We start from the raw sequence: 108,278 nt of genomic DNA, 5'->3' as shown, positions 1-108,278 counted from the left end.
TTTGGTTTAATTACTCTTTATAATCATGTTTTTGTTTAAAAAATGTTAGATTGGTCCTCAAGTTTTGTTAGTCTCAAGTTGATTCTGAATTTTTGAAAAACTCATGCAATTTGATCTTTTATAAATTTCATTAAATTTCTTGAAACGTATCGATGTTCTGTCATTCAAAACTCTTAATATGAGTTTGTTTTGTTGGTGTAATTAATATAATCTTAGTGTCAATTTTTTTACAAAAATAGAGACTAAAAGAGAAATTAAACATTAATATTTTTATTCTTTATTGTCTATTAATATTAAATGTAGTGCTTAATAAAAGAAATAATATACTACCTACAATTTAAAAAATTTAATAAATTTCCAATATATATATATATATATATATATAATTAAAAAATTAAAAAAAAATTGGGGGCATGACCCCTCCCTGTCCCCAAGAAGATTTGCTTCTGCTTAAAATAATGAGTTTATGAGTTTTCATCCTTATATGATGCTCAACTTTCTCATCTCTTTCCATTATGAGACTCATACTCAAACTTGAATTACCAACACATAATTTAGAAAATAAGAACACATAATAACATTAATTTTTGGGAAAACAAGTGAATTGATTATTTTTTTTTTTGCTAGATAGTTTTCCAAGACTGTATACTAATTAAAATATTAAGGAAACAACAATTGGAGAGTCGGAAAGATGGAATCATGAAGGAGAGGAAGGAGTTATTTGAATAAGAAATGTCATTTGTAGAATAATGAGTTTGTAAGCCACTTGTTATTTAGTTGTAAGGTAGCATTGTGGTTTGTGGAATATGTTGAAAAATGGTTAGAGATATGCAAATGCACTTAATAATATAGAAAGACAACATTTCCAACAATTTATTAGACTTTTTAAATTGAATGACAAAAAGAAAAAAGAGTATGGAATTGCATGTGGATGGTAGTTATATGGTACACGTGGAATCAAAGAAATATAATTACTTTTTAAGATTGAGAGGGTAAACATTGAAATTAGATAAGATGATGCTATTATTTTAGTAAATAATATATACTTTTATATTATTTATTTTATGTTTATGTATTTAAAAAAAGAAATCACTACTTATAAACATTATAATATCATCATAGTTTAACCAAATTTTTGTAAATTAGAAATAGATAAACATGATTTATATTTAGGTTTTTTATTAAGAACTTTTATTTAGAATGATATTAAGCTACTTAAATTTTTTAAAACTTTTGTAAAATGTAATTTTATTGTTTATTGATATTTTTTATGACTGTTTCAAAATTTAAATTATATTTTACTCCAGGTTGGAAGTTTTTACTTTATAAGCTAAACGTACTCTAAAAACAAAAACAAAAACAATTTTTTTTTTCATTAATTATCATTATAATCAATGTAATGTAAATAATAGTTACTTTTCGTTTAAATAACTTAATATTAATGATATATATTTCTTTCGTAGAATGCAGACATATTTTATATCAAATATAAGCATAAAACCACTCATTCGACATCGATTTATAGTTAAAGATAAAAAAAGTTCACAATCAACTACGACTATTTATATATCAAGAATGGAACAAATATATATATATATATATATATATATATATATATATATTCAAAATCGATATAGAATTATATTAATGCAGCAATGAGTATATTGATTTTACAAGATATAACATCCATTTCATTACTATTTTAAAACTAAAATAACTCTAATAAAAAGGGAGAAACTGTATAAACAAATAATAAAGAAAAAAGATTATTAATAACATTAGTGGTTTACAACATTTAAATTTAAAATATATTTATCATTATAATTTAAATTTTTAGTATAAATAAGTAAGAAAATACCTTTTTAGTAATATATATATATATATATATATATATATATATTAATTCTAAATATCCTCTGATTATTAATATTTCATTAGAAACTAAACTAATATTAAAAAAATAGAGATAAAAGAAATATTAAAGGTCATGTTAAAAAGCTGAACAAAAAAAGAAAAGCGTAAATAGCCTTTCCGTCTTATTTAAGTGCGTCCACTCCCTCCAATGCACCCAAAAGCAGAAAAAGGAATAAAAAATTGTGGAGTTAGTTGGTTCAGCCTTAAATGCATTTTCAGAGGCAAAATAACTAACCACTTCACGTTCTCAATAAGCCATTTTTGCTACATTCATTTAATATCAACTCAACACCCATTTTCCCTACAATTTCTATTCTCAACCATTTGTCAACTTAGGAAGGAATAACAAATATCATTATATTACTTTCATATAGGAATAAATTACATGCTTCATCCTACCCATTACTTTTGCTTAACTCAATATTTATTCCTTTGTTAATTAACTGTTTAGATTTAAATAATCATTTTAAGAATAACTACTTATTGAAAGTCTCATGGATGCAATTCTCATCTTACAAATCAATTTTATGAGGTTGAATTAGACTTAAAACTCACTTCTAACATGATATTAGAGTCATGTTAGAATCTATACTAACAAACTTTCTTGAACATTCTATTTCATATGATATTGGACCGCTAAACTAATTTAATTCTAAACCCGTTTTCTAAACTATTTTAGCTTTGTTTGGATAGGTTTAATTCAGGTGTTTAAATAACTAAATTTTGTACACCTATACTTTTAATAAGTGAGACAAATTATGACTTTTAGTATTTCACAGTAAGTGGGTCTCAGTCTCTCCTCATCTTTTACACTTACCATGAGGTGGACAAAAATGTCTTATAATACTGTGTGTTTTTTTTTCTTTTAACTTATACATCAATTGATTTTAACCTTAAGAAAATTTATTTCATAATTCATTTTGTCGTATTAACTAAGCCAAGAATGATTAAATAAATCTTTGATGATTTCAATCCACACTTAACATTATTATAAAAATCAAAGGATGCTTTATACCAATAAATAATATTAAAATATCATACCATTAATGCAATATCTATGTTTTGATCATTGATAGAGACGATTCTTACTTGTTTTATACTTATCTCCTCGTTTCATATCTATAGGGGAAAATAAAATGATGTTATTGGAAAATAAAATAAAGAAATCAATAAATATTTATAAGAGAATCTACCAATAAAAAGAATTATATTACTTTTTGTACCATATGAATTTCAACTTACAGCCCTATTATATATAGATAAAAGATTTATTATTATTGAAATAAAATAAATAAAAACTATTTACACTGATAACTATTTTTTTTTTCTTGACTTAACACAGTTATCTTGTATTTTTATCTTACAAGGTCATGAAAACCAATATCATAGGATCTAAAGGGCTTTCATTTGTCTTCTCTCCTGAGATAAGTCCAAGGTAGGGTACCTTTTTGTCTTCCTTCTCTATACTTTTTTCCTTTTTATTTGGAATATCTGCACACATTATATTCCTCTTTGGCTACTGCCGTAACTTCTTACCACATCTTCTTACATAAAATGAATCTATTTAATTTAACATATTTAAAGAAGTGTATTATTTTCATCCATTATTCGATAGAAATATATAAATTTCCTAATAACATGTGATTTTATTACTTTACTCTATTAATGTATTTAAATTAAATTCATTTTCGGTGTATAAGAATTTGATCAGCGAAAATTCTCAGAGTAATTCCTTTCAATTTCAATCGATCAAGCCATTTTAGACTATTTCACTATAGCTAATATGGAATAAAAAAATATTACAAGCACGTCTAATTAGATACCTAAAAGTGAATGATGATTTTTAGTTTGTTTGATAATATAAAATTATTGGGTCTCTTGGCGAACAACTTTTTGGTTGGCTATAAATTGGAGTTGTTTATTTAGTAGATTAGAGTGTCTAGTTCTGTTCCTTAGTAGTTTCCTTGTTCACTGTCTCTAATGGCTGATTATTCAGGAGGATCAGAAACACAGGAGGTAGTTGTAAATGTGACCAAGGACACCCCAAAAACAATTGAACGCTCCGACTCCTTTGTCTCTGTTCCTTTCTTGCAGAAGGTGCTTTTGTGCCCAACAAAGAATTATAATGCCGTTATTACAATTTGTTAGATTTATAATCTATATTTTGTTGTTGTGAAAAATATTGAACAAGAAGACATGAGAATATCATGGTTTGGTAACTTTTGTTTGTTGATGGACACATGCAGTTGATAGCAGAGGTGGTGGGTACATATTTCTTGATATTCGCAGGATGTGGTTCGGTTGTGGTGAACAAGAACAACAACAACGTGGTAACACTTCCTGGGATAGCAATTGTTTGGGGGCTGGTTGTGACAGTGCTGGTTTACTCTGTTGGCCACATCTCTGGTGCCCATTTCAATCCTGCTGTTACCATTGCTTTTGCCTCCACCAAAAGGTTTCCCTTGACGCAGGTTACAAAACCACAACCTTTTTTCTAGACTATGAACTTGGTGGTTGTCGTAAGACAACAAATTGCAGTACCGTACCATTTACAGTAACAGAAACTGTGAAAGTAACTCCTAAGTTGTTATTACACAGGTACCAGCTTACGTTGCAGCTCAACTTCTAGGAGGCACACTTGCAAGTGGAACTCTGAAGCTGTTGTTTATGGGAAAGCATGACCAGTTTTCAGGAACACTTCCAAACGGGACTGACCTGCAAGCTTTTGTGTTTGAATTCATAATCACGTTTCTCCTTATGTTTGTCATATCAGGGGTTGCCACTGATAACAGAGCGGTAACGTCTCTCTCACCTAATCAAGATCTTTAACTTTTCCCTAAGATTCAAGATATTTTCATAAGTTTGAATGTTTTGAACCTGCGATACTTGTCCTCACAGGAAACAACAGTATTAAAGAATGTTAAGAAATTGTAGCACAAAACATTAATTGGTTCTAGAGACATTAATTCACAGTCTTTTTACAATATTAATCCGATATGAGTGGTTTTTTAAGTAAAAAAAGTTGGGTTAATGTTTTGGGTGGTGGAAATTGAATACTTCATTGGCTCGTTCATTTTTTAGTCAAAAAGTGACCAACCCAATTCATTTTTCGCTATAGTGTCAGGAAGAAATGGAGAGAGGCATGGCAACACTGAGGCTAATGGTTGACCTTTCATGACGATTTTTCTGCATAAAAAAATTACACTATTTTTTTAATAGTAAAAAAAAGATCAGATCATTATTAGTTTCTAAGTAGTGGAATCAAGAGAGAAAATATACCATCTACGTCGTCTCATAAACGAAATATTGTTCTGATTTTGAAATTGTGCAGATTGGTGAGTTGGCTGGGATTGCAATTGGGTCTACAATACTGCTGAACGTGATGATCGGAGGGTAGTTAACCAATCGAAACCCTAATAAAATGGAAAAATTTTGTTGTTGCAATAGCATGTGATGAAAGTGTTTGATATTTGACAGGCCAGTGACAGGAGCATCAATGAACCCTGTGAGAAGCCTTGGACCTGCTTTTGTGCACTCAGAATACAGAGGAATATGGATATACATTTTGGCACCAGTTCTTGGAGCTGTGGGTGGAGCATGGGTGTACAATATCATTAGGTACACAGAGAAGCCGCTGCGTGAGATCACCAAGAGTGCCTCTTTTCTCAAAGGACGTGTTGGTGGCACCAAATAGTTTAACCAAATGCAGATCTTCTAATCTTTTCATCACCTCTTCTGCCACCACTCAATAACTTCTCGCATGTAATTCTCTTTCTTCCAGTAATATTCCAAATAATAACAAAATGGTTTGCATAAACCACTCAAAAAAACTACACTGTTTTGTTTCATTTCCTTGTCTCACAAAAGCTCTTGCATTTGATCTCAGAATTCGTAGTTATTAGTGGTAAAACAGAGTTTTGTCAAAAAGACATAGAATAAAGGAGTAATTATAGTAGGTCTCTTCAATGCTATTAACTGTGGACGGTGAAGAAGGCCAGAAAGTTAAAGTTTCACTTTGTGAATATAATAGGCGGTTCCGCTTATCAGGTTCTAAAATTACCGGTTAAAAATAATTAACATATATTAAATTTTATAATTAATTATAATATTAAATAAAATCTGATTTAATAATTATTAATATAGTTTTATTTTATTTGAAGAAAAAAAGTTACTTATAAATGTATTGTGTTTAAAATTTTATTTAATACTTATCAATAAAATTTAAAAACTATATTTTATTATTGTCACTAAAAATTAAAATATTATTAAATATGAAAAATTTAAATTAAGAGAAAATTAAAAAAAAAATGTTAAACATTTAAAAAGTTGAAAAACAAATTTAAAATTAATTTAAAATTTTATTGAGATCTTTTTATCTACTTTTCAATAATATTTTATAACATTTCTCTTAATTTAACAAAATAATGAACGAAATAAACAATATTTTAATATCTAAAATTATTAATTATAAATACATAAATTAGTAGTATGTTATAAAAGTATTCTTTTTCTTGTTTTTTAGAAGAAATTTTAAAATTTTCTAAATATTTATTTTGTATTTTAGAGTTATTATTTAGAAATTAAAAAAAAATATTTTATCTTTATAAAATCTGTTGTATATATTTATATTATTTTAATCAAAGAAAGTAATTATTTTAGTTTTTAATGTAAAAATGTCAGAAAAAAAAGCATTAATTATTTCCCAAATGAGGATATGGGATTAACATTCTCCTATACAAATAATTTCATGAAATCATTAGTTAGTTTTTTTTTATTGGTATGAGATCATTAATTAGCGGAAATGGTAAGAAAATTATAATAAATCTAGTTTGGATAATTTTCTTAAATTTTTCTATTTGAACGTTAGTTGTTAGTTCATTTTCAAGTAAAACACAGAGAATGTATCACAGTAACTCTAATTTGTATTTGTAGTAAGCAATTAAATTGACTATAGTCAAAACTGAATCATGTAACTTAAACTGTTATGTTCCCAAAATAGAAAAAAAAATTATCTATTAACTATTAATCATAATTATAGTTTTTAATTTAGTAGTAAATGTCTGTTATTTAGCAATACGACCTTACTTGTATGGATTGCGCTGGTATAAAAGAATGACATAATTTAGCACAATGATAATATGTGAGATAAACGTGTAATAATTATAATTATTATTTTTCATGTGAATAGTACTCTTTCCATAAAAAAAATTGTTATTTGATAAAAGTAATAGTAAATATTTAATTATCATTATGAGAAAATAATAAAATTCTAATGGTCTAAACTTCACTATTAATGATATACACTATAAGAAAACCGATAATTATTAATAAATAAAATTCGTTGATAATCATATAATTTGGTTGTAAATTAATTTTATGGATGAATTATCTGTAAAATGTTTCTAAGTAAATTTTATTAAAGGACAAAATTGTCGATAGTTACCGATAATCACAACTCCATTTAGCAAATCTTTTATCATTAAGTGACAATATCAACAAAAGAAATTTTAAGCAAACATTTACGTTGGTAAGTTTGTTTGTTGTGAAGTGTTTCATTCAATTACATGTTAAATTACAAATTAAACAAAAAGACTAACAAGTACCTATATCAAAAAAATGTCATTAACAATCATAAATTAAGCAACAAAATTAATGTGTGGCCTAACTAATCAAGTATTGTCAACAGTAATTATAAACTGGACCTAAATTGTTCATATTTATAAATACAAAAATAATATAAAACATGCTAAACGACTATTATTCAAGGAATCATGGGACTTGAGATAAAGGTACACATATATAAATTCCTTTTTGAACCTTCTCCTAAGAGTTTAAATTTAGGGACAATTCACCTTATCAGAGTCTCTACTGTGCGTAAATAATTTGGTAGACATCAATCTTCGAAATCTTCGCGTCAACGCATTAAAAAGGATTAAAAAATATAACCGGCATATATCAGGCTTAAAAATATTTGTGTATATTTAATTCTTTTATTTCCTTATTTGTTTAATGTAAAATTCTAATAATATGGTTTATTAGGTGAGAAAATGGTAGACCTAATTTAACATTAATTAAGAAGATGCATTTTAGTTAAATTCATTTATAATTCTTAATTTCGCATTAATTTTTATTTTATTTTGACTAAGAAAGAAAGAAAAAGAAGAAAAGAAAACTCCTTATTATTACTATTTATTGGGTAAACTCTTTCCCATCACGCATCATGCTCATCACCATAACCTCGTGACAAGATAAATAAATAGAGATCACATTCCGCTTTCTCCTAACTTCATATTCACTGTACGAAGCACACTTCTCCCTGCTGTTTCTTCGTTTTTCTTTCTGCAATGGACGAGAATTCAACAACAAACCACGAGGTGGTCTTAGATGTAAACAAGGATGTCTCTACAACAACTGAAGACTCAAACTCCTGTCTCAATGTTTTTTTCTTGCAAAAGGTGCGTCCTAATTTCTTTTCGTTGCCTAAATCCGAAGAAAGAGGAGTAAAGTAAGTTTTTTTTTTTTTTTTTGTTGCAAATCTTTTAATGAACATAATCTTAATCTATTGACCATGTTGAAGTAAAAAAGCATTGAGATTGGAAATGCCGACATGGTGTTTGTTTGTTTGATGGATACAGTTGGTGGCTGAGGTGGTGGGCACGTATTTCTTGATATTCGCAGGGTGTGCTTCGGTGGTTGTGAACAAGAACAACGACGACGTGGTAACACTTCCTGGGATATCAATTGTTTGGGGACTAGTTGTGATGGTGCTGGCTTACTCTGTTGGTCACATCTCTGGTGCTCATTTCAATCCTGCTGTCACCATTGCCTTTGCCTCCACCAAAAGGTTTCCATGGAAGCAGGTGAACCAAACACGTTATTTTTCTCTTCTTCATTCATTGTTAGTTCAAGTAGGTGGGAAAATATAGGTCAAACCACAGTATCGTTGCAAATTGTATTGTAAGAAAAATTTGGTTATTTTATGCAATATTTCAATGCAACTTAATTTTTTAAAAGAGAGATAAGAGGACAAGTAAAAGAAAATTTGTTGATGTAACGTGCGGAATTATTGAGTTATTGAGAAAACTATGTTGTGTTGTATTAATATTACATCTCAGCTTAAAATACTCATTTGCCTTGACCATTTTATACAGTATAGATATAATTGATAAACAAAACGCGTTACTTAGTCTTAAAATGATTGACATGGTTATGGTTATGTTTGATTGAATTGAACATTGTAGGTGCCAATTTATGTAGTAGCACAGGTTGTTGGATCTACACTTGCAAGTGGGAGTCTCAGACTAATATTCAGTGGTCATGAGAACCAGTTTCCAGGAACACTTCCAGCGGGCACTTACGCCCAGGCATTTGCGGTTGAATTCATTATCACGTTTTTGCTTATGTTTGTCATATCTGGGGTTGCCACTGATAACAGAGCGGTGAAGTTTTATTCCCTCCTTAATTGTTGTTTTGCTTCTTGTTTGGTTATACATTATTATTAGCTTTTGATAACAACAACAAAAACATTTTGATTAACAAGGTTGCAGTCAATTAAGGTTGGCTAATCACCTCCATAAAAAATGGACTAGTTGTCTGAATATATTTGTTGCGTTTTGAATCATTTGGAAGAAGCTACAAGTTTGCATCACAAGACACGTCTTATATACTAAAAAAAAATCCATATTTGAATATTTGTCTCTCTTGGACCCCGTGACATGGTGGCCTTTATTTATTCATTTTATTTGTTTTCCAATCTTGCAGATCGGTGAGTTGGCTGGGATTGCCGTTGGGGCCACTGTACTGTTGAATGTGTTGTTTGCAGGGTATTATTGCATATCTTATCCAAAGCTAATTGAATATTATTACTATGCATACACATTAAGAAAAAAAATGCTTTATTCAGCCAAAGATGTTACACCTTTTGGAAGAAAAATAAAGGTCAAAGTATGATCTCATGCATTAGCGTGATATAATAATGGTTGAGCTAAATTTATGTTATGTTTGTGATTATGATGTTATTATGTGAATACTGATAACATGATTTGATGATTTTGTTATGTGACAGACCAATCACAGGAGCATCAATGAACCCAGCAAGAAGCTTAGGCCCTGCATTAGTGCACAATGAATTCAGAGGAATATGGATATATTTAGTGTCTCCAACAATTGGGGCTGTGTTTGGTGCATGGGTGTATAACAGTATTCGTTACACAGATAAGCCACTGCGTGAGATCACCCAAAGTGCTTCTTTCGTTAAAGGAAAAGGTGATAGATGATATTCAAGTGTGGTTTAGAGAGGAGTAACTTTTGCAGATTAGTTCTCACCAATTTTTGTTATCTTCAAGATACCAAAGTAAAGGGAGGAGACTTGTAAACCTTTTTCTTTGTTTTTGGTTTTACAATGTCAATGTAACAGTTCATCAAGTTTACGTTATTATTATGCATATTACTCAACTTTCTTACTAGATCCATCTTAATGGGTTTAAGTCTATGTTGTTGTAAAACTCATCCAAAGAAAATAAAAGTTTGCCTTCTTTTGTTTTTCATTTTATCAGCTCTCTGTTGCTACATTTTATGACTTGCTTGGGATTCCTATATGATATGTGTTTATATATACTATTAACACTATTTAATAATATTATTGCCTTTTGATAAATATAATACGATATGTATATATAACTATTTTCTAAACTAATTTCAAAACAATATATATTATAAAATAATAAAACTACATTATTTGAATTTTATTTTTCAAATTTGAATATTGTAAATGGTAAATTAATTACATATTACTGTTAATTTTTGTTAGTTATATGAAATAAATAAAAAATCCCTTTTTCTCATTTTTAAGGGTCAAGTCATCGATGCACCCTAAAAAGGGTGAACCATGATTTTTAACCCATGAGTTAACTATTCAATCCACATTAACCTGTATTAACCTGTTTTAACGAATTGGAGACAAGAAGGGCAAAACGAACCAATATGAACAGGACTTGCTTATTTGCCATATATAGTTAAAGACTAACCCTGTACCAATTTCACACAAAAAAAGCATATTCTTTGATTGGAGAAACGGTTAACTTAGTTTAATATCTGACAACCAACATTTATTCTATGATCAAATATTATTTTCAGTTTTGCTAAACCTTTTGTCAGATTTTCTTTTCAAATAAAGTTAAGTATTGTTGATAAGCTAAAAAAAGATAATGACAATAAGTAAAATTCATATGGACAAAGGTATGGCCAAGTAACATTACAAGTAAAAATGTACATGCTAGGACAAAAGAATTGAAGTTAGGATGCCTCACTAAACAAGATATACATGTCAGGAAAAGCTAGGTAATAATATTATTGGAAGAAAAACAAAAATCTTCTGTTGTGGTCACGATGCCTTTGGAAGAAACTAGTTTCCTCAACTTGATACCTGAAGATTACTTTAATTACCACCAGTAACACGAGCAGAATCACTACCTTGCCTGGTTCTTGGAATAATTATAGGCAAGCAACACACCAGAACAAATAGTAACTCCATCATGAAAGCCATCATTGCGATCCATAGAAATATGCCCAGCTTCCAACGCCATAAGATTCTCTTGATTAAGGGAAGTTCTGATTCAATGATAACTGATGAATCATATATTTGAGGAATGCCAGCACCGGGTGGATATTCTGCTCGGTGCTCTAGTGTTACTTTTAAGCATGAAGTAGGTACATTTCCTTCAACGAAACCTCTCAGATTGACATTCAGTGTCTGGGTTTCTGATACAAAACCAGTGACAAGTGGTACAATCTTGAGGAATGTCATCATTAGCCGGATAGGCTCGCTTATGAATTTTAACATGCAAGGTTGGTTCGCAGTCCAAATAGTTTTGCCATCAAAAGATAAGAAGTCTACCTTGATCTATATAATAGACAATTCAAGGAAGAATTCGTAAGCAACAGGAACCCATGAAGTATGAATGACTGTAATAATTATCATCAATCATCACAGTTCAGATTTTTTAGCAGAACAATTAAAGAAAAAGGAAATGGCAATTTTAACAAAATGAACTTATTAAAGAATCATGATCAAACAATCAAAGAAAACTGATCCCTTCTTTGCCTAATTAATGCAAGTAACTGCTATTTTACAGCACACACACCACAATGATAAGAAACATAGTACGTAGAAAGAAAAAAAGAATCACTGGAGTATTAAGTTTTAGCTTTTATGTAAAGGCCAGTGAAGTGTCCTCGTCTCTAACACAAGTATATGACATTCACGTGAATACCACACTTGGCATATATCACAGAAGAGGTTTGTGATGATAATTCTCTACCCTGTTGTCACCCATTAAAATTTAACAATAATGGCACCAGGGATTGGATTCTCTAAGCCAGTTCAACTCCTACCAGGTAAGTTCAATGGCTGAAAAATCTTTTGATGAGCAAGAGCAGCACCAATCTACACAGCCACAGTACAACTGTTGAACTTTTCAAAGAAACTAATTCATAAAACACTAGAATCATGTTTACATCATTTCTTCTGTCCAAACTCCAATCCAGATACTCGTATAAAGCAAAAAAAAAAAAAAAAAATCGAGTTAAAGCTAGCACCCGGTTGCCACTCAAATGCTACAGAACTATCTTCAAAAGTATAGACAATATAACTACAACCATCAAAGATCCCCATACTAACACTACACGTTTATACTAGAACAAGTAAAACATCATGCAAGAAGTTCATGTAATTCTCTGGATTAATCAAAATGAATCAGATAATTGATAAGTACCTGAAAGATGCCAAGGTTTGTGTTGTATTCTGACTCTGGCACAACCAATGAAACAGTGACCTCCACCTTTTGATTAGCAGGTATAACCCTTCTACCCATCCGCTTTCCAACGGCAACGTTTGTCCCAGAATCATGGCCCATCCCAACATTATCACAAGACATCACAGGCACCAATGCAAAAGGACTCTGTTTGGTGTAATCAAAGTTAAAACCCTGACTCATCTGAAAAGGCTTCTCCACCAAACTCTTCACCAAAATCCCACTCACCACAAGAGAACAAACCAAAAGAGCACACAAAATGCAACAAACATAGACTGACCACAACAATCCCCACCCACACCTAAATGCAACATTCCACAAAGACTTATGCTCTTTTAACCACCCCTGAGCCGAAGAACCAATGCACCCACAAACACCACACAACACTCTACCCAAAATATCCACCAACAAACCTTTCCCCATTCTAATTGCTCCAAAAGGGTCAATAAAAAACATGAAAGCGTGTACCGTAAGCCACACTGGGCATTTCACTAACACAAAAAAAGCATTGATTTGAAACACAATAGCTCTAATCACCAACCCTGTTACATAATCGAGCAAGTTAATTGGGGAATTACCGATCTCCACGGCTGAGTCCGCGGAATCGGTGGCTCTGTCGTCATTCTCGGCGGAGGTTAACGTCGATTCCTCGTTCCCCTCTTCGCTGGCAACGCTTGGAGATGGAGAGGAACGAAGTTTCTTTTGATTCGAATCGCATTTCTCGGGGGAATCCTCGTTTTCTTTCGGAGTTTCGAGGTTTCGATCGCTCCAAAGGCTCGCTCCGGGAACGGTGGGCGAACTGTCGTCGGAACCGTTCTTCTTGGATTCCCTAGCCGGAGAATGACGGCGTGTCGGACGACGGCGGACTGTGGTTGCCGGAGTTGGGGAGGGTGGGTTGAGGTCGGAAAGAATGGAAGCCTCTGCGGAAGATTCCGGTGAAGTATCAGCGGTAGCGGGGCAATGGTTGAAGGGGCAGTGCGGTAGAGCGTCGAGGAAAACGTCGTCGTTTTGGTGGTTTGGACCTTGAAACGATGAGTCCATTGAAGATGAAATGATGGAATATTGAACCTGAGAGGCTGGTTCATTTTGAAGCCACTAAATTCAGAATTTGCTTTCTGAAAACGGAAAGCATATTTCGAAGAAAACAACAAAAATATTATATTGCAAAACAATCACAAAAAGCACGTGGTTTAAAAAAAAAATTACATGTTTATTGCCACCAATTTCCCTGGGATGAACTTATAAACATTTCCTCCAAAAATAAAAAGAAGTGTACTTACACTTTAAATCTGTTTTGATTTCTCATGTTTAATAGTTAATTTATAACCCAACTTAGAAAATAAAAATGAATAAAATATAGTATTTTCATGATCATTAACATTTTTTTTTGTAATTTACTTTTTGATATTCTTTTTTGCCTTTTCTTTGAATGACAACAATTTATGTTTTACTAATTTAGGTGTACGAACTACTAACTTTAATATTTTTCTATCTTTTATGATGATTGTTTGTTTTCGATCTTTGTAATGTTATAGGATGCATAATATTAAGATTTTTTCACTCCAAAAAATATTAAAATGTTTAAGACTTTAATAAGCCTTTAGGATATATATATATATATATATATATATATATATATATATATAAAGATGGAAAATGATTTTTTGACTACTAAATTTTGACAACTTTTTCTTATAATATAAGGTGACATGTTTTAAGTGGTTTTTCATTCTTCCATTTTCTCATTCCCAATATTAAAATCACTTACAAGATGTCACCTCTAGTTGCGGACCTTTTGCGAGGAAATGTGCGACTCTCCAATTTTTTTTTATTTATTTTTTCATATATGTATTTAAATTATTTATTTATATATTAATATATTATTTATATTAACTTTGTAAGGTTTTTTTTAAATATCATACATTTTTTCTCTCTCTTTTTTCATTTTTCTATTTTGTATTTTCATTTTTTTTATCTCAATTTTTACTTTCAATATCATTTCTTTTTCAAAATAAAAGTGTTACTTTCAATATCATTTCTTTTTCAAAATGAAAGTGTACAATGTAAAATTGATGATTTAAAAAAACATTTTAGATTGATTAATTTATTCTTTTGAATTGGTTTATTTTGTACTCTTTTTAAGCATATATTTTCCTTTTGTATGTGATAAATTTGTCTATTATTTACTGTTAGGTGGTGACAAATTCATTTTTTTCTAAATAGGTGAGAAGGAAAAAATATTATATTAGAAAAATGATGATAATGAGCAAATAATTATTTTTTTTTTCAAGAAGAAGACTTGTGATTCATGTACATCAATTAAACTTCAAAATTTTTATGAGAATCTAAAAATTAAAAACTACGAAAAACAACTATCTAAGAATCTCAGAGTTGCATATAATGCTAAATTTGTTTTCCAAGTTCTGCCATTGATCATCTCATATTATAAGAGAAAGTTGTCAAAATTTAATAGTCAAAATATTATTTTTCTATATAAATACAATTATTATCCCATATCGCATAAATATTAATATTTTTCATATCGTAAGTTAGGTTCTTTCATAATTTTTTGTTATGAGCAAAATTTGTGTAACATTCATTTTTTCCATATATTGATATGAAAATAAATAAAAAAAATCCTATGCTTTTAATCTTTCTATAAAATAGAATCCTTTATATTTTTTAGCATGGAAATGTATATTTTTAAATCTTTTCATTTCCATGACATGAGAATGATCAATAACACAAATAGATCGTTGGGATATTGTTATAGATGAAAACGACGAGTTTCTTGTGAAAATATTTCAAAGACTAAGGCAGATAGATTCCATAAAGAAATATTACGTTTTGAACAAAAAAAATCAAAGAAATGTATAGAAAATCGTAATTATGTTTCAAAGTGAAGAGAGTTATAAATTTTTCATTATTCAGCCAATTTCAATCGCAGAAAGGAAAAAAAAAAGCAGAATAGAGTGGAAAATCACTAAAAGATAGCAGGCTATCAACACAAATTTGAAATAATGTTATTTTTTTAAATAATATTTAGATATTTAATTAATTTGAAAGTTTTTGTTAAGCGAGTGTTAATTATATTTATTTGTGCACATTATCTTTCAAATTATTATTATTTTTCATTGTAATATTCACATTTAATAAATATTTAATAAAAACAAGACAAGGTGAATATACTAGAACCTTATTGAACACGGTAATGGAATACATTTGCCAACAAAAAACCATTACATAGCATAATTTCTTGAGGGCACCTTCATTTTCTGATCTGCAATCTTTTTTCCAATTTAGCCAAGCCAATTTACTCCTCCCCCTACAATTCTCCACAAGAACTGCTTTGAAATTCTTAATAAAGAACTAAGTTAAGAGTAAATAGAAGAACATGAACCTTAAATCTGGATGCATCATCAAATGGCATAAATTTGTGCCCCTTCTACTTCAGTTTCTGAGCCGGAGTTTGATCGACTCATGAATGTGTTCTTCTTCCTCGCTATTTGATAACGTTTACTCTTGAGAACATAGTACGTCATAGCACCAAGAACACCAGCCATTGTAACTCCCCCAACAATAGTGACCAATATTGCAGCCCACTTGTGATGCCGACCAAGTACTATATAAGACGCTGATATGAATGCAACAGTGGTGCATATAGATGCTAGCCACATCATCTTGTTGATCACCTTCACAACCCTCATCTCAGACTTTGTTCTCCCTCTCACAAGGGTGATCTGAACTACCACAACAGCCAGTGACGTGAATAGCGCAACGGAATTGCACAAAAAGAACACTTCAAAAGGTATCGTGCCTTCCATCACTGCCACCCCACTATCAAAATCTCCACCGGGAACACTGAAAATGGCAGCAAATGCAAGCGCCGCAAACAGAACTGCAACCACCGTTACTGTGTTGGTGGCATTGTTGATACCTGCTCTTTGCAACTTCCGTAGCTCCATGGCGATTCCGTTCACGTTCATGTTGGTCTTGCGAGTTTGTTTCAGCTGTGACCGAACGTCATTTCTAATTTGCGTCACGGTGTTCCTGATGGGCTCATCCCTTGGCTGGTTCAGATTGTTCGCATTAAGTGCCCCGTTAAGAATTAGGGAACCTCTTATGTCTAAGATTTCTTCTGATGGGGGAAGGGATTGAGCAATATCAAGAGCTGTTTTGTGGTCCCTTGTTAATGCATTCACGTTCATGTCTGGAAGAAGCAATAGCTCATTCACTATCTGCGTCAAACTATGACATATCATAGGAGTTTAATTTCTCTGTATATATTATCATTCTAACAATTTTTATATCACCATGAACATAACCAAAGATCATAAGTAATAAACTTATCATCATGAACATAACTGAAATATAAAGTTATCTTCAAACATGTTCTGAGAATAATAACATTATCTTGTTGAGTTATTCAGGCAGTGTACAATACCTCGACCCTCTTTTTCCTTGTGGCTATGTGCAATGCAGTATTCCCAAACTTATCTGGCAGCATCACAATTGCTGCATCAGCTCGAAGAATGCTCTTCACAGCTTCACAACTCACACCCTTCACAGCCATGTGCAGTGCAGTTTGGCCTTTCTTATCAGTTCTTCTGGCAAGTTGTTTATCCTTGGCGAGCAACAAATTTACAACATCGACATGTCCTTGGCGTGCAGACAAATGAAGTGCATTCTTTCCGTTTGATCTAGATAATTCTATTTGACTAGGGTCACGTGACAGCAAAAGTTCAACAACACTCGTATGCCCCCCTGTGGCTGCAGATATCAGAGGAGTTGCATTTGATCTGCAAACTGTCTTGATAAGCCCCGGTTCACGTTCTAGTAGCAGTTTAACAATTGCTGCAAAAAATGGAATTAGTTCTCATTAGCTATTGAAGCTTTAGTATATATAGTTATAAAGATCCATCACTCTCTCTTTCATCTTCTTCCACCCTAGATTTTCTCAGTGTTTTACTCCTAATCTTCGACACAAATTAGCACTAAATACAAACATTTGTTACACAAATTTCAAAGTGAACACTCAAATTCTAACCTAAAAATTACAGTCAAGTTTTGTACTCAAGACATACTCTTGTAGCTGTTAGTTATTTCTGGAGACATGGTGAAAAGACTAGTTTTTAGAGGCAGGGAAGAAGATAGAAAATTAACAAGAGAAGTGAGAATATTTGATTAGGTTGAGTTGTTAATTACATACATAGGTGACCACGGCTAGCAGCAATGTGAAAGGCGTCAAACCCTAGATCATTCTTCAACGAAATCCCTTCGGGAGAAGAATAGAACAGAATATCTCGGACCGCATCAAGGTGCCCTTTATCAGCGGCAATGAACAACGCCGTCTCTCCCAACTCATTCACATCATTCACAATGGCAGACCTTATGGCCGCAACCTCCGCATCGAAATCGCAGCTGCTCTGAGTCCTCACCATCTGGGCATCGATCACGTCCATAATCTCCCTGACGGCCGCCGAGTCGCCTCGCCGCGCCGCCAGGTGGAGCTCCGTGTCGTTGTGGCGCCCCGTCACCTGTCTGACGTACCTCTTCTGGCCAGCGACGGGCTTGGAGGACGAAAGGGCCTTGCCGGAGTTGGAAACCAGAAGAGCGTTCCCGGAGGACGAGAGCACCAAAGTGGCTTTCCTCGGAGTGTTGGGTTCGTGCCGATTAACATTATCTTCAAACTTCGTTCTATCCATGAATAATGAACAGTGATGAAATGAATGGAAGGAGCTATGTCATTCACGATCATGTGTTCTTATCATCACGAGTCAGTGGCGACACAAGAAACTCAACGTCTGGATCCGCACTATAAGCCGAAGCGTGTTTCTACAATACGCAATGCATGTAATCGTGTATTACACCTGTCAACGCATGGAAAGCATGCTCTCTTTTCTTCTCTAAGAATTGTACTCGTGCTAGACGTGGAATAAAACTAAACTAGACTCTAACAAAAATACTATTTTTGGCTAAAAATCATGTTAAACAACACATATTACTCTAATAATTGATAGTTTCTTTAGCAGATCTTTTGTGAACTTAATATATCACACCATATTCACTACAATTTTTTTTAATTATTACTAACAATAATAAATCTATAAGTATCTTTGAATCATTGACAGATTTCTAAAATTTTAATTATTGATGAATTTTAAAATCATAAAATTTGTCAACAAGGCAATTAAAAATTTTGGAACCCATTGGTTGAAATGATTATTAAGTATGGATTTGTCTATCGGTAAATTTATCGATAACAACAACGATAAATTATTCACCCAATAGTTTAGATACAATTTTTTCTTCTTCAAAAATATTAAAAAAAAAAAATCTAATTCGGTTTTCTTCTTCCACGAGATGTCTCCTCCTTTGCTCCTCTTCCTATCGCGAGACCTCAAAACCGTATCCACAGCTCGACGTTGTGCGTCTTCACCTACCAAGGTCATCATTGGAGACGTCTTTGTGTTACTGGTGATACCAACGACATTAACACCACTTCCTCCTCCCTATACAGCAATTGTGTAGGGTGCTGGCAATGTTGGAGCTTTTCTGTTCTGAAAGTGGAATTCTGGTTATGGAGGTTGCCACTACGTAATGTGTTGGTTTTTCTAATTTTTGTTGATTTGGGGTTGAAAAATGGTTGTTGGATTTGGAAGATGAAGTTTAAACCGGATGGAATGGTCGTTGGAAAGGGGCTACCAATGTTATGTTGGTTGCAGAATTGGGCATGTAAAAATTGATTTTGCTCAAAACAAAAAAAAGAAAGGAAGAAGAAGATGAACCAAATCGTAATGTTTACTAGAAATTTTATTAACAAAATTGTTCGTTAGTATTTTTCTATTGATAATTATCGATAAATTTTATTGACAAATTTTTTATTGGTAATTACCGATAGAATAATAATTTTATTAATAAAAATTATTGATTGGAAATTTTATCTATGTATTTTTTATTGTCAATAATTTTGATTTATCGACAAATTTTGGTCATTGATAATATCAAATTCTTTTGTAGTCATTATATGAAATAGGCCACTATTTACAACATGTCAAATCTTACAAAACTCTTTTATGTAATCGTAATGTATGAAAAGTGTAATGCAAACTTCATTTATATCAATTTGAGATATATTCAAATTATATATTAATATTTTATCTTACAAATCAATTTTATAAAATTTATTTAAGTCTATAATATTTAATTTTAATAATATATATAACTTTACATTATCAATTAATAAAAGCATAATTACTTATTTAGTTTCTTAATTTTTTAGTTTGGTTCAATTTGGTCCCTTTATTATTGGATAGTTCAATTTAGTCCTCCAATTCTTGAAAAGGGTTCAATTTGGTACTCTCCGTTAAGTTTGAGTTAACACCATGTCCGTACAAGACACGTGTCAAGTCGTGAACTTTTTAATTAATTTATTTATTTTTTAATTTTTTTAATTTTTTTAAAAAAATTATTATTTTTTTAAATTTATAAACTGCCATGTGTCATGTTATCGTCATGCCACGTGGTAATTTATAGTGATAACAAATGACAATATTAATAGTTGCTTTCAATTAGTCGTCTATTTAAATTTTTTGTTTAATTTAGTACACCTATTCTTTAAAATGATACAATTGTGTCTTTTCCAATTTGAGAGCAAATTAGTAAATAAACTTAATTATAACATATATATATATATATATATATATATATATATATATATATATATATATATATATATATATACATGTTAAAATAATTTTGTTGAATTTATACATCAAATCACTATACCTAAAATAAGAGTACTAAATTGAACCAAAAATTTAAATAGGAGACTAAATTGAAAACAACTATTACTAGTACACGTGTTAAAACTGTAAACTGCCATGTGGCACGACGATAACCTGAACTTGAAAAAATTGAAAAAATAAAAAGAATTAAAAAATTAAAAATTTTACAGTTTGACACGTGTCCTATATGGACACAATATTAACTCCAACTTAACGGAGATGACCAAAACGAACCTTTTTAAATAATTAGAGGACTAAATTGAACAAACGAATAATAAGAAGACCAACTTGAACCAAACAACAAATCAGGGGACTAAATTTGTAATTATACCATTAATAAAATACCACTACTAATATTTAAAGATATGCATTTTAATACTTACCAAATTGATCATAAAAATTTATAGAGATTGATTCAATAAAACTATGTTCATCAAAAACAAGATTCTGATTGGTCAAAAGTGTAAATCTCTCCGTCAAGAATCCATGGATAATCTTTAATCCTCAATCAAATAGGAGACGAATTCAGAATGTTAGATAATATAAAAAACTTTAGAAAAAGTTTCTAAAGAGATTAAGACTTTTGTGAAATAAAACTCGATTAATATTTACAAATTTTATTGTTAAACTTTTTATGAATAATATAATCGAATGTCTGCTCTTAAAACATTTTCTAAATTCTTATAAGGACTCTACAAATTCAATGAACAACATGAAAAATATATTCAAATGAAAATTTTAAAGAATATTAAATTGTTAAAAATTTGGATGAAAGGGCCTAACTACCGCACAAATTAAAATTTTAAAACCAGATTTCAATTTTTTTCGTTAAAATATTTTATTTGAAACCATAACATATAACTTGAACTTAAATTTTGCTTGTTGTACTATAAAATAATAACAACTCTCATTTCATTAGAGAAATAATACATTACAAGAAAATCTCTTATTAATGATTAATTTTTGTGACAAAAAGAATTAATCACTATAGTGACCAATTTAGATGTCAATTTATAAATAAAAATTATTGGTAACTAAAATATTTTTTAAATTGGTCACTAGAGTGAATTGATCTCCTTTAAATTGGTTAGTAGCATTAGCTACCAAAGTTTTAGCTATTCAAAAAATTAGTCTCTAAATTTGTCACTAATGGACACTAGTGCAGATTTGACATTTTACATCACCTTATAGGCCTCGGTTATAGCAGAATCGAAGCCTATAAGGAGGCGGTGACATTTTTGCAATTTCGTCCAACTATATTACTTCGGGTCTATACAAAACCGGTGCAGTAAAAGGTTTTAGGCCTCGGTTCCAAAAGAACCGAAGCCTATAAGCCAGCCCAATAACCCTAATTTCAACAATGTCATCAACGCTATAACATTTGGCTTCGGGTTTCTATTGACAGAGGCGATAAAAGGAATTTAGGCCTCGATTATTAATTGAACCGAACCCTCACTATTCATTGTCTCCCACATCTCTGCGCGAAAAACCTCTACACTCACTTCCATCGTCTCCCACCCAGTAGCGAAAGAGCGCACCACTTCCCTTCACGACCGCAAGGCCCCGCTTGCCAGAGACTGCTATCAGTGATTCCAGCTATCGACGGCGTCCACGCCAGCGCCCATTCATCTCCAAACCTTGATTCTCTTCTTCCGCAAGAGAAAAAAGCCCTAGGCCACCATGCCATCCACCGAGATTGGGTCTGCGAGCACCATGGAAACCAACCGTCTGGCCGCCGCGACCAAGATCGCCTCAATCTAAGACTCCGACTCGTCGACGTCTATGTCGCCGACGATTGTTTTTCCTATTTTCTTCTCTGTTTTCTTTTTTAAAAATATTCTCTGTTGGAACTTGTGTTATTATGTGGATTAGTTTTGAATGATATTGGTATGAAAGCTTAATGATTTTGGAGTTGGAAAATGGTGTGAGTAGTGGTGCGTGAAGGCTTTGTTAATGTATGATAAAAGGTGAAAAACGAAATATGGAGAAGATTAGAGTGGGTATGTTGACAGTGGCGGTGTGAATGACCATGTGTGGGTTATGCTTTTAGGTCTCCTGTAGGTGAAAGGTGTAGGTGGGTTGCATAATGAGTGAATAAAGGTTCTTTGGTTTTTGTTATTTTGTGTAGATTGGAGATGAATGGGGGACTTAACAGTGGGAGGGGAAGGATCAATGGTTTGGAAGAGGGAACAGAAGCTCAAACGACAGATCTGTGGACGACATATTCTGTTAAATTTTTTTTGACCATATGGCCTCAGGTTGATTAGAACCGAGGCAGAAAGGGAGTGTTTTATGCTTCGGTTGACACTCGAGGCAAAAAATTACTCCTTTTTGCCTCACCCCAATATGTTTCGGTTCTAAATCTGAGGCAGAATATTGAAAGTAACCGGGGCCAAAAGTCCTTATTGCATTGGTGGGATCAAATTTAGAAACCAATATCTTTTTTATAGTTAGAACTTTGATAGCTAATGTTAGTAACAAATTTAAACATCAATTCATTATGGTGACCAATTTATAAACTATTTTATTTATCAATAACTTTTAATCTATAAATAGGTATATAAATTCGTCACTATAGTGACTAATTACTTTTTATCTATAAAATTGATTATTATAAGATATTTTCTTGTAATGAATAAGGAATGACATTGATGTATTACAAATAATTAATTTAATAACGACTAACACGATTGAAAATGAAATATATTTGTAAGAAAATGAGATGAAATAATTTTTTTAATATATATAATAAAGTGACATATAATAATAGATTATTAAAAGACAAAAAGTAAGTACAGTTGCAAAAATAGAATTTATTCTTGAACGTGAAAGTGTTGAACCAAATACACGTACACGTTTATGACATTTATGTTATGCTGTGACCTACATGCGCTCAAGTGCTCATTGATGTTTAAAGCAAGATCAAATAAATTCTTTCTAGCAGCCAAAACTTTTTTTTTTTCTGTAAAATTAAAAAAAAAAAAGATATTCAATATTATTTCATTAATCATATTTAAAATTGTTTTTTTTTGAAACACGTTAATTACAAATTATACAATAAATAAAATATAAAAATAAGAAGTGGATTAATTATGATATTTTTGAGATAGTATAATTAAATATGCTAAAGTAATTAATTTGTTTATATTAAAATTTATATTGGTTTTTCTTGGTAGAGCACGATTTTGTTATGTATGGCATTTGTTCGTAATATTTTCGTTGCAGTGTGACAGCAACATGGCGCCAAGGCCTAGTGGCTGTATCCGAAAAGCAGCTTTCATCTGTTAAAGTGGTCTTTTGTGAACAATAATACAATAGATATTTCTTTCTTCATTATTATTTCTCACTCATTCAACACTTAAGGACTACACAAAATACATATTTAAATTAGTTAGAACCATTAGTCAACTCACTTTCAGCAGAAAAATGATAGATTACAAACTATTCTATTATTCTGAGTGTTAATTAAAGATCAGACACAGACAAATAATATAAGTAAATTATTATTATATAAGTGGTATTCAAACTTTATCTTATCAACTTATCAACATTCAGGTGCGTGTTCTCTCACTGTTTAAGAAAAAACAAAGCGCCCTTCACGTGCGAATTCTCTCACTGTTTATTCTTGTAGTAGAGTATTTCTTTCCCATCCTCCATTATTATGAACCTGGCTTTAGCATGTTCCTAGCTGTCCTTTCACTAGGTTCATTTTCAGAGGCAAATTTAAGTTATCAACACAATAAGACAACTAATTGGTGTTGCAGATCAATCAAAGACACGTTCTCTGTACTGAGTGTCCGAGGATGCTACCTAGGATACTCTTTGCTTTCTTACTCTTTACTCTGAGTTGTTTTCGATGGCTAGAATATGCAGAATGCAAAGTGCCCCAACAGGAGGGTAAGAATCAGTATTTTATTCTTAGGATGCGGCTTATTTTGCCTGTTTAATCATTTCTCTGAAAATGACGAGTCTCGCACATTCTAGTATTACAGCATCTTGTCTTGTCTGTGCCATCTTGAACCAAGAAAATGTTATGCAAAAGTTTTGAAAGTACAAGTAATACCCGTATTGGTAAAGGTGTCTTTTTGCTGTTAAATATCAGAACTTGTTCTAATTGTAAATTAATTTGACAGTAGGAACAGTCTCTTCTCTGTCTAAGTCGATCACCAACACGAACCTGATTCTCCTTAGTGTTTTTCTTTCTTGTTCAATAGAGGATTCATTAGAGAGATTTCATAAATGTGATACGAGCCAACTCACATAGAAAATTAACACTGCTTTCAAGTCAAAACTTTAAAATAATGAATTTATGAATATTGTTTTTTATATGATGTTCAATTTTCTCATTTTTATTTAAAGTAAAACTTAGACTTACGATTAGATTTCCAACACGCTTACACAGAGAGTAAGAAGCAATGGTGATCTAAATACAAAAGTTAACATTCAAAGATATAATGAGTAACTAAACTTTTCACAAAAAGAATTCATTCAAGAAATCAGTTTTGATGGTTTTAATCCTGGTATTGTTTGTTCTTGTTAAAGATATCTTTTTTCCTATATACCTTAACAGCTCCAGCAACCAACTAGCTTTCTCTATAAGAATTTATTCTAAGATTTACCTTTTGGAGTATGAATATCTCTCTTTAAAAGTTTCTTAGATTTTTCTATCAAACTTTTAAACCCATAAATTCCTGTGTACAATATTGTCAATGACATTATGTGCAGTTGAAACATGTAAACCTCTTTGATATAAAGACTTTGCCGCTTTTTCTAGTTGGTGGCTTGATCCCAACATCACTTAATCGCTAATTGAAATGTGTTTACTCTATCATGGTCAATATCAAGTTAGAAAGTGAATCTCTGGTGTCAGTTCTAGTTCAAACTATGATTTTGTTTCCTTTTCTTCCATGCGTCTTGATTTGTTATGTTATGATGACTGTCAAAAATTTTCAGTTGATGCTCTTAAGGAAATCACTAGCACGATGGGGGCCACCAATTGGGAGTTTGATAGTGATGATGATTGTCCTAAAATTCTAAGATCAACACCAGATCCACCTAAAGAATCTGAAAGGACAATTGCTTGTGATTGCTCTATTGAAAACAACACCTGTCACGTAGTAGAGATGTAAAAATCTCTTCACCTTATCCTGAATGTTTTGACACAGATAGTTGTTTATATATTTAATCCATAGTTTCCTTATTGTGGACTTTGAATTTTGAAATTGCTTTGCTCCTAACTGTTTTTTAAAATAATTTTCCATGTTTTAGCGTTTTCAAGAAGGTCAACCTTCCTGGCAAGCTTCCACCTCAATTGGTTAAGCTTTTTCCTTACCTCAGAAAAGTGTAAGAACTTTTAACATCTTAAAAGTACTTCTGTATGTAGTTGTTGAATGTTAAAATTTAGGTCTTTTTATTCATCTCAACGTATTTTTGTTACCATTTTGGTTGAACTTTGACTTGTCATCTTGCAAATTAAAATGAAATTTGCTCTCATTGTAGTGATTTTGCTTTTAACTACCTAAGTGGTACGATTCCAAAGGAATGGGGTTCAGAATATCTAACTTCAATGTAAGTTCTTCCCAATTAATTGAAGTTTTCATCTAGTTACTGGCCTTCAGTATTAAATACAATATGTTTTGCAGCTCTGTATATGCTAATAATCTGTCAGGGGAAATTCCTATAGAGTTGGGAGGAATTATCAATCTAACATACTTGTAAGTTTATAAATAAACTTGCTCATTTAGTTATTGTCTGAAACTAAATTTCTGACTCATATTTCTTGTGTCATTATATATGCTTGCAGAAGTTTCAAGCATATTCTAGTCATGTGCTGTGATTATATACCAGATTACCTAGTCACTATTCTTAAAGGATATTAATGGTGAATTTAATTTTTATGCAGAAATTAGGGTAACTATAATCAGCAAACTTTTCATAAACTTATTACTAGTGTATGATTACTGAATCATTAATGGTGTAGTGCTTTTGATCTTATTTTCTCCTTGGACATCTCTAATTTCTCTCCTTTTTTCACTTCTTTTTCTCTGACCTCAAAAAGGAACCTTGAAGCAAACCAATTTTCTGGTGTTGTTCCCCCTGATCTTGGAAATCTAACTAAGCTGGAAGCATTGTAAGGCAATGGATTTGTATTTATTTTCCAAGATTCAATTATATTACTGTCAGAATGAATTTGAAAGATTACACTCTGTATCTGATTGTTTTTACATGCAATGTTATCTTTGCAGGATTTTATCGTCCAATAAATTGTCTGGGAAGTTACCGGTGACCCTTGCTAAGTTGCAGAATATGAAAGAATTGTAAGTTCCGATTAACTGTTACTCAGAAAGTAAATACTTTCCCCTGAAAAACATCATTTCATGGTGCACTGCAGCAGGATAAGTGACAACAATTTTAGCGGAGAAATACCTAGCTTCTTCACACAGAATTGGACATCACTTCAAAGATTGTGAGATTGCAATTCACTTTTTTCTTTTTCATGTTTTAACAAAACTTCACATATACTCAAACTTTTCACAATAGATAAAGCCTTCATTTTGGTTATTTTAAGATAGACATTCTCATTTTAATGTATACATCATTGAAGAGACATGCTTGCAAGTGGAATGGAGGGACCTATACCATCAAACATATCTCTTTTGAGTACTTTACATCAATTGTAAGTACAAGGCCTACTATTTTTTTTATTATTTTAATATTTTCACCTGGTTTTCTTGTTACATCTATATTTAGCTCATGGGGGTAAATTTGATACAGGAGGATTAGTGACATAAATGGTCCAAGTCAGGATTTTCCTAATTTAAGCAACATGAGAGGAATGAAGACACTGTATGTTTAATTTTTTGTGTAAGAAACTATTTGGAATATTTGTTCTGCTACTGTTTGATGTAAAGTAATTCAGGCTTTCTAATGTAGGATTTTGAGAAACTGCCATATTACTGGAGAGCTTCCTAGCTACTTGTGGAGTATGGACTTGGAGATGTTGTGAGTAGAAATTTTGAATTTTTTTGTCAAAGTTTGCTTTTCAGTTCTTTTATTATTGAAGCAAATACAAGTACTATATTTCTTTTTCCTTAAATACAAATACTATCATTTCCTTATACATGTATAGATACCAACAAAGGCAAACTCAAATGCATAAAAATATCTAATACAACAGCCAATGAATAGAGTGAAAAACACAGAATACAACAGAACTTGCTACAGATGAGTTTTCTGTCCAAATTACAGAGAACATGCTCTGTTATCCCCCCATTCTCCTACTACACACATACTTAATAACATGAAATTGTTGCTACTTTCTGCTCTAAATTGCTAACATGATTGTTACTACTGAGAATACATTTTTACATATGTTTTAGTGGCCTCACTTATCATTCCTCATGTGTTTCTGTTCGATGACCTCATCACAGCTGAAGCTGCTGCCACCCTAACTACCGAAATATGGAGGCAGATTGAAATTTATATGTAATTTCGGTTTAATACTTGGTTGAAATCCTCCTATGAAATAATCCCTAGTATTAGTCCAACGATGATTTCTTTACCTAAGAAGATGAGAACTTGAAAGCTTGTATATAGACATCATAGTCAATGTTAAACTGCTTCAAATCTTTAAACATTAAATGATTTCATCATTTCTCCCTCCTAACCTTGCAACCAGGGTTTTCTTTAATTTTTGTAAGTTTTAAGGGCCTAAACTTGGTACACAAGTAATATCTAAAACATATTAGGAATCATGAATAAGCTCAGACACTACTACATTTTCTCATATTTCATGAGGTTTTTTTTTTTTTGTAAATTTGTTACAAAATTTTGCAAGAAAAGATTTATTTTTTCTATTTTTCCTAAAAATTTTAATTGACATATAATTCTTTCGTGAATAATTATTTCTTACAAAATTCGCAAGTATTTCCTATAGAATTATAAGTTGCAGGCTCCATTTGTTGTTGCTGTTGTTTTTTATTGTTGTTATTATTATCATTGGGGCCAGAACCTAAGCTTCCTTTGTTTTTTCACTTTTCTCATTTTGAATTGCATTTGCTACTTATTTCTAGAATGCTGCAACACATATTTTTAATGAATACAAAAATCGCTTCAACTAGCAAATTACATGATACAGAATCTTGATTGCCTAATCATGCTAATTCATAAGAAAATAGTTTGTTGGTACATTCACATAACCCTATTTCAGAATCCAAACTTTTAACCATGGATTTTGTACTATTTCTTCAACTTTTGTAGGGACGTGAGTTTCAATAAGTTGGTTGGGAAAATACCAGATACACGACATACAGGGCATCTGAAATTTCTGTAAGTGAGAGTCTCCAAAGTTTAAAAGATGGTGCTTTAAACTAAAAGTAGAATAAGTAATTTACGTTATATCTCTCACCTATCTATCACAAAGGAAATGAAATTTGTCTCGAAAACAAAGGCGAGAATATCTTCATGTGTGGAACGAAGTAGGTATTATTTGATATTTTTGCTCAAGCCGAGTTTGTGTTTAGATAGAACCATATAACGAGACATAGAATAAAGCATGTTCCCTTTTTATTGCCTGGGAGTTAGTAAACCCTTTTTGTTTTTTTCTTTTCCAGCTTCCTAACTCACAACATGCTAAGTGGTAATATTCCCAAATCAGTCTTGATGGATGGAAGCAGCGTGTACGTTTCTTAGTTCTTGCTCATTTAACTCCAATATTGCAAAGTATCTTTTTTAACTCCAATGGTAGTGTAATATGATCAGTTGTTCTTGCAATCCGTGGGACAAAGGAGCTAGCAATTTAGATTTTAAGCATACTCACAATATATCTTTCTGCTCCACTGTGTAGGAACTCCCATATTTGATTTACTCTATTGTGAGAACATTATTTTGATTTGATTACACACTGTTCTTGCTTACAAATTTCTTTATTCCTCTGAAATATGTATCCACAGTTTTCTAGCAATGAATCTATTGTAAGTATTATGGTCCCACTACGGTAAAATAGCACCTAGGACAGATTCTGTACTAATTGAAGAATATGATTTTGTTTATGGTGGTGTGATGGAAAAATTTCCCAATTGATAATGATTTATTTTCTGATATTTGTTTTGTTTGCAGTGACCTTTCTTACAACAATTTTACATGGAAAGGACCAGATGAACATGCTTGTAGAGAGGACCTGTTAGAATCCAAAGACTTTTGCAATAATTATTCATATGACTTTGCTGTTTATATATACACCTTAATTCTTACACTTCATACTTTCTTCTAGTCTAGAGAAATTAAGATAGTGTATGTGTGAGTGCATGTACGCACAATAGTGTGTTGGAATGCGTGCTTTTGTTGTTTTATCATCTAAAAGGAAAGTGGTGCAAAAATGAGGCATAGAAAGCAATATTTTTTATTCTTATATATATCTTCAAGTTTGATGTAATTGAAAAACTAGTTATTGTTTCCTCTTGTTTGACTTGGGCAGAAATTTAAACTTAAACTTGTTCCGGAGCTTCTTCGGGACCAAATTGTAAGAACCTATCCTTTCTGTTGTTAATAATTTGAGTGAAGTATTTGGTATCACTGTTGTTGTTGATGATATTGACAGACGGCAGATTCTTCCATGTAAAGAGATCTCCAATTGTCCTGCATGTAAGTACATATTATTCTATATCAATAACTGGTTTGAGATTTGAACAGCCAAAAAAGAAATAGTACAGCATGACCATCCCAGAAGTTGCATTATGGTTGAGCACAAGTGTTACGTCATGATTTTTTCTAACTTCAATTTTGACTTATTGCAGATTCACGTTGTTTTCATCTTAATTGTGGTGGAAAGGATGTGAAGGTGATGGAAAATGATGAAAATGTTCTCTATGTAGGAGATGGAGATGTGTTAGGTAGTGAAGCTGCTAAATATTGTATTAATTATGAAGGTCACTGGGGATATAGCAGCACTGGGGACTTCATGGATGATGGCATTTACCTAAATACTCGTTTTACTAGGACTTTGACATCTTCAAATTTGCCTGAATTATATCAAACGGCACGTGTTACTCCACTTTCGCTTACTTATTTTCTCTATTGCTTGGAAAATGGGAAATATACTGTAAAACTCCACTTCGCAGAAATACAATTTACAAACGATAAGACATATAGCAGTCTTGGGAAGCGCTTATTTGATATCTATATTCAGGTATTGATCAAAATATTGAAACTAAGTTTTTGCTGGCTAATCAGAATTTGACAAGATCACTCTGTTGCAGGAAAAACTAGTTAGGAAGGATTTTAATATTGAAGATGAAATTCATGGTGCTCAAAAACCACTTATTTTCCCATATAATGTCAGTGTAACAGACAATATTCTGGAGATTCGATTCTATTGGGCTGGAAAGGGGACTACAAGGATTCCTGGTGGTGGAGCTTATGGTCCCCTCATATCAGCACTCTCCATTGTTTCTCGTGAGTTGTATAAAGATTCAACTCAATCTGCATAAAAAACAAAGCTTAATCTTTCAAGTTGTCTTTCAAATTTAATTATGCTAGCGCCATTCTCTTTTATGAGATAATTAGATCTCATGATTCTTTTTGTCTTTTCTAGATTCTAAACCTTGTTCTGAACCAAAAAGTGCAAGGCGTAGGATAATTGTTGGAGTTGGGTTTGGTGTTACCGCTCTGTGCCTTGCCATCATCATTGTTGGAATCTTATGGTGGAATGGCTGCTTCAAAGGAATGATTAGGGAAGTAAAAGGTAAGTAATATCATGTCCATCCCATTCTGGAATTAGTTTGCTTGATCTTCTACTTCATGATTTCCAAGTTCAAACTTCCTGAAAAGTCAATCACTTGACTTAGCATCTAGGAAATTGCAAGTTAACTTATAGCAGGGTGCTACAAGATGTGGTTATGTAAGATTGAATGGTGTTCATTATGATAGACCTCATTAGGAGGGTCAAACACAGAACTTGCATGAATTTTTTACATTTGATTTGACAGTACCATTTCCCTTCCGTAAAAGAGAAGTTTCAACCAGGTAAATGTTTAAAGTAATTAAGTGGTCATCCAAGGCAACCTATACCCTTCACATGTGACTCTTGGAAATGAGTTGAAGGAGGAAGAACTCATGAGAGAAATCATTGAGACACATTTGCACATTGTCACTCTACTGTGTCTTTAAAATATACTAATTGACACTAACTTTTATGTTTTAAAATATATTAAAAACTTTTTCAATATACCAACACCAATATATTTTGAAGACTTAGCAGTACAAAAAAATCAATAGAGAATCTGGACTCATCTAATTCTTGGCATGTAAGTTCTTCTAAACCTAAGCCAATATTAACTTAAAGCAGAGTATACGAGCATGTGGCTTTAGAGAACATGGAATGCAAAATGCACAGCCAAATCATGACCTCCAATAAATCAGAAAGCATGATTCTTACACTTTCCAACATCAAGAAGGTTCATCAAAACAGAGTATGAGTAGCCAATTTATACCAAAGAATTTAGAGCAAATATAGAAGCAAAACATTAAGAGAAAACCTAAACTATGATCAAGAAGACAATTACTTCACATTCCCAAAAGTATTCATTAAACTCTTTCTCCAAAGAACTCAGCAATCCATCATGAAAATGGAAAATACTAGAATTGAAGAAGGGATTTATTAAGCTCTAGCTACTGTACCAACCCAGGGAAGAGATGCATCAGGCAAATCCTCTTTGAATCCTTGCCCTTCTTAGTTCAGGGCCCTTTCCAAGTATTTTTATACCTTAGCCGCTGCCACACTCCTCTTTTAGGGTTTTTCCTACAACACAACATAAAAAAGTCCATTAATGTTTAACCCATAACAGAACTAAACATGAAAAATAAATCATGAAATCCTAAGAAAAATACCACCTAAAATTGATCCTAAAATTGACACTTAAGACCTTTGCAGCTGTAATTCATCTCATTGGACAAAATGAACCTTCTCAGTAGCAGCAGAAAGTTTCATAAGGATTTCAAATGTTTTAAATTATTACTGATGGTATGTTTAATTGGGTTTAATTTCAAGTTAATTTTATCATCTGTAGAGATCTCAGAAGAATTTCACCTGTGCATAATTTATTTAATATGGAGATACACAGCAAGAAAATATTATGTATTAGGAACATTTCGTTCAGGTGTGTTATTTGAATTGATGGCTTGGTCAATGGAACATATAAAGAAGTTGGTTTCTTTATCAGAAATACAGAAACAGACTCAAAGGTGGAAAATAGGAATGAAAAGAAAACACAGAATTCATGTCATCTCATTAAGGTGTCCTTAAGTTAGGAAACATAATTAATACAACATCATGAATTCCTGTTCATTAATTTGAAGTTCCTTTGCTTATTGCAATAATCAATGTCGTAATCAAATTGAACGGTATGTTGGGTTTGTTGGGTTTCTTTTGATAATCTCTTCGCATCCACTTATAGTATTTATGGTGACTAGCATTTCTATGTATATCGGTACATAACAAACATTTGTACTTGCCTCAAATACTCTTAAACAAATCAGATATACTGTTGTTTCTCTGGAACATGTATTTCACGGTTGACTTATCCAACAGGTACTGAAAGACATGATTCTAAAATGGGGACATTTACATTAGAACAAATTAGAGAGGCCACGGAGGACTTTAGTCCAGTTAACAAGATTGGAGAAGGTGGTTTTGGTCCTGTCTACAAGGTATTACATTTGAAGGGAACTCCCAACTTCCTTCTTCTAAGAATAAAAATTTTATGGTCATTCCTAGCGTTTAAAATTCAAATTAACTATTGGATTGCAGGGTCAATTATCTGATGGTACACTGGTAGCAGTCAAACAACTCTCATCAAAGTCACGGCAGGGAAATCGTGAATTTTTAAACGAGATAGGCTTGATATCTTGTTTGCAGCACCCTAATCTTGTGAAACTCCATGGATGTTGCATTGAAGGGGATGAATTAATGTTGGTGTATGAGTACATGGAAAATAATAGCCTGGCTCAAGCTTTGTTCGGTGAGTTTCTACCCAGAACTGTAAACAAATGTCTTTTTTTTGTCTTCTGCCTTGTCATTTATTAAATGTTCTGTTAGATAACATCCCAAGTGGTCACTATGAGAAATCCCTGGGGGGTCTGATTAACTTGAGGAAGCTTCTCTTCATGGAAATTTATCCTTTTCCCTTTTTGTGGATACAAAATACGCAGTAAATGTTATTTCTAATTGTTTTTCTTCCTCTTTTTGTTTAGAGAAACTAATTCAGTTACTATGATTCATATTGTTAAACTTTAACTTGTTTTTGCATAGGCTCAAAAGATGAACTTAAACTTGATTGGCCAACAAGGCTTAGGATCTGTATTGGCATAGCAAAAGGTCTTGCATTTCTTCATGAAGAATCAAGACTCAAGATTGTTCATCGAGACATCAAGGCTAATAATGTGTTACTGGATGGGAATTTAAACCCCAAAATATCTGACTTTGGGTTGGCTAGGCTTGATGACGAAGAGAAGACCCATATCACCACCCGAATAGCTGGGACAATGTCAGTTATCTCTCCTTTGATAATAAGACTCAAAAAAAGTTTTCTTGATCATGAATTGGAATCTGTTGACTGTGTTTTGCAGAGGGTACATGGCACCGGAATATGCATTATGGGGTCACTTGTCTTACAAGGCTGATGTTTACAGTTATGGAGTTGTGGTCTTGGAAGTTGTTAGTGGGAAGAGCAATAAGAACTACATCCCTAGTGATAATCATGTTTGCCTTTTAGACAAGGTAATCTACTTTTGCTTCAATCCCTGATCCATTTTTTGCATTATCTAATGCAAATATCTATACTTTCACCACATAAAAACAGAGGTAATAGAATTCGCATTGCAGGCATGTCATCTACAGCGTAGAGAAAGCTTAATAGAACTTGTGGATGAAAGGTTGGGATCAGAGGTAAAACCAACAGAAGCAATAATTTTGATGAAAGTTGCTCTTCTGTGTACCGATGTATCACCTTCGCTTAGGCCTACAATGTCTGAGGTTGTAAACATGCTGGAAGGAAGAGCAAGCATTCCAGATGCTATCCCACAGTCAAGTGATTTTAGTGAAGATATAAGGTTTAAATCCATGAGGGATATCTATCAGCAAAGGGAAAACCACAGTTTAAGTTCAAGCCAGTTAGACAATTCAACAGGAGTTCTCACACTTTCCTCGTCCTAAACATTTGGCAAATGATTGGTGTTGGTTCATAACTTCTTTGTTGCCGAGAATAATGCAACAACATGAGATATCCTTAGAGCATAGATGCTTAATCTTTTAAGGAAACCAACCTTAATGATCACTGTTTTAGGACATAGCAACTTTCTATCATCCCCTGTAAAATTCTAACTGCTCATGGAGATAACTTAAGATTAAATTACTAGCTTAGTCCTTCAACTGTTTAGAAATCTTCAGGCATGTTTCTAGACTAAAAAAACAAAAATGGGTCTTTGATAATGTTTTTTTTTTTCATTGACTTCTTAACAATTTTAAGACCACCATTAATTATCGTGTGTACTGCTTAAGTTTTTATAAACTAATCCAAAGACATGTTTGCTTGCTTTAGAGACCTACCTAAAATTTGTTTAGTTCAGGGACTTGCTAAAGATTTCTCAAATAATTAGGACAATTTAACCTACTTTCTACTAATTTTATTTTTCTTTTTAAGTATTTCATTTCGAGAAATTATTAAATGTTTCTAAACATCTGATTTCAAGTAATTTTCAAGTGACATAATCACGAGCGGTAAACTCTAATTTGTTTTTCATGCAAGTGTTACTTTTGGATTTCGCTTAATGTTCTTGCATGCATTTTTACTTGCGCACTCTATTTGTATTTTTAGTGTTCATTGTTAAAATTCTAAATCGACATGGTATTAAAAAATGTCTATATCACGTACAAATTGAACTAATGGCTGGTTAAAGATTTGTAAGCAAAACTTAAATTTAATTACTGAAAATCCTATACCGAGTGCTTTAGTCTTCTTGCTGTTTGTGAATAAAAATTATTAGTAACTAATGAGATTCAGCAAAAGTATTCAGTAGTGTTATTAAAAGAAAAGACTGAGAAAGGGGGAGAGAATAAGCAATGAATTAGTTGCGTTGATGTGTATTCATAATAAGAAAATTTTAAAAATTATGCTCCATGTAATTGTCAAGAAAAAAACACAACATATTATGTATAAGTCTGTTAGTATTTTTAGTTTTTAGTTAGTATTATGTATACTAAAATAAAAGATATGTATCCTCAGAATTATGTATATAAACTAAAATCTGTTAGCATTTTTAGTTTTGGGATAATTATTATGTTTAAGTAGATATGACACAAACAACACCATATTTCGATTAAGATAATCTTACTAAAAGTCTAAAACATAAAGCTCCAGCATATTTCATAGTTCAGCAAAACGAAAAAAACAAAACAACTTAAACAGCTAAAGGCTTCGGAGTGAAAACTGATGAAGAACATAAAACTTTAAAAATCAGTGTAGCTTCCGATGCGGTCTATTATATTTCCCACTGTATCCTTGCTCTCTCGCAGCACTCTAACGCTCCTTTTGAGCTTTTCGCGCTTCCCAGCGATGGAAGGCGACTCCTCCAACAGCCTTTCGATCCCACCACCACTCGGTGATAACAGATCATGCACAATTTCTCTCTCCAAATCAGTGTTAACAAGATTATGAATACTTAACATCAGATGCAATGCTATGGTATCAATCAGCCTTTTCTGAACGATTTTCCAGTACGAAATCATCCTCACTTTAAGGTCAAATGCTTGACTAAGAACAGCAGCAGGGTATTGTCTGAGGTGACCCACATCAATTCCTCCAACACCTTCTAGATTCACATGCGATGGCTGTTGCACACTCAAAACTCCATTCACAAATCCTGCTTGGTGAGATATTAGTCTATTGTATTCTTGGGAAAACTCAGAATTACACGTGTAATCCGTGTACATCTCCATTTCAATTGCTTCTACAACATGCTTACAGGAATTCTGCTTCTTCTTGGATATCAGAACTTGGGCTGCACGCTTTGTAGACACCAACAGCTGATAGTAGTTGTCACAATGACGAGTGATAACGGTAAACAACACATCCTCAAGATAGTTCCAAACATTCTCAGCAAAGCCTATAGGCATATGTCTAACACCACGGACTTTATTCTGCAAAATAGTGAGGAAAGCAACGCGAGGCATGAAATTCGGTAGTCCGATCCATTTTGCTTCTTCCAACACCTTTATCTCATCCATAAGAAACTCTTTGGTAACATCACTTTCAGGACAACCATAAAGATCATGTGAGAAGGAATCTAACATATCCACCAACCTAGCAGTGCAATGCATGTTCTTTTCATCAGGGTACTCATCAAATTCTCCTCTAAGAAGAATTTTTCTGAGGGATTCCTTCGTCAGTCCAATAATATGCATAAATGCAGTCATGGCATCAGCCACCGAAGTCAAGTTTGACGGCAAATTTTCTGACTCGGACAAATTATTTGCCAGTTTCTCATTGATCTTTTTCACGATCTCAGGCAGAGTTTTGAAATGCTCATGGCCTGAACTTGAACCAGTTTCTGAGCCAAAACTGGAATACCAACAATAGACTTGTCTATTTTAGAAAGCAATTTGTGGGAATCAAAAAGCCTCTGTTCCTCAATTCGAGCATCCTCATAAGACTCGTCACCAATCCTGTTTCTGACACAAACATAACCCAAACCAATGTTAACATCATCAGCAGTCACTTTTTCTAGCAATCCCTCTGGAGACTTATCAGCCTTTGTAACCACAGCCAACGTTCTCAGCCCAGTTTTGTCAACACTCTGAGACATCCTAATGGACTCACAGGTGGTGAAATCAACACTGGCAGAAAGAACATTCAAGATGATACTTTCTTCTGGCTTAATATACTCCATGATAATGTCCTTAATCTGATCATAAATATTCTCGGGTTGCCCATGAACAGGAACCCGGGTTATACCAGGAAGATCAACCATTGTGAGGTCCGGAACACCATTCTTCTTCACCACCAAAGTCAAGGGGTTATTTGAAATCCCTTTGCCATGGCCAGCAAGCTCTTCTGTTGCACCATTGATGGCCTGAGAGACGTTTTCCTCATCAGTCATGATGATTTTGCCATGGTACTCCAGTTGAAGCTCAGGAGTAGGGAGAGGGTGGTTTTGGAGCCTCATAATTAAGGGTACCCTAGTGCATATCCCTTGGCCACGTGGCAAGCTAATACCAGCCAAGGATTCAAGAACACTGGACTTCCCAGATGACTGATCTCCAACTACTACAATGGAAGGAAGCTGAATTCCCTCTTTTGCAATGTTAAGACGCCTTAGATTTTCCATAGCATCCAGAACTGGACGTATCTTCTCATTGTAAGAGGACACAATTGGTGCAACAATGGCAAGAGCCTGTGGTTGTTCTTCATTGACTAAAGCAACAGATTCGTTGTTACCACGTTGAGAAAAAGCAGCAGCAGCCTTAGTGATTGCCTTTCTTCCTCCAGCCATATTATGATGCAACAAACTCAAGAGATTGTAGAGAATGTGATAGTTTTGTAGGCTTATGGTTGCGATGAATGAGAGAAGCGCAAGCTCAAGAGCATATTAATAGGAAACTTGGGGGTAAATGAAACGAAAGGACAGTTTGGTATCTTAAAAGCACTTCTGGGTTTAGCTTTTCGTCGGAATCGGAGTTACACCTCAGTCTCCGGGTCTTCCAAGTTTTGGTAATGGAAAGGTTCCTGCTAAATGCATGCTCTAATTAAAAATGAAAAATATACATTCATTAAGTAGTGAAATCTATACCTGAAAAGAGAGTTTCTGATTCATCTGATGAGAGGCTGTAAAGTTGTATTATCGTTACCGAGATAAAATGAAGGTTTAAATATGTTTTTTTTTGGGTAAATTTTAGAATTACTTTATTTCAAAATTTTGGACCAATTTAATTTTCATCTTTCGAATTATATAAATTTAGTCATTTTAATCAAATTTTGTTAGATTTATTTAATGTTTTGTATGCATTTTAATATTGTATTTGAGTTATTTATACCGTTTAACACATTTTTACTTTAGTGTTAAGTCAAATATTATTATGAAATACGTTTAAAATATCAAATAAACTTAACAAAACTTAAAATTTAATTAAAATGACTAAATTTACGTACTTTGAAAGATGAAAAACTAAATTAGTCTAAATTTTTTAAATAGACTAATTTCAAAATTCACCAAAAAGTAAGAATAAAAACATATTTAATCCTAAAATGAAAAGTTTATACGGATAAAGTTTTTACTTTTGGAAGTTAGTCGGAAATATATGGTGTGATGGTCCACATCCTTCAAAATTTATATTACTATTTTATCAAATTTCTATTTGATAAATTTAATTTATATTTTAATTAATAGATTTATTAAATAAGCTGTTAAATGGTAGTGACATTGAATATGACTGTTAAAATTGTGTTTTTCAAACAATAAAAAAATGATAAACCAAGATATCAAGATTAATAAAAATAGAAAAGAAAATGACAAGATAAAAATGAGATGAAGAGAAACGTATAAATGAATGAATAGGGTTGAACTTTTTTTAAGAATTAGTTTTTCATCAATTATTTTTTTAATTGTTTTATTATATTTTGTGGTGATCGATCTTTGTGATTCTTTTATCTACTCTAAATTATTTGGTAAAATGATAGTTAAAACCCAGAAACAACTACAAAAGGTTGACAGATACCTATCTATAATGTTTAAAAATCTAAAACCCAGAAAAACAATTTGTATAAACATCTGAAACTCTTATTTTATATCAGAAGTGTAAATGCCTAGCTTCATTCATTCCTATAAATATAAGTTTGTTTGATTAATTAACCCCTTGAATTGAAAAGTTTAAACAAGTGATCAAATTAGCAGAGAAATAAGAAATAATTAATTTCTTCAATAAGAGAGAAATTTCTGAATGCAGTAAGAAGATGATAAGAAATAATCGATGGCCCAAAATACCATAAAAGATAACGGGGTAAATCGTTAATTTAGTATTTAAAAACTGAAAAATTAATCTTATTCAGCCTTACATGTAAAAGAAAAATAAAATTGATTTTTAATATCATATTTTTATATAAAGTAATTTTAATAAAAATTTAACGAGATATATTTGTAAGATGTTTTATTATTTAAAAACAGAAATACTGAAATAAATATTTCTTTGATTTAAAACTAAATTAACGTGTACCACGTTTAAAGACCGTCATTTACCAAGAAGAAAACGTAGTAAAAAAGAATTTCAACTAAAGAGGCAGGAATTACAAAAGAAGAGAAGTTCAAAGATTAAAAATTAGAATAAATGCGGAATAGATTTTGCATTTTAATGAAATATAAGTGAGAGAAAAGTGTAGATGAGAAGGTTGTAATTATTAAAAGAGAATCTTGCATACTTACAAACAGAATTCAAGTGCATCAAATGAATATTAAAAGTTACTTTTTTTTTTTAAATTTGAAGAGTCGTGTTTCTTAATTGGATAAAAAAATAATCATTACAAGGACTTTAATTTACTTTAATATTATGTTATTTTGAAAAGAAGGATAAGAAGAGATGTGAGGCCCCTTTCTATTTCTGCTTTCTTTTAAGGACTGTTCTACAGTAATGGGTCTAAAGGCTAGTCCATAGGATAAAAGCCTTTTATATTGCTCTAATCTTACATTCACTTACACTCTTTCAGAAATCAGCCGTCACCCTTCTACTCCGTGAGAAAGAGCTCTGCTAGGGTTCAGCCGCCTTCCGCATCTAGTGGGCTCGAACCAATTTTTCACTTCTCGTAAGTCCGTTCCAACGCCTGCTCGTACTTCCTCCGGTGTTTATTCATGTTTGTTTCAGCTAAGAATCCGTAGTGAGCTCATCATGTGATCTACTCCGTTGTTTTTTCAGTTCCTAAGTATAACCTAAAGCTGTGGTGCCCGTGGTTACTGTTGAGTCCTGTACCAGCATATTCCAGGTACGGGAAGCTAGAACCCTCTGCTTGTTCGGTGCGAGTATGCTATTTTATGTGGTTGGTGATTCTCTTTTGTGTTTACCTGTTGATATGGATGTATGATACGGTGGGATTGTTGCTTGTTGTATGTCTTCGCATCTGTTGCAGGTGAAAACAGTGGCGGGCACTGATAAACTCGCCCAGGCGAGCTGGTCTCGCCTAGGCGAGACTAACAGAGGCTCGCCTAAGCCCTTTTTCCACGAATGGTCGCCCAGGCGACCCATTGTGATTCTGAGCGAGCAAGCATCTCGCCCAGGCGAGAGGGGTCTCGCCTAAGCGAGATCCCGCGTTGCTCCCTGCTTCCCCTTTTGAGCCCTCGCCTAGGCGAAGGGGGGCTCGCCTGAGCGAGCACGTCTCGCCTGAGCGAGAACCCTCAGCCTGAGCGAGGGATTGGGCGAGGCAGTGCGCTGTTTGGGTGTTCGTTTATTCTTGGATGATTGATATTGGTTTGGGTGGGAATTGTATGATGAGAAACATGTATATAATGGAGTATTATGCGTGCTTGGCATGAATCACGAATTGTGTATGACGGGTCTAGTATGAAAGTTGGCATGTGAAATGAATGAGTGGTGTGGAACTAAAGGAACATGGTAGTAATATGAAATGAGGCCCTAGACTCATGGGGTGGTGATGATCAGAGGTATGGATTCGAAATATGATGCGTATAAGGAATTAATCTCAGGGGTTGGTATGGAAATGTAAAATATGATTTTATGTTCTCTTATTGCTGAGCTATGAATGTTGGTCCGTGTCAGCGTATAAATTCCTTGGGGTCTCTAGGTGAGACCTTCGGGGTCGCGCTTTAGTGGTCGGGACGTAATTCCATGGCCCATGTTAGTGGGTGTTCATGGTGGTGCCTCATCTGTATAACTAGGTAAGGATTCAAGTTAAGGTTGCATCCTTACACTCTAAGGAGCCAGTTAGTTTCACTTAGAGCGAACTGACTCCTGTGGTGAGAGTAGTAGGAGGCCTGAAATTCATTAAGGGCTAACCTTGTGGTGAGGGAGATTTGATTCATCGTAACACTTGTAACACATAGCTCGGAGATGAGCAACTCAGGGTTAAGCAGAGGTATCCACCACAAGTGCAAGCACCCGCTGAATCCGACTAAGTTATACGTATCCGATGAGTCAAGTCGAGTCGTAGTGTATTGAATGAGGAGTCATAACATGCTTGGTTGTATATGGATATGGGATGATGATAATGCATTTGACTGTATGATGAATATGTGTTGGCTCTAGCTTACCCGTTTGTTTGCATGGTTGTACTGTATGTGGTTGTTCTTCTTGCGATGATCATCAATTTGATTGATGGGAGCAGATGGGAGAAGTTCTCATGGTCAACAAGGGAATGGCGAGTCCGTTGCTTAGCCATCTGGGCTGGAGTTATCTTATTCATGATTTCCTTACGGCTACGACCCCTGTATCGTTTTATGCTTTCATGCTCTATACTCTTTGTTAGAATTGTATCTGGTTTATGCTGGCATTGTGGTGTGCCCAGGTTGTAGGGGTTGTGTTAAGGACCCCAAGACTACGCTACTATACTTTTATCGCGTGACATTTCCTTTAATTTCGTTTAATAATTAAATGGGACGCCAAGAATGTGCCTTGCGGAGAACAGGTTGGCGTTCTCGGTTTATATGCTCACGGGAGAGGCAGAGCATTGGTGGAGCAGCACTAGGTCCATCCTGGAGGAGAGGGATGAGCTAGTGACGTGGGAGACATTCAGGGAGAGGTTCCTCTCCGAGTACTTCCCAGACAGCATCCGGTACGCCAAGGAGGTGGAGTTCCTCCAGTTGACCCAGGGAGGGAAGACAGTGACGGATTATGCTGAGAGGTTCAAACACCTCAGCCGTTTCTACACCCTGCTACTCGATGAGGAGTGACGATGCCGTAAGTTCGAGAACAGTCTTCACGGTGATATCTGCTTGATGGTGGCCCCCTTGTCCATCAAGGATTTTGCCGCTCTGGTAGAGAAGGTCAGGGTGATGGAGAAGATGAAGCGTGAGGTGGAAGGCCAGCGCCCACAGCAGCCACAGCCGCCTCAGAGGATCGGTGGACCATTTGGGTCCAAGCCCAAGCATGAGGAGCGGAGGAGACCGTATGATAGGCCCCACCATCAGCCTCAGGGGTCTAGGAGCTTTTCTCCTCAGCAGGGCCGAGTTCGATGTTATACATGTGGAGGACCCCAGCCGAGGTACGCATGTCCACGTATGGAGGGTTACCGTAGATGCAATAACTGTGGCAAAGAAGGCCACTTTGGGAAAGACTGTCCCAACCTTGCCAGGGCAGCGACACGCCCTCCACTTTGGTAGAGAAGGCTACGACCCCTGTATCGTTTTATGCTTTCCTACTCTATACTCTTTGTTAGAATTGTATCTGGTTTATGCTGGCATTGTGGTGTGCCCAGGTTGTAGGGGTTGTGTTAAGGACCCCAAGAGTACGCTACTATACTTTTATCGCGTGACGTTTCCTTTAATTTCGTTTAATAATTAAATGGGACGTTACAAGAGGAAGAGAAAGAGACGAAAAGAATTAGCTTGTAAAGTTGATGTTGTTCTTTTTAGAAGATTATGAATTGATTTTAAAGTAGAATAGAGAGTGAAATTGGTGAAAGTTTGTGATTCAATTGAGTGATGTGAAATATTAAAAAGAATTTAATAAATAAAGAAAATAAGATAATCAAAATATCCCTAATATTAAAAATAATATAAAATGTTATATAAATCATTTAAACTAAATTATTTAATTTGTATTAATCGTGTGAAATAATAAAAATATATTTATAAAAAATGAATAATCAAATTTATATAGTATGAAATTAAATTTGACATTTATCGATTTAATGTTTACTTGAAAAATAATTTATTAATGTTATATATATATTTTTTAATTTTAAGTGTTTGAAATATAAATTTGTTGGGTTTCTTTTGATAATCTCTTCGCATCCACTTATAGTATTTATGGTGACAAGCATTTCTATGTATATAGATACATAACAAACATTCGTACTTGCCTCAAATACTCTTAAACAAATCAGATATGTTGTTGTTTCTCTGGAACATGTATTTTAGGGTTGAGTTACCCAACAGGTACTGAAAGACGAGATTCTAAAATGGGGAGATTTACATTGGAACAAATTAGAGAGGCCACGTAGGATTTCAGTCCAGTTAACAAGATTGGAGAAGGTGGTTTTGGTCCTGTCTACAAGGTATTAGATTTGAGTGAACTCCCAACTTTCTTCTAAGAGTAAAAATTTATGGTCATCCCTAGCATTTAAAATTCAAATTAACCATTGGATTGCAGCACCCTAATCTTGTGAAACTCCATGGATGTTGCATTGAAGGGGATGAATTAATGTTGGTGTATGAGTACATGGAAAATAATAGCCTGGCTCAAGCTTTGTTCGGTGAGTTTCTACCCAGAACTGTAAACTAATGCCTTTTTTTTTGTCTTCTGCCTTGTCATTTATTAAATGTTCTGTTTGATAACATCCCAAGTGGTCACTATGAGAAATCCCTAGGGGATCTGATTAACTTGAGGAAGTTTGTCTTCATGGAAATTTATCCTTTTCCCTTTTTGTGCATACAAAACACGCAGTAAATGTTATTTCTAATTGTTTTCTTCCTCTTTTTGTTTAGAGAAACTAATTCAGTATTGGCATAGCAAAAGGTCTTGCATTTCTTCATGAAGAATCAAGACTCAAGATTGTTCATCGAGACATCAAGGCTAATAATGTGTTACTTGATGTTCTTGCATGCATTTTTATTTGCGCACTGTCTCTCTTTCTGTCCTTCACTGCTTAAATTCTAAATCGAAATGGTACTAAAAAAACCTTAATTTCGAAAATTATTAACATTATATTTACAAATATAGAATCTAAAAGAGTAATTAAATTTAATTACTGCTGAGTGTTGTACTTTTCTTATTGTGAAAATGATTAGTTATAACTACAATGAGAATCTGCAAAATTTATTTAGTGTTATTCTAAAGAAAAGAAAGGGTGAGAGATGGGTAATAAACTAGTTGCGATGATGTATTAATAATAAGAAAGATTCTGCTCATGTAAAACCAATAATTGTCAAGAAAAATTCTCAACATAAAATCTGTAAGTATTTTTAATTTCGGGATAAATATTATGCATAAGTAATGATGTGTAAGTAGAAGATATGACACAAAAAACATCTGAAAATAAACAGCATACTTCCATTAATCTTACTCAAAACAGCATACTTCCATAGATCAGCAAAATGAAATAAGAAGAAAAAAAAACAACTTAGACTGCTAAAACTTGGGACTGAAAACTGATGAACAACATAAAAACACTCTTAAAAGTCACCACCGTAGCTTCCAATACTGTCTATTATATTTCCAACTGTATCCTTGCTCTCTCTGAGCACTCTAACACTCCTATTCAGCTTTTCACGCTTCCCAGCGATGGAAGGCGACTCCTCCAATAACCTTTCAATCCCACCACCACTTGGTGATAACAGATCATGCACAATTTCTTTGTCCAAATCAGTGTTAACAAGATTATGAATACTTAACATCAGATGCAACGCTATGGTATCAATAAGCCTCTTCTGAACTAATTTCCAGTATGAAATCATCCTCACTTTAAGGTCAAATGCTTGATCAAGAACAGCAGATGAGTATTGTCTTAAATGAGAAACATCAATACTTCCCACACCTTCCAGATTCACATGTGATGGCTGTTGCTCACTCAAAACTTCATTCACAAAACCTGCTCGCTGAGATATTAGCCTATTGTATTCTTCTGAAAAGTCAGAATTACACGTGTAATCCGTGTACATTTCCATTTCAATTGCTTCTTTAACATGATTCCTTGAATGTTGCTTCTTCTTGGAGATTATAACTTCGACTGCACGTTTTGTAGACATCAAAAGCTGATAGTAGCTCTCACTATGGCGAGTGACAACGGTAGTCAATACATCCGCAAGATAGTCCCACACATTTTCAACAAAGCCTATAGGCATGCTTTTAATACCACGGACTTTCTTCTGCAGAATAGTGAGGAATGCAATGCGAGGCATAAAATTCGGAAGTCCAATCCACTTTGCTTCTTCCAACACCTTAATCTCGTCCACGAGAAAGTTCATGGTAGCATCACTTTCAGGACAACCATAAAGATCACGTGAGTAAGAATCTAACATCTCCACCAACCTAGCAGTGCAATGCATGTTGTTTTCATCACCGTACTCATCAAATTCTCCTCTAAGAAGAATTTTTCTGAGGGATTCCCTCGTCCGTCCAATAATATTCATAAAGGCAGCCATGGCATCAGCAACAGAAGACAAGTTTGCTGGCAAATTTTCTAACTCGGACAAATTATTTGCCAGTTTCTCATTGATCTTTTTCACTATCTCAGGCAGAGTTTTGGAAATGCTCATGGCCTGAACTTGAACCAGTTTCTGAGCCAAAACTGGAATTCCAACAATAGACTTGTCTATTTTAGACAGCAATCTGTGGGAATCAAAAAGCCTCTCTTCCTCAATTCGAGCATCTTCATAAGACTCGTCACCGATCCTGTTTCGGACACAAACATAACCCAAACCAATGTTAACATCATCAGCAGTCACTTTTTCTAGCAATCCCTCTGGAGACTTATCAGCCTTTGTAACCACAGCCAATATTCTCAGCCCAGTTTTGTCAACACTCTGAGACATCCTAATGGACTCACAGGTGGTGAAATCAACACTGGCAGAAAGAACATTCAAGATGATACTTTCTTCTGGCTTAATATACTCCATGATAATGTCCTTAATCTGGTCATAAATATTCTCGGGTTGCCCATGAACAGGAACCCGGGTTATACCAGGAAGATCAACCATTGTGAGGTCCGGAACACCATTCTTCTTCACCACCAAAGTCAAGGGGTTATTTGAAATCCCTTTGCCATGGCCAGCAAGCTCTTCTGTTGCACCATTGATGGCATGAGAGACGTTTTCCTCATCAGTCATGATGATTTTGCCATGGTACTCCAGCAGAAGCTCAGGACGTGGGAGAGGGTGGTTTTGGAGCCTCATGATCAATGGTACCCGGGTGCATATCCCTTGGCCACGTGGCAAGCTAATACCAGCCAAGGATTCAAGAACACTGGACTTCCCAGATGATTGATCTCCAACAACAACAATGGAAGGAAGCTGAATTCCCTCCTTTGCAATGTTGAGACGCCTTAGATTTTCCATAGCATCCAGAACTGGACGTATCCTCTCATTGTAAGAGGACACAATGGGTGCAAGAATGGCAAGAGCCTGTGGTTGTTCTTCATAGACTAAAGCAAGAGATTCATTGTTTCTTGCTCCAGCCATATTTTGATGCAACAAACTCAGAGAGATTGAAAAAATGGAGAGTGTGATAGTTTTGTACGCTTACGGTTGCCATGAGTGAGAGAAGTGCAAGCTCAAGAGCATATTAATAGGAAACTTGAGGGTAAATGAAACGAAAGGACAGTTTGGTATCTTAAAAGCACTTCTGAGTTTAGCTTTTCGTGTGAATCGGAGTTACAGTTCAGTCTCTGGGTCTTCCAAGTTAATGCATGCTCTAATTAAATAATGAAAAAGATTACATTCATTAAGTAGTGAAATCTATACCTGAAAAGAGAGTTTCTTAAAAGAATTACTCATCAAAATATTACTTATAGTGAGATCTTACATATGAATTTAAAAAAAAAAATTTGAAGAACTGGTTTATATAAAAAAAAATCTTTAACTTAAATATAAATATGCAATTCGTATTAAGTTCATATTTTATAATGAAAATGTTTTGAAAGAAATTATATTAGAGATGTTCTATACCATAATGATTAAAATGTCTTTTCGTGCTCTTCTAATTCATCTGAGGAGGCTGGAAAGTTGTATTAATCATTACCCTGATAAAACGTAAAGTTTTTACTTTTGGAAGATAGTCGGAAAAAATCTGGTGCGATGGTTCACATCCTTCAAAATTTATATTACTATTTTATCAATTTTTTATTTGATAATTTAATTTATATTTTAATCAATAATTTTATTATTATAAGCTGTTAAATGGTTGTAACATTGAATATGACTGTTAAAATTGTGTTTTTCAAACAAATATAACGAGAAAAAAAAATATGATAAACCAAGAGATCATGATGAATACAAATAGAAAAGAAAAGGACAAGGTAAAAATGAGATGAAGAGAAACATAAATGAATGAATAGGGTTGAACTTTTTTAAGAAGTAGTTTTTCATCAATTATTTTTTTAATTGTTTTATTATATTTTGTGGTGATTCATCTTTGTGATTCTTTTATCAACTCTAAATTATTTGGTAAAATGATAGTTAAAAGCCAGAAACAACTACAAAAGGTTGACAGATACCTATCTATAATGTTTAAAAATCTAAAACCCAGAAAAACAATTTGTATAAACATCAAAGAGCTGAAACTCTTATTTTATATCAGAAGTGTAAATACCTTGCTTCATTCATTCCTATAAATATAAGTTTGTTTGATTAATTAACCCCTTGAATTGAAAAGTTTAAACAAGTGATCAAATTAGCAGAGAAATAAGAAATAATTAATTTCTTCAATAAGAGAGAAATTTCTGAATGCAGTAAGAAGATGATAAGAAATAATTGATGGCCCAAAATACCATAAAAGATAACGGGGTAAATCGTTAATTTAGTATTTAAAAAACTGAAAAATTAATCTTATTCAGCCTTGCATGTAAAAGAAAAATAAAATTGATTTTTAATATCATATTTTTATGTAAAGTAATTTCAATAAAAAATTAACGAGATATATTTGTAAGATGTTTTATTATTTAAAAACAGAAATACTATAATAAATATTTCTTTGATTTAAAACTAAATTAACGTGTACCACGTTTAAAGACCGTCATTTACGAAGAAGAAAAAGTAGTAAATAAGAATTTCAACTAAAGAGGCAGGAATTACAAAAGAAAAGAAGTTCAAAAATTACAAAAATGAATTCAAAATGAAACCAATCTTATAATTTTAAAAAAGACCTAACGTTAGGGATTTCTCAATAGGTAATGTTGCTCCAATACCTAACCAAAGGGCAACTACAGTACCAATAAAAAAGATGGTAATTGTTACTGGGCGACGAAATGGATTTTGGAATTTATTAACATTCTCCAAAAAGGGTACTGTTAATAATCCCGTAGATACCGAAACCATTAAAAGAACACCCAATAACTTATTGGGCACTGTAGGAAGTATTTGAAATATGGGAAAAAAATAGCATTCAGTAGTATTTCAAAAGGAGTTGCATTAGAATAAATGCGGAATACATTTTGCATTTTAATGAAATATAAGTGAGAGAAAAGTGCAGATCAGAAGGTTTTGTAATTACTAAAAGAGAATCTTCCATACTTGCAAACAGAATTCAACTGCATCAAATGAATATTAAAAGTTACTTTTTTAAAAAAAATTTGAAGAGTCGTGTTTGTTAATTGGATAAAAAATAATCATTATAAGGACTTTAATTTACTTAACACTTTACGTCTTCTGCCTTGTTATTCAATGGCAATATATTCTCGTTGAATAATAAATGATAAATAATTAAATAATTAAAACTATTATGCATATTAAACCTATAAGATGCTTAATTGAAGAAATATCCTCCCGTGACCACTTTATATAATTTCCTGAATTTGTTGATCTCATTGCTAATTGTGGTAAATGATTTAGGTGTCATTCTAAGACACATGTCACAAATAACACACTTAATTACATTATAAAAATTATACTTTGAATATCCATATTTTATCGTTAATTATCTCAATTAAATAATTCTTATTTTTAAGAATGATAACCTTCTTACAATAAGTTAAAAGTATGATGTCTAAATTTGTTAAAAGATAATTATTTTAGTTATTATGGATAGATAATCATTCAGGGTGCTTTAGGATGAAAATTTTAGAATTTGTGTACAAAGTTACAACGTCTGTTTATTAACGTTTATAATAAATAGATAATGTTTTTAATTGTATATGGATGAAAAAATTAGGTTAAAGATTTTTTTTTAGTCTATTAGACTAATATTCAAATCTACTATTTGGCTATTAATATAAATTCACAACTTAAATTACTTGAAAACCAATATATATTTCACAAATAATAATAGGAGATATTAAAAGAATGATGATAAGTTTTATCATTTGTATTTAACCAAAAATGAAAAACGATATAAAAAAAGTAAAGAAAGAAAATAAGAGTTCCGTGCTAAGAACATTGTTTAAAAATGTAATTAATGAACATAAAATTTTATAAAAAATTATAATTAATTGTAATATTAAATAAATTATGAGGTTAATAATTATTAAGATAAATTTATTTTTATTTATACAACAAAATTATTTATAAATAATATATGTTGTCTCGTGAGCCTTCTGTGAATGGATCAATTATGATGGATGTCTTTGGGAGTAGAGATGGAAAAAAATGGAGCAGATATGGTTTGGGCCGATGAAGGTAAAGATGGGATGTGAAAATGGAAAGGGGGTTTCTTCCTGCACCTCCAATATTTCTTCTGCACCTCCAAATATTCATGCTCTTCCATATGCTCTTGAAAAGTTAAATAAATAAAAAAAGTTTAATTAGGTAGACACAATAGTTAAACAATTATGAATGACAGAGTTAGTTGGCTGCCTGAATTAATTACCAGCCAGTGGTTTGTATACCTTACACCCCCTCTTCAATTTCATTTACACTTTCACTCACACTTACTTTCACTACAAAAAATTTCGTTGGTGGTTGAGGTTTGTAATTTTCAGTTGAGGGTCCACTCCTATTTTACCATTTGCTTCATTTTTTCTCAGAAAAAGGTACGCGCATTTAGAATAGAAGTTTATATTTGATAAGTTTATGTCTCAGATAAATGTTGCTTATGTTGCTGCGTTTTTAATATTTCATTCTTACGTTTATGGAAGTTATTTTTATTTACGGAAGTGTCATGTGGAAGTCAAGTTATTATTTTCATATACGGAAGTCGACTTCCGAAAGTGTATATGTAAAACGGAAGTCGACTTCCGAAAGGCAAGTGAAATTTCACGGAAATCAAATTATTTTTTCCCCTCTACGGAAGTCGACTTCCGAAAACGTATGTGTGAAACGGAAGTTGACTTCCAGAAGTGTATGATTAAATCGGAAATGGACTTCCGGTGAAGTAAGATTTTTATAGTGTTACGAAAGTGGACTTCCGGTCTTTTAAGTGAATTTTTCACCCAAAAGTCGAGTATTTGTTTGGTAAGTAGTGTGGTGAGTAAATTTTTTCCACTTCCGTAATTAGTGGTTTATCTTGTTTTTTTTTCCACTTCCGATTGTTTCTATGTTCTACCATGCTTCTTTTTTTTTTCACTTTTCCACTCCACTTCCGTAGATGGTTTTAGACTACTTTGTTTTTTTTTTCTTTTTCAGTTTTCCACTTCCGTAGATGTTTTTACACTAAGTTTTATTTTTTCTTTTTTCTTTCACTTTTCTACTTCCATGCTTTTAGACTTAGTGATATTTTAATTTATTTTATTTTGTAATTTATAATTTTGTTAGGGTTTGAATAATAACTTATGTTTTATTTATTATTTATTTATACTGTTTATTTAACTTGAGCCACCGAGATGTGCTCCTCTTGTCCTAGCCATGTCTGTAATTAAAAATAAAATTATTCGAACAATATAATTAATTAAAATTATCCAAAATTATAAATAATAATTATAATTTCTACAAATAATAATTATTTATAATTATTAATATTCAAAATTATAATATATTATTATTATTCGAAATTATAATTATTTATAAATTAAATTAATTAATATTTTAATTAATTAAATTATATTATATTAATATTAAAATAAATTTCAAATAAATTTGTTCAAAATTATTATTATTTAAATTTATATTTACTCAATAATTAAATTAATTAAAATTAAAATTATTCAAAATTAAAATTATTTAAAATTATATTTACTCAATAATAAAATTAATTAAAATTTAAATTATTCAAAAATCATAAATAACCAAAATTTTAATTATTCAAAATTTTAATTATTCAAAATTATAATTATTTAAAATTATATTTACTCAATAATAAAATTAATTAAAATTAAAATTATTCAATATCGTAAATAACTAAATTTTTAATTATTCAAAATTATAATTATTTAAAATTATAATTATTTAAATTTATATTTACTCAATAATAAAATTAATGAAAATTAAAATTTATCAAAATCATAAATAACTAAAATTTTAATTATTCTAAATTATAATTATTTAAAATTATAATTATTTATGTTTATATTTGCTCAATAATAAAATTAATTAAAATTAAAATTATTCTAAATCGTTGATAACTAAAAATTTAATTATTCTAAATTGTAATTATTTAAAATTATATTTACGCAATAATAAAATTAATTTAAATTTAAATTATTCAAAATCGTAAATAACTATAATTTTAATTATTTTAAATTCTAATTATTTAACATTCTAATTATTTAAAATTATAATTTTTTAAAATTATATTTACTCAATAATAAAATTAAATAAAATTAAAATTATTCAAAATCGTAAATAACTAAAATTTTAATTATTCTAAATTTTACTTATTTAAAATTATAATTAATTAATATCAAAATTATTTACATTAAAATTAAAATTAAGTAAAACAAAATAACGCAAAACGTCATTGGTTCTATGGAAGTCCACTTCCGTAATCAACTCTCGAGTTTGTGTTTTTACAAATCTATATTCAAATAAGAAAAATAACTACAGACCATACAACAAACATGGCAGAAACAAACAAAAAATTAAAAAATTAAAATATACAACAGGGATAAGTTTACTTATCTGTTGGAGAGGAATGATGAAGGGAAGACGGAGAGCGGACAAAAAAATAAACAGCAGTGGGGCACGACGAGTGGGGCACGTTAGAGAGGAGAGTGGGACGGATGAGAGATTGGAGGGGTGTGTGGCGGCTAGGGTTGAGTGAAAAAAAAGTGAGGCATTAAATAGGAGAGAGAAATAGAAATTGATTGATTTAAGATTTTAAAATACTAAAAGGGTAGTTTTGGAATTTAAGAAAAGTTTGGAGGTGCAGAAAAAATATTGGGGGTGCAGGAAGAAAACCCCAAATGGAAAAAATGGTGGTGAAGGTACCCTAACTATTACAACCCACCTTTAAAAAAAAAAACATATTCAAAAAAGTAAAATTCAACATGTTAAGCAATGCATATGTCTACATAGAACATTGTCATGTGTGACAAAATTTAGCACAATTAAAAGAGAGAGACTAAATACATTACTTCAGAAGGCAAAGAGATCAAATAGAATCAAATTTTGGATGAAAGATTATTTGTTATAATCGAGGATCAAAACCATATTTAACATTTTTTGTAATAATATCATTTTTAAGTATGTTTAATTCACTTTAACCTTGATAATTATTCTAATGTTAGATTATAGTTAGTTTAATTGATTTTAATAGTGTCCTTGTTTTGAGGGACACCATATTTTACGAGCTAATTATGTTTACTATTATAGTGTTTCTTTCTTCTCTTTTATAAAACACACACTTAATAAATTCAATGAATGCATGCACACTTTTTTTTATAGTACCTCTATGGGATAAGTTAGTCTGGACTAAGTCGAGGTGAGTCAACTTAGCCTTAAGTCGATCTAGGTCAAACAAACTTAGGTTGAGCTGAGTTGGTTCGAGTTTGAACCAAGTTCAGTTAGCCTAGGCCTGACTAAAGTCAATTGAGTTTAGGCCCCTGTTGAACCAAGTTATGCCTGGCCCAAATCGAGTTGAGTTAGCTTAGCCTAGATTGAAGAGAGTTGATTTGTGTTCAGGTTTAGCCAAATCGAATAAGTTAGTATGGGCCTAGGTTGAGCTAAGTCCATGTTGAGTCTAGTTGTAGAAAGCCCTAGTCCAACCTTATTATTTAGGACATAGGTCAATTAATTCAATCCCAACCCAAGTCGAGTCAAGTCGACCTGAGTCTAAGTCGAGTTTAGTAGACCCAAGTTTGAGTCGGGTAGATCTAAGAGTACGTCAAGTCAAATGAGCTTGGGTCTATATCAAGATGAATCGACTTCATCATAGGTTCACACGAGTTCACCCTAGCTTGGATAAAGACAAGTCAAACCATGCCAAATCAAGTAGAGTTAGCCCAAGACCAAGCTGAGCATAGTTAACCTAAGATTAGGCGATGTTGAGTCCATCCTAGCATAGGTAAAATCGAGTCAGGACCGTCATTTAATCAAGTTGGGGATAGGTCCATGTTTATTTTAGTCGGGACTAATCGACGTTTAACTAGTTATGCTAGGTTCAAGTCTTTATTGTTTGAGCAATACCAAGTCAACCCTAGTCCAATCAAGATCATTTCAAGCACAACTTTATGAAGATTAGGTCGAATTGGGCTCATGTTAAACGAAATCGACCTGACCCTAAGTAAAGTTGAGTTAACTTGGTAATTAGTAAAAATGAATTAGCTTGTTCCTTGGTCCAATTATTTCAATTTTTTAATTATTTCATGTTGTTCAACATGAGAACACCTTAATAAAAATTATCATTTTGGAATAATTTTTTGAAATATATTATAATCTATTCCAAATTACTTTTATAAATATCAAAACTTTTCAATATCACAGTTGAATGTCATCTTTATGTCGCCTTTAAAGTCGCCTTACTTAATTTTAAAACATTTCACTTTTGTTTGATTTTATGTAATTAAAGTAAATATCGAATATAATCAAGCATCATAAAAATATAAAATTGTGTAATTGCTTTATTACTGCCAACGTTTAAGAAAATAATTAGGAATATCTAATACCTTGTGTAATGATTGGATAAAATAAGAGGAATTGTGTGGGTACAAAGGTAAAAATTAATATAGAATCACATTTATTGTCTTGTGATAACATCAATTGTCTTGTAAGAAAAAGTAATTAGATTAAGTTTTAATGTATTGACATTTATATTGATATACTCTTAAATATAAAGAGTTAAACCATAATCATTATCTACAGTTATTGACTCAATGATAAAAACTCAATCTAAAATATCATAAAAAAAGGTTAATGTCAAAGTTTGATTCTCGAACGAGGTAATTGTTGAAGCAAAATTATTATATGTTTATTATAGTTTGAACAAGGTGAAGTATACATCTAGAAATAATTAAATACTTAGTATAGAATATATTTTTTATAACGTTTTCAAAATGTTTAATCTGTAATTTTTTTATTACATTCTTACACATTAATCTAAAAAGCATTTTTATTGTTATGGTGTAATGGGGGAGGTATACGAAGCAATTGTGGACGGTGCGAAAAGCATTTGGAGTTTTATTGATGGTTGATGGGCCAGGCAAAAAATTCAAAAGTTAAGAAGTTTGCAGTCAACTCCGAAAGAGGTCACAATAAAAAAGACGCGTTTTGAGAGATGATTGTTATTAAAGTCAAACGCACGTCTCTTTTGAAGAACAGGAGAAGAAACAGGCAGAACAAAACCAACACAATCTAATCTTAATCTACTCTACCCAACAAGCCAAGAACTTCAGGTTCCATGTTGTTGTTGGACACATAAAACTGTAACTCAGAACCAATCAACACAACCCATTTCCTGTTCTTTCTTCTGTTCATCCCACCCACACATTTCAATGGAAAACCCAACACCATCACCCTCAGATTCTCTCACTTCTACCCTTTGCAACTCAATCCAAGCTCTGGGCCGTGGCTTTGATGTCACATCTGATTTCCGCCTTCTATACTGCAAAGGGGCACCTGGCTCCAGACTCGTCTATCTTGATGAGGAACATGCCACCGATCTTGTTCTTTCTCGTACTCTCGTTCTTCCAAATGTCTCTTCTGACATTTGTTGCTCCCCGGGACAGAGTTCTATGGAGAAGATCCCTGTCTGCTCCTTCCATGAGGTGATTTGTTTTTGCACGTTCTCGTGCTTGCTTGATTTTGATGGGGTGTAGCAGTTAATGCAGGGTTTGCCTTTTATTTCTCTGTGTAGTTCTTTATGTTTATTTTTGCTATTTTGTTAACTTTATTGTTTGTTTTTGGGAGAGTATGTTTGATGGGGAAACTTGCAATGACAGTGATGCTACACTGTTCCTTGTTTCGTGAGATAGGAATTGTGGTGATTGAAATAAACTATTTTATACTCTTTTCTGAGCTGTATTTTCTTTTTGGCAAATCTTGGTCCAGTAGATATATAAACTGCCTATATTGAGTGGTGCCAGGGATTAATTTGTGATCTAGGTTAACGTTATGAAAATCTTGTCAGGAAGTTGGCCGAAATGTGCACTTTAAAAGGATAAGGCCTATTTCGTTACTTAAAAAAAATGGACCATTTAGCTCAAGTTTTGGATGCATTTTATATGCAGTTATATGCTTTCTCATCACCAGCAAGGCACATTTTATCTTGCAACCTTGTCATATTTCTACTATGGTCCTTTTAGTGGCACTAATTTTTCAAACTAGCATCTCAGCCCTAGAAGCTCTAGAGATACTTCTAAAGATTATTCAAAGGATAGTATGCAATTATTTTTGGTGGATAAAAAAGTTGAATTCAATTTTAGATGCTCAATAAGCTGAAGAATGATGTAGCAAATTCTTCCAAAATATGGGAATCATATGGTAGTTGACAAGCTGGTAAATTGGGATTTTTGTACTCTACTAGTAGCTACTAGTAGAAGCAGTTTCAAGACAGTTTCTTTAAGACATATTGCAGATTTAACTTCTCTAAAAATTGTGGGTCACTTACAACATCAAATGAACTGTAGTTCGTAATTTGAAGATTCCTTTGAGCGGCTTACTCCAGTGCTGATCTTATTTTGCCTTGGATGATGATTATTCGAATATATTACGTTGATAAGATTGTTGTGGTTGTGTTGTGTAATGTCTAATATCTCATGTTGACTTTAAGCTGCAGGTTAGCTGTAGTTTGGACTGTCATAAAACATTTTTGGGTGGGAAGAATCACTTTACAAATGTAATCTACTTTTCAATGTTCTTTTGTTTATCAACTTGTCAAAGATCTCATCCGAGATAAGATAGATGAACTAATAGCTATGTAGTTGGTTTAGGAGCCTATTTACTTCACAGACTATGTTATACTTGCATATTATAAACTTTGTGCCTTGTTTCAACAAAATCTCACCATCTTTTTCTTTACTGTAATTGATGATTGGTTTTCCAGATGGCAAAATGTTTCAATGAGAAGTCAGGCCTGGCAGAAAAATTTCCTCTTGGAAGCTTCAATTCAATGTTCAATTTTACTGGCTCCTGCATTGTGGATGCAACAGCCACAAAATCTCTTGCCATGGTTGGGTATTTCATTCGGCTGTTTGAAGTTAAACTCACCAATCCAAATTTAGTCTTAAATGATGAAATTAAGCGTTCTGTTCCTCATTCTTGGGATCCAACATCCTTGGCGAGGTAACTATGTTTTATTGTTTGCTGTAAGTAATGTTATCAATTTGGTAAATTATTGTAGAAAATGGTTTTGATTTGGTATTTTTGAGTATTTAAAATTATGTTTGTTCAGTATTTTTGAACAGAGATTTTTTATTTATGTCGATTTTATGCATATACACACACACACACTATCAAATATACACTTGTGCCAGGTTTCACTTCTTGCACTATATATTTTTTGACAAAGTTATTAGTAGTGCACATTAGTGCTGTTATCTTGGGTTAGCTCTTTCTAGTCCTGGCCTTCTAGGCTCGGTTTTGATTAAATTTTCTTTCCAACTTACTTTAATAATTCTAAATTCTAAAACTTTATTTGGAATTTAGTACTAATGCGTTGCTGAAGTTATGATTACCATTTCAACTGTTAAATACATTTGCCGTTGCCTCCTAATATTTTATGTAGTAGACACTGAAGTTTACCTATTTGTGGTACAATAACAGTAAATGACTTGTATACTTTTATGTTAGATTTGATGTACAGGACAAGTACTAATACAGGATTTCTTTCCTTTCTCAGTTTTATTGAGAATTATGGTACCCATATTGTTACATCAGCAACAATAGGTGGCAGGGATGTCATATACGTCAGGCAGCACCAATCATCTAGTTTATCTGCATCAGACATTGAGAATTATGTAAAGGACATTGGAGATGATAGGTTTCATGATGGAAAGAATATATCTGGTCCTGGTCCTTTAAAATACAAGGAGAAGGTTTGTTTAAGAAATGCCTTTTTCCCGTTATTATTCACCAAGCACACGATATTTTTCTACCTGTAATTGTGCATTCAGTTTCCTCTTTATGCAAATTAGGTGCTGGCATATTTGTTGCGTCATTTGTTTTTTTGCTTCCTATTGCACTCTCTATCTCATTGGCAACTTTTTAGTCATTGATTTCTTGCGGCAGGATGTTACTGTCATTTTTAGGAGGAGAGGTGGGAATGATCTTGAGCAAAATCACTCTAAATGGGTGGAGACTGTAAAACTGGCACCAGATATCATTAACATGACATTTACTCCCATTGTTTCTCTTCTTGAAGGAGTACCTGGGGTTAACCATTTGACACGTGCCATTGATTTATATCTTGAATGTAAGTTCTAATCCAAATATTAAATATTAAGAATGGTGTTAACTTAATTTATTGGTTATAATAAGTATTCAAAGGTAATGCACTCTGTGACTTACATACAAGCTGTTAAATACATAAACTATGTCAAAACACATCGAGATTCACTTAAATGCCTTAAATTCGTAAACATTCAGGGGCATGTTAGTTTGTCTAAACATACATTAATGCCTCAATCAGTAACTACTTTTTTCAAATAAAGTTTATTGTCTAATAAGTAAAATAAATATTCAAGAAAACTCACCAAATAACAACCAAATCTTATGCCACCAAGTGAGGTTATTAGAATCAATTAATGCCTTTGGGCATGAAAATCCAGTATTTCAGTAAAGCTATTTAAACAAGGTATTTTTATTGGTTTATTGGTCTCTCCCAATGTTTTCTTAATTCAACCTCTGCTACTTTTGATCAGTATCTTCTCTTTGATCCACTTTGTTCATCGGAGAGATTACTAGTCTTCTTCTAAACCTCAATCAAAACAGAAAAGTTTAAAACAATAAATAAGTAAATTTACAAAAGAAACAACTCGTAGATAATTTGATGACTTATACATTTTAGACATGTTGCCCCCTGTTGATCTGCCAGGGATGGATATTTATTAAATTCATTCAGATTAGTCTTTTTTTAAACTATTCTTTGCCTAAATTGAGTACCAGATCATGATGGAGATTTATTGATATTAAGATGATGTATATAGCTTTCACGAAGAGAACATTTTGATGACTTTTCCTCTTGCTGTGTATATGATATAGTCCCCTGTAAGTTTGTGAAAATTTGAAAAATTGTCATTTTCCTATATTTGTTTACTTATACATGTACAGGGTTTTTACCTGCATTGTTAGAAAATTCTAGTAACTGTTTTTCGATTCAGTCAATCAAAAGACTCGCTATAAATATGCAGACTAGCTAAAAATGAACTTAAAATCAAAGGACATTCACATCTAACATGATGATTTCAAGACAAGTTTGACAAATAATACTGAAAAAATATAGCCGTATGTTTTTGGTTGTTTGATATAGTGTAGATAATTCACATGTCTGCTATATCCACCAGACAAACCACCCATCGAAGATCTACAGTATTTCTTGGATTTCCAAATAGCTCGAGTTTGGGCGCCTGAGCAGAGTAATCTACAAAGAAAGGAACCTGTCTGTCCATCCCTCCAGTTCAGTTTGATGGGACCAAAACTTTTTGTCAGTTCAGATCAGGTAATTTTAACTAAGCTTCCTTGAACTCATACAAGTTTGTCACATAGAATTAGAAAGCGTATGGAAGAGCTTCTGTGGAGCTTAGTTTAGCTTACGAGAGTGCCTTATAAGTTATGACCTTCCTACATGTTCTATTTGACTTATTGAATAAGCTTCATAGAGAACCTTGTCAAAGTAACTTTGTTTTTTTGAAAGCTCATTTCAGTTAAGCTTCACAGTCACAAGTATATGAATAAATTCTCATGTAGTAAGTTCCTTTTGTATAAGTACTTAAATAACTTATTTTCCCAAACATAGTTTCTTATGCAAAATATTCGTGAAAGAATTGAAAGTGTCTTTCTATTCATAATGGAGAGAACTAAAGCAATTTATCAAGATGGCTCGGATTGCCCTGCGATCTACTGATAGTATTGCTGACAATGTACTGAACTAGCAATAGTATTGCTATCTGTAATAGTAGCATAATTTTTCACAATTAATGTTATTTCATAATTCAACAAACAGTTGTAAATATTGATAAATACTAACCTATAAACAAGATAAAGTAAAGCAACATATGATGGAGTTAACATTATGATATGACTTGATATGCAGGTAACAGTTGGACGCAAGCCTGTGACTGGACTGAGACTTGGTCTAGAAGGCAACAAACAAAATCGACTAGCAATTCATCTGCAACATTTTGTCTCCCTCCCAAAAAATCTTCTACCTCACTGGGATACCCACGTGGCCATAGGTGCTCCCAAGTGGCAAGGTCCCGAAGAACAAGACAGCCGTTGGTTCGAACCGATCAAATGGAAGAACTTCTCCCATGTAAGTACTGCACCAATTGAGTATACTGAAACTAGTATAGGGGATCTCTCTGGTGTTCACATTGTCACTGGAGCTCAGCTTGGTGTGTGGGACTTTGGAGCCAAAAATGTGTTACACCTCAAACTCCTCTTCTCCAAAGTACCAGGTTGTACAATAAGACGGTCTGTTTGGGACCATAACCCCTCCACTCCTTCTGCTGCACAGAGACCCGATTCTTCATCATCGTTGACAAAGAAAGGTTCTGATGACAAAAAGGAGGATACTTCAACTCACATAGGAAAACTGGCAAAAATTGTGGACACGACAGAAATGTTTAAAGGGCCTCAAGATATTCCTGGCCATTGGTTAGTCACAGGGGCTAAGCTTGGAGTGGAGAAAGGGAAAATTGTACTGAGGATAAAGTACTCTTTACTTAACTACTGATTGGTTTTTTCTTCTTTTATTGTTTTGTTGTTTTCCCCTCCTTTTCAGCAGAAACTGTAGTCTAGCATTCTTTTGCACAGAAAATCTTTTGAATTGCTTTTCTTAAGTAGATTTATTTATCACTCAGCAGCTTAGTTGATATACTTTGAATTCAATTTTGTTTATTTATTGTACATAGTGATATTGTTGACAGATGTTGACATTTTCTTATATATTATACCTTTTCCGCCTGAGGATTTGGATTATTTTGTTGACTAGCAGACATGAAGAAAGAAAAGGGAAAAAGCTTCCATAAAAGAAGACAATTATTGGTTGCATCAGTGAAAAATCTTATGAATTTTGATTGGATAAAAGAAAGTCTCTTTGGGTGGGAACTAAGAGGAAGTTCAATGGAAGATCAGGGTAAGGTTGGTGGTGTGTTCTGCCATTAACCAGAACCACTCTTTATTTCTTTAGTTTCAGGGTTTAGAAGGAAAAAGGAAAATCAATTTAGAATAAATAGGAAGAGAAAGATCGATTGCACCATAAATATATTTTTTAATTTGATACTGTTTTCAATGAAAATATCAAATGGGTTAATAAAACTATTAACAAATTATGTCAAAGATAATTATTTCTACCATACAAGTTGATTCTATCAATAACATATTTATTAATAAGTTTATAATTTTTTTTCCAGAAATACTTTAAATTATCATATTTTATTTTATTCACTTAAAAACATCGTGACTCAAAAACTTCAAATCCAAATTATATTTATTTTATATTGTAAATACAATTTATATTATCATATACGTTAATTTAAATTTTATAAACTTAAGAGAAAGAGAATATTTATTTCCTTACATTCTTTATTTTGGAAGAATTAAAACGTTTGCAACAAATTCTGGTGACAAATTGTAGAGATTTAAGTAATTTTATTTTCCTTGATTATAGGTTAAAATTGTTTTTATCCTTCGACTTATAGTAAAAATTGGAATTAATTTCTATTGAAAATTTTGAACCAATTTAGTCTCTTATATTTAAAAATGCGTGAATTTAGTTTTTTAAATCAAATTTTTTTAAATTTATTTGATGTTTCAAACAGTTTCTCAACTAATATTGAAGTCAAAACCGTGTAAATTAAATCCATACATTTATATAGTTGAGGGACTAAATTAATTCAAAATTTTCAAAAGAGACTAATTCCAATTTTCACTAAAAGTTGAAAGACAACGTTAGGAATTTATGAAACAGAAAAGAGGAAGATTTTTTTATATATAAATTTTAGTTTTTGATAAAAATCTAAAATACTATTTGTTATTATTCTGAAACGTGGATCCACTAAAAAAGTAGTAAAACCATCTATTATTCTCCTCAATTTGTTTTCAGCAATAAATTTATATAAATTTACGAATAATCATAGAATACTAAAAAATATTGGTAATATTTCATCCGATGGTACAGAAGAACAATTTAAATATATTCCCATTTGATCATTTTTTTTTTTTTGCAATAAAGTGTTAATTTTTTGTAATACTTTTCTTACATTGATAACATGAAAGAAAAACACACTCAAAGAAAAAGTACAGGGAGTAATTCTCTATAAAAATTAAAAGTAAAATCATAAAAATTTCTAGGATAGAAAAATAAAATAACTTTTCTGTAAAATTAAAATTATTCAATTTATAGAAATTAATTTCTTATTCTTTTCATACATAAACCACTTTTTAACTTATAAAAAAAGTATGTTTATTTATTTCTTTTCTTATTTTTCTTATATCATGAAAAAATTTGTTACGTAATTATATCTAGTTAGTTACCATTGAGAATTAAACAGGGCTAACAAATGAATGACATAACAGTTTAAAGTGAAGTCATCTTAACTGTATTACAGGTATAATTTGCCGGCTACCTAGCTATTTCTATTTGTAATTGCTTCAAACACCATGGCTTCAAGTAACAAGTGGGGTTCTGCTATACCCTACCTCGAAAAAATAATCAACAAATCAAATTATTGGAATTTAATTTTCATCACCATCATTGAACTTTATATATTGTATGATATGTGAATATCTGTTGGCACTCTTTTACATTTTATGTAAAATGCAAGAACAAACTTTTGACAACATGGTACACTCAGTTTCTAAGTTAATGTGTTTATTGCTCAGTTTGTCACTAAACAGTTTGTCTTCAGCCCAATGTTTATTTTTTTTAATGAACAATCTCCAAAGAAGAAGTGTCAGTGTTCTATATTTTAACTTTTGAGTGTGTGCCAACTATTCAGATAGTGCCTTGGAGTTGTTCAAGAAAGGTGGGAAAAGAGTTAAATAGAAACACTCAAATGTTGGGAAACTCTTGGATGGTTTCCAAGTCTTTTTCTTGCTGAGTTGCTGTCTAATATTTTATGCAGCTTTTGCACCACATGCATCCATCATCTTCACTGATTCAGAGAGTGTTACCTAAACAGTTCAACTGTTGAAATCTATGATGTAATATTATTGCTTAATTTTTTCTGGTTTTATTGTTGAGATTCACTTTGCTACAATCATAATTTTTTTTAGTGAGTTTTGTAAGAGGTAGTTCCACAAATAATAATTTCTTTTATAGGATCTAGCCATTTTGTACTCGTCATTATGCATCTTGCTGATGGCAATTGAAAACTACCTTCGAATCTTCCAGTTCATGAGACGGCGAATTCCATGCAGTTCAATTTCGCAATCAACCAAAAACAGTGCATTCTGCAGAACTGGTCATTATAAAATGAATGACAGTGACCTTATTAATTACGAGACATTTGGAGTGTTACCTAATTAGTTGGATCATGAATGTATATATAAGGGAAGAGAATGGTCTTTCCCTTCTGAATTTTACTATAAACTACTTCCATTTCTTTTGAGTTGGCTATTCAAAATTTTCATCATGGTACTATTTTTGCTTTGTTTACTACTACATGCATGCACCGTTTTCTAGTTTCTTGCATTCCCCTTGCATATTCATCTGATGTCTTCATTTGCAAGCAGGAAAATCGAGTTGCTGATGGGAATGTAGAGAGGATGCAGCGGGAGGGAGAAGATCAGGTGGTGGTTGAGGGAAAAGTCGATTGGAAAGGAAGAAAAGCTTTGAAACACAAACATGGAGGGATGAAGGTTTCATTGCTGATAGTTGCAGCATTTGGAATGGAGAACATGGCAACTCTGTCACTAGCAGTGAACTTGGTATCATACTTCAATCAAAACATGCATTATGAACTTGCAGATGCAGCTAACATGGTCACCAATTACATGGGTGTTAGTTACATGCTCTCCATTGTGGTGGCCCTTCTTGCTGACACTTGGATTGGCCGATACAAAGCCGTTGTTATTTCTGGATTCTTCGAGTCTTTGGTAAAGTACTATCTTGATTCTTAACACTCTTTTTCAGAGATTCAACACAAATTAGTAATATTGATAAAGTGAATTGTGTTGTAGGGACTGGCATTGCTTACAATACAGGCACACAAGGCTAGCAGAGAGTCACCGGTTTGCAACGTGTATGTGAAAGGTGCAGGTTGCGAAAAGGTAAGTGGGAAGCTTGAAGCTTTTCTCTTCGTAGGGCTCTACTTGTTGGCCTTTGGAAGTGCAGGTGTGAAAGCTTCCTTGCCCTCACATGGTGCTGATCAATTTGATGAGAGAGACCCCAAAGAAGCAATGCAAATGTCCAACTTCTTCAACTGTCTCTTCTTAGGACTCTGCATTGGTGGTGCAGTCAGCTTAACGTTTAATGTCTATGTAGAAAACAACAATGGATGGGTCTGGGGCTTTGGAATCTCCACAGCTGCTATTGTTTTCGGCACCATAATCTTTGCCTTAGGGTTGCCACTGTACCGAATTCATGTTGCACGCATAACAAACGGAATCATGGAGATAATACAGGTCTACGTTGCTGCAATCCGCAACAGAAACCTTCCCCTTCCTGCAAATCCTAACGAACTATACGAGATTGATAAGGATAAAGAAGCTGCACTAGAAATAGAGTATCAACCTCATACAGATATTTACAGGTTCAATCCCTTAATAGAGTATCATTGTCCATATTCCAGTGTATATAGTTAGGTTTAAACATGAAATTTCATTTGCACAGGTTTTTGGACAAAGCAGCCATCCAAAGAAATTCCGATGTTGAAGCTGAGAATGAAAAGACTCCAAACCCATGGAAACTATGCAGAGTGACGCAAGTAGAAAATGCCAAAATCATTCTGAGCATGCTCCCTATATTCTGCTGCTCAATCATAATGACCCTTTGCTTAGCACAACTCCAAACCTTCTCTATTCAACAAGGCTCCACCATGAACACCAGGATCGCCAAGCATTTTCACATCCCACCTGCATCCATACCAATCTTCCCAGTTGTGTTCTTAATAGTTTTTGTCCCTTTCTATGATCGCATTTTTGTGCCCTTTCTAAGCAGATTCACTGGTATCACCACTGGGATCACGCACTTGCAGCGCATAGGAGTTGGCCTAATACTCTCGTGCCTCTCCATGGCAGTTGCAGCAGTCATAGAGGTGAAGAGGAAAGGGGTTGCGAGAGACAACAACATGCTTGATGCATTCCCAGTACTGCAGCCATTGCCATTGAGCATATTCTGGCTTTCTTTTCAGTATTTTTTGTTTGGCATAGCTGACATGTTTACCTACGTTGGACTTCTTGAGTTTTTCTATTCAGAGGCACCGAAAAGCCTTAAATCCACATCAACATGCTTTCTGTGGTGCGCCATGGCCGTTGGCTATTTTCTGAGCTCTATATTGGTGAAGATCGTGAATAGAGCAACCAAGAATATTACTGCAAGTGGAGGGTGGTTAGCAGGGAACAATATTAACAGAAACCATCTTAACTTGTTCTATTGGTTACTTTCCATATTGAGCTTCATCAACTTCTTTGTGTATTTGTTGGTTTCAAAGAGGTACAAGTACAGACCTCAAAATCCTGCAGTTACTGGTGGCAATTAGAGGAATAATGATGGTGGCAGATAAAGGTTTAACTTTTAAATATGATTAATATTAATATGGAAGGAGTGAAAATTACAGTGGCTTGTGCTTTTCTTTGTTTTGTCAAATGTATGTGAGTAAATAGAGCAACAGATTTCTCTTCCTTGTACTGTCTTCATTTAGAGTCGTAGTTTCCTTCTACTGTCAAATGTATTTCATTTCTATCTTTACTTTTATGAGATTTTCTAAAAATTAATGGAAAAGAAAAACAATCATGAAAGATATCATTTTACTGTGTAAGTATAAAAGTTATATCTTTCAGGAAAAATGTGTAGATGTTAAAAAGTATGTGTTTTCATGAGAAAAGTGTATCTCTTTATCAAAGGTTTGTAAGAGTCGTCTCATTTTAAAATTGTATTTATTCATTAAAAGACATAAAATAATATATAAATAAAATTATTCTTCAATTTTACCCTTCAAGGATTTTTCTTAAATTTAACTGTATTTTTTTTAAATTAATATTTTTTAAAAAATAAATAAATAAAAATCATCTACAAAATAAATAAAAAATATATATAATCGAATTGTAAAAATTATTTATATCTATTTTTATAATTGTATTTTTATAATTTTTTGTTATCATAAAAAAAATAAAAAAGTAAAAAGACATATTTTTTAGTTATTGTAATTAGTTTATTTTTTCTGTTTAACTTGGCAGTATCTTTGTTATATATAATTTTCACTTTTTGTACATTTGATTACTCAATGAATTTTTGTATGTTTTTCTCTAGTTATTCAAGAAGAGTAGCAGAAAGAGATTGATAGCTCAACCAAATCTGAATCTTTTGCATTCTTTCGCTATCAAGAAGAATGGCTTTGATTTTAAGAATAAGAAATATAGACTTGTATGCTCACAATGGAAACATCGCTGATACCAAAAATCACAAAGGTTATTGATTGTACACTTGTTTGTTTCTTTAAAGGTATGTAATCCTAAAGTGTATATGCTTATAATTTCTATAAACACCTTCTCCATTTATTTCTTATGTACTAAGGTACAATTGTGATTCACAAATTTTTTCCCTTACCAAAATAGAATCAGTCTTGAGCCAAATATTTGGCCACCTTCTTTCCGATACAAGTTTTATTGCAAAAGTGGTTCCAACAAGCTCAACTTTAATGGCATACACGTTGTCAATAAAAGTAGTCAAACCTATACATTCACTAGTGCTTCCACAAAAGATAACAACATAGGCTGTCGAACTAGGCACTTCCCTCTCTCGCTACTCCGTCAACTCTTCATTTGATCATCCCTCGTAGTAAAAGTTTATACGATATGTTTGGACGAGAAAATTTAAGATAGTTTGAAGAATTTAAATTTTTTTTAAAAAAATTATATATTTGGATTAAAAATTTAAAAGTAAATTGAAATTGAGAAATTTTAACAATTAAAATAATTAAATAGTAGGAAATTAAAATTTCTCAAAGTTGTGAAATTGTTTATTGGTTAGGATGAAAAAAATACAGGTCCAAAAAGTCAAGTCGGGTTGAGACAAAAGATTGAGCTAAATCGGTTTGGGTCGAAGGTCGATCAAGCCAGCTTGGATTGAAAGTCGAGCTAGGCTGATAGTTGAACTAGGTCGAAAATCAACTTAAATCAAAAGTCCAGACGAGTCATATCGATTTGAAAGTTGAGCTAAATTAAGTTAGACTCAAAAGTAGAAAAATAGAATTAAGTTCGCCGTAAAATAGAAATTAAATTGCTTTATCCAATAAAAAAATTAAAAATTAAAATATTTCAATCATTTCATCCAAATTATTATTGATGAAAATTCTAAATTAAAATTTTTCTCTAATAAAAATATGTGAATTAATGCTAATCATAGCTAAACATTATGAAAGAAAAAAGTTTTTGGGTCATTAAAAAAAACGAACGATTTATATGAGAGAATTTTACATTATTTATCATCTAAAAACCTTAAATTATTAGTAACTCTTTGCCGTTTATGTTATTTCACCACTATTAATTTAACAGGATACATTTTACTCAAGTTTAGACTTCAATGACTTATTTAATCAGGAGTTTCTTTTATATTATACTATATATGATGAACATGTACACTTTTAGCATAATTAATTATATTATTTATCATTTTTTAGTATATAAATGTTTCTTCTTAATTTAGTTTTAGTATAGAAATATAAAAGAGAAATTAATTAGAAATAATCTTAATTATTTATATTTTTATTGATATTGAGATATTTTTTTAAATATGTCGACGAATGCATTAATTTGAAAAAAGAGTTTCTCAAATATAAAGAATTTGTTGGAAATATTTCACAATATATTAGTTACGTGCAATAGCATGATACATAAATAATGAGAGTCATATATACCAACAAATTATTTTTATAACTATTTTTTATTATAATTTCGCTTTTTATGTTTTAGTAATTGTGTTTTATTATCATAATAGTTATATTAAATTTTGTAATTATATGTATTATTCTTTTATTATCATAAAATGTAGACATATACATTTTATATCATCTATGCTTTTATTAGTTTATAAAAAAATATTAAAAATCATGAAAGTTTGATAGAAGAATATTGTATTTCTTGGCAACGGACAAGTACAAAATAAGGTCGCTCTTAAAAACAAAAGATTTATAAAATAGGTATTTTAATTTAAAATCAGAAGGCTTTTTAAGAAAGATTGTTTTGTAAATTGATTAAATTTTGAAGGAATTCCAATTCACTAATGCTATCATATCAAATGAAAGAAATCACAGCATCGACAAGTCATAATTAATAACTAATCCTTTCAATAAAATAATTTATATATCTTAATTTTCTTAGTTCCAAATTATTTAAGAAAAAAATGGTATGAAAAAAATTAGAAAAATATATATCAGCACGGCTCGTATGGCCTCTGGAAAAAAATTACTAATCTAATAAATTGGCATACCTAAATTAACCACGTTTAGAATGATATTTTTATTTGTAAATTACAATATTGATTAATAACTCAGTAAAATAAATGTATTAATTACTTTACACATGTTTTTATAATATCAACAGTTTTTTTTTCCTTAAAAGACAACACCTATCCTGAAAATATTATGTTCACCCTAAGCATAATACTTAAATGTTTTTCTTTTAGAAAAAGTCAGTAGTAATCATTTAAGATATAATGAAGACTTATCTATGAAAATTCTATCAGAGAAATTTCAATATATTATAATTTGAAATTTTCATTTCTGAAAGAGAATATTTTTTTAAGAGTTGTTTTATTCCCCATTTAACCATATGACTTCATTCAATCGATTGTTTTATTTTAGTTTATTTTTCATTCACAAATTTTTAATCTGTTAAATAGTAAATATTATTTTTGTAATGGTTTGATTTAAATTTTTAAATCTAAATCTAAATCTCGATGCAATATTTCAAATTACAGATAATCGTTCTTTCATAGTAAAACTTGAATTCTAATATTGTTGTAATTTTAGTTCATCTTGATTTAAAATTTTAGCATGCTATTCTAATAAAGATCGTTTCACTTTCAAAAGTTTTATATATGGGATTGAGCACTTATCATTAAGCTAAAAATTATAGTCATTAGTCAAGACGCAAGTCTTTTTATTTAAGAGTGTAATACAATTCTAAACGTAACAATTTATTCGATTGTGACCCGATTCACTTGACATCTGTCACGGAATAATTGATGTCACTTATAATATAATATAAAATATTTGTTATTAATTATAAAAACACTGAAATAAACTAAAATTACAATATCAAATCAGGTAATTTATCCAATTAAGTTTTGAGAGTCAACTAATTAAAGTGCCCTGGTCTTTGGCAGCCATAGCCGGCTAGTTATGGTTGAATTTTTATCAGATTGAGACATCAACAGTGACTCCAAAAAACAAACAAATGGATCTGCTACCCCACCACAAAATATAATCACTAAACCAAAATTTAATTTATTCTAATTTTCATCGTCATCAAAATAAATAAATATATATTTATTGATGCTTGACCATTTACTCTATTATTTAGATTTTATGTAAAATGTAGCAAAAAAACTTATTTTCTTGTAGTGACACGCACTTTTTATGTTAATTTATTGCTTAACACAAATTTTTATGTTAATTTTCATTCAAGTGCTAAGAATTAACTATTTCTTTTTGTGTTAAATTTGATTTTTACACGATTTATAGTTTTCAAAAGTAGTCCCTATCTCATGACTTTCATATAATAGTATGATTGAGATTTAATGTTTGGATAGTTGTTGGAATTGAAATACGGTGGATCTATCTTATAAACTAATTTATAAGGGTGAATTAGATTTTAAATTTAATTTTTAAAATAGTATCATATATTCTCATATTATATTTTTTATATATACTAATTTTAATATTTTAAAAAATCCAAGACGTGTATTTCATCCATATCCATTAGGTATATTTAGTGTTTCCATTGTGATTGGTGCGTAATAATGAATTTTGGAAAGAATTTGAAGTGAAGAATTGTAAGAGGTATTTTTAGTGTGATCCAGGTCATAAGATGTCGTTTTATTGGGCCACAACAGTTTTACTTGATCGTTACATATGCTAAATAAAACAAAAGGAAATCATCTCAAGTCACTTGAGATCTTATAGTCTTTAAATAAATAATTTTACTAGTACAAAATTTTAGTAAAAAATGAAAGCTTTATAAATTTCATCATGGGATTAACAAATTTCACAATTTTATGTGATGTGAAATTCACCTTTTCTTATTTTTTCTTTCTTTTAAGGCGAGAGCCTTTCAATATTCACCACACTACAACACAATTCTCAAAATTCTTAAATGATAATTAACTTTAATGATAAGAATTATTAGTTATTATAATAATAAATTTAAATACTAATTTACGAAATTAAAAATTAATGATTAATAAAATAGTCATTATATTATGAATTAGAAATTATAATTAGTCATTAAATTCGTCAAAATTAGTTATTAAAAATTTTGCCGTCAAAAATTGGTTTTTTAATTTCTGATTAATTAATAATCAATTATAATTTCTTTTATTTATAATAATAACTATTTTAATTTTGTAAATTAATATATAAATTAATTACTATGATTAATTATTTTTTATTTTTAATTAAAAGTTTTATTGTAGTACCATTAAATAAAATAGAGACATATTAAAAATAGAACAATATATTTACATTGTTAATTATTAATTTACCTAAAAATTTATGAAAGGTAAAATTTTAACCATTATATTAAGTATTTAATGTCTTAGTTGAATTAATAACTCATAAGGATGATTTTAAAAATCAAAAGGAAGTTTCAATCCTCCAGAACAACAAAAAAAGTTATGATGCAATGTAACTTATTATTGGGAGACAACATAAAATTGGGACTTTGTGAAAATAAAAATAAAAATTGGGAGATAACATGTTCAACACTAGATATGTCTTAAGGACAGTTAATCTTCTGGTTTTATTTTTTCTACAGATTTTTTTTGTATTTTTACTAGTATTGATATGTTACGTGAATTATATTAGTTGAAATTATTGTTATTAACTTTAAATAAATTTTATTATATTTAACAAATTATTTAAACGTTATATATATATTTTACAATATTCAAGGTATTTACAAAAATTCTGCGAATAAGGAAGGTAACCTACATCTGTGTATTGTCATCAATGGAATAAAGCTAGTGAAGTATAAACCTTTTATACAAATATAATTCAAAATGTAAGAAAAAAAATATATAACATCTTAATTGCAACAATTAGCATGCAATTTTTAAATTAATATTAACTAATTAAAATTTAATTTTCACTATAACATTATTACCACTAGTACTTGTTAGTAACTATTCTTTGCTATTTTTTTGAGTTCTCCCGTCTTCATTGCACAAGAAAATGAATACTTCAATCATTAAAAGCACAACATACTTAATTTCTTATTCAATCATATTTTCCTTATTATACTACTTGAATTATTAAAAAACAGAACATACTTATATATTTCTTATTTCAACCATATTTTCTTTATTATATAATTTCCATTAATAGTACAATTTAATTTACATTGTGTTTAATAAGCCTAGTGAAGGTCATTTAAGATTGAGGGGTTGTAACTAATTTGTTGCAGTTAATAAGGGATGAAAACCCCCAACCCCAACTTGATAAATACAGAATTTTATATATAATTCAAGTGTACATATTTTAAATTAATTGTTCATCTTTGTTTTGTTTTTTATACGTCTATATTACACACTTTTAGTTGATCTTGGATTTCTATAAATGATTGGGAAATTGTAATATGATTATTATATTAACATAAAATAAGATGTATTGATTAAGGATTAGGACATCATAAATCTATTTAACCTAAACCCACCTAGATAAGGACTCGTTAGAATATTATAAATAGAATATCATTTATGAGATACACATTTTTTATTGATTATTGTGGGAGAGTCGTTCTCGTGAAGATCGGGTCAACTCATACATATTTTTTTTTTCATCATAGATATTTTGCTCTAATATTCCTTTTTATTATGGTAATAATCTCTTTAATTTATAGTGTGTACTGTTTTTAGAAAGTGCCGTCGTATACTTCTCATTTTTAAATATAATTAATAATGTCTTTTTCATTTCAATTTGGAATCCACAGCTAGTAATAGAATTGTGAGATTGAGAATTAAATTTTAATTCTGGAGAGAATAACACTAGAATTATAATTTTGAAATGACCATCGCATTTGTTACAAGAATATGAAATAACAAAAGGAATTTTGAAACTAAAGACAAAAGTTAATATTCTCCAGAGTTGAAAACGTATATAAACTTTTTTTCTACAGGAAATTTTTTTTAAGATAAATAGGTACTCGTCATTATGGTTCTTGCGTTGATGGTGTTAGAAAACTTGCTTAGAATCTTACTGTGGGAGAGTCGGCAAATTCCATGTAACTCAATTCGCTATCAACCAAGAACAGTGCATATTCTCTTTCACTGGAACTGGTCTTCACCCAACATATGATGGTGACCTATTATGAGTCACTATCGTTCATTTGGTGAGTGCATACTTATCTTTTATACATGTAAATCGCTAAGGATGAAGTATATATAAGATAATGTTTTTTTCTCCTATCGCATTATACAATATTACTTCTCTTTGTTTTTGAATTGGCTATTCAAAACTTTTCTGCATAACCATGGTATTTCATTTTTTTTTCCTTTGTTAGTTATATGCATAGCATGCCACTTATTCTGATCATCACATTTGCATGCAGGAAAATCATGTTGTTGAAGGGAATGTGAAGTGGATGCAGGAGGAGAGAGCAGAGGTTGTTGATGGAAAGGTTGATTGGAAAGGAAGAAAAGCTTTGAAGCACAAACATGGAGGGATCAAAGTTTCATTGCTCATACTTGGTAAGCTACAACTGATATGCAGTGTGAGTTCATCAACATTTTCCTAAAGAGTAGCATGAAAATGAAACAATACAAAATAAGCTTTGTAGATTAACCGATAGCAAGCAACCATTTTCAATTTTTCAACCCTCAACTCGATTTTATAGGGTTGACTTAAATTTAAAATTTAATTCTTAACATAGTATCATATCGATGTTATAGGGGTTGGTTTAAACTTAAAATTTAATTCTTAACATAGTATGAGATATTAAGAATTCAAGTGTGGATCTAAGTTTCACGTTGAATTAAAAATGAAAGAGTAAAACACTATATAAGAATCAAGGTCCATAAATTCATTATCTTAAGATTTTATAGAATTGAATTAAATTTAAAATTTACTTTTTAAGTTAAAATCATTTTTTTTTCAATATGGGAACTAATAATTGCTGAAGTGAAACCATGATTACTTACCAATAAGAAAAATACAAAGATAAATCCTTAATTTAATATGATTAAATGGATTAATTAATTGTGCATAGTGTTATTTGGGTTTGGATGCAGGCGCAATTGCTATGGAGAACATGGCAACTCTATCACTAGCAGTGAACTTCGTGTCGTACTTCAATGGAATTATGCATTATGAACTAGCAGATGCAGCCAACATGGTGACCAACTACATGGGTGTGAGTTACATACTCTCCATTGTGGTTGCTGTTCTTGCAGATACTTGGATTGGCAGATACAAATCTGTTGTTATTTCTGGATTTTTTGAGTCATTGGTAAGATCCAAAATTACCTTTTCTTTGCATAATAATACAACTTATTAATCATTCATTATATATATTACAATTGGTGCATGAAAAAATATTTTTTTTCAAATATGACTGTGAAATTACAAGTTTTGATGAGGAATAATGGTCCTTTGACTCTCAGAGTATAGTGGGAAGTGAAAGATGAAAGGAAAAGAGAAAAATGAGTGAAGTAAAAGACGAAATGATTGGAAAGGAAAATAAAGATAAAAATGGTGTACTATAAATATGAAAACCTGAGTGTGAAAAGATATGTAGCCACTGATTTTAGTGTGGAATAGAACTGATTCTTCTGCTTTACAAATAGTTTTCTATATTATTCACTGTTCCACGTGCTCATTTTACTGTAATCGTGAGTATTCTATACACGTTAATTGTTCAGCAAATTCTTCTTCCACCTTTCACGTTTTTTGTCCACTATCATGACTATAAAGGTTCTCATTTTCGTCCTTTTCGAATTATACTCTTGAAGTTAAAAATAATTTTTGTTTTGTGTAATTCAAAATTCAAAATGACTTTTATAATTATTCAATTTAAAAGTTAAACGAAATTTTTATTATATAATTTTTCATGAAAAAGGTTTTAGATTTTACGATTCAAAATCAAAATGATTTTGAGACTGTGCAATTCAAAAGTCAAAAGATAATTTCAAATTATGTAATTGGGAAGTCAAAAGTGACATTTCGATTGTGTTAGCCGGAAGTTTTTTTTTTCTTTATCAACCATCCAACTTTCTGAAGACATTTTTGACTTCGTGTAATTTGGGAATTTTTTTTAGAAATAAATAAATTTTTGATTGAATTGTGTAATTCAAAAGTCCTTTTTGTCTTGTGCAATATTATGGAAGTCTAATTTAAAAAAAAAAAAAAACCGTATTGTGTAATTGAAAAATAAAAAGCAACTTACTGATTCTATAATCTAAAAAGGTAAAATGAGAATTTTTATACTCCAGATATGCAGGAAAACAAAATATGGAGGTACAGAAAGAACTTTCCAAATTGTTGTTCTCGCACATGTACAAATAGTTCTTTTTCAAACTTTTGTTTTTCCTAAATACACCCTTGCGCCAATAACATTTTTCTAATTCTTTTAAACCATCACTCCAATTTCAAAAACCTTAAATCTCTTTCTAAAATCCTTTACACATTCTGAAAAAATATTGTCCAAAATGTATTAAAAAGCTTTTAGATTACAAATTAGAGGTTGCCACGAGCGTTTCAAAATATATAACCGGAAATAGTATCTAACACATAGCAAGTTATGTATTCCATAATAGAATCGAATGTCTTATAAAATTACATTCTAAAATCGTGGAAATGAAATTGTAGAATATAATGTCTAAAAAAATATCACAAACATTTGAGTTATACATTTCAAAACAACATAAAAAATCTCTTAAAACAACGTTCTGAGTTGTGTTGTAGGGACTGTCATTGCTTACAATTCAGGCACACATGAGAAGGCTGAAGCCCGATATTTGCAACGTGTATGTGAAAAATTCAGATTGTGAAAAGCTGAGTGGCAAGAAAGAAGCATTCCTCTTCATTAGCCTCTACCTTTTGGCCTTTGGCAGTTCAGGTTTGAAGGCTTCTCTGCCATCACACGGTGCAGATCAATTTGATGAAAGAGACCCCAAAGAATCAATGCAAATGTCAAGCTTCTTCAACTCTCTCTTGTTAGCGGTTTGCATTGGTGGAGCAGTGAGCTTAACTTTTAATGTCTATATTCAAGACCACAATGGCTGGGACTGGGGCTTCGGAATCTCCACCGTTGCTATTCTTGTCGCCACCGTAATCTTTGCCTTAGGATTGCCACTATACCGAATTCATCTTGCACACACCAAAAACGGCATCATTCAGATCATACAGGTGTAGATAACACAACACAAATTCTTGGTATCTTTTGGAAGGTCCACATTGATCTAGAGCATATAAATGGATATAAACCTTATTTTATAATATATAAATAGATCGAAACCTCACATTTCAAACCAGTTTTGTTTTCATTTTGTCTTAGTACTTCAAACTTTGATCATTTTTTGCATTGATCAAGCTATTTGTTTTAAATACTTGGCTTCCATTTTCCAGGTCTACATAGCAGCTATTCGCAACAGAAACCTTCCCCTTCCTGAAGATCCTATGGAATTGTATGAGATTGAACAGGACAAAGAAGCTGCAGTGGAAGTAGAGTATCAACCTCATAGAGATATTTTCAGGTTCAATCTCACTTGTGACTAAAGTTAGTGATATATATGTGCATGCATTTAGTTTTAACATTCTTCTGCATAGGTTCTTGGACAAAGCAGCAATTCAAAGAAAATCTGATGTGCAAGATGAGAAACAAGATGCATCAAACCCATGGAAACTATGCAGAGTGACACAAGTGGAAAATGCCAAAATCATTCTGAGCATGCTCCCTATATTCTGCTGCTCAATCATAATGACCCTTTGCTTAGCACAACTCCAAACCTTCTCTGTCCATCAAGGCTCCACCATGGACACAAGCATCACCAAGCATTTTAACATCCCACCTGCATCCCTACCAATAATCCCAGTTGCATTCTTGATCATTATAGTCCCTTTCTATGATCGTATCTGTGTTCCTTTTCTACGTAATCTCACTGGTATTCCCACCGGAATTACACACTTGCAGCGCATAGGAGTTGGCCTGATACTTTCCTCCATCTCCATGGCCATTGCAGCAATCATAGAGGTGAAAAGAAAAGGAGTTGCTAGAGACCACCACATGCTTGATGCATTGCCTGTGAAACAGCCATTGCCACTGAGCATATTCTGGCTTTCTTTTCAGTATTTTGTATTTGGCATAGCTGACATGTTTACCTACGTGGGACTACTTGAGTTTTTCTATTCAGAGGCACCAAAAGGGCTTAAATCCACATCAACGTGCTTCCTCTGGTGCTCTATGGCCATTGGCTATTTTCTAAGTTCCATGTTGGTGAAAATCGTGAACACTGTCACCAAGAATATTACTGCAAGTGGAGGTTGGTTAGCAGGGAACAATATTAACAGAAACCATCTTAACCTGTTCTATTTGTTCCTTTCCATACTCAGCTTCATCAACTTCTCTGTGTATTTGTTGGTTTCAAAGAGGTACAAGTACAGACCTCAACACCCAGTAGTTGTAGTTACCAGTGGCAATTCAGAGGACTGAATACTAACACTTCTTCTGGTTTAACCTTTGAAATAATGTTAAGGCTTATTCAGATGACTTAATTTGTTGGGTCAATAGTTTTTCATTTTTAAATTTAAAATGATAAAATCATAGTGTAGAATTTAATATTTATACTTCATTTTGGTATAAAAGTGGGGTTTTGTGAGATATTATTAATGAAGTTAATATATCTGAGTTCATATTTTGTTTGCTTTAAAGAAAACAAAATATTTTAATAGGAGATGTCTTTAATTTAAATTTATTTTGCAATATATATATATATATATATATATATATATATATAGTTGTGAAATGAGTTTTTTTTTTATAATATCAAAATATCATTACTCCTAAAAATAGGTATCGGATTCACAGTTGAATTAAAAGTTAGATACTACATAAAATATTTTAATTAGAATTGTGAATTTGATTCATGATCCATACGTTAATTTTAAATTTCTTTTAAATTAAGTTTCATTTTATTTCTCCATCAAATGATTGGTTTGAAAAATTCCTAATCCTCAAAGTTACCATATGAAATGGGTTAGGTCATGGCCAAACTGAGTTTAGCTCACTATAAAATCTCAATTAGCTCTTAAATATTTTTACAATTGCAAGAGTCCATAAAATATTTAAAACAAAGATCCTTAAATATTTTAGATCAATTATAAATTAATTTTTAATTAATTTTTATTGTTTACAATTTAATAAGGTTAGCGTCCAAATTAACTTGCTCAATTAGGCCCGAACCAACCTTACTTAGGTTTGGCAGAACTTGGCTCAATTATTACTCGATATGGGGCTAACCTTTGTTGACCTTGTCTCAAACAGAATTAACACGATCTAATCTAAATTTGATCTGACATGCACTAAACTAAACTCATGTTCAAAGGGCGTCTAACTCGACTTAACCTCGAGTGAGCCCAACTTAATTCAACATGATATTTCCCAATTTTACCTAACCCTAACTTGACTCATTTACTTGACTTTGATTCAAACCAATCATGTTCATCTTGACCTAGGATTGCCTCAGACATACCTAGTATCTACCCAACTTGACTTGACTTGGACTTGGTGTGACCAAACTTGGCCAACATGGGTCCAGTCCAATTTAGCTCAACATAAGCCATGTTAGTCTGACTTAACTTGCCTGAAATTGGACCCAACTTAACTCAATTTTTACTTGACCTAGCCCCATGTGAACCAATTTAAAGATGGTGTTCGCTTGAATTAACTTCAAAAGTCCAATCCAACTTTTCTCATATCGAGTTTGGATTTGAATTAACTAAATATTTTCATGTGTATTATTTTTTCCAATCCTCTTTCCTATGTTATGATTTGAGGGGATGTCAAGCTGATTACATGTATACCTCAGTTTATTTTTAGTTTAATTATGTTAATAATGTAAAAATATGGTTTTTAAAATTACGTTTACAAAAATAATTAATACCAAAAATTTCAAAATTGTTATAAAAACAAGTTTAAAATTAATTTTAAATTTTAAATTTTTTATTAAAATTTTTTATAAATATTTTTTTATTAAAATCTATTATTTTAATTTATTCATTTTAATATTTTTAAAAAAATAAATCTATTCCATCTAATTATAATTTTAATTATTTTTTAAAATTAAGAACAATTTGATAATTTTATTTTTCTTTCTGTTAAACTTAATTTTTAATCCATCACATGTATCAAATTATTCGCAACAAATATTGTGACAGCTCCAATTTTTAAAATAACTAATATTACTTACAGGATAAAACATTAAAAGCAGAATACTTCCATCTACAATTTCCTTTATGTTTTTTAATTTGTAGATTTTGATAAATACATTTGTAATTTCTTGTTTCTTAATAGTCATTGCACCTATAAACATTAATTTATAGGGATATTCACATATCCTATATTATTTTTGGTTCTTTAGGATTTTAAAATTGTGCTTAAAATAAGTTTGAGCCTCGACCAATTTATCCTTCCCAACCCTACATATTCCTTTTTAACAACATGTACCATAATATCCTACTTATAAAATACCTATTAATTATTTATCCATAATTATATACATGCATCATAGTATTGATCGTGAATAATAATAATATACCTTATGGTACACCAGAATTATCTAAATATGTTTGATAGAATCACGCTGTTGTACCAACTATTAGATCAAATTTTTTTACCATCTATAGTAAAGAAATAAGAAACTACAAAAAGAACAAATAAAGAGTAAAAAAATATAGAAAACATAACAAACGTCGAATCAAATCAAAGCAATGGTATATTTAGTCCAGGTTCATACTTTGAAAATAGACTTTAAGATATTCATAAATGGAAATTAAAATGTCCCTAATTGAACAATTGTGCCTTAATCTTACAACAAACACTACAAGTTCAAACCTTTTGGAGTTTCTCCTGTTCTTCCAGTTTACCTAAGTTTTCCCTACTTAAGTTAAATTTAATTTTGTAGGAATTAAAACATTATGTTTTTTTCTGCGGAGAAAGTTTGACAGTGAACCAAGTGAAAATAGGTTTTTAAAAGTTAATAATTTTTTGTTTGAAAAAAACTTAATTGAGTTACTATTTTAAAAGTTCATATTTAATTGATATATTTTCTAAAATGAATATCAAATTGAAATATCTAAATGAAAGTGGGTTTTTTATTTTTTCAAAAGTTGACTTTTTTTATACATATATATTGCCGTGGAAGCTGAGAACTGTTTTCTAATTGTTAGCACAACTTGCAAATCTAAATCAAGCAATCCTAAATCTAAATCCCAATCAATTTCCACCCAATTCGATTCAATTCAATTTCGATTATGGCAAGCGAGGCCGTGTATTCGGTGTGGGCGATTCCACCAGAAGACGTCGCCGTCAGATGCGCCAACCTCATGACCGCTCTCCGATCCGACTTTGGCGGGCCCCAATTCCAACCCCATATCACGCTCGTCGGAGCCATCAAACTCACCGCCGACGACGCCCTCGCCAAGCTCCGATCAGCCTCCCAAGCCCTCAGGCCCTTCAACGTCACCGTCGACCGCGTCGCCACCGGCACCTTCTTCTACCAGTGCGTCTATCTCCTCCTCCGCCCTGACCCCCACCTCCTCGAAACCAGCGCCCACTGCTGCACGCACTTCGGCTACGCCAGCTCCACTCGTAACTTTCCTTTCACTCTCCCATAAGAGAAAGAAACTTGTTTGTTTGAAACGTTGACGATTCGATTCCTGTTTCTGCAGCTTACATGCCGCACTTGAGTCTTCTCTACGCAGATTTGAGCGACGAGGAGAAGCAAAAGGCTCAAGAGAGGGCTAATGTCATTGATAACGCACTCGCTGGGTTGACCTTTGAGATAACTCGTATTGCCTTGTACAAAACCGACACTGAAGACAAAACCCTCAAATCTTGGGAGAAAATTGCTGAATGCACTCTCACTACAAATTAGCCTATGAACTTCAATGCCAGTACTTTTTCTTGTTTCTTCATTTCCCTTTATGCTGCTTGCTTTGCAATTTCCATATTCCAGACATAATAATGAAGGCACCGATACTTCAAATATTTATCGTATTCAACAATTCACACGTCTAAAGTAATGTGTTTACTGTATGTTCTTTGTCATGTTTTGGTATCGATCATCCTCATAGTATTGTAAAACTCTCGTCATAGTCCTATAAAACTCTGTGATAATAAATCTATTCTTTACATTACCGTTAATCCTGTTTTCTACGAGTGCACCAAACATATCGAAGTCTAATATCACTTTATCCATGATGAACTTTTGTGAGAAATTATTATTATCAGTCATTTGCCTTTTCATGTTGAACTAGTAGATATTTTTACGAGACTTTAGGAAAGATTCGATTTGAATGTGTTCTTTTCAAGTTGAGTATCTGTAATCCATATACCCAACTTTACCACAATTATAATATTTATTATAGTTGTGACAATGACAATTTATATAAATTATATCTACAAATGATTTAAATGGAATTAGCATATATATATATATATATAGTTATATATATATATATATATAGTTATATAATTTTTGTGTGTATATATTGTAGTTGAAAAAACAATCAATAAAGGGACAATAATTACATTTCCAATTCTGTTTTATCTTTGTATAAGGATTATCTCAATGAAATCAAATTTATCCTTATGAGATAATTCTAAATCTCAAATGTGAAAAACAAATTAAAACATACACAAATTTTAAAATTTATCTGCTTTTGTGTATTCAAATAAAATATTTAATTAATTACTTTTAAATAGAGCTGTCAAAATGGGTTGAAACTCGTGAGCCAACATGACTCACTACAGGTTCGGACCGGGTTAGGTTGAAATTTTTTTACAAATTTTAATATGGGTTGATTTTTGACTTAGCTCACCCGGGTTGAACCCGTGATGAGCCGAGTTGGCTCACCGACCCGCAAATAAAGGGTCACACAAATATTTTTTATTAAGTTGGACTTTGCATTTGGGTCATGTTAGGTTATTGTTTTTAGCCAACGCATAGATAATTTGTATTTTGTGATTTTGGTTTGTATTTGGATTGAATTAAAGTTTATTTCGATTTTAATTAAAATTATAATTTAGTTTTGACTGAAAAAAATAAAAAAAATTGTATTTTTTTAATTAAGTGAACTTGTGAGCCAAACCGTTTAACCCACCAACTCATGGTGGGTCGGACGGATTCAAATTTTTTTGTCTCGCTAATAAGTGATCCGGATTGGGTTGGCTCACTAGATGATCAACCCGTGGTGAATCAATCGAGCCGGGTCGCACTGAGTTACCCGTTTTGACAACTCTACTTATAAAACATATGAAATCGATAAATATTATTCCATTTAAATATAAGTTTTGACTCTTTATTTTAATTAATTCAATTATAAAATTTTATTTAAAATAATTAAATAAAATATATTTTATTAAAAATATATAAACAACTTAAATATAATTTTATTATTAAAAAAATTAAATGTTATGATTTTGCTTTTATAAAATAAAATATTACTATTAAATTACAATTATATTTTTATAAATTTAAATTAATATAATAAATATATTAAAATTTTAAAAAATCTCATGCATTTTAAGACACAGTGATGAAAGAGGTAGAAGGTAGTAACGTGTCATTCATTGAGCTACTTGGTTGAGTGGTGTGGAGTTGCCAGGGTTGAATCACTTAAGAGATTTCCCAAATTAGCATATAATAATTAATTTCCTTTTGTTTTGATTTTTTTATCCAAGAGATGAGAATCCAAAATATGAGAATCGCAGTTTGTGTTATTTTAGTGTCTATAATTTATATATTATTAACACAACTTGTAAATCTAAATCTACCAACCCTAAATCTAAATCCCAATCAATTTCCTCAAATTTCATTCAATTCAATTTCGATTATGGCAAGCGAAGCCGTGTACTCGGTGTGGGCAATTCCACCGGAAGACGTCGACGTCAGATGCGCCAACCTCATGACGGCCCTCCGATCCGACTTCGGCGGACCCCACTTCCAACCCCATATAACGCTCGTTGGAGCCATCAAACTCACCGCCGACGACGCCCTCGCCAAGCTCCGATCAGCCTGCCAAGCCCTCAGGCCCTTCAACGTCACCGTCGATCGCGTCGCCACCGGCACCTTCTTCTACCAGTGCGTCTATCTCCTCCTTCGCCCCGACTCTCACCTCCTCGAAACCGGCGCTCACTGCTGGACGCACTTCGGCTACGCCAGCTCCACTCGTAACTTTCCTTTCACTCTCCTATAAGAGAAAGAAACTTCTTCGAAACGTTGATGATTCGATTCCTGTTTCTGCAGCTTACATGCCGCACTTGAGTCTTCTCTACGCAGATTTGAGCGATGAGGAGAAGCAAAAGGCTCAAGAGAGGGTTAATGCCATTGATAACGCACTCGCTGGGTTGACCTTTCAGATAACTCGTATCGCCTTGTACAAAACCGACACCGAAGACAAAACGCTCAAATCTTGGGAGAAAATTGCTGAATGCACTCTCACTCCAAATTAGCCTCTGAACTTCAATGCCAGTTCTTCTTCTTGTTTCTTCATTTCCGCTTTATTCCCTCGTTCTTATGCTGCCTGCTTTGCAATTTCCATATTCTATACATAATAGTGAAGGCACTGATGCTTCAAATATTTATCGTATTCAGCAATTCACGAGTCTAAAATAACAAAACTATAAATGTGAAGCCATTAATCTGCATAAGTTTTTCCGTGGCAACATCATTCACCCTTCTTCTAAGATTGTTTCTTCACCCGATTCCTCTGAACTAGCTTGATAACTATTACATTAAGTTTTGTTGTAACATGAGAAAATGTGCGGAACACAATCTTTCGTGTTCTATTTCAACCTGGTCTTTTTATTGTTCACATTCATGTAAGTCTACCCAAATATATACATCTCATTTCGTATTTGGTTGTTCTCATTCTCAAACTATCGAGACCCAAGTTAAAGTACGCTACTAGTTCGAGTTTGTATATGCCAAGAGCCTTAATGTAAGTAACACCAGGTCTCTTTAGGTACTGCTAGATACACCAATGGGTATTCCAGATAATACCCCAAGGGCAGGACTAATAGAAGAGAAAAAAATGTTTCCATGAGATGTTTTTGTCTGAAGGAAAACTAGTAAACCTGTATTGTACTGAAATTCTCTTTTAAAGGTGCCAGTATGGATCAGATGAAGAGGAAGTCGCAGAGGAAGAGGAAGAACAGAGACAGAGGTGTTGCAGTGATGTTTGATGGGGGGTAAAGCTCCGAATGTGAGTCAATCTGGTTTATGATTCATGGTTTGGTTTTAGAACGCTAATTTATGAGCTCATTCCTAACACAGTCTTATATGTGCATACAACCAGGGTGTCATGAAGTACTTACTACTGAGCAGTCGTTCTTATGGACGAGTCAAAGCTCAAAACAGAGTAAAGCTACTCTCAAAATATTTCTTTTGGCATATGCATGTAAAAACTTTTGCATGTTTTTATTAAATGATTCAAGCGGAAGAGTAGAGATGGATTTGCGCGTTGCCTGATAAAATTCATCCACGGTATTTGTGAAGATTTTAACAAATTCAAACTCACTTTACTTTTATGCCCTTTTTATATTATATATAATTATTAATCATAATATATTATTATTAATTATTATTAATATTATTTATTTTTTACTATTATATTATTATTATTATTAATTTATTACTATATATATAACTGATTATATATAATAATAATAATTAATAATATTTATTTATATATATAATAATTAATAATATATGTAGTAACTAATAATATATTTGTATATAATAATATGTATAATAATTTTTATAATTAATTAATAATATATATATATATATGTATAATAATTAATGATAATTACTATATTGTTAAATTTTAATATTTTTAATTCATCTAATAATCATTTAATTTTATTTTTATCATCAAGGATATTTTAGTAATTTTTAAATTTTATCTATTAAAACTTTTTTTTAATCTATTACATCAATCAAATCAATCACAAACTTTTACAAAATTCATCTCCAAATTCATTCTTTTTACCTCTAAATCCACTCAAAAAAACACACATATTCATCAACTCAAATCAACACAAATTCATCTTCACACTTTTTCTTAAATCTATCCTACTAAGTGAACACACCTTTAAGAAAATATTAGTTGTTGTAGGTTGATTTAATTTTTTCTAACTGACATAATTAACATTTTCTTTGATTTATAAAATAATTTGACCTTCAACGGTTGTGTAGAAATACGTTTTACTTGTTTAATGTTACAATAATTAATTTTTACTTTTTTTTCTCAATTATCAATTTTTTATATTGTGAATGTATAGTAATTGGTTGTTCAATTGAAGATCTTAAATCACAAATCCTAGATCCCACCATATTATCGTAATAAGTGAGATTAAATACATATTTTGATGTATTTGTTCTTGTTTCTATATCTTTACTCTATCATCCAATTAGCTTCACAAAGCACTCGGCCTCAGTCTATATAATTTCTTCTTCCTTTGATTACCAAAATTATCACAATATCTTTTCTTTTTCTTTTTCTTTTCATTTTGACTGGTTTTTGCAACAATGTTGAGATTGACTCAACTATTTAATCTTCTTTTGTATACTTTTTCTGTCTTTAAGATTTTGTTTACGTTGTTTTCAATGTTTCCTTGTAGTTGCAGGCTGGGTTTCTGTTTCGTAGGATTCAATTATTACACTCATCACATAATCAAACTTCCTCAACTTGGTCCTAAGAAATTTCTCCATTACTTTATTAACAAGAATATCTTCTCCGTGTCACTCATAATATTCACCAAACTGTAATGTAACACGTGAAAATACTGGGTGGTGATGTTACAACTTTAATTTTTGGTTCTTTTCTACTCCTTTGCAAGATAACTTCAAAATATCCCTTTCACATGTGGCAGTTTCGGGATATTTTCACTTTGCAAAAATCTGTGTAATCTACTCATGGCTGAATATGTGACTCCACCAAATATTATGTACTTTCGAATGTATGACCACATCATCATTTCTTCATAGTTAAAAGTTATATGAAGTTTGTGAGTGTTGATAGGTAAGATATATAATTTGAATTTTTTATTAGATTTTTCTGTACTATTTCTCTATTGTGTCTTCAATATACGTCGATGATTACTGATTTTGAAATTTTAAAATATATTAAAAAAAATTAAAGTATCAATATAGTATATATATATTTTTAATGTTTAGCATAGAACAACACTAAAAAAAATCTAGGAATCTCGTAAAATATAACATGTGGGTGGTAGTGTGAACGGCATAGATGTCTAAGATGTGTTGGCAATAGGGGTGGATAGGTGTTGTGTGGGAGAATGAGTGATGAATAGAGGAATCTGTACCCACTAGACAATTTCACTTGCTATGTCCAATCAAGACAAGTATGTGAGAGTTGAGTTGCATGCGTAGTTGGGGCATCCATGGTAAACTCATAACCTATTCTGAAACCATGCACAAAAAAGGAAATTCACTCAAGTACCTATCATCAAATCAACTATTGTTAGAAATCACTCCTTTTCTCTTTATTCTTCCTTCCAAAAACTAATTACTGCAACCAAAACAATCCATCCTAGTTATACTTTAAGATCATGATTCTTCTTCTTCTTCTTCTTCTTCTAATTAAACCGTCACGTACACTGTTTGGCAAGTACAATTTAGAATTCAACAACAAGCTATGATGTTGCTTAATGGAATCTATATTAAAAAAGTAAACTTTAAATGTAATTAAATTTGTTAATATTTTACTGTACATTTACAATCACATTAAACATGTTAAGATGAGAAAAATAAAATATAATAAAGATGGGTGGCCTACATTGCATGCCAGCAAAGAAGCACACCAGCTGTAGAAGGAGGATAGAGAGGATGAATTGTCACATACATTTCCATTGGGTCACCACAATGCATTGAGGTACAATACAAACATAACAGTGACAAAAAAATGTCCTCGACTATAACTAATACAATTCCAACAATAAATCAACATGTTCATTAAGGATTACAAAACCTTCAAAAGGGACTAAAAAGAATAAAACTTTGTTGTGTTGTCAGTTTGTTACAAAAGTTAATACCACAATACTCCCAAGAATGCGAATTCTTGGACGCACTTTGTATGTAGCTGTAGCATACCTTAAATGGAAAATTAGCAACATCATGCATTAAATATATGTGCAAGTTCAAGCAAATTTTTATTTGGAACAACACTCGTATTTAGTTTTTTTAATTTTCATTTTGTAATCATGCACTGCACCCTCTTTTAAACATTACATTTAATTTGTTCTATGTGATTTTTATTTTAAAATATGTAAAATAAAAAGTTTTTTTTTTGTAATTAAAGCAAAAATAAAAATGTTCAACAACGTTTTAAAAGGCACTAATCTTTTTGCGAAATGAAAACTGCGTATCTGTTTGTGACTTAGAGCACATTTATTATTCTATACTTCTATACGGACTTGCGTATCACTTACGTAACTGTTTGCAAAAAGAAGTTGCTTCTTTATGTTTTTTATATTGTAACTTTAGAATTTTTTAATTGACTATAGCATTTTGTCAAGGCAGAAAAAAAAACATATATTTAATTATTATAAGTTTTTAATTCTGGAAAAGGTTTCAAATTTTAATTATTTCTCGATCATCATGCCCTTAATGTAAACTATTTAGTAATTCATTAATAGTTAATTTTGATGTTAGAATTTGATTGGACTTCAATATATAATTTTTTATTTATAAAACTTAAACTTAGCGATTTACTTAATTTAACTCAGACTAACAACGATATCAAAAGTTTAAAGTTTAATTATTATTTTGGTTTTTTTTCAAAAATATTAAATTGGTCTTTCAATTTTTTAAATTTTAATTTGGTATTGATTTTTATTTGATCTTTTTTATTAAATTTCTTAAAATGAATTAATGATTTTTTATCAAAATTAAACTATTATTCAATAAAACAAATCATCATTATTAATAATTTTAATTTTAATAAAAAATTCTTGATTCGTTTCAAGAAATTTAATGAAAAGAATCACGTTATATCAATTTTTAAAAGATCAAAATTAAATAAAAACATTTAAGGACCAATTTAATATTTAAAAAAAAAACAGAAACAAAGTTTAATTAGTTCATTCCACTCTTAGAGTACATTGTAAATTAAGACACTAATCAATTAACAACATATACAAAATTAATTGACACACGCAAAACAACATGTATATTGTACAACACTGTTGTATTCTTTTGATAATAAATTTCTGTGTAGACCATTTTTTAATGCATTTTCAATATATTATCTTTTACTTCATAGTTTTTTTTTTTTAATTTAAACTGAATTACAGGAAAAAACCAATGTTATGTTATATGTTATGTATATAACACAAAATACTCATTACTACTGATACAGTCTAAGATTTTAAGAAATTTTGCAACAGTTACAGTTGCAACATGAAGAATTTTGAGTCATAGCTGTTCACATTTTTCACTACAAAAATCACAACAATTTAAAACCTCACACAAATATGTAAAAGAGTTTCCACTGAGTGAATCACTGAATCATATCATGAAATATCTCTTGTGCTATGTTTGCAACTTCGCTCCACGTCCCTTTCACCCCATTAATAATCGTTTCCACCACACCCTCTCTCTCTCTCTCTCATGCCCTACTTCCCTCACTCGTGAATCAGTTTTTCAAAAGTGAAAAATATTGTTAAGAAAGTTAAGTTAATTTGATTCACCTCAAGTGATTCATGGAATTAGAAAAAGAAAAGTGAATAAAACATAAAACATAAAACATACATATATACATACAGATGCAGACGAGTGTGTGAGTGTATACACACTTAGTTTCATATGCATAAACCAGTAGTATATTATGAAAGAAAGATTGTTTTTCACTTTATAAATACCCATCTTTGCCCACTTTGCTTTCATTTTCTGATTTCTCCTGCTTCATCTGCTAAGTGGAAAAAAGAGAGAAATATATATACACACACACACACTATGCTGCTAAGGGCTTGAACCTGCTCCCCTGTCCTGAATATAACTTCTCCATTTTGTTTCCTCACCAGGTTAGTGAGCAAAATACTCAAACATCACCTAAAATCCCTTCTCAATGCTTCACCACTTTTTTGGGGTCAATCAAACATATTTTCCCTTCATATATACCAAGATTTGGCAACACAACTATAGCAAGATTGTGAACTATATTATTATTACAAGCAAAGGAAAGTTTCAAGTTAAATATGTTCATATATATATAGCTTGTGATTCAAAAGTTGGGTTGAGGCCTTTAGGGGGTGCTTCCATTTCTTGTTTTTAACACTTTAGATTCTTTCTAAGCACACAAAAATAGCTGAAAGATCAAAGTTTACTTGGTATTTTCTGAAGTGTTCTCCTTTTTATGAGTACAATGAATATAAGATGATGATGTTTTACTTGATTCAGCTTCCAGCCATGGCTTTTCCAAACCAATCCATGTCATCAGTTTCTCCCGAGAGAAAGATGGGAAGGGGGAAGATTGAGATCAAGAGGATTGAGAACACCACCAGTCGACAAGTTACCTTCTGCAAGCGCAGAAATGGCTTGCTCAAGAAGGCATATGAGTTATCTGTGCTTTGTGATGCAGAGGTTGCTCTCATAGTCTTTTCAAACCGTGGCCGACTCTATGAATATGCTAATAACAGGTCTTGCTTCTTTTTCTTTTTTATTTTTTTTCCATCTCTTCATTTGATCCATACCTTAGGCTATTTCAAGCTTTATTTGTGTTCTTCCCAATTTTTTTCCTTCTGTTTTTGCTGCTTCTTTTGGGAATGTTAAATTTATAATTTTGCTCTTGCTAAACAATCTTTTGAAGCATTTTGTGATGAAGAAGCTATGGTATAGTTAATTTTTCTTCTTTTTTTCTTCGTCCGTCTGATTTCTGCAACCAAGGTTCACTTGTCTTTGTTTATTTTGGCCTTTTTCCTTCTATGAGCTTTTAAGCTCATTCTCCTTCTCTATTTTTTTTTTTCCTGTTATGACACTTATATTCCTAGTTCTTGATTTGGTGGGCACACGGATCTGGTGTAATAGATTGATATAGAAGCACTATGGTTGTTAACTTGTTGCAAGAGGAAAGGATTTGGGGATGCTATGAAGGTCTGTGATATCAGCCAATCCCTAAAACTACTCCTCTTCAACTTTTTGTTTCCTTTTTCTCCTTCTATCACTTCCACTCTCTCTCTCTCTCTCTCTCTCTCTTTCTTTACCCATCTAAATGCTAAAGCTGTCATGTTTCCATTTAGCAATCCAGTTAGTTAAACAAAAAGAAAATTTCTCATTACAGTCTCAACAAATTAATTGTCAACGACTCAAAGACTTAAACTGAAATAAATCAGCGATAAAAAATAAATAAAAGTAGCTGTTTTTCAACCCATTACAGCAAAATCTTCTCTGAAACATTGGGATTTGACACCCCTCGCAAGATCCCAGTCTGGGTTAAAAGTAACCCTAGAAATTAGGGTTTTACTAGTGACTGAAACATAGTTTAGCATAACTAAGCATAGGGGGAAGGAAAAGAAACCGAGAAACTGTTTTCTCATCTCAGCGTGACAAAAACGTGAAAATAGTCAAAGTTAATCGCACCACATTAATTTCTCGCTGATTTGTTTTAGGAAATGAAGTTTTGGTAACTATGGTTAGGGCTTTCATGGAATAAGGAGGGGCTAGAGTAGGATTTGTTTGTCTTTGTAGAAAGAATCTTTGGACACGTCAGACGGGATTTTTCAGTTCTTGACTTTTGACAGAAGATTTTAACTATTTCATACTTGGAAGTTGGAATTGGTATCTCTTTAACTCGTGCATCTGATAACCCTAAAGTTGGATCTTCTACAACTGAGAAACTCTCTCCTCAGCCTAGAGTAAAAATTCTTTTACATAGCTTTGAAACAGCAAAAGACAATTGAAGAGAGTGATGAAACAATGAGGGTCCAAACTGGGTCGTCATAATTTCACTGGTAGCTGTTGGAGCCTTTGCATTTGCTCAAGATCTTACACTTGCATATTTGTGAAAGTTGTAGACTGAGAAAGAAAAAGAAAGAGAAGGGTTTTCTTGGCTTAATGAGAGAGAGTGTGTAAGTGAGGTAAATGGGGGCAGAGACAACGTACGACAATTTGAGATAGCCAATCACAGAGTTCTGAGCATTTTGGCTTCTTCCATGCAATGTGAAGCGTACAATTACTGCTCCTGCTTCCTGATAATTGCAGTAGCTGAAATGAACGGCTGTGATGGACACACACTTTCACACAGAAAAAAAAAAACTGAGAAAACAAAATTCATATTTTGTAACATGATACACTGTACCATATGACTTAAAAAGCTCGCACCAAAAATCAAATGGTATCACTAAAGTTTTGTTCAAGTGATAGAGTTGTGTTCTTTAGCTATATTATATCGTGAGTCAAATGAAAAAATGGATTTTTTTTTAATAGAGATAAAACGTATTTCACTGTTTTGTGTATACATCAAGGAATCAGTATCCATGATTGGAAAATATTCTTAATGCTAACATGGGAAAACAAATTAGAAGGTTAAAATCGAGGTGGGTATTGGGGTGTGGCTGAGAGCATTATCCACTGTGAGATGGGTTTCCTTTAAGTAGCAGAGAAAAACTAGGTCTAGAAGTGGTTGAACCAATCATATTGTGGGAACCTGTGCCACCGTGGCAGCAGCACCCAATCATGGCTCGAGGATACTAAGGTATCATCAGTTCATTGAAAACTGGAAAGTTTATGTTTCTACTCTTTTTTTTCATCCCTAATTTATTTCTTGTCACAAGGTTTTTATCTTGTTATTTTAAGATTTTATTTTTATCACATCCAATCAGACTTTGACATGAAGATTCTGAGAAATAGATAATCTGATTTTGCTTTTGTTGCGTTCAAGGTTCAGTCGACTGAACCAGTTGGGTGATTTGACATTCATCCATTGCCAAACTCTATGGTTAATCTCCAACTAATCGAACACACTTTTCTTTTTCCCTTTTCTGTTCTATTTTTATATGATCACGTAGAAAGAAACATACGTGTACATTTATAATCTTATAACAGGAAAGTTTGTGAATGTATATATAAGATTTTTGTTTTTCATAACGAGGTCATAATATTGCAGAATATTAAATGTAAGTGATCTTATTGGTATCATGAAAAGCCTTCATTTTCATGGTTATTTTGAATATAAATTGTAAGTGATCTTATTGTTATCATAGTGTCAAAGCTTCAATTGAAAGATACAAGAAAGCAAGTTCAGATTCATCTAATGGTGGATCTGCTTCTGAGGCTAATGCTCAGGTATTATTATTAATTCCTGCTATAAACTTTTTCAACAGAGCTAAACTAAATCCCTCAGCTTTATTTGAACCTAATTAAAGAATCATAGATACATCAAAGATCTTGCAGAAAAAGAATTTTGAATGAAATTGAAATGCATAAACTAACTTTTCTAACCATTATTTCATAATTTCAGTTTTACCAGCAAGAAGCTGCCAAACTGCGAGTTCAAATCAGCAATCTGCAGAATCACAATAGGCAAGTTGGATATTATCATGCATTAAGATTATGATACCAGAAAAGTTTCACTACTATAAAAAAAAATATGAACATATCTTAAGTATTTTAATCAATATTTTATTTAGATTTAGTGTTATTCAAATATGATAATAATGTTTTGAATTGCAGGCAAATGATGGGTGAGTCTTTGAGCAATATGAATGCCAAGGATCTGAAAAACCTAGAGACTAAATTAGAAAAAGGAATTAGCAGAATTCGATCAAAGAAGGTATTTCTTGTAACAAGAAGTTTCTTCTGTCAACGTCCTTTTAAAGGATAAAATCTAATCTATATTTAACTTGTTAGTGTGTTCTTCTAATTTTGTCTTCTTTTCATTTTTGTGCTACTTTCCAAACACGTACATCAGAATGAGCTGCTATTTGCAGAAATTGAGTACATGCAGAAGAGGGTAAATGTTTTCCTTGTACTCTTCTTCAAATTTTTAAGGTCATTTTTTTGCATTATTTGTCTTTTTCTGCACTTTATGTCATTGGTTTTGAAAGGTGAATGATATATTAGTTTGTGATTTCGTTCTAATTGCCTCCACATTAAAACTGAGTGTGTTATTATAATGTTTTGCATCTATTTATTTGTCAGTTTCCTTTCAATTTGGTCATTTTTCTAGGTTTTTCCTAAACTAGTCCTTTGTGGAATAGGCTGTGTGAACTTTGAACATTCATAAAATACATTAATATACAAATAATGTTATTATATATGAACTAGAAGTTCATATATGTTGAATTTATGTCTGTCATTTCAATGAAACTGATTTTCTTTTGAGGTTTTGGATTGCAGTTTGGACAATTTGTATAATGAAAGTTTGGCTGACATTATTTTTCCCGGCTATTCCTCTTGTTCCTCAATTGTTCAAATTCATATATACGTGTGCCTGTAATTTTTATTTTTCTTTGGGGAGGGGGTACAAAATTTCTTCTATAATGGATTTCAAAGCATATAAGGTAACTAAAATGTGCGTTACAGGAGACAGAATTGCACAATAACAACCAGCTTCTTAGAGCAAAGGTTTGTCACATGGCACTCTATGGTTAATTTTTACTCTTTTTTTATGTTTTTTTTTAAGAAAAATTATACATGTATATACTAAAATGCTTTATCAACACTTATTAGGACGATAAATTCCAAATGTAATCTCCACAACTACCTCACAAGATACCATGTAATAAGTGGTATTAGGGGCTTGTTAGCACAGTTAGTTTTAGAAAAAAATAATAGTTGTTACTTGTCTTTGTACTCAGTTTCTTAAAATAAGAAGCTAGAGACTTTTTTGGGATCAAGGAGTATGAATAAACACTCTTGTGTAATTCGTGGGGATAAATTATAATTTCAATAAGAGTTGTTTTTTCTCTGAGACTTATTAGCTGAGAGTAAGTATAGTTATGGAAAATGATTTTTTGACTATTAAATTTTAACAACTTTCTTTTATAATCTTAAGTGGCATTTTTTAAGTGATTCACTAATTTTTCATTTTCTTATTCTCAATATTTCAAAACCACTTAGAAGATGACATCTCATGTTGTAAAAAAAAGTTGTTAAAGTTTAGTAGTTAAAATATCATTGTTCGATAGTTATTATATCATGAGGAATATGTAGTTGAACCATTTGTGTTATCTTTAACTTACCTTCCACTTAGCATCATGGTTAAGATATATTATCTTTTCTTGTCCTTGTTTGAGTATCAAAATAGAAAAATGGGTGAATTCTTTGACCCACTATAATAGAAAGTTTCATCTTTTTTTTCAAGATTAGAAACACTAACAATGTCATAAATGTATGAAAAAGAAAATCATTTGTCATGACAATTAAGAAGGTAGTGAGTGAATCTTTAATATTGTGGAAAATAGCAGTTGTTTTTGTAACTTATTTTTTGGTTTGAGAGTGTAGATGGCAGAAAGGGAAAGGAGTGAGCATAATGTTAACGTGTTGTCTGGAAGCACAAGCTACGAATCAATGCAATCTCAGTTTGATTCTCGTGGCTTCTTCCAAGTCACTGGATTACAACCCAATAATAACCAGTATGCTGGACAAGACCACATGTCCCTCCAATTTGTGTAAGCTTTCTCTCTTGCAATTGCAGTACCTTTAACATACATTCATTATGTAATGGTTATTGATTTAACTTGTTCATAACTTAAATTTGGTTTATGAAAAACCCTAAATCTAATTACTGTTCCTTTATGTTGTGCAGTTGAAGAGTTTAAGGTTGAGAAGGCTAAAGACTGAGATTTAGTATTGTTATTGAGTATGATATGTAGGGAATATGCAGAAGTGAATAGGTGAAATTCATTTAAGTATTCCCCTTAGTACTATATATGTTGTGACTTTGTAGACTTCAATAAGCTACCCTGTAACCATGTGAAAGGTTCTATGGACTGTTTATTATGTATACTGATACTCTGAATACAGAGATTGCACCATGCCATATTTCTCAACTTTTGTTGATTTTCCATTAAAATAGTCCTTCTTATATATCTTTTTCACATTTTACTTACTATGATTTCTAGGTTTTTTACATGCAATGGTTCATGAGTATGCTTGATTTGGATATGCTTTATTTAGATAGCAGCACTCCCCATGCATGTGTTTCTTAGTTTACATTGCAATCTCATTATCACAAATTTATTATTATTTTTTATCGATAAATATTTTTTTACTGGGAAGTTGAACCAGAACTTCTCGGTTGTCTCAACAACAATTATATGTATTCAGTTCTACGTGAAAGCTTGAGAGTTGAAAGGAACGGTGTTCAATCTACGGCCACAAGATTTCCTGTTTGTGAAAATTTTAAGGCCAGATGACTAGTGAAATAGAATACTAGAAGCACACCGACAGGCATTACCAAATTGAGAAAATCAAACTTAAGAAATTCCAATTAAGTAGTAATACAGTGTATGATTCAATGTTTATAAATAATTCAATAGGAGTTTGATAGAGATCAAATAATTTTAATGAATTTTGTCAAAATAGAATTGTATAACTTTCATGTCATATTGATAAAATGAAATTTAAGTATTTACACCTCATTTAATCGTATGTTTAAACTGAAGAATTTCTAATGTATTAATCTAATTTGTTATAGTTAAACTAGAAAAACAATTAAAAATTTGATATATTACATGAGAGATGACTATGTAACATAGTCATACCCAAAAATGTATTAGTCATTAAAACTATACAATTAGATTCTTTGAGATAGTTTCAAGACTTAGAGCTGATTTCCATAAAAGCAAAATTGGAGTTTTGGGTGTGTATAACGATGTACTCACATGTCTTAAATTGTAATTCAATGAAAATAATTTTCAAATGTTTTGGAATGATTATAGGAGGTAACCCAACAAAATAATCTATTTTACAACAAGTGATTACAAAAATTAAAAGCAAATTCTTCAAAAGGAAAAGTAGATATTTATCTTTTGCAAGACCAACATGCTTAATAAAATTATTAATCACAGCGTTGTTCCTTTTGTTATTTCTCATTTTATAAAGCCTCAATAGGTCTTTGTCATATTATCAAGAACCTCCAAAGAAAGTTATTTCTCATTTTCTTTAAAAGATTCTTAAAATCACAAATATATTAAAAAATTACGAATTTACAATCAATTTAAAGGATTAAGGCCTTTAAAAAAAATCATAAGAATGTTGTATTTTAGATTTTAGAATTAAATGAATCTTTACCTATTATTCTATTCTACAAAATTCTGTGGATCCAATACATTTTATACTAATTAGTAATTTTGAAAAATGAAAAAAAGTGCATGCTCAGTATAACTATATCTCAAGCAGAACTTGTGAACAAAACATATATGTAATTTTCAAAATAATTATTAAAGTCTGAGAAATATATATAACAAGTAAATAATAAAATTCGGATTAAAAATATAATATCAACACATAACTAATTACTTCTTTGTTTATCAACCCCATAATATTTAGTACACATATATCTTAAGTTATAGTAGCTCTTTGACTTCTTGGTGTGAAACTCCTTGTTTCTTTTGTTGTAAAGGGTAAACAATTAATTATCATATAATTAATAATAATAATAATAATAATAATAATAATAATAATAATATATCACACTACCATACGTAAACAAGAAATTGAAAAATATTATTAAAAATTGAGTTGTAAAATGAACAAATAAATAAAAGAAATATAAACTCGTATATAGAGATATATTAAAATATAAATTTGTGGATTAACTCGAGCTACCACGAGTTCTAACAAGAACATAATTAAGGAAAAGAAAAATATCTTGCAACAAATATAGGTTTAAGACCTAACCCCATCAAACTACGTACATTGGTAATTTAAAACTTAGTACTACACAACCAAATCACATTTTTAAAAACATTCTCACCCAACTCTTCTACTTACTCAGACAAGAATAACAAATTCATACTCCTTAGTTGATTTAGGCAAATGAAGTATAAAACTCCCATACATGAAGAAAATGAGAAAACAAAAAAGATATATAAAACAATTGTACGGAACCTAACTCAAATTTCGTATGGGTATACATTGATTTATCATATGTTGTCTCTTTAAAAATAGGATCTAATCTTTAAAATTATAGACAACCAAGCCAAACTTTTAAAAACACCTCCACCCAACTCTTCCACTTGCTCACATATATATCAATAACAAATTCATACTCCTCAGTTGATTTAAACAAACAAAATATAAAACTCTCACATGAAGAAAATGGGCCTTTTTTTATTTATCATTTGTTGTCTCTTCAAAAAATTGGATCCAATCATATTGATAGACAATTAGTAAAAAATCTTAGAGAAATTATAAAGAATATGTAATTAAATAAAAATAAAGTTTATAATAAATAAATAGTAGGTTCGTTTAAACTTATTTGTAATTTTTTCACAAATATAATTTTCATTCTCGATTTATTTTAAATTCTATACTCTGACTTTAATAAATTGATCTTACATGTTTTATCGCTAACACTTCGTGTGTTATTCATTTTGCAACTTACAAGAGTAATATTTTCAAATTATAAATGTTAATTAAAATTATAGAAAAAAAAAAATATATATATATATACACTAAAATAGTGACTATTATAAATAAAAAATTATAATTAATTGGTAAATTAATCACTTATTAATTAGAAACTAATTTAAACACCAATTCCTTTAGTAAGAAAAACATTGATAGCTAATATTTAGTGACAAATTTTCTTTGGTAGTTAAAACTTTAGTAGCCAAATTTAAAAACCAATTTAGTGATTAATTATAATTTTTTATTTATAATAGTGATTATTAGTAACCAATAATTTTTTATTTTGTAAATTGGTATCTAAGTTGGTCATTATAATGATTAATAAATTTTGATCACTAAGCTGAATTGTTAACAAAATATTTTCTTGTAGTATATAAAAACTAAATTTATAACCTTTTTTATTATTACTCATATCTACTCTTTATTACTTTAGTAGATAACGAGAAAAGTTATGACTTTTGTATGGAATAAATTTTCATTTAAGAGTTGTCATTACACACAAGTGACTAAAGATCGGTAACTAAGGATCTGTTCGTTTGGATAGATTGTGATGAGCGAATTCATGAGGTTATTAACTGTTCATTTTCAACAAATTTTGAGCAAATAAATAAGAGAATTTGTGAGATGTATATCTCAACAAAATGAAATGAAAGGATTTCTAGGATTAAATTAAATTTTTACCTTAATATCCCTGATCCTAAATTCAGGTAGCATAACATCCTAACTTATATTTGCTTCCAAACAATTTATTGGTTAAGTAAACTACATGTTCCTCTCCCCACATATATATATATATATATATATATATATATATATATATATAAAAGTAATAATAATAATAATATTTAATAATAGTAATAATAATAATATTAAATAATAATAATAATATAATAGTAATCTTATATTTTAATCTATTAAAGTATTTTTTTTTTATTTATCATATCATTCACAAATTTTCGTAAACTTCACTTATAAATTTACTCACTTTACCTTCAAATCTCTTAAAAGAAACAACTAAAATTCATTCACTCAAATTCATCTAAATCCACTCAAATACATCTATTCACTGTCCGTCAAATTCATCTTCTCAAACGAACACACCCTAAGTTCAGATTTAATGACTAAAATATGATATAAGTCAAGTAATTAATTTAAATAATTTTTTTTATTAGATAATTTTATATATTTCAATATTGTATGAAAAAACTATAAAATAATTCATCCCTAATATTTATATTTATTTATTACACATATTTCAGCATTTTGATGTAACTATGATTTTTTTTAATGTTATTTGACAGCACCCTTTATCTATTTATCTATTTAAAGCAATAAGGAGTAAAAAGAAACGTGATAATAAAAAAATTGTAACTTTAATAAATTTTATAATATCTAATGTGTAATGAAAAAGGAAAATGAGTACCCTGTTTTCTACAATTTTAAATTAACAAACTATATCGAAAATCATAGAAAAGTATTACACAAAATAAAATAAAAATAACAAAACACAATTGATAAAGAAAAATATAAATGCCATGCATTATACTACTTAACTTCTTGGTGTCCAATGGTAATGGTGACCAAGCTGTAACTTTATTATAAACACATTAGAGAGAAATGAAAATAACTTAAATATGGCAGTGTGTATACTAAAGATAGAATTAAAAATGAAAGAAAGCCTAAATTTGATCGAACTCTAAGTTTCCAACTTCTCCTTCACCAGGTGACTGATATCCATTGGGTACGCAGCTTTGCCACTAACATCGTTATAAGCAATTGCTGCATTGGCTTTGTTGGCGAATTCACTTGTATGATATGCATCAAAAAATGGCCTTATACTTCTTTCCTTGCATGGCTCCTCATTAGCCACACACAGTCCATTCGACCCAACTTTGCAGCATTCAACACCTTCTACAGCACCTGCATTACCAACAAATTTTCAATAAACATTTCATTTTTTTTTTCTCAAATTTTCAAATTGTTATTACCTTGGATGTCTTTAGTCTTTTCGGTTAATATCGCAGCAGCAGTGTCAATATAAATAAATTTAGAATCAGGGAATTCTTTGTTGAAAAGATCAACTGATGATTTAAGCTCCTCATTGAAAGGGACCACTGCTTCGTTTTCCTCTTTAACACACAGTGATCCAGGTTTTCCACGTGCAGAAACTTCCCCTGGAAGGCACCCTATGGGGAGTACTGCCATCAAAACAATCTTCCTTGCTCCAAGTGAATGCAACTCCTGCATGCATGCACATTCAAACCAACAAACATCATCGTATTATGAATCTTGTACTAGATTTGTAGAATTTGAGGTAAATATTTATACCTTTAAATTCCTTGAATATTCTTTCATAAGGGCCTTGGCAAACTCGGCAGTTGAAAAGCTTTTACTTGAATTGTAATGCTCTGGCACGAAGTAGTTGTTTAAGTAATCATTGCTGCCTATACTAACATAATATAAGCACTTGTGTAGGTGTTCTTTCGCTTTCTCAGGACTCTTAAGTTTCATGCCGATCTTCGAAACTATGGCATTGTGGTTGTCCATCTGTTTTTTCAACGAAAAATGCTCACCCTGCAATACCAAATTCACCAAAACTAGGTTTTCACTCTTGGCAACAACCAAAACTTAAGTGTAACAAAATCATACGTGGCAGTGATTTGATCTAAATACGAAAGTGAAGGTAAAGATGATGCAACGTATAATTAGAGAAAGTGAAAGAGTTTGAGTTATACCCAATGTGAGCCTGTGTCGTTGAGAATCCCTGATGCAGCTGATGCATAATTCACGCCTTTCAGTATGTCTGAACCACTCGTATTTGCAAAGGGGGGAATATATGCGTCGAATCCCAAAAGCTCCGCTGCAGTTACAAAATTTCAGATTGATTAGGTTCCAAAATGAATGACACCAAAACATATTCAACCTAAGATGACATGTCCAGTCTCAGACAAAGGATATGTCTGTGTTTTTCTCTTTTTCATCAACCATGAAATATTATAACAGGTACAAGAAACACCAGAAATACAAACAAAAACGTCAACTATAACAACCATAGGTTTTGAAACAGAAACAAATAACACAAATGCAAGTTGAAAGACCACAATATCAGTTATAACCATAGGTTTCTTGGAACATATACCAATAATATTTAAGGTTCCAACAGATTTTCAATGGTTAATCACAGGTGACGATGAAACAAAACTACATAATTTTTGGGAAAAAAGAACATATATTTGGAGAATTGAATTATTACCGAGTATGTCAACAGTAGTACGGCCGTTGGTGAATCTCCCAGTGGGGCCATTTGGGAAATCAATCCCATAAGGTGGGTGATTAGCTTTAGCATCAGTTTTTAGATTGTTGTTGTTTCCACAGTCTGACAGAGAGTCTCCAAAGATGAAAAAACCAGGTACTTGGGGATCACCTGCAACAACGCAATGTCGTTGCATGTACGTTGCGATCAAGAGAAAAACACCCACTAACCATAACTTGGTTTCACAGGCCATATCCAAAGATAATATGAACAAGAGTTTTCAATGTTCAGATCCAAAGTTTTAGTGGAGAAATTGGTTGAAATAGTTTGTCTGAGTAACACATTGAAAGGGCATATAAATACGTTGATTTTGGAGAGTGAATTTGATGCACATACTATTAGAAAATGACTGGAGCCTAAATCAACAAAAGAAGGTATAACTACAAGTTCGGCATGCCGTGAGAGTTAAATGTCTTAACGATCTCAACTATAAATATAAAAAATATATGTAACATAAAAGAAATACTAAGAATGCCTCAACCCTTATAAAAAATCTACTATATATATAAAAACAATGTAACCACTCTTGTCTCTGTTAATATATTGACCCTATAGAGGCAATCTTCCTAAAAAATTCACCGTCCACTTTACCATTTCTATAAACAGAATAATTTGGAATACATTTTTGTTAACAGTGATTTAAAAGTTTAAGTTTTAGAAGGTTGTGAAAAGATTGTAATAGAAATTTAGGAGGTGGCGAATGAATAATATGAGTGAATATAGTGTGGACCTCTTGTGTGACTTTAGTCTTCCTTTCAACACTTGGCAATGGAATAGAATTTCTTCGCCAGCATCAATCAAGCCTCTTATCACGATATCATCTCCAACGGTTACTTTATAGCAGAGTCATATCATAAACTGTTTATATAATTCAACATTTTTTTTATAATAAATTTCTTCTATTCAATTTGTTTATTATTTTCACCCAAAAACAAAGATAATTAAATAATTAAGGATGTCTGAGGCCTAATAATTAATTGTTGTGATATATTAGGTAATCCTATTGTTATTGTTAGAATTAACTGACGAATTAATTTTATTAGTGACTCATTTGAGATATTATGATGGTTCAATTGTGATTTAATAAAATCTAAAGACTTATTGATTATTATTATGGGAAGTGATAATAAAATAAAATAAAGATAAAGATAAAATAAAAACCAACTTGATTGGTTTATAAAGGGATTGGGGTTTTGTCTCTGGTCATAAGGTTCTTTTCACAGTAACCAATAAAGAACGTGTGAGAAGAGAAAGAAAGACAAAGAGATAGATTGGGAAACGGTGATTGAAGAACACACAGGATTATATATTGAAGAACGCATATTCACAGGATCTCTCATGGATCAAGATTAGTGCTCTATTATTATATATTATTATTATTATTATTTATTTATTTATTTCAATCTTTTACGGATATATTTAAACTAATCGTTCGATTTCAAATTTAGTTGAAAATTTTTCGATCTTTATATATATATATATATATATATATATATATATATATATATATATATATATATATATATATATATATATATATTTGTTTGAATTGAGTTCTAAATTTTATAAAATTAACTAAAGTATGTGATTTCAGTGTACTTTACAAATAACTTAACAAATAACGTTATTGTTATGTTACGTATTAATTTGTAGTTATTTTGTAATTTTATTTTTGTGTTTTCACATATCAGATCTTATGGTGTGACTTGTGACATTGTTATTGTCAAGTGTTAATGAGAGGGACAAGTGTCATGGTACATATATATTTGATTCATTTCATTTCCAATTTTTTTTAAATGAAACATTATTGTCCTTTTTTAATTGGAACCAAATTTATTATTTATATGAATCTTATATTGATATTTAGATAGAGAATATTACCAATTTATATCAAAATTAAATTTTTTTATTAAATATTTCTGAAATTATTTTTAAACAAATAATGATATTATTATATTTCATTTAAATTGATCAGTTTTAATCATATAAACAAATATAGATTAATAATATAGTAGTTTTAAATACTTACTCTTTCTGTGAATGAAACTTAAATTTAATTACTAAATATAATAATATTTATACTATAAATAAAAAAGTAATGTCAGACTTAAAATAAAATAAAATATATAATGAATATTTGTCTAACTCAAAAATATTAAAATTTAAAATTAAAATAATTTTAAAAATCAATTTTACTATATAATTAAAAAAAATATAGAATAATTTAATATGTTAAAAAGTTAATTTTAATTAAAATAAGATTCATGCAAATAATAAATTTGATCTCAATTTGGAGAGAGACAATATTTTTCTATTTTGAAAAAAAAAATTGGATTGAATCAAAAAACATATAAAAGAACTAAATTAAGTAAAAATCAAGGAAACTAACACGTGACATTTTCCTGTCACGTGACACTGACAGTATCATGTGTCACACCATGAGAGCTTACACATGGACAACAAAAAAAATTATTATTTATACAAAAAATTTATATAAATAATAAATTTGGTCTCAATTTGAAATATGGAGAGGGACAATATTGTTCTATATTTTAAAAAAATGAAATTGAATTAAATAAAAAATATATATAAAAACTAAATTAAGTACAAAACAATGATACTAATACATGGTATTTCCCTATCACATGTCACATCACGAGATGAGACATGTGAACTATAAAAAATTTTATAAAGTAAAAAATTAAAGAATAAAAAAAAATGAATTAACACATAACACTAAAAGTAAGGTCGTTCGTAAGATATTAATAGAAAATACCTAATTGAGTCAATTTTTCAAAAATTGAGACTCAACTAAAACAAAAATAAAAAAGGAATCAACTTGAAATTTTTTAACCAACTTACCAAATGAGAAATTATGTTTTATATAATTATATTTTAGAACACTCTAACATTTTCAACATTTTCATAGGCTATATTTTATTTCTCTTCCAAAGATGAAAACAAAGAGACAAAATTTTGTGGGAAAATTAGGTTGTACATGTGATTAGTGTATTTAATCAAGAATATCAACCTAATAATACCTAAACAACAACTACATATACCTACGAAAGGTTCTTTTTAAAATAGATATATATACAAGAATTTGTTATGTAACTTGTAATTTCAAAATGCAACGTATTAAAAACTCATAAAAGAAATAAAAGAAAGCATTTGCAACATATTAAAACATTGAGTGACTAACTTATTTTTTCTCAACAAAAAAATTGCGCCCGTACACACACATATAATATATAATAAAATATTTAGATACCCCAATTCAATTATATAATATTTACAACTAGAGACTACTAATTTAGCTCTTAGCACATGTTACCTACACTAAATACAAAAATGCTCCCATAGAAAAAGATAGGAACTATTTTTTATGTATACAAATGTCCTATTTTAAATTTAATACTAAAGATGTTATGTCTTCCTATAATATTTATCAAGCGACTTTTCAATTTTCATCGTATATGCATATATAATTTAATGGTTTCAATTCTTAACTATCTTATCGAACTTTTTCTTATTAAGGAAAATTGAACTATTTTCAAGCTTTATAAGATTTTAGAATTGTCATATGGAATGAACATTAAAAACTCATTTTCTAATCAATCAGAATTGTTGGAAATCATTAGAACCTTTGATGATTCATAATTAATTTTAACAAAAATTCCTTCATCAAATATAGAAAAGGTGGTTAGCATTATTCCTATCAAGATAAAACCTCCCAGTGGATCATTCCTTCAATGGTATCATTTAATGCTACAAAAATTATCTTCACAACCTTACTTTCACTTTCTATCCCTGTAGTTATAAATGTTCTTCCTTTTACCGTAAGATCATCTTTATTACTAGATATATAGACATCAAACTTATCATTCGAATCTTTTGAACTCTTATACATATTTTCACTTCTTCAAGAGAAAGTCTATCTTTTATTACAAGCAATAATGATGTATTATGTGAACAATTTGTGCATCAATATTCTCCTAATCTTGAATAAGATTTTAAACTCATCAAATTGTTCATTAATTACCTTTTCACCACTTAATTTTTAATTTGTACAACTACAAGACCCATATTATATATACACACACGCGTGCACGCACACACTCACTCACACATAAGATTAATCAGGGACTTCATATATGCAAGTGTTTAACACAATATTATTATCATCTCCTCTAAGATTTACTTAAAATACATGAATCTTTAGTCATCCATCTTTAGAAATACGTGAATTTAGTCTTTTTAATTAAATTTTGTTAAGTTTAGTTGAGTTTCAGTTGTGTTTCTCAGTTAACATTAAAGTTAAAATGTGTCAAACGAGATAAACAATATAAATGTATTATGAAATGTGTTTGAAATATCAAATAAACTTAATAAATTTTGGTTAAAAGGACTAAATTCATACATTTATAAAGTTGATAAACTAAATGAAACAAAAGTGTTAAAAAACGACTAATTTCAATTTCTACTTAAAGTTAAGGGACAAAAAATATATTTAACCTATAAATAAATAAATGTTATATAAGTATGTCAGATATGATAATTAAAAAAAAAAAACACATGTTAAATGTTATCTGAGTCTCATAGTCACTATATATCGCTTTTTTTCACTCTTGAAGTTTCGTGCAAGTTTTAATATCAAAGATGAACTAATTATAGGTGACTGTGATCATGATTGCCTTCATTCACACAGCTTCTTAGTTAACCAAATCATCAAAGGCTACTATTATGCACGTTTATTTCTGGTTTCAACATTGTGTGTGTCATACCTCTACAACTTTCATTTATATATTGTCACTAACACACTTTCAATCATTAGTTAAGATTTATTAAAAACAAATTAAAAACCATGGTTTTAATGAGGAACTACAACACACCTTTCCCCTTTCAAGAGCCACCAAACCAAGAGGGTTTTGGAATAACTAATCAAGAAAGTTAAAAAAATAAAAAATACTCACCGAAAATCGACCCACCAGCCCCAATACCAAGACACCAATTCACATTATTTATTTACACAAGGGTATATAAGAAATTTTAAAATTTGTGAGACTGCAGGTTTAAAAAATGGGGTGTAGAAAGAAAGTTCCTTGAAAATATAATTTTATGTTATCATGCTCAAATCAAACCAGTCCAACCAATCATTTCTTTCTTTCTGGTGCCCATTAAATTTCTTCCTACACCTCATTCATTATATGAATTTCCTGATTTTGTTTTCCCATCTGGAAATATCATTCCCAAATATACTCATCAATGGTATTACGGATTTCATTTTCAGGAAGTATATAAAACGCATCCGGAAACCCGAATCGGGATACCAAAATTTCACAATCCATCCTTATCCGGATCAAAATTTCCGGAAGCCTATGTTTCCGTGGTGAGGTATAAAGTATAGAAAAAAATTTGATGAATACACGAAGAAACAGCCTCCATAATGATCTAATTGAGAAAAAAAAAATCCAAAATTTTGGTCTTACACGAAACTAAAACTATTTCCCAAAATTTCAACGGAGTGCAACCAAATCCAAATGTTAAACCCAAATGTTAAATATGTATGTCAAAAGAAATTAACTTAAATATATTTTCTTGTATACATAATTAACTTAAATGCAATTTTTCCAGGACCTTGTTGGTGTTAACCATTTGAAAATAAAAGGCTCTTCAACTGCCAGAAGAGTTGCTGGAAGAAGTGGGAGCAAAATAGACTTCTCATGCACTGTAAGGGAAAAAGGGTTGTTTAATATCAAATAAAGAGAAACACAAAGCACGAAGATAGGAATGCTCATACATGAAAGTTTTTAAATTAAATTAAAATATATTCTCAATTAAATTTAAAAGTCATTAACCCTTCGACTTATATTAATATCTCACTAATTAGTTATAATATAAAAATCATTATTTTTTATTTAATTTGGAAACAAAAGACATAAATAAATGAAAACCACAATATTAAAAAGAACAATTTATTATTTCATTATAACCTCAAAACCCAACTAAAAAATTACCGTAGAATCAATCCGAGAAGCTTAACACTCTATGGAATGTAAAAATAATATAAAAAGAGAAGAAGAGAGGTTAAGAACGTGAAAGAGGAGAGAGATGACGAAATTAGGCCCCTAAAGGGTTCCTAAGCTCCCTTTTCTGTTTTCCTTTTTTCTCCTTATATAAAATTTGGATTGACTGTTTTATTCTTCTGATAATGTAATATTCTCCAAGTATCTTTTAAATAATCATAAATATCAGTTGATAATTACTTAATATAATTAAATAAATAAATGATTTAAAAATATTTTGGCATCGTGCATTGTGGTCATGGTGAGGTAGACACTCTTCTCCAGTGGCTCGCGGTTGTTGCTCGTTAATGCACCTTTTGGTGGTCGTAGCAACTATGATATTGGCTCGTAGAGTCTTGCAGTTTGCTAGCGTGGTGGATGGAGCTTCAATCTGCTTCAGGGAGCCGTTGATGGTGCATCGTGGCTTGGTTGGTTCAAAACTTCAAAGGGTCAAAAATTCATAAATAAAAAAGTTTCAAATATTGTCTTGCTTTTAAGTCAAGGTTTTCTCACCTTGTCAAAGTTTTCACACATTGTTTTTCTTTATAGATCAAGGTTTCCACACCTTATTTGGTCTACTTTTAAGATAAGGTTTTCACATCTTACCAAGGATTCTACACCTTACTTTTTCACCTCTAAGTGAAAGTTTGCACTCCTTGCTTTTTCCTTCAAGTCAAGGTTTCCACACCTTGCTTTCTCCACTTCTAACTCCCACACCTTGCCAAAGTTTCCACCCCTTGCTTCCTCACTTTTAAGATGAGGTTTCCACACCTTGCAAAGTCAGGGTTTCGACATCCTACCAAGATTTGGACACCTTGATTATCATGCTTTCAAGTCGGGGTTTCGACACTCTGCCACAGTTTCGACACCTTGTTTACCGCTTTCAAGTTGAAGTTTTGACACCTCACTAAGGTATCATCACCTTGTCCCCCTTTCTCTTGGACCCTCTCCATTGGAATGATTGCTGATTTGATTTCAAAATTCAAAATTTCAAAAAATTCAAAAATAGTTTCCTTTTGACTCTTTTGGATCAGAACCCTCTTGGTTAGTTGTTATGACTTTGGCAAGTGTACCAAGTCGTGCAAGTAATAAAAATGGTAAGTCCAAGTATCGTTTTCCCACGGGAATTGCGTTTGTTTAGTTAACTAGGTGTACTTACTAATTTAAGCGTTGAATGTAACCATTGATTAATTCGAAACAAGTGAAAACATAAGGATTTCTAAACTTTAAAGTGATAAAATACCAAGGCAAAGACTCATTGGGGTTGGAATTCATGACCAAAACTCTAAGCAAGCACCTCACAATATAAATCTCTCATCTACTCAAGCATTGACATCAAAGGTATTCAATCCCTAATCCCTTAGGGGTATGTTTTGAACTTTTATGTAAAAATTACTAATCCCTTAGAGGTTTAAACACAAAAGACACATTAAAAACGATGTCTAGAATGACCAAAAGCTTTGGTCTATGTCTAGAACCAAATCTTTAGGTTGTTCTATCCATGTCTAGGGTTCCAAAACACTTTCCAATGACTAGATACCACCAAAAACGCATAGATATTCCATCATGCACGAAAATAATTTAGATAGAACACAAAAACAGTGAAAGAGATTCTATTGCATAGATGAAACTATAACGAGTTTAGGTACATTACATCCAACCCCAATGAGATGGAGTTTAGCTACTCCTATACATCTAGAGCACAAATGGAGTTGAAATGGTAGAATGGATGAAGAAAGATTGATC

At 31.3% G+C, this 108,278-nt stretch overlaps 14 protein-coding genes and 1 long non-coding RNA gene across 24 annotated transcripts; 10 read left to right on the top strand and 5 right to left on the bottom strand.

Moving 5' to 3' along the window:
• The first annotated feature begins 3,800 nt into the window (after positions 1–3,800).
• On the top strand, positions 3,801–5,762 carry LOC114174908 (nodulin-26-like). The gene is made up of 5 exons (XM_028059643.1): positions 3,801–4,011; positions 4,161–4,385; positions 4,513–4,710; positions 5,246–5,307; positions 5,392–5,762. The coding sequence occupies exons 1-5, from the start codon at positions 3,895–3,897 to the stop codon at positions 5,606–5,608; spliced, it is 819 nt and encodes a 272-aa protein (XP_027915444.1). The 5' UTR covers positions 3,801–3,894; the 3' UTR covers positions 5,609–5,762.
• A 2,361-nt stretch (positions 5,763–8,123) lies between these two features.
• On the top strand, positions 8,124–10,465 carry LOC114174909 (nodulin-26-like). Its single transcript, XM_028059644.1, has 5 exons — positions 8,124–8,369; positions 8,550–8,774; positions 9,156–9,353; positions 9,676–9,737; positions 9,980–10,465. The coding sequence occupies exons 1-5, from the start codon at positions 8,259–8,261 to the stop codon at positions 10,188–10,190; spliced, it is 807 nt and encodes a 268-aa protein (XP_027915445.1). The 5' UTR covers positions 8,124–8,258; the 3' UTR covers positions 10,191–10,465.
• A 656-nt stretch (positions 10,466–11,121) lies between these two features.
• Positions 11,122–13,837, bottom strand: LOC114175884 (seipin-2-like). Its single transcript, XM_028060726.1, has 2 exons — positions 12,687–13,837; positions 11,122–11,815 (listed from the first exon to the last, which is right to left on the bottom strand). The coding sequence occupies exons 1-2, from the start codon at positions 13,764–13,766 to the stop codon at positions 11,351–11,353; spliced, it is 1,545 nt and encodes a 514-aa protein (XP_027916527.1). The 5' UTR covers positions 13,767–13,837; the 3' UTR covers positions 11,122–11,350.
• Positions 13,838–15,917: 2,080 nt separating this feature from the next.
• LOC114179313 (ankyrin repeat-containing protein ITN1-like) lies at positions 15,918–18,521 on the bottom strand. Its single transcript, XM_028065605.1, has 3 exons — positions 17,935–18,521; positions 17,170–17,579; positions 15,918–16,963 (listed from the first exon to the last, which is right to left on the bottom strand). The coding sequence occupies exons 1-3, from the start codon at positions 18,428–18,430 to the stop codon at positions 16,145–16,147; spliced, it is 1,725 nt and encodes a 574-aa protein (XP_027921406.1). The 5' UTR covers positions 18,431–18,521; the 3' UTR covers positions 15,918–16,144.
• Positions 18,522–24,105: 5,584 nt separating this feature from the next.
• On the top strand, positions 24,106–34,997 carry LOC114174880 (probable LRR receptor-like serine/threonine-protein kinase RFK1). 5 transcript variants are annotated; one of them, XM_028059614.1, is made up of 24 exons: positions 24,106–24,409; positions 25,466–25,637; positions 25,781–25,855; positions 26,012–26,080; positions 26,155–26,226; positions 26,571–26,642; positions 26,758–26,829; positions 26,904–26,978; positions 27,117–27,188; positions 27,287–27,358; positions 27,446–27,514; positions 28,772–28,840; positions 29,125–29,190; positions 29,630–29,692; positions 29,988–30,032; positions 30,111–30,154; positions 30,307–30,698; positions 30,769–30,964; positions 31,104–31,253; positions 33,099–33,217; positions 33,426–33,528; positions 33,819–34,053; positions 34,136–34,286; positions 34,392–34,997. In XM_028059614.1, exons 1-24 carry the CDS (start codon positions 24,316–24,318, stop codon positions 34,719–34,721), a joined length of 2,877 nt encoding a protein of 958 aa, XP_027915415.1. In that variant the 5' UTR covers positions 24,106–24,315; the 3' UTR covers positions 34,722–34,997. The 5 variants fall into 5 exon arrangements, with proteins under 5 accessions (XP_027915415.1, XP_027915411.1, XP_027915414.1 ...); XM_028059610.1 differs by having other exon boundaries at positions 24,109–24,409; positions 33,318–33,528; XM_028059613.1 differs by lacking the exon at positions 26,155–26,226 and having other exon boundaries at positions 24,109–24,409; positions 33,318–33,528.
• A 1,017-nt stretch (positions 34,998–36,014) lies between these two features.
• LOC114178703 (dynamin-related protein 4C-like) lies at positions 36,015–38,251 on the bottom strand. The gene is given in 2 exon segments (XM_028064757.1): positions 36,015–37,084; positions 37,087–38,251. Coding segments are annotated over 2 exon segments (2,040 nt in total). The 5' UTR covers positions 38,057–38,251.
• Positions 38,252–43,510: 5,259 nt separating this feature from the next.
• LOC114174881 lies at positions 43,511–44,258 on the top strand. The gene is made up of 3 exons (XR_003602758.1): positions 43,511–43,779; positions 43,875–43,977; positions 44,210–44,258. It is a non-coding gene; the product is annotated as an uncharacterized LOC114174881 (long non-coding RNA).
• Positions 44,259–44,781: 523 nt separating this feature from the next.
• LOC114179714 (dynamin-related protein 4C-like) lies at positions 44,782–47,030 on the bottom strand. The gene has a single exon (XM_028066135.1). The coding sequence runs from the start codon at positions 46,898–46,900 to the stop codon at positions 44,897–44,899; it is 2,004 nt and encodes a 667-aa protein (XP_027921936.1). The 5' UTR covers positions 46,901–47,030; the 3' UTR covers positions 44,782–44,896.
• A 7,999-nt stretch (positions 47,031–55,029) lies between these two features.
• LOC114178359 (MACPF domain-containing protein CAD1) lies at positions 55,030–60,868 on the top strand. 2 transcript variants are annotated; one of them, XM_028064203.1, is made up of 7 exons: positions 55,030–55,509; positions 56,520–56,579; positions 56,787–57,025; positions 57,582–57,777; positions 57,971–58,154; positions 59,245–59,399; positions 59,994–60,868. In XM_028064203.1, exons 1-7 carry the CDS (start codon positions 55,237–55,239, stop codon positions 60,633–60,635), a joined length of 1,749 nt encoding a protein of 582 aa, XP_027920004.1. In that variant the 5' UTR covers positions 55,030–55,236; the 3' UTR covers positions 60,636–60,868. The 2 variants fall into 2 exon arrangements, with proteins under 2 accessions (XP_027920004.1, XP_027920005.1); XM_028064204.1 differs by lacking the exon at positions 56,520–56,579 and having other exon boundaries at positions 55,032–55,509.
• Positions 60,869–63,571: 2,703 nt separating this feature from the next.
• LOC114178694 (protein NRT1/ PTR FAMILY 4.5-like) lies at positions 63,572–65,604 on the top strand. Its single transcript, XM_028064749.1, has 3 exons — positions 63,572–64,000; positions 64,085–64,656; positions 64,737–65,604. Exons 1-3 carry the CDS (start codon positions 63,572–63,574, stop codon positions 65,602–65,604), a joined length of 1,869 nt encoding a protein of 622 aa, XP_027920550.1.
• A 7,153-nt stretch (positions 65,605–72,757) lies between these two features.
• On the top strand, positions 72,758–77,101 carry LOC114179611 (protein NRT1/ PTR FAMILY 4.5-like). Its single transcript, XM_028066020.1, has 6 exons — positions 72,758–72,814; positions 72,890–73,028; positions 73,569–73,786; positions 75,241–75,684; positions 75,904–76,031; positions 76,105–77,101. The coding sequence occupies exons 1-6, from the start codon at positions 72,812–72,814 to the stop codon at positions 76,985–76,987; spliced, it is 1,815 nt and encodes a 604-aa protein (XP_027921821.1). The 5' UTR covers positions 72,758–72,811; the 3' UTR covers positions 76,988–77,101.
• Positions 77,102–79,700: 2,599 nt separating this feature from the next.
• Positions 79,701–80,698, top strand: LOC114176861 (cyclic phosphodiesterase-like). Its single transcript, XM_028062042.1, has 2 exons — positions 79,701–80,143; positions 80,224–80,698. The coding sequence occupies exons 1-2, from the start codon at positions 79,807–79,809 to the stop codon at positions 80,427–80,429; spliced, it is 543 nt and encodes a 180-aa protein (XP_027917843.1). The 5' UTR covers positions 79,701–79,806; the 3' UTR covers positions 80,430–80,698.
• Positions 80,699–82,232: 1,534 nt separating this feature from the next.
• Positions 82,233–84,012, top strand: LOC114176724 (cyclic phosphodiesterase-like). 4 transcript variants are annotated; one of them, XR_003603042.1, is made up of 4 exons: positions 82,233–82,726; positions 82,803–83,023; positions 83,669–83,760; positions 83,854–84,012. XR_003603042.1 is itself a non-coding variant. In XM_028061858.1 (3 exons), the coding sequence occupies exons 1-2, from the start codon at positions 82,240–82,242 to the stop codon at positions 83,006–83,008; spliced, it is 693 nt and encodes a 230-aa protein (XP_027917659.1). In that variant the 5' UTR covers positions 82,233–82,239; the 3' UTR covers positions 83,009–83,023; positions 83,669–84,012. The 4 variants fall into 4 exon arrangements, 2 of the variants coding, with proteins under 2 accessions (XP_027917659.1, XP_027917658.1); XM_028061858.1 differs by having other exon boundaries at positions 83,669–84,012; XR_003603041.1 differs by having other exon boundaries at positions 82,234–82,726; positions 82,803–83,760.
• A 4,428-nt stretch (positions 84,013–88,440) lies between these two features.
• On the top strand, positions 88,441–94,570 carry LOC114177477 (floral homeotic protein AGAMOUS-like). Of its 2 annotated transcripts, XM_028062845.1 has the most exons (9): positions 88,441–88,603; positions 88,980–89,218; positions 91,781–91,862; positions 92,038–92,099; positions 92,250–92,349; positions 92,488–92,529; positions 93,102–93,143; positions 94,023–94,189; positions 94,327–94,570. In XM_028062845.1, the coding sequence occupies exons 2-9, from the start codon at positions 88,989–88,991 to the stop codon at positions 94,328–94,330; spliced, it is 729 nt and encodes a 242-aa protein (XP_027918646.1). In that variant the 5' UTR covers positions 88,441–88,603; positions 88,980–88,988; the 3' UTR covers positions 94,331–94,570. The 2 variants fall into 2 exon arrangements, with proteins under 2 accessions (XP_027918646.1, XP_027918647.1); XM_028062846.1 differs by lacking the exon at positions 93,102–93,143.
• Positions 94,571–98,610: 4,040 nt separating this feature from the next.
• LOC114176055 (GDSL esterase/lipase At1g29670-like) lies at positions 98,611–100,770 on the bottom strand. The gene is made up of 5 exons (XM_028060961.1): positions 100,408–100,770; positions 99,890–100,014; positions 99,483–99,728; positions 99,143–99,395; positions 98,611–99,074 (listed from the first exon to the last, which is right to left on the bottom strand). The coding sequence occupies exons 1-5, from the start codon at positions 100,658–100,660 to the stop codon at positions 98,851–98,853; spliced, it is 1,101 nt and encodes a 366-aa protein (XP_027916762.1). The 5' UTR covers positions 100,661–100,770; the 3' UTR covers positions 98,611–98,850.
• Between the last annotated feature and the right edge of the window lie 7,508 nt (positions 100,771–108,278).

The sequence above is a fragment of the Vigna unguiculata genome, chromosome 3 (genome assembly GCF_004118075.2).
Source record: "Vigna unguiculata cultivar IT97K-499-35 chromosome 3, ASM411807v1, whole genome shotgun sequence".
Classification (NCBI taxonomy): domain Eukaryota; kingdom Viridiplantae; phylum Streptophyta; class Magnoliopsida; order Fabales; family Fabaceae; genus Vigna; species Vigna unguiculata.
This window is presented reverse-complemented; position numbering and strand designations above follow the sequence as displayed.

Excerpts from the sequence above, each read along its gene's own strand:
- LOC114179714 (XM_028066135.1), bottom strand. The coding sequence starts at position 46,900 with ATGGCTGGAGCAAGAAACAATGAATCTCTTGCTTTAGTCTATGAAGAA.
- LOC114177477 (XM_028062845.1), top strand. The coding sequence starts at position 88,989 with ATGGCTTTTCCAAACCAATCCATGTCATCAGTTTCTCCCGAGAGAAAG. Across the intron at positions 91,863-92,037 it reads CTTCTGAGGCTAATGCTCAG|TTTTACCAGCAAGAAGCTGC; the intron begins GTATTATTATTA and ends TCATAATTTCAG. Across the intron at positions 92,100-92,249 it reads AATCTGCAGAATCACAATAG|GCAAATGATGGGTGAGTCTT; the intron begins GCAAGTTGGATA and ends TTTGAATTGCAG.
- LOC114174909 (XM_028059644.1), top strand. The coding sequence starts at position 8,259 with ATGGACGAGAATTCAACAACAAACCACGAGGTGGTCTTAGATGTAAAC. Across the intron at positions 8,370-8,549 it reads ATGTTTTTTTCTTGCAAAAG|TTGGTGGCTGAGGTGGTGGG; the intron begins GTGCGTCCTAAT and ends TGATGGATACAG. Across the intron at positions 9,354-9,675 it reads TTGCCACTGATAACAGAGCG|ATCGGTGAGTTGGCTGGGAT; the intron begins GTGAAGTTTTAT and ends CCAATCTTGCAG.
- LOC114178359 (XM_028064203.1), top strand. The coding sequence starts at position 55,237 with ATGGAAAACCCAACACCATCACCCTCAGATTCTCTCACTTCTACCCTT. Across the intron at positions 55,510-56,519 it reads CTGTCTGCTCCTTCCATGAG|GTTAGCTGTAGTTTGGACTG; the intron begins GTGATTTGTTTT and ends TTTAAGCTGCAG. Across the intron at positions 57,026-57,581 it reads GATCCAACATCCTTGGCGAG|TTTTATTGAGAATTATGGTA; the intron begins GTAACTATGTTT and ends TTCCTTTCTCAG.
- LOC114178694 (XM_028064749.1), top strand. The coding sequence starts at position 63,572 with ATGCACCGTTTTCTAGTTTCTTGCATTCCCCTTGCATATTCATCTGAT. Across the intron at positions 64,001-64,084 it reads CTGGATTCTTCGAGTCTTTG|GGACTGGCATTGCTTACAAT; the intron begins GTAAAGTACTAT and ends ATTGTGTTGTAG. Across the intron at positions 64,657-64,736 it reads CCTCATACAGATATTTACAG|GTTTTTGGACAAAGCAGCCA; the intron begins GTTCAATCCCTT and ends TCATTTGCACAG.
- LOC114176055 (XM_028060961.1), bottom strand. The coding sequence starts at position 100,660 with ATGGCCTGTGAAACCAAGTTATGGTTAGTGGGTGTTTTTCTCTTGATC. Across the intron at positions 99,729-99,889 it reads ACGACACAGGCTCACATTGG|GGTGAGCATTTTTCGTTGAA; the intron begins GTATAACTCAAA and ends TTGGTATTGCAG. Across the intron at positions 99,396-99,482 it reads AATATTCAAGGAATTTAAAG|GAGTTGCATTCACTTGGAGC; the intron begins GTATAAATATTT and ends GCATGCATGCAG.
- LOC114176861 (XM_028062042.1), top strand. The coding sequence starts at position 79,807 with ATGGCAAGCGAGGCCGTGTATTCGGTGTGGGCGATTCCACCAGAAGAC. Across the intron at positions 80,144-80,223 it reads CGGCTACGCCAGCTCCACTC|CTTACATGCCGCACTTGAGT; the intron begins GTAACTTTCCTT and ends CTGTTTCTGCAG.
- LOC114175884 (XM_028060726.1), bottom strand. The coding sequence starts at position 13,766 with ATGGACTCATCGTTTCAAGGTCCAAACCACCAAAACGACGACGTTTTC. Across the intron at positions 11,816-12,686 it reads CAAACCTTGGCATCTTTCAG|ATCAAGGTAGACTTCTTATC; the intron begins GTACTTATCAAT and ends TCTATTATATAG.
- LOC114176724 (XM_028061858.1), top strand. The coding sequence starts at position 82,240 with ATGAGAATCCAAAATATGAGAATCGCAGTTTGTGTTATTTTAGTGTCT. Across the intron at positions 82,727-82,802 it reads CGGCTACGCCAGCTCCACTC|CTTACATGCCGCACTTGAGT; the intron begins GTAACTTTCCTT and ends CTGTTTCTGCAG.
- LOC114174880 (XM_028059610.1), top strand. The coding sequence starts at position 24,316 with ATGCTACCTAGGATACTCTTTGCTTTCTTACTCTTTACTCTGAGTTGT. Across the intron at positions 30,699-30,768 it reads TATTTGATATCTATATTCAG|GAAAAACTAGTTAGGAAGGA; the intron begins GTATTGATCAAA and ends ACTCTGTTGCAG. Across the intron at positions 31,254-33,098 it reads AATGATTAGGGAAGTAAAAG|GTACTGAAAGACATGATTCT; the intron begins GTAAGTAATATC and ends CTTATCCAACAG.
- LOC114174908 (XM_028059643.1), top strand. The coding sequence starts at position 3,895 with ATGGCTGATTATTCAGGAGGATCAGAAACACAGGAGGTAGTTGTAAAT. Across the intron at positions 4,012-4,160 it reads CTGTTCCTTTCTTGCAGAAG|TTGATAGCAGAGGTGGTGGG; the intron begins GTGCTTTTGTGC and ends GGACACATGCAG. Across the intron at positions 5,308-5,391 it reads CTGAACGTGATGATCGGAGG|GCCAGTGACAGGAGCATCAA; the intron begins GTAGTTAACCAA and ends GATATTTGACAG.
- LOC114179313 (XM_028065605.1), bottom strand. The coding sequence starts at position 18,430 with ATGGATAGAACGAAGTTTGAAGATAATGTTAATCGGCACGAACCCAAC. Across the intron at positions 17,580-17,934 it reads TGCTAGCCGTGGTCACCTAT|CAATTGTTAAACTGCTACTA; the intron begins GTATGTAATTAA and ends CATTTTTTGCAG. Across the intron at positions 16,964-17,169 it reads CAAGGAAAAAGAGGGTCGAG|ATAGTGAATGAGCTATTGCT; the intron begins GTATTGTACACT and ends AGTTTGACGCAG.
- LOC114179611 (XM_028066020.1), top strand. Across the intron at positions 73,029-73,568 it reads AGTTTCATTGCTCATACTTG|GCGCAATTGCTATGGAGAAC; the intron begins GTAAGCTACAAC and ends GTTTGGATGCAG. Across the intron at positions 75,685-75,903 it reads GCATCATTCAGATCATACAG|GTCTACATAGCAGCTATTCG; the intron begins GTGTAGATAACA and ends TCCATTTTCCAG.